Raw genomic sequence first — 106,203 nt, forward strand, 5'->3', positions numbered from 1 at the left:
ACTGCACAGTGTAGCGGATGGGGACGCACAAAAATATATATTAATTATATATATTTTCGTCGGAAGAAAAATATTCTTTGAACGAATTTTGTTTTGTACAATTTGTATCTTAGTTTTTGTGGGTCAGTTATTTACAAAATAAACAAGAATAACTAATAAACTGAAGTGAAGCGATGTGCCTCAGGGTCCGCTATTTGCCGCGGCCAAAACACAAACTGGTCTGTTAAATACAATCGTAATATGAATAAAATAAAAGTAAAATATTCAGTTTCGAATATTGAATCTTTGTTAACTGCATGATCAAAAATAAAAGAGCAGCCTTTATTATCACTCTTTATGACAAACATCCATTGATGAATAAGTTTCGCTTTAGTTTAATCAAAGCGTTTGAACTATTTGATATTTTAGTCAAAGTGGTCTGCATAACCAATGATTGAACTTATCCACCTGCGACCCACCCATAATTAAACATCATATAGGCGAGCTGGCTTTGTGATTACCTGAACCGTGTATTAACGGCTGCACCAGCATAACCCGAGATCTGCGTATTGATAGCAGCACCAGCAGATATAAGAGAGTTTGTTTCATAACAGCATTTTATGCTTCTTCAATATCCAATATTAAGAGAGTGACTCCATAAGGTACATAACCTGCGCACACTTGATTATTACTTTAATGTGTAAAGTCATGGATGCATCTCACAGCATAACTTATCCTTTAAATGTCCATGCTTAATATGTCATTGATGAGGTCTATCTATTGAAAGGGTTACAATATAGGCTATATATGCGCTACATAGCAGGGACGTTATATATATTGGCTACATTTTTTTATACACTTCTTTACACAAAATTATTATATGCTATAGCCTATGTCCTACTTTAAATAAGTCAAAATATATGCGATTGTTGACTCATCACCGTGGTCGCAGCTTGTGCGTCTGTTAGCTTCTGTAAAAAAAGACATTTGACCAGCCTTTTAGTAAAGCCTATATTAATATACTGATATTCCTGTGCGATTATATATATATATATATATATTTTTTTTTTTTTTTTTTTTTTTTTTTTTGGGGGGGGTGGGGGCGGGGGCACGTGCCCCAGTAGAGCTTTATGTCTAGCAACGCCCCTGATCCTGAAGTAAAGAGAAACGACCATAAACTCCAGCAAGATAAAGTGATTGTAAGCAGATCTATAGACCTTTATCTATGAATAAAGTATAATTATGTTCATCATAACTGAAAGTTACATCGCGTTTGCTGGCCTCATGCATCGTGCAGCCCTGTCAGTCAGTCGGTTGGTCAGCATGTGTGGTCACCTTAAAGGGTTAAACAAATAACGCACAGCACTACTACGATTACAGAAAAGTTTGCTATGCTATAATTCACTTACATTTTAATATGTTTTAGCGTGATTATAACCCGCTATAATAAAAAAACTGCAACATCTGAAGGTTTCAAATGAGAAGCTGTAATGTAGCCGTGGCAGGAATGAATTTTGGTGTGATGCCCAGCCATAGAAGAATGAATGTAGCGGAAACCATGAAAATATATATATACCCAATTTAATAGCACCATTTATAATGATTCACTGCAGTGGGCGGAGCTAAAGATCTCTTTTGCTCAGATAATATTTTGGATCTTCTATTGTTATTTTTCTGCATCAAAACCTACAAGTAAACAGCCATAAATTGGCTTTAAAGATGAAGTGAGCTGATTAAGCTGACTGTGTGTGGAGTCACATGACCCCACTCTGTTAAGGCTAATTTATACTTATTATATTATGATTTTTACTTATTATATTATTCTGATATTATAATTTAGCCAAGCACATGCGTACGATCCGGCTCAGCCTTCGCATACCTGCATTTGATATGACAATAGCAGCAGAATTCGACTACTCCCCGACTTTCGTTTTTCATTTAATCAGCAAACCACAGCTGTGCAGAGCTAGAGAACAAGGTGTGTGTTAATCGATAAATTGTTATCAAATATGCTTTGCAGTTCTTTGCTGTGGATACACTTGTATCGCTTGTACCCCAATGTCAGATAGGAGCAATCGGATAGCAATCAGGTTTCCAATCTACTGTTTCCTCAGTGCTCACCTCATAATCACAGCTGTTTCCTCCAGCGAAAATGTAACTCTTAACAAACATTTTACTATTTTTATTTTAAAATGAACTACCATTAAAAAACACATTACAGTGCATGTGGCATTATCTATACCACAGTTATGCACAGAAAGTGTTAAACACAGTGACAGAACCACTTAGTAAATGTACTCATTTTAAGACACTGACAGAGATGGAAACATCATGTGTTGTCTTGTATTAAATATATTTCCTATTTTAATATTATGATTCAGTTCGTGAAATATGTGAATTAGCCTGTAGGTTAAAATATATATTTTTTATATGTATACTATTTAATCAGAAAAACAGCAGTTTTATTTATTAAATACATGAAAACAAAAATTTTACTTTAACATATAAAGTGGCTTTTACTACAGTAAACAGGTTTGTTGAGCCTATTTGGTCATTCAGAACTTAAATGACAATGCACGTCTATACAATACAGTGGAATACTGCTAGTTTAGCATACAACCCTACCATATTAGTCAAACACTTTTAAGTGTGTTACTATAAATTAATACTTATAAATACATTGGGGTTATATATATATATATATATATATATATATATATATATATATATATATATATATATATATATATATATATATATATATATATATATATATATATATATATACACACACATATACATATATACATACATATATACATACATATATATATATATATATACATACATACATACATATATATATATATATATATATATATATATATATATTTTTTTTTTTTTTTTTTATCATATGGAGTTGAGCCTCCCTAAAATGAAAATCCTAAAAATCGTCCCTGCACCTTACATTCAAAAATCTCTCACTTGTAATATGGGAGCATATTTACTGCACAGAACGTATCAGTGAACCATGAGGGCAAAAACATAAACTAAATAAATAAAATATTCGTTAATTAACCGTTATTGAGTTAAAAGGTTCAATTAATCTGGATTTTGATTTTAAGCCATCCAATATATGTACTGCTGGTGTGCCTCCAGGAACAGGGTTGGGAAACATTGGTCTAGAGTGCAGCTTTTGATCGGCTGTGATTCTGTCAAGTTGTGGTGCACTTACATCTGCGATGGAGTGTGCAGCATATGTTCCAGTTGTGTTGAGCAGTTTAAGAGAGGCGCTTGGCATGGTTGTGCTCTGCCTAATGGAGTGAAGACAGTGTTTTGGGGGCTCCAGCAGCCCTGAGCCAAAAACTGACTGATGGGGCTGTTTTCCAGCACTGCCTCTAAATGAACGGCATGCTCTCTCATTAGATTAGTGGGTAGAGAGGGGGTCGTATCACTCACAGACAGCGCTCACATGATCCGCCTCATTAAATCTACTGTCTGGGCTTCCCCTTATCAGTCGCTGGAATCAAGCCACCAAAACCTGAAATCAGATTCAGCTATTCTTCTATTCCACATCATTATTTCTCCCTTTACCTTCTCAAAACCTTCAGGGGGGGTTCTGCTTTTTACTCTCATCTTCTTACTACTTTGCCCTCTCTTGGACCGTATCCTTCACAAGGCCTTCTCACATTTTGACTTCCCGTGCTTGACTTCATCTCTGCTCCACTCATTAGTGATGAACGCCGCTCTCTCGCCTGTTTCTCTGCCATGCGAGAGGATTTCAAAAGCCGTGACAAAAAGCTCAGCTAGTACACCCACTCACAGCCTGCAACCCGTTTACACCCACCCAACCGGCACATCAAACACATCCACATATGCGCGTGCTTAAGACAGACACGCAGAAACAAATGCTGATCTCCGCAGTGCTACTCGCTCATCCTGCAGTTTGCAGAAATAGATGGACAGCACAGATCTGTGGCATGTGGTTCAGGGGAATCGTTCGTTATAAAATTGTGATGATAAGTCTGATCTTTCTTTCTCCATTAATGAGATGAGACAAGAACATTCTAAATTAAACAAAATAAGATGCAGGAAGATGAGAAAAGAAATAAAGTGATGAGATGAAAAAGGAGGTGAGATCAGAAAGAAAAGGTGACAAGTGAAGATGAGATAGGATGCAAAGAGATGCATAAAGGATAAACAGAAGATATTGAGCAAGACAAGATATGAGATCAAAATGAAAAAAGAAGATAGAAAATAAATTAGGAACTACATGAGAGAAAAACAAAACAAAACACTGAAAAAAAATGATGAAAAAAGACAAGAGGTGAGAGGAAAGGAGACGTGGTAAAATTAGAAAAGACCGATACAAAACTAATCTAAAGAAAAAAATAATCAAGTGAGATGAGATTAACAAAAAAGGGGGAATAGACTTGAGAGGAAAAGATGAGGCAGCATTAAAACAATACAAAACAAGCAACAAAACTGGAGAAATTAAAGGGCACCGATTTTACCTCCTTTCAAGATATAAAATAAGACTTTTGTGTCTCCAGAATGTGTCTGTAAAGTTTCAACTCAAAACATGCATCAGATTATTTATTACACCCTTCAGATCATTGGGATTTTCTGCTCTGAACACAATGTAGCTGTTTCTGTGGTCTGTGCCTTTAATGCTAGTTCTCCCCACCCACCGTTCCCACTTGCCTGTCAGACTGTGCCTCAATCTCTGCCTCGGCTGCATCAGATAAACAGCACAGTGACAGACATGAAGAAAGCAGATATCACGTAACGTTTGTGAGAAATACTATGGTAAGTACTTTCCCAATGATTATTTGATGTATTTGTTGTGGAGTTAATTCAAGCCTTTCTGCAACGTTGAGTGACACACAATGTCGTTACAAAGTTACACTCACACATCGCACGCATTTAACTTTGCAATGTTTTTGCACAAAAATGACAGGATACACGTTAATATACACTGCTGTATGGATAACCGTTATGTTAATGTACAGAAAAAACCTGATTTAACGTCCACAATCCGGGATTGAAGCGTCTCTATAATTGTACTAACATGCGGCTGTGGTGATGAATTACAGCAATTTTACCATCTTTAACTTACTTTATTACAAACATGTACTGTTTTAAAAATGTTTTAAACTTGTAAAACTCATTCATGATGATTGATGCTCACTGAACAGATCTTTTAATCCCAGTTGCTTTGCGCACGTCTTGTCTTGTTGATTTGAATATATGTATTACTATGGAGACATGTTAATATGCGGCTGTCAATCAATTTGGTGGGCGGGAAAACCGCACTCCTAGGCCTCAAAATAAGAAGGATTTGGATCGTATTTTAACATCAGGAAATAAAAAAAAAAAAAAGACTTATTGTCTTTATATCACCTAAGTATGGCTGTGGACACACTATACCTACACACAGTTCTGTCCAAACAGCTTACAAAAGACGATTTTCATCATAGGTGCCCTCTGTATAAACAAATTAGAGATGAGAAGAACTGAAACAAGGTGAGGCCACATCAGAAGACACCAAAACAAAACAAACAAACAAAACAAACAAATCAAGATCGATGAGATAAAACAAAAAAAAGGCAATGGAAAGGAGAAGAAAAGATGAGGCAACATTAAAACAAGACAAAACAAGAGACAAAACTTAAGAAATTAAACAAATGAGAGGTGAGAAGAATTAAAACAAGGTGAGGCCACATCAGACAACACCAAATAAAAAAATAACATTTGAAAAAAACAAATCAAGAGATGAGCTGAAACAAAAAACAGGAATAGGCATAAGATGAAAAGATGAGGCAACATTAAAACAATATAGAAACAAGAGACAAAACTAGAGAAATTAATCAAGGAGAGATGAATAGAATTAAAACAAGGTGAGTCCACATCAGAATTGGCCAAAACAAAAAAGAATAACAAAGAGAGATGAAATGAAACAAAAAAACAGGATCAGGTATGAGATGAAAAGATGAGGCAACATTAAAACAATACAGCAGAAATTAAACAAGGAGAGATGAGAAGAACTGAAAGAAGGTGAGGCCACATCAGAAGAAACCAAAACAAAAAAAAATTAAGAGAGATGAGATTAAACCAAAAAGAGGAATAGAAAGCAGAAGAAAAGATTAAGCAACATTAAATCAAATCAAAACAAGAGACAAAACTGGAGAAATTAAACATGGAGAGATGAATAGAATTGAAACAAGGTAAGTCCACATCAGAAGAGACCAAAGCAAAAAAAAAGAAAAACAAAAAGAGATGAAATGAAACAAAAACAGAGGAATATAAATGAAAAGAAAATATGAGGCAACATTAATACAATACAAAACAAGACACAAAACTGAAGAAATTAAACAAGGAGAGATGAGAAGGCTTGAAACAAAATGAAGCCACATCAAAAGAGACCAATGAAATAAAAAAAATAAATTAAAAAATTAAAAGAAATGAGATAAAGCAAAAAAGGTATAGAAAGGAGAAGAAAAGGTCAGGCAACATTAAAACAGTTAAAAACAAGAGACAAAACAGCAAAAATTAAACAAGGAGAGATGAGAAGAACTGAAAGAAGGTGAGGCCACATAAGAAAAGACCAAAACAAAAAAACAAAAAACAAAACAAGAGACGAGCTGAAACAAAAAAGAGGAATAGAAAGGAGATGAAAAGATCAGGCAACATTAAAACAATACAAAATAAGAGACAAAACATGAGAAATAAAATAAGGAGAGAAGAATTTAAAGAAGCTGAGTCCTAATCAGAAGAGACCAAAACAAAAAAAGAAAAAGAAAAAAAGAGATGAGATGAAACAAAAAAGAGAAATAGAAATTAAACGAAAATAAGGCAACATTAAAGCAAAACAAACAAACAAAAGATAATATGAGATGAAAAGGGAAAAATAAGGCAACAAGCAAAGAAATAAAGAAAATAACATGAAGCAGGAGGAGAGTGGTTGAGAAGATAAAAGACCAGATGAGATGACACAGGCCAAAACAAAAGATGAGGAAAAACAATACACAATAGAATGGAGAAGAAATGAAATTACACAAGACGAAAAAACATGCAAGATCTAAGGAACTGGAGATAAAATAAGAAAAAAATGAAATTAAAAGAGATGAGATTAGAAAACAGGATGAGAGAGGAAGAGACTGCAGAAGGAGAAATATCTTCACTCTCTCTTTTTCCTCTGACTCATTCTCCGTTAAGTTTCAGCTCATCACTCATTCCCCTAAGCGAATCAAGAGAGGGCAGGTACAGAACAGAGGTACGGAGGGGGAGGAAAGAGAGAAAATGAGCTGCGGCGCGAGTACACCCGCAAACTAATGAGGGACCACAGGAGGCAAGAGAGACTTGAGAGAAAAGTGAGAAAATGAGTGATGTGGAAATGATTGTATGTGTATGAAAATATTGCAAGGACGAAAGTGAGCAAAAGATAACAGAGAGAGCAGATGAGCCACACAATAGACCATAAGGGACATAATTATGCTATAAAAGTGAACTCTTGCAACATATGGCTCATTTACCACTCTAATATAGTGCATACAAGTCAGCGAACTAAAATTACACTGAGCAGCAGCTCGAGCTACAGGTTGCAATAATAACCGCGGTTGTTTGGCAGAATGTTCTGTAATTCTAAACCCAATATCACATACAAGGAATGCTACGACTACAAGGAAATATGCATGTGCAAAATCATGCAAAATCCATTCTAATAAAACTGACATTTGCATCCTAGTCACTGTCATGTAATTACTATATAAGACCCCTTTATGACTTACAATAACTCTCCCGCACAGCCCATGAAGAATGACTCACGAGCATCATCCACAGACTTTATTTATTTTTTTAAAATTGAGCCATCGTGCTGAAAATGTCCCCCTGGCAGCCACAAACAATAGCATACACTAAGGGAATGAGTCACTAACGCAACACACACACACACAAGCCAAAAACAAGCTAGAATATCAGTTCATTCAAACAGTCATGTATTTAATGCCACACTGCAGCATTTTAACACTTTTCCGTGCGGTTTACAAACTCCAAATCAGTTTTGCGAACTCATGATGTATGACTCCCGAAATCCGCCCGAATGCAAACACACCCAAAGATGTAAAGCAACAGTTTAGTCCCTCATGCTGATGCGCTCCGATTATAACCAGCAAAGGAGTTTTACACTCATATCATGCACTTGAAGAACCATTAATGCATCACCTTACCTTGAATCTGCCATCAGAGGCTCACAGGACTGAGTAAACACAGCAGTGCTGCATGAAACGACTGGTTCACCACGAGTGAGGAGAGAGCATCGCTCGGAGAATTAGAGGGAAAGAGAGAGAGAGATCTGTGGAGGGAGGGAAACGGATGAGAGAATGTGAGCGAATCGTGAGGAGAGAGAGAGATGGGAGTGTATGTGTGTAAGAATGCAGGTAGTAGTTGTAGTAGTTGCTATGGCATTGAATACGTTCTGACTCTGTATGATGGGCTTGTGTGGGGGTATGGATAATTTTTCAGACATAAAATTGAATAGAGCCTCAAATGGCAACCTTACAGCAGATTTATGGCACAGGCACACACATTTATAACAGTTGAGCTTAATAACCTGAGGGGGAAAAGCTCCTCTATTGGATTTTTTTCCATTTAAATGCATGCAAAATTCTGCAGATTTATGGCCCTTATTAAGACCCTTATATAAAAGGGGGCTAGGATTCTGCTTTGTTTTGGTGTTAAAGAAGTCATGTGTGAACATGGACCACAAAGCCAGATTTATGTTGCACGAGTATATTTTTAGCATACATTTTTATACATTTCCTACATACAGTATCTAACATTGCATTTCATACTAATCGTAATTTTTGATTAGTAATAAGCTTTGCTAAGAACTTAATTTGAACTTTTGAGATAATTTTTTGGTATTTAGATATTTTTTAACCCTCAGAATCCAGACTTTTAGTCGTTCCTTGGTCAAACATTGTCCGATCTTAACAACATATACATTATAATAGAAAGCTCATATATTCAGCTTTGATATTTTATGAAATTAAGTACACATACAGTTGAAATTATTAGCCCCCCTGGAATTATTAGCCCCCCTGATTAGTTTTCCCCCATTTTCTGTTTAATTTCTGTTTTCTGAAGATTTTTTCAACACATTTCTAAACATAATAGTTTTAATAACTCATTTCTTATAACTGATTTCTTTTATCTTTGCCATGATGACAGTAAATAATATTTTATAAGATATTTTTCAAGACACTTCTATACAGCTTAAAGAGACATTTAAAGGCTTAACTAGGTAAATTAGGTTAACTAGGCAGGTTAGGGTAATTAGGCAAGTTATTGTATAACGTTTGTTCTGTAGAAAAATCGAAAAAAATTAGCTTTAAGGGGCTAATGATTTTGACCTTAAAATGTATTTTAAAAAATTAAAAACTTCTTTTATTCTAGCCAAAATAAAATAAATAAGACTTTCTCAAGAAGAAATAATATTATCAGAAAATTTCCTTGCTCTGTTAAACATCATTTGGGAAATATTTATAAAAAGAAAAAAATTCAAAGGGGGCTAATAATTCTGACTTCAACTGTATGTAAAATTCAGAAATCATTGGTAATTCTGTGGTACCAGTAGCAGTTAATGGGGTACATGCACATGGTCTTTCCATTATAAAATCGCCACGTTTAAGATCTGTTTTCTTTCAAAATAAGTGATCTTCACTGCCTGACAGACACACAATATAAAGTGGGTCTCAGACTTAATAAGAAGCACTGCATTAAATTCTATTTTCCCCAGCAATCTCTTTACATTTATTTATCCCAGTACTTTCAATGTCTAGAGTTTGCTCTAGACTTCACATGGTCTATCATCTCGTTTTATGCTTGAACAACTAAATGAATGCTTAAGTTTATTTAACTGATTGTATTTTAATTACATTATAACATCGATGATGTAAAAACAACCTTTTAAAATTTAAAACAGTCATATTAAGCTTTCACCGAAAGTTTACAGTTGGCTGAAAAACACTAGCTGTGCATAAAGCCCATTGCATGCAGTTTACTGACAACATGTTCAAAGTAAGTCAATGCCTCAATTTACTCATGGCAAAGTTATTTTCCATTGCTTTTTTTTTTAAGTAAAAAAAAACTGGAAATACATTTGCAGTGATATACTGATAACGAACAATGTCCACATTACTGAGCATGAGGTTTAAATGAATATATACATTTATCATGTGCACTCTCTAAAAGAAAGTAAATAGTCTAGAAATTTGACAGTGATGAGAAAACAGCAGTTAAAAAAGCATTTATCATAGCGAAAATGTCGGGACAAGCTCCGCAATTCACTGGCATACTGTCAAAATATAACTTAGTTCAAATTACTCTATTATGATGTTTTCAATATAAATATTTAACCCTTTAACAGGCAACGTAACCACCTGGTTGGCCTTATCCTTAGGTTATCATAGGTTATCACAATATTTTATCAGAGGTATGTCAGTTTATTTTTCAATACAAGATGTGGGCCAAATAAAAACAAATTCAAGTAGTGCATGTTAAAAGCTTAAAATAAAGTGTTTTTATGTTCAAGGACTATACAGATCTGGCTATGTGAGAGTACAGTTTAAATAAATCTCTTTTCTTTGCATGAATGATTAACATTACAGTGCAGAATCAGATATCATAAAAACAAATCAGTGTACAATTTTTTTAAATACAGTGTAGGAAGTTTGGTCCAGTGATGTAAAGTAACTAATTACAAATACTCAAATTACTGTAATTGAGTACTTTTTCTCAGGGATTGTAATTTACTGAGTAGTTTTAAAAATGTGTACTTTTACATTCCCTTGAGTACATTTTTAGTGCAGTATTGATACTTTTACTCCACTACTTTCCTTCAACCTGCAGTCACTACTTTATTTTTTCTTGTCTATGTGAATTAGAAAAATCAGTCCTGAGTCCAATCAAATCATACATAGAAGGTACATCGCATCATAATATACTACCTCAAGACATGGGCAATTTATAATTGCAGCAAACTGTTTGGAAGTATTAAAAGTGTCCATGTAGATGTCCAAAGTCTTTACACACATTGAGCCAGAGACTGTATGATGACCAAATAGGCCTTAAATACCCAGCAGGAACAAGACATCAACATGACGCTGATTCCCAACAGACTGACGCTGTACCCCAACGTCATGGAGACATTGCATTATGTTTGGAAATGAAAATCGAGTTGATGTCAGAACTCAATGTCAGGCCAATGTCAATGTTCACCATCCAACCTAAAAATCAACCAAATATCAACGTCTAATGATGTAACAGCTTGACGTTGTGTGGAAGTTAACATTAATGACATTTATCAGACGTTGGATTTTGGTTGCCATACCTGATGAAAAAATGTCAGTAGTTGACGTCAATATGATGTTGGTTTTAGATGTTGGGTCGATGTTGGATTTTGGTTACTTTCTAACAACCTAAAATCGACCAAATATCAACGTCATTTGTTGTCATTATTGGACATCAAAATAAAGTTGTCATTAGATGCTGGCTAGACGTTGAACTTTGGTCACCTGACATCACAACCTAATATTAATGTCTTATGATGTTGTGTGCCTGCTCGACTACTAAATGCACTACAGAATGTTCCATTTACACACAAATTGAATGTAAACGCATCAGTTTTTAACAGCGTAATACTCACTACTCACTACTCTTGAGTACTTTTGAAAGGTCTACTTTTTACTCATACTTTGAGTAATATTTAAAACCGATATTTTTTAAGCTACTTGCACTATATTTTTAGGCAAGTAATAATACTTTTACTTAAGTAGGATTTTTCAGTACTCTTCCCACCACTGGTTGGGTCTGATATGAAGATATGATTTTTTTTTATTTTGCTATAATATGCTCACACATTGGGAATATAACAAAAGTCATATCAATATATGAAAATCACACTGATATTAAATATTTTCTTAATAAAAAATGATCATTATTTTACACAAATATAGTAAATGCCTAATATTAAAATTATTTTATCTAAATAAACTAAAATTACACTAATAATTACACTATAATCTTTTATATGTTTAAGATTACATTGAAACAAGTGTGTACAATTGAAATAGCTAATGTTGGATGATAAGTCAATGCTATTACATTTTGCCTCGCAAGCATTAATAATATGCAGGGAACAATTATATTTTACTTCTCCCTTTGCAATATAAAGATCTCACAGTAAGTCCTGCGACACAATGAGAACATGGATCTGTTCAAAGAGGAACAACAGTTATATGTTCACATGCAGACACATGTGCCTCACCGGCCATTAAACAGCATGTGCTCAATGCAGTCGGACACCACTGGGGTTCAATCAGATCAATGTCCACTCACACACACACACACACACACAGCACTGGAGGAACATCAATAAACCGGCTTCATAAACAGCACATCATAAAAATGAGAAATAAAAGCAGCAGTGGATGAGTTCTGTGGAAATGACATAACTTCAAATATGCGTAAATTTACTGAAGATGAAAGTGTGTTTCTTTTTGCTTTTAAAAGGTTTCGCTTGCACTGCAAAATTATCTCTGCCAACAAGCATTATTTAGCATTTTAGGCTAATTGTCCCTTTTTAAACACTTGTGCATGCTAGTTCTTTTTTGTTGTTGTTGTTGTTGTTGTTGCAACTGAAAATGTGTCAAAACGACTCATAAATCAGAAAGAATGAAGTATTTTGAAAAATTAAAAATGCATATTGTTTTTTGTGTGAGCTATATTGTAGAAGTCTGTACAGTATAAAAATCATTATGTCTATGAGACGTTCCCATAAGGATAGTTGTACAAATGCGCGCGCGTGTGTGTGTGTGTGCGTGCGTGCGTGCGTGCGTGTGTGTGATAATTTTGTGATAAAATCTATTGTACACTATAGGTACAAAATTATTACAAAATAATCAAGACCTCCAGGACAAATATGTCCTCACTGAAATCCATTAAGATGGCAATAATTCATCCCAGTGGCATTTAAGCAAAAGGTCAACCACTCTTTCTTAACAGGCTTCTATTTTGTTGGTAAGGGCTTCAAAATTATAACACAAAAATAATAATAACAATAATAACAATAATAATAATAATAATAATAATAATAATAATAATAATAATAATAATAACAATAATAATAATAATAATAATAATAATAATAATAATAATAATAATAATAATAACAATAATAATAATAATAATAATAATAATAATAATAATAATAACAATAATAATGATAATAATAATAATAATAATAATAATAATGATGATGATAATAATAATAATATTACATTTGAAATAGTTTAGCACAATTTTCAGGCTTGATCTTCAGAGAATTTTGTTTTCTGATTTTGGGATCAGCAAACAAAATTCTCTAAAATGATTCAAACACTTTCATAGTGTGGCTGGTTAAATTAAGAATTTTAAATACTTATTACAAGTTTTAGTATCACAAGTTTGCTAAAATGTTATGCTTAAAACGCAAATGAAATAAAATCCTTACAATTTGTCTGATATAACTCAGAAAATACTGCAAAAAGATATTCTGTAGAATAAAATGCTGTATATAATCAGAAATATAGAGTTGAGGTCAGAATTATTAGAATTATTAGAATTATCAGAATTATTAGAATTATAACAATTTCTGTTTAACGGAGAGAAGATTTTTTTCAACATTTCTAAACATAATTGTTTTAATAACTCATCTCTAATAACTGATTTATTTTATATTGGCCATGATGACAGTAATTAATGTTTGAATAGATATTTTTAAAGACACTGGTGTGGCAATTTAAAGGCTTAAGTAGGTTAATTAGGTTAACTAGGCAGGTTAGGGTAATTAGGCAAATTAATGTACAGCAGTGGTCATAAAAATAGCTTAAAGGGGATAATAATTTTGACCTTGGTTTTTTAAACTTAAAAACTGCATTTATTCTAGCTATAATAATACACACACACATACATACACATATACATACATACATGCATATATATATATATATATATATATATATATATATATATATATATATATATATATATATATATATATTATATATATATATATATATATATATATATATATATATATATATATATATACATACATACATACATACATACATACATACATACATACATACATACATACATACATACATACATACATACATACATGCATACATGCATACATACATACATACATACATACATACATACCTACATGTATCCCAAAATCTACAGACATATATTGATAAGTTGTGACAAAGCAAACATTTATCATGTGTTATGTTGTGCAACACTTTTTTCTTTCTGTTAGACTGAAAAAGCACTTTATGAAAAGCCCAAAATCTCCAAATTGACAGGTGTGTGAAAAAAACAACACATGAGGTGTTTTTGCCTGCTGTGTCTACCTTAATGGAAAAATGTACAAGTAGTTTTCTGTTTTTAGCTAAAAAACAGGCAAGAGAATGAAATAAACCCTGATCCTCTCTCACCCTGCATCTCAGCAAAAACCTGGCTGGAGAAGCAGCGAATGCAATCTGCTGTTGAAGAACCTGTTGAACGTGGCCTGCTTCTTTCATTTGTCTGTTTGTTTAGAGCGCTTGTCTCCATCTTCAATTGCTTGGCAGTTTAGTGTTTGAGAGCCATTGCGCCTTCTAATTGGTGCACTTTCTGGGGTTGCCTTGGAAACCCTCTTTGGAAATGTTCTGCCATAAGGTTTGGACGGATGAACATATGTATATATAGCATTAACCTGAAAATTACTGCAATTTCAATATGGGGTGTCACGTTTTATCAACCTGTTCTTTTCCCTGCACTCATGTGACTCGATTTGATGGGAATTAAAAATGAACATATGGCACTGCAAAGCCTGACAGCCAGCCAGAGGTGTGATTTCTCTCTGAAAAGAAAGCCATCAGCTTTCAGTTTAATTCACGTGTATATGTCAAAAAACCAGCGTAAGATTGGGTTGTAGTCATATTAATACTATTTTAGAGGATCGTTTCTGATATAATCTTTTGGTCAATCAATAAAATATGTCTTTTTCAATACACAAAATGTTTTAAATGAAATCCAAAATGTATATTTTAACTTTTATATCTTTTCTTTTGTTGTCACTGTTGTATGTAAGTTTACTCCTGGTAGAAATCCACATATCTTCACAGAAACTGATATACAGTAAGATGTTACAGTCTCAAGGCGATCCATCTCATGAACACTTTATGATAGTAATTGTGAAACAAACATCACTGCTTTTTATACACATACACTTATTTATTTAACAACATACTTTACATGTCAATTTGCACATAATAGCTGCACATATAACGTTGTATACAGTAATATACCTGTACGTACACTTGTCAATTTGTATATTTGCAGTCACTACTTACTTCTTTTTTTTAAATATATATCATCTGTTTTTTGTCCAGTCTCTGTAATTCTGTTGCGCTGTAGAAGCTCTGTCATGAAAATACCTGGCAATAAAGCTCAGTAACACTATTTTGATGGTCCATTTGAATATTACTAGACAGACTGCTTAATATCTGTTGATACTGCTGCTAAACAGACATTTAACAGACTACAAGAAACTTTGCAAGTACATGTCAATTTACACTAACCCTAATCCTAACCCCAACCTAACAGTCTAGTTATAATCTAATCAGAATTATTTGGCATGTAGATGCAATGTAACTTAAATTCAAGAAACGGACCATCAAAATAAAGTGTGACCTAAAGCTCTTTCTGATTCTGATTTATTTAGCAAAAAAGTATTTTAAAAAAAGCATTTATTCCATTTTATGAAATAGTTTTACTGTTTAAATGTTTAATAGATGTTTATTTGTATTAATGCTAATACATTTGTACATAATGTATTATATTAAATTTAAATAATATTTAATGAAGATAATTTTATAATTACATATTTTGTTTGATGTATAAAAATACATAGTATTGTCATCACAAAGTGGGTTACATATTTTTTCTTGTCACATTCATTTACTGTAAATTGAAGTATTTTTATTTATTTACCTAACCCTCTACTGCACGGTGTAACCATAAGGCAACATGATACGTTTGTTCATTTCCCTGCCACTGTTTCTTTAGGACCAACATTATATTTTGTTGTTGGAAAGAGAAGACCTTAGTGTAGCCAATGATGTGCATTGTAAATCGATGCCAAATGGCAACACTGTCCAATAGTGGAACATACAATATAGCAATGGGTTAGCTAGCTAGCAAGGTCAGCTATGAACTTTTAAGTTGTAACAATAACAACATGAAAGCTAGTAATATAATGTTGATTAGTCATGTGTTAATGGCATTTGCAATATGGATTAAATCTAGTTTTCATTGCAATACCACTTTTGAATAGATATGAATACAGGGAACAGTTTAATAGCGAGCACCACCTATGGTAAGTGAAAGAAGAAAAGGACAGAACTGGCTCTTCCTGCAGATGAAAGTGAGGGTGAGATGGGTTTTAGTGACCATGAGAATGATGTAGACTGGACATTTGATAGAGACAGTTCAGGTAAGTTAGCTCAGAGGCAGATAAGACAGATGTAGTATAGTATACAGTATAGTATCTTATATAAACATTGTTAGCTAGTAGCTATTTTTCTGATGTATCTGGACGTATTAGACTTGTTATTTATTTGTTAAAATATTAACTGGAGAAAATATGTATATTTACTGTATACATGATAATACATTATGTTTGTTTTTAATTATATTCAGCAAAAAAAATTGAATGAATGAAAGCTGTTGGAATATAAGTTGTTGAATAAGCATGTATAAAGTGTAATTTATAAGTTTCTATTAAAGCTTATAATACTGCAACACTAATTCAATAATTTTAAACAACAAAATTATTAATTATAAGGAAAGCTTTAATTTTGAAATTTCTAAGTTAGATCCACTGTTGGACGTTGTTGCCATATGGCAACATTTCATAAAGTACCTTAAAAAAGTTTATTTTCCAATTTTTTTACAGCACTTCCAAGTTAAGCCATTTTAAGAAAAGACAAACAGTCAAATATTTTTTTTAGAGATTTATCATAATGCGTGCTGTAGGGGGTTAATTATAATTGTTTGCAGTTTTAATAAATATAATAAATACTAATTTATTATATTTATTTAAAAATAAATATAATAAATATTTAATAAATATTATCACATGAAATGTGCTATGGAAAATAATATGTGCCATTATTAACATCATCATCAAATCCATAATTTCTAACAGGATGCATATCATCCATCCTAACAACAGTCTCGAAATAATTTCTAAAACCAATCCCAAGGTCATTTATTCTGGATTGTTTTGACAGTGGCAACTGCACACAATAAAACGTGATTTAGTTTCATTTCCTTTTTTGGACCCAGAGCTCAGATGTCTCAAATTTGCTCATAAACGCAATCTGATCTAGCCAAATAAAACTTGAAACAGTCTAGAGACTGATAATATAATCACCAAGAACATGATGGAGAAGAAAAAGAAGACGGATGCCAAACAGAAACTCCTCCTCGCTCTTTGAATGTAAAACCAATGCTAAAACATTTCTCTTCTCTATGCTGGCTGGTCTGACTAGGACTTGTGAACTTTAATATTACATAACGCAAGGACACACACACACATAAAACAAAACAGGCCTGCAGCAAACAAATCCTGCACCATAATAGTTGCCTTGTTTATGTAAAGCAGCATCAGGCTAGGTTGCCCTTGTGTGTGTTTGACTGTGGCAGTGGCAGCTAATGCTGATCACAATTCTGATCAGATTGTAGGTGACAGATGAATTAGAGAATAAACAGAGAATTAGAGAATAAACTGTGTAAACTTCCCTGTCCACACCCATCTGCAGCAAGAGTGAAAAAAAATGTGAAGCTCAATAGCGTAATTACTGTGATTCCCCTGGCGTGACACAGCTGTGCCATTTCTGCTGACAAACATCCATTAGCTGCTGATGCCTGGTGTCTCTGAGGCCTCCCCACGAAAGCCTTGTTCAATTATTCTCAAAACATTTCTTTTTTAAAACTAACAGCTCAATAAAATCTTGAACTAGTGAGTCATTATAAGTGAGTATCTGCTGATAGGGCCAACAAGGGAGATCCATCCTGCAGTCTGTCAGACTCCTAATGCTACACTAAAGGGATATTATACGAGAACTGAGGACCATAAGCTGATCCAGACTAATGTGTGGTGTACACATTGTAAATGATCTAGCTATATTTCATTTAGGAAGTTGAGAGCTGAGATGCATGCAAAATTAATATAAATATGAAGTTTTCTTTCAATGGCAGAATGCCTGCTAAGGTTGAAGGGATAGTTCACACAAAAATGTCATTTTATTTTACTCACTACACCCCCTGACAAAAGTCTTGTCGCTTATCCAAATTTTAGGAACAACAAATAATAACTTTTACTTTTAGTTGATCATTTGGTATCAGAAGTGGCTTATATGAAAGGCAAAGGCCTCTAGGTTACGTTTATTTTACCAAAATAAAATATGATCATGCCTTGATTTTTGATAATTTTATTAGGACAGTAAGGTCTGACTTTGCTTAGACATGTAGGGATGGTATCCAGTTTAACCCAAAGAATGACCAGCCTGTCAGTTGAAGAAGAGCCGGAGTCAGAGATTTAAATAAATAAATAAAGTTTACTGAGGATAGTTTGCGGTTTCATCAGCAGAAGCCAGCTTCAACACTCGCAATGAGTTCCTAGGCCGCTCTGCTTACAATCACAAATCAATAACAGTTACACTCTCACATAAGGTCATTAACTGCGTCACGAATATAGGTGATCTAACCTGATTGGTTAAAACACAGATAGACTAGGAAAATTTCCACGTGGGGTGCGTGCGTACAATTCTGAACAATATCTCAAGCATAAACGTCAGACATCCATTAGACTGTTTTGACCTGACTGCAGACCTGTGAAACGGATCCACAATCAAATAGAACACACACTTAAAGTATCATCTGTTTCTTATCCAAGGCTGAGTGTACTCTCAGTCGTCTTTATCAAAACTGGTTAAAAACCGGTATAATCTACATTCAGGCAGTTATATCCTTACTACACAAAGTCTATCTTGAATAAAAAGTAGAATTACTTTAAAAGAATTAACCTTAAAAAAAGCTAAATCACTTTAGACATTTTAGATAGTATTAACTACTAGAAATAACAATATAAACAGTTACTTCCGGTCCTCAGCCCTCAGTTCCAATCAAGGTCTCCATGACCTCTGACCTAGTTCGGTGGCTCCTGAAAAACTTACACAGACGTCGGATTTCTATCTTCAGACAAAAGTCTTGTCACTTAACAAAAATAATGTGCAGTATAAATATAAAGTCATGGTGCAGTGGAAAAAGAATTAATATTGTATATGACTCCCATGAGCTTGGACAACTGCATCCATACATCTCAGAAATGACTCAGATAACTTAATAAAGTCATCTGAAATGGCACAGAAAGTGTTCTTGCAGGACTCCCAGAGTTCATCAAGATTCTTTGGATTCATCTTCAATGCCTCCATCTTATCATAAACATGCTCAATAATGTTGGTATGAGAATGAGCGCTAGCCTGCTGAAGAATCTGCCCTCTCCTGTTGTTTGTAATGTAAAGGGCAGCACAAATATCTTGATATCTCAAGCTGTTGATGTTTCCATCCACTCTGCAGATCTCTCACACGCCCCCATAATGAATGTAACCCCAAACCATGATTTTTCCTTCACCAAACTTGACTGATTTCTATGAGAATCTTGGGTCCATGCGGGTTCCAATAGGTCTTCATCAGACAAAATCTACCATCTGCCACTTTTCCAAATGATCAACTAGAAGTCAAGTTATTAGCCAAGTTATTTAGAGCTTGTTTCTGGTTAATGATGTCAGAATTTAGCGGTGTTACGACTGAGATTGACAACAAGATTTTTGTCAAGCAGTGCATTTGCGAACCCTCAAGTTATTTCAAAACTTTATGAGTTTTTTTTTCTGTTGAACACAAAAGACATTATATTTTGAAAAATGTTAAAAATCTGCATCCACTGACTTCTATAGTAGAAGAAACAAATACTATGGAAATCAATGGTTACAAGTTTTCAGCATTTATTTCAAAGTTTCATGTGTTTAACAGAGAAACTCAAACAGGTTTCTTACAATAAATGATGAGTAAATGACAAAAAAAAAATCACTTTTGGCTGAACTATTCCTTTAAAATGCAAGTCATATATGTGCATTTGAAGCTGCATAAAGAAAGATAAAAAGCTGACCATCATATTAAAGTCTTGTGTTCTGGTACAGACATTAACTCTATAAAACATACATCTATTAGAGCTGTGGTGGAAAATTTATTAGAGAACTCAATTTTCAACATGTATTGCTATTCTCTTTAATCGATTCTGAGCTCAGTATTTAACAGCACAATGGCTCAAGGCTAGTTTTTAACCATACACTCTTATCCTCATAACAATGAACGCTTGTGCATTCAGCTGAGTCATGTAAGCTGGCTTTTATGTCACAGAAGTTATGTACACAGCTCAATATCAATACTCTTGTAATTAGCTTAAACTTTTGCTAACTTTGAAAAGAACTGGATGTAAGGAGAGTATAGCTGCATACAGTAAGGCATACAGGACCATCTGTTGTTAAAAAATGAGCTCAGAAAGAATTGACTCAGAGAAAAAGCTATAATTTTTTTTTAATCTCTGAATTAGGGCTGCAGAATATACCAAAAAATATTATCAGATTATTAGTACATGCAATATCCATATCCCAGAAGAGTACAATTAATTAAATACATTTTATGTGTCACGCATTTGTGTGCCACATACATAGGTTGTTTATCCAAATCTGACCAATTAGATGGGGCCTTTACTATCTCCATATAGTGAACCTAGAGCTGAAAATACTAAAGCTAGAAAACTAGAGAGAAAAATGACAACAGCCAATCTGAAGTTCTGCTGAGGTTTTCAGTCATGTGTTGTGTTCTAAAGTCTAAATGTGTTTTATTTTAGATTTACCTCAGAAAATAATTACCTGTTCATTGTAGTATGATCATTTTTTTAAATATTGATAAAATAGCATGTTTTTCAAAGTTAGTTATATCGTAATTGCAACATACAGTTGAAGTCAGAATTATTAGCCCCCGTTTATTTTTTTTTCCGAATTTCTATTTACGAGAGAGATTTTTTTTCAACACATTTCTAAACATAATAGTTTTAATAATTCATTTCTATTAACTGATTTATTTTATCTTTGCCATGATGACAGTAAATAATATTTGACTACATATTTTTCCAAGACACTTCTATTCAGCTCAAAATGTCATTTAAAGGCTTAACTAGGTTATTTAGGTTAACTAGGCAGGTTCAGGTAATTAGGCAAGTTATTGTATAACGATGTTATACAATAACTTCTGTAGACTATAGAAAATAAATATCTAGCTTAAAGGGGCTAATAAATTTGACTTTAAAATGTTTTTTAAAAATTTAAAACTGCTTTTATTCTAGCCGAAATAAAACAAATAAGACTTTCTCCAGAAGAAAAAATATTATTTGACATACTGTGAAAATTTCCTTGCTCTGTTAAACATCATTTGGGAAATATTTAAAAAGAAAACAAAAATTCAAAGAGGGGCTAATAATTCTGACTTCAACTGTATATCATTATTGCAATGTATATCATTATTGCAACACTCAACAACAATATTGCATATTGTCCCAGAATTGTGTGCAGCCCTTTTACGAATCAATGCTAAATTGATTTTTCAAACATTTGTTTGCCACAGCTCTACCACTCATCTATATACACACCCCCCACTCAAAAGTGAAAAGGAGAAATTTTCCAATAAGTGTCAATTGTGTGCGTAAAAATGTCTAGTTGATGTCAGAGGTCAAAAGAGAAGGCTACAGATAGAAAGGCAAGAGGAACTCAAATGCCCACTTGTTACAACCAAGGTCAGCCCTCAGCAGATGAGGCCCTCTGAACACACATCATGTCAAACCTTGACATGTGCAACATTCAGGGTCAGAATTTTGCAAAACCAACATGAAAGCATTAATCCATTTATAGTGGAAAGTAGCACAGTCACACATCTGAATCAACATTTTGCCATAATGTATTAAAATAACTGACCAATACACACTGCAAAAATGTACAGAGACAGACATTTCATTGACATTTCAGGAATTTAATTTAGTGGTATATTGCATTAGAAGGTCAGATTTCCTATTATCTATTATCACATAAATATGGCTGGTTACTGCATGCCTTTAAATCAGGGGTTGCCAAACTTTTCAGCCCGTGACAAAATCACAATGCCAGTGACTCGTGACCCCCAAATTCCTCTGAGATGGTTATAAATATACAAACTTTGCAAACAAAAATAGGCCTAAATAAGCACAAGCATATTGACAACACAAAAAAGTGAAACAGCCTAACAACCATATCATTTTTATAGTCATTTATTCATTTATTTAATTTAATATTAACCTCACCTAAAGAGACTGGTGGGCACAATGTTTTCAGCACAAGTCTATTCTTTATTTTTGGAGACCACCAATAAGAGATCATTCTCAATGTTCAGTTGTGCCCTGTATTTATTTTTTATGTATTTGATTGACATAAAGGTGTCAGAAAGTTTAACCTGGTGCTATAAAATCAATCTGCTGCAGCTGACGCTATTGCCATGTTGTTAATCTAATGTAAACACACCAAGGAAAAAAATAATTGAAAGGCTGAGGGCTTTTAATTTGCATGTTGTTGTTTTTTTACTATTAAAAACTATTTTACTATTTTTATCTTCTGTGGGTTATGGTTAAAATATGGTAATTCTAATCATTTTAAAAAACTTAAATGACTTTTGAAAATCACCAAGCAACCCCGTTATTATCCCAACCCCCACTTTGGAAACCACTGCCTTAAATGAAATAAACAGTTGGGAAATAATGTACATTTTTTTAATTTTTATTTGTCTGACTGCTTTTTATAACAAAGATAAAGAATATTAACAAGTAATCATTGTGGTTATTAATATATGGCAATCATTATTAAAGTAGTAGTATCATAACGTATTTCCTACTGAAATAAAATACTGTGTAGAAGGTGGGGTTTTATTTTTGTGCCCTTTATCTCATTTGTCACTCTCAGCAAAATGGTGACTGGATTCCAATATATCACCCAAACTGTCAAACTGATGTCATCAGAGTCAGACTGCCGTTTTGGAGCTAAAGCAAATGGCTGATTGATTAAAAATCATCAAACTACTGCTGTTGTTTTTTTCAGTGGATTAACAACGTGCACCATCAAAATAAACATTGTACATTTTAATTTAATGCAGACGTTAACAGTTGAATATTTTATTTCACCTTTAAGTAGGTTCCATGGAGTCTTCTAAATGTCCTCCCACTGTCTCATGGTTGGAAGATTTGATGTCTTTTTTATATACCCTGCTGAAAAAAACAGTTTAAACCAGCCTAGGCTGGTTGGCTGGTTAACTAGCCTGGTTTTAGAGGGGGTTTGGCCATTTCCAGGCTGGTTTCCAGCCATTTCCAGCCTGGTCTTAGCTGGTCAGGCTGGAAAATGACCAGCTAAATCCATCTAAAACCAGCTTGACTAGCCTGGTTTAAGCTGGACATAGCTGGTTTTAGTTGGTCATCTCCCAGCCTGACCAGCTAAGACCAGGCTGGAAATGGCTGGAAACCAGCCTGGAAATGGCCAAAATCCCTCTAAAACCAGGCTGGTCAACCAGCTAAAACCAGCCAACCAGCCCAGGGTACTGAAACAATTAAGTTTACATTAAGAGGTTCCACTGAAAAATGTTATAAAAACTGGGATCCTCTAATTAATTTTGTCAAGAATTCAACTTATCTCTTCGCTGATTTATAATGGTTTATAAAGATCTCTGCCCTTTTTATTAAAGTGTAAGTGTGTGTATGTATGTGTGCGTGTGTGTGTGCGTGTGTGTGTGTGTGCGTGTGATTTAGATTTGATGTATATTTATTTAGTTGATTTGATAATTCATAGGTGCTAATGTTGTGTGTGGTGTGTGTGTGTGTGTGTGTGTTTTGTTTTTTCATTTTATTCTTCTCCCTGGGGGGTGAGAGTGGGATGGGGGACTGAAAGTTTTTGAATGTTCTTGTTTACCCTTAGTTATTGTAAAAAAAAAATTTTAAATTATTTTGTTGTAGACTCCACAAAAACAGTAGGTTTCATGGGTATTTTTTGTTAAAGTCAAGTGTTGTTATAATAAACTGGAAATGTAGTTTTATTTGTTTCCTTTTTTCTATTTATGGGTATAAATATAACAAATCTGTAGCAAATGTGTGATGCTTTCATTAAAAATATGGATCAAATTCTCCAGGGAATATTTCCAGCATCTGAATCTATCCTAAATCTATGCTGTGAAGAATTAATCAGTTTTAAAGGCAAAAATAAACCCAGTAATGTGGTGTGTGTGTGTGTGTGTGTGTGTGTGTGTGTGTGCGTGCGTGTGTGCCGTTGACATACACACTGACATTTCTCTAATACAGATCAGTGGTGTGTACAGAAATATAGTTGCATTATTGTAACCATGGTGATGAAGAGCCATCAATGGATTTAGGCTACCTGGTTACTGTGGACCAAATACCTCATCATGGGCAGGAGTTTTCGTATTATTTATACTAAATGAACATACAGTGTATGTTAAAAATGTCAAGTGACGTGTCTGCATTTCTTTATCACAACACATAATAAGATTCGTTTAGAAATAAGAGATGTTTACGTCACCTGGTAAGTTTCGGTTCCGCTTTCTGTTCTGGATAAGTGAAATTATAAGTCCCGAGTCGTCTCACTTTCTAGTTTAAGTATGGACACAGAAGAAGAGCTTGTTTTATGTACTCACTGGTGAGTGTCTTACAACTTTATTGTGTGATTCTGTAAGACGTCTATTTATATAACGGAAATGTCGTCGAGTGTTAAAAGATCACTTACATGTTCACGACGTCATGCTCCTGTCTGATTAAAGTAAACAGTAAAACGGAAACAAAAAATTCTTATTATTTACTCAATGACAAGACTATTATTTACGGTGTTTAAAACTATGGCGTGATCAAATTAAGTAACTTCCCATAGAGCCAGTTCTGACTGTAATATTCGACAGATTTAGTTTATTTCAAATTAAAGAAAATAAAACTGTGATTTGTTTGGTTATTTACTGAATCGCTTACATTTTAAGTAGTGTTTAAGGATTTTTCCACCATTACTAATGACGTAAACATTCTCAGGTGGTTTACGTTGATCGCTACTGAAGGTTAAAGTTCGCCCATTTCAGCCATCATTTACTCACCTTAATGTCCTTCCAGCCCTTGAGACTTTTGCTGAACAAATCTGTAATTTGGAGGGACCCCTTGCCATTTTCAGATAAATCTCAACAGAGCTGGAGAATGTACGAAAACGCATGTAATCATACAAATAGCCTAAACTTGTTTGGGTCTGGTTCACTTAGTCTGTGTTGAACCAAAGATTCGAATCATTCAGATCTTTTACTTAATTCATAGAGTCATTAAAAATCTATTTAACTTAACCACACAATAGCCTTTAAATTTCCAAAATTGCATTGTCTTTTGGACCTGTGGATTAATGTTATCTGTAGACTGTAATAGTTTATTTTTTATAGGTATTGCTACATTTTAAATAATTCATCATGCATAATTCTGCACCTTAAAATCAATGTCACAGTAAAAAACATAAAAGAGCTAAAATTAGGTAATCAATTATTTAAAAAAACCATAAGATCACCTAAAAACCGTAAGACCCACCCCTTACTGACAAAAGTCCAGAAATTCTCCCATACATGAGCTCGTTTGTCCTATTTTTGACAGCTATGCCATAATATATCATGATTTAACCCATCGAAGAAAGCTTTAACACCAAGCGTAACTCTCTGTTGGCTGTCTCTTTAGTGTGACTGGGGAAAATTGAATGTGCTGGCCAGTTTGTTATTTAATTTAATGATATTTAAATGACAATATGCTTGTTTTTAATTTAAAACTTTAACACATTCCTATTTTTTTTCTAATAATATATATTGTAATAAATTTGTATTTAAAACATAAGTATTGTTCGCTTTTTTCTTCATTTTAAATCTTAAAAAATGTTTTTGGTACATCAAAAATGTGGTTATGAACCATTCATCAAACAACAAAAATAGTGCTTAAAATGTCACTAAAATGCAACCTATTTAAACGTTCTAATTAAATAGAAAATGAGGGGAATAACTGCAAAAAGGTCCACTTTTTAAGAAAAAAAGAACCACCCCTTTCACCAGGCTGGCTATGGGCCTGTTATTATTTTGTTAATTTTATTCAATCAAGGTCACATTAAATTAATTCCATCACTCATTTTGATTTAATACAACATGGCAACCAATTATTACAACAAATTATCATGTTTTGCGCACATTCATAACTCTTTTTTAAAACGTGATGGTGTTCTTCACTAAATATTTTGTGTTCATCAGTTATTCAAGTTCGGAGTGAATTTTGTGAAAATGCTAGTGTCGAAATTATGATTTTAAACTGCTCCATTACCAAAACATCGTTTCCATACTCCAATCTCTCTAATGAGCCTCTTTGATGTTTTCATGCAGCAATAAGGATGTAGCCAAGGCAAACTTTGACCTGCACGAACCACACTGTAAGAGGTTTCTGTGTAAATGCCCTGACTGCAATGACACTGTCCATCGAGATCAGCTGGAGGAACACAAAACTGAACAGCATGCAGAGGTCACAACCACACTGCTCAACACTACTTAACACTCTGATCTCATCTGCTCTTTACAGCCCCTTGGCCCTGTTTGTCAAAAAAGATCATTTGTGGTGCATTTTGTTGAATGTGTTCCACTTGACTTGCTCATTACTCATCATTGCAATCTCCCACTTCTGAAACACTGTGTCTGCGGATTCATTTTTTTATCTCACAGGTAAAATGTAAGAAGTGCAAGAAAAAGATGGAGCGACGGCACCTGCTGGACCATGAGGTGATGAATATTTAATATCACACCTATACTTTTTTAAGTCAGTCTTTCAAAATGTAATGTCTGAGTGTTTTCTCACTTATCCCCTTTATTGTCTCTCCATGTCTACTGTTTCTATCTTTCAGAAAGATGAATGCCCAGAGAGGCCTGAGATCTGTGAGTTTTGTCAGCTTGAGCTTCCTCTGAGCACTCTGAAAGTGCACAAAGTGTCCTGCGGGAGTCGCACAGAGCGCTGCTCTGACTGTGACCAGTATGTTAAAATGACGGACCAGCTTGATCACGCTCAAAGCTGCCCTGCTACCACTCAGACAACGTCCAGGGATTTAGTCTTCGAAAATGATTCATCTCACTCAGATGGTTAGTTTTAAACATTATGCATATACTATCAGCAGTGCTGAGTACTAGACATGGGTCGGTATAAGTTTCTAACAGTATAATAATCTTGGATAAAAATATCAAGGTTTCACGGTAATGTGATTACTGCTCTAAAATATATACTTTTTAAATGTCTGGGTAAAAACGATTTCGCTTTTTTCGCTTTGAACACAATGACTGCATCCAAAATCGCATACTTCCTTATTATATAGTACGCTAAAACAGTATGCGAGCCGAGTAGTATGTCAGAATACATAGAATAGGAAAAACAGTATGCGAGAAGTACCCGCATAACTCCCTACTTCCGACGAGATCCTGAAGTGCGCATCCGAAGGACACTATGCTATCCCCATTATGCACCGCGAGAGAATTCATAAATGGGAGTAAAGCGGCACAACTGACACGGGTATGTCATGTGATGATGACAAAATGGCATGTCCAGTACGTCCGAGCTCCATTCATACTAATCACATTCATACTGTATAGAACATACTTTTCGAACGGCTGAGTGTTTAATTCAAATTCAAATGCAGTACCTACTGAGTAGTAGGCGATTTCGGACACTGGCAATATATTTTATTTTGAAAAACATTTATAATATTTTGGAACAGTAAACATGTCATGCTAAATAATTCAAATGAGCATTGACTTCTGCTATCTTCATTAGTTTCAAATACACAGATTTACAATTTAAAGCAGCATCTTTGAATATAACTTCTGCTGAAGATACTATTGTCCTAAAAAACAAAACAAACGTAAACGTAAAAAAAACTATAAAAAATACATATATTTTTTGCATATACCGTAGGAACGATATAACAGAAAATTTTGGCGGTTTTAAAACCTTGACTTTTCCAAACCGCGGTATACCTTGAAAACGGTTATGGTCCCATGCCTGCTGAGTACTCATTGATCAGTTTTCCTTATTGTAGATTTCTGATATTACTTTTTTATGTTGTATGTACTGTAATTTAGAAGTTAGTGAATGCAAAAGTCAAAATGCAAAAATCAAAGTGCATGATAAATGCTATCCCAAAAAAGTGGGGAAACAATTACCCTGATCATACTATAGTAAACTGTATTATACTATTGTATAGGGCTGCATGATATTGAAAAAATCTAACAAAAATCAAACAAAAAAATCGAACAAAAATTGAATATTTTTTTACTCTGCGATTTATATTGCAATATGAATACAATTTCACCGGATGTGTTGAACAACTAGATCGTTTGGGATGATTCTGTAGGGGAGTGCATATGCATAAAATATAAGAAACAATCTTCAGGCATAGATAAATTCCATAAAGAAAAAGATACCAATTATATTAACAGTGTTTTATTGTTTTGGAGGAGTCAAACTTTATTCAAGTGTACAGTAATTGAGTTATCAAATCTAAAATAATACTGCATAGTCTTCTTTCTATAAACAATTCAATAGAATTCATCATTATTAATTTGTCTAAGTTAAAAACACTACAGTTTCTTAGGCCTGAATACTTTTAAAACCCTTACATAGTCACAGGCCTCAAAAAAACACTTGCGAAATGATACATTAAAATCCAGATACATTAAAATATTGCAAATTATCACATTGCGATATCGATGCTGAAATTTTATATTGTGCAGCCCTACTATTGTACATATTATAGTATTCACAACTCTTTGTTAATAAATGCCACAGCATAGTGTAGTATTATATTATATTATGTATTAAAGGGATGTTTCACCCATAAATTTTAATTTTGTAATCTATGAAAATCGTCTGAAATCGCATATTTCCCTACAATAAAGTATGTTAAAATGAATATATGAGCTGAGTAGTCTGTCCAAATTCATAGTATTCGAAAAACAGTAGGCGAGAAGTTACCAGGATGACCTGATACATCCGGTGAGATTCTGAAGTGTGCATCCAGTGGACGCTATGGTATCCCATGATGCCATGCAAGAGAATTAATCATGGTCAGTGAAGCAATGCAACTGATGTGGGAAGGTCACGTGAGAATGGCAAATAGTGGATATAGTACATCCGAATTCCAATCACTCTTCTCGCATTCATACTGTACACAACATATTTTTCTAACAGTCATGTAGTACATTAAAATTCGAATGTAGTACCAAAGTCCCTTTAAAGCAAGTCATTTCACTCGGCCACCATCTTTGAAACACCTCTTGGGTAATTTGATTATATTTATATATTCCAGAGCAAAAAAGAATTTGACTAGACTTAAAACCAGTTAAAAACAATATAGCATTTAGTTTAAATACTGTAGTATTTTTCATTTAGTAACTGAAACAAGTCTTTCTTCATAAACCTATGCTGGTTTTTGTAAAAAATGTGCATAATGTCAAAAACAATGTCTACAAACAATAAAAAAGCATGCTATTTTCTTCACTCTAAAAGCTAATCTACTTTGCATGCACTTCCAAAGGATGGGGAAGGTCCAAATTGATATCTATATGCCTATTTAAATCCATGTGATGAATGAGTTGAGTCAAAAGTAAAAGTTTTTTATATCATATTACCTAACAGATCAGACAACCATTTTAATAATTTTTAAACATTTAGGCCTGTTTTGTGTGCAGAATACTGATTTAACATATTTGTATATTTTTTATATTATATATAAAGATTTTTTATATAACTTAGAGTATATTACCTAATAGATCAGACAACCATAAAGAAATCACAGCACTGCTTAAAAGCTGTTTTTTTTTTAATAATTCAGGCCTGTTTTGAGTGCAAAATACTGATTTAACATATCTGTATATATTTATACAATACTGGTCAAAAGTTTGGGGTCAGTAGGATTTGTAAAGGTTTTAAAATAAGCTTCTCCTGCTCACCAAAGCTGCATTTATTTAATCAAAAATACAGTAAAAGTTGTAAAATTGTGAAATGGTATTGCACTATAAAATAACTGTTCAAATGTAATTTATAATTTAATTTAAGAATTTATTTCATTGATTTTAAAGATGAATTTTCACCTTCATTACTCGAGTCTACATTATTATTATTATTATTAATAATAGTAATAAAAGCAATAATGACTAGAGTAATAATTTAATTTGAAACTACATACAATAAGTAATAAATACATATTTAATAAGTATTTACCAATTAATTTTTTTACATTTAACAAATGCAGCCTTGATGAACAGAATAATTTCTTTAAAAAAAACATTAAAAAAACTGACCCCAAACTTTTGACCGGTAGTAAATATAAGATTTTTATATTGCTTAGTTTATATTAGCTGATAGATCAGACAACCATAAGTAATCCCAGCACTGCTTTAAAGCCTTTTTTAAATAATACAGGCATATCTTGAGTGCAAAATGCTGATTTAGCATATCTATTTTCTCTAGAGGGGACCATGCTGCAGTGTGATAATTGTCTGAAATACATTGCCTCAGACAGCCTGGAGATACACAAGGTACAAAATGAAACAAACACATTAAAAGGTGTTTGATATATTTTAGAAAATTGTGTAAATGTATTTGTAATTTAAAAATGTTTTTGCTACTATTTCTTTATTAGGGAAATTGTCCTCATGATTTACAGTATGTGGGCTTTTATGATGATAACTATGATGATGATGATGATGATGATGATGATGATGATGACAAAAAGCCCAAAGCTGGAAACAACAGTGATTCAGATGCTGCAGAATTCTCGTTCTCATCACGGCACAAGACAAAGGGAGATAAAAACAGTGACACAGACCTGGATAAAATAAGCACCTGTCCGCTCTGTCATCTGGCTCTTCCTATAAAGACACTCGAATGGCACGAGGTACTGTACATACTGATATTATACATTTATGCAGTCTCAGGGTTGACAACCAACATTTGGAATAGTCTATTTGATGCTAATTTGATAATTAGTATATAAATACAGTGTTTCCTCTAGGATATTTTCCAGCTGTGGCGGCAGGCCTTTTTTACACAGATCTACCAACTACCTGTGGCGTTATTTCAATGACAAATGTCGTGAGCGCAGTATTAGAAGTCGAGATCGCATTTATGTAATAGCCTACGAGCATGCGGATCTCTTTGCTTGTGCGCCAATTTTTTTCTGCTCGTGCACAAAACTTCTTGCACGCCCCCTCAAATATAAGACGCTGTAATAGCGCGCAGATATTCTTGTGCGCTCTTAAATAAACGCTGCTGAGGTGCGATTTAGTGCGTTTATGTAACGAGTATGTCTCCAGCATTTGTTAGATTTGCTAGGAATATTTATGAATACCTCCGGTACTAATGCGTCCTGAAATAAAGTAAAACAGCTATACGTCGTGTTTTCTGGCCTCACGCATCACGCACCTGTCACAATCAGCCAGTCAGTCAGTCAGCACGTAACCTTAAAGCAGGGGTCACCAATCTTGGTCCTGGAGGGCCGGTGTCCCTGCAGAGTTTAGCTCCAACTTGCCTTAACACACCTGCCTGGATGTTTCAAGTATACCTTGTAAGACCTTGATTAGCTTGTTCAGGTGTGTTTGATTAGAGTTGGAGCTAAAATCTGTAGGGCACCGGCCCTCCAGGAACAAGATTGGTGACCCCTGCCTTAAAGGGTTAAACAAATGACGCACAGCACTACTATGGTTACAGAAAAGTTTGCGCTGTTATAATTCACTTACCTTTTAATACGTTTTTGGTGCGATTATTACCCACTGTTAAAAAAATAGAATGTTTTGAATGAGAAGCTGTAATGTAGCCGTGGCGGGATGAATTTTGGCGTGGCGCCTCGCCATGGAAGAATGAATGTAGTGGAAACCTTGAAATATGAATGATTAAATTCAGAAGTTTATAAGTTTTTTTGTTAGTATTAATCAACTATTATAATCATCAAGGCTTTGATAAAGAGTACTGTTTAAAAAACTGGATTCCCGAAGGGCCGCAGCTCTGCACAGTTTTGCTTCAACCTTAATCAAGCTAAGCTAATCCAACTAATCAAGGTGCTCAAGACTACTAGAGACCATTAAGCAGGTCTGAGTTGGAGGTGGTTGGAGCTAAACTATGCAGAGCTGTGGCTCTCCAGGAATTTGAGACCTAAATACTAATAAAAAAGAATATTTTCTGTTTGAATACTTTAATATGTTATTCATCCTTATAAAGACAACTCTGGTCGTCTTTAGTGGCCCCTTTCACACTTACTGACCTTTCCGGAAAATTACTGGCAATTTTTCGGAAAGGTCTGTATGTGTGAACAAGCCCTTTTTGAAAATATTGGTAAATTCGTTCTCGGCAATTTTCGGCAGTTGTAACATTACCGGTAATTTGGCAGAATGTTGGAAAGATTGCTGTAAAGGGCACTTTCACGATTAGAATGCGCTGATGTGAGATGCCTACTTTAGCCAATCAGAACACGCATTCAAGTCCACGCGATTCATGAAAATAAAAGTCTTTGAATGTTTTTCCAGACACATTTAGCTGCTAGATGTTAGTCAGATAACATTTCTGTGTTCCTTCTTAATGTCAACTGTGTAAAAAATTATCGATAAAATGCTTATCATAAACCGCTGTTTGTTTACCTTCAAGCTCTGCTTCAGTTGCTTGACACGTGTGCTCATGAAGCAGCCGGTGAGCGCCAGCACACACACATATTATGAACATCTCGACATCTGAAAGTGTTCCTCCATATGTTTTCTTATAAGTTGTTCACAATACTTATCTATGAACATAATTTGTAATGTAGTCAAGTGTGTAAACATTTAGCTACGGTTCGCGTTGCTGCCTTTGGATGTCTCACAAAGGAGCTGCATGAATTCTAAATCTTAAAAAAAAAGTGAAAGCATCAAGAAAAGGCTGACCTCTTCAGTGTTTAACAAATACAAACGCTGCCGTTTATAGGTCATTTCTTGTTAATGATGTCAAAACTTACCAGTATTTTGGAATGGATGTGTGAACGGTCTTTTCCGGAAAAATTACGGAACGTCCTCGCCTGTGTGAACACCTTTTTTATGAACATAAACGCATTAAACATTCATTTATTCATTTTCTTTTCGGCTTAGTCCCTTTATTAATCTGGGTTCGCCACAGCGGAATGAACCACCCATATTAAACATATTATCAAAATTGAAAACTCTTGTACTGTGTGATATTATTTTAGAAACCATTATATATTTTTATATGTTGTTATTAATTATATATATAATAATAACTTTTATGTATTTATTATATCCATCTGAATTTTTATAAATTTTAAAAATGTTCCCAACCTATATATCGGTATTACAAATTATGAACATTACATTTCCACTATTAGCATGCAATACACTCTTAACTACATATTTTATATTTTAATGTATTTTTTATGTTTTTTGTGTTTTAGAAAAGATGTGAATTACACAGACATCTGAGCACAGCTTGTTAACTAATGAGAGAAAAGCTAAACATGTAAGTAAATAAACATTATATATCAGTGATGTAATGTTTGCATGTCTGCATGAGTTGTAAACTAATAGATTTCTGAATTACCTTACAGGGTTGATGGAAATCACCAATCATCATGATAAAAGATAGTGGAATGCATTGAAATGGAAATGATAGTAATACCAAATGTTTACAGTCTTTTTATCACAATGTTTATTTTAATAATGGCTCCTTAAAAATGATCAGGCCCAGTGAAGGCAGAACAACACAAAAATTGTTTGAAATATAGAGTGGGTACTTTGTGTATACTTCATTTTCTGAATAATGCTATTTACTCTATTGTACATCTGTTGTTTAAATCTATTGTTAACCTTGTTTAAAAAGTCTAAATCTGTTTGCATTTTAAATAAATGAACATAAAACAAGCACACTATTTGCCAGCGTGGATGGAATTATTTGTAGCTACATATTTTCTAGATGTTCAGACTTTATTCAGCTGTCCTCCACCATATTTTATTATCTTTGTATGAAATGTCTTGTGGCTCAAGCAGATCAAATTATGACCGAATTCATATTTTATGATATAAAACGGCTAGGTTTGTAAAAACGGAAGTTTATTTACATGTTGTCCTGCACTTGGCAACAAAAGTGCAAAAGTGACATCTAGTGGAAAGTTTTATATTTCGTGTGTGTGAGTGCAGATTTTCATTATCCTAACGTTTCGATATTAAATCAGGTACACAAGCTTACAATGGTGTTGTCACTTTTAAAATTTCCCATTCAACTATTGCGTGTTAGTGAGGCATTCAACGTGATTTAAAACAGCTTTTACTATATTGCAGTACCTTTTACAACATGGAAATAATGAATCCCATTAATTTGCTAAATGGAGTAACAACAAATTGCAATAAAGATTTAGCCTAACTATTGACACCACAAAACATTTTTTTTTTCAAATTGTTTGTAATACAATATACACTTACCGGCCACTTAATGCAACTCAATGCATTTAGGCATGTAGAGATGGTCAAGATGATCTGCGGCAATTCAAACCAAGCATCAGAATGGGGAAGAAAGGTGATTTAAACCTTTGAACGTGGCATGGTTGTTGGTGCCAGACAGGCTAGTCTACTGGGATTTTCATGCACAACCATCTTTAGGCTTTACAGAGAATGGTCTGAAAAATAGAAAATATTTAGTGAGAGGCAGTTTTGTGGCCGCAAATGTCTTGCAACTAACCACTCGTTACAACAGAGGTATGCAGAAAAGCATCTCTGAATGCACAACACGTTAAACCTTGAGGCAGATGGGCTACAGTAACACGGGTGCCACTCCTGTCAGCTAAGAACAGGAAACTGAGGCTTTAATTCGCATAAGCTCACCAAAACTGGATGATAGAAGATCATTGCTTGGTCTGATGAGTCTCGATTTCTGCTGAGACATTCAGATGGTAGGGTCAGAATTTGATGTCAACAACATGAAAGCATGGATCCATCCTGCCTTCTATCAACGTTCAGGCTGATGGTGGTGTTGTAATAGTGTGGGGGATATTTTCTTGGCACACTTTGGGCCTATTTGAACCAATTGAGCATCATGTCAACGCCACAGCCTACCTGAGTATTGATGATGACCATGTCCATTGCTTTATGACCACAGTGTACCCATCTTCTGATGGCTACTTCCAGCAGGATAACGCGCCATGTCATAAAGCGCAAATCATCTCAGACTGGTTTCTAGAACATGATAATGAGTTCACTGTACTCAAATGGCCTTCACAGTCACCAGAACTGGACCAAAAATCCAATAAAGCACCTTTGGGATGTGGTGGAACGAGAGATTCTCATCATGGATGTGCAGCCAACAAATCTGCAGCAATCTAGCGTGATGCTATCATGTCAATATGGACCAAAATCTCTGAGGAATATTTCCAGTATCTTATTGAATCTATGCCGATGGATTAAGGCAGGTCTAAAGGCAAAAAGGGGTCCAACCCATACTTGCCGACATTCGGATAATAAAATCCGGGAGATTTTATCCGGGGGTGCGCCAGTGGCGAAGCGCAAAATGCACGGACTGCTGGCCGAAATCGGGTTGGGGTGGGGGTTGACTCCCAGGAAAAACGGCAGTGTTGGCAACCTGGTACTAATAAGGTATACCTAATAAAGTGGCCGGTGAGTGTATAATAGCTCTATGAATTAATTTTTTTTAGCATGAAGTAGGTCATGAATAAGAATAATAGCATGAATAAGGTAGCTAAAAATAGCTAGAAGCGATTGACACTGGAAGTCTCAATAAAAAATAAAACATTTCCGCTCTTAAATGAACTTTGCCTTATTATCCGTTTCAGTTTTTGTGAGAAAGAGGAAAAGAAATAAACAAAAATCCATTCAATAAAAGCAAGTTAAAGCAAAAATCTGCTCCACTTTGATTAATATTTCAAATTATACGTTTTATTTCATCTTTTCCGTAGGGTTTTAAAGTGTGACTTGTTAACAGTGTGCTGACTTTTCATTTCTGGGAGATTAAACACAGGTCCATAGGAGCTACATCTAAGATAAATGTGCCTTCAAACAGAATTCAAAGTCCTATCAGGAAGAAAACAAAAATAAAACATTATAACGAGTCTTTGGATATTCAAGTTAAGAGAAACCACAAATAATAAAACACACTGCATAAGGCTAAAGGATCAAAACGTTTACAGCAGGTCTGTTAGGCAACGCTTGACACGAAAACTGATTTAAAAGGTTAAAATCTCGAGAACCATCAGAGAGAAAAAAAAACAAACCATAATAAAAACAGATTACATAAATTAAAACCAGATAAAACGGCCACATTGCAATATATTAAAAAGCACCACAAGAATAATCGTCTTAAATTACAACTCATGTTTTTAAATAGCCTACATTTTGCCCATAATTAAATGACTTATAATAGCACACAATTGGTCCACACAGTCCCACTTGTCTACTGAATAAAATATTCAGTCGATACATACAAGGATGTCTCTATTAATATTTAGCTCCTAATTTTGGTTATTGTGTTATAAAGTGGGGGAAAACGTGATTCAACATATATAGAACTCTCAAAATAAAGACTTAATCAAGATTGCCATAGACTCTAGTGTCACTTTATGCTCAGCTTATTATTGATGTTGTTTGTGTAACTTGCTCCCATTTGTAGTTAGCATAGCGGCATTGAGGAGCTATGGATGCCCGTTCATCTTGTCCTGCAGGAGAGTCAAGGTGTTGGAGGAAAAGTCGCGCAGGACGTGGAGTGTGTCGCGCTGCATTTGTAAGGTGTCATGTGAAAACTGACGCTGGATTTGGACCAATTTCTGCACAGACTCGGCTAGTGACTCCAGCGAGCGGGACAGCGACCCGATCAGTTGTGTTGTGGCCTGCTGTTCATGCAGGCTGAGAGAGGCACTCTGGGATAGGCGTTCCTGAAGACTGCGAGGCTCTAGGGCAGCAGGCTGTGGAGGGAGGCTAGCAGGAGCTGAACGTGATGACAAGGCTCCAGAAGGTACAATAAATGCTGAAGAGCCATTAAATGTGCTCTGGTTGGCTTTATCTTGAACTTGGGTCTTCTCAGTAATGGGACGGCTGAGGAACGCAGGCATGCCAACAGGAGGTTGTTTTGGTTGGCTTAAGGGTTCGATAAATTGCATGTTGCCACCTGAAGGAATAAAAATGTATTAGAATTAACTATAATGAATATAATACATAATTAAGTATGAAATAGGTTATGTTTCTTATAAATACTATTTTTGAAAAAAATTCTCCACAATAACGGCATAGGCTATAATACATGATACAAATCAGAAGCGCAAAGCTAAAAATCTCATATGGTTCAACCTAGTAAAATATTTTTATATTAAAATTTAATAATTTTTAATGAAGTTAAAATGTTGTGCGGCTTAATAAAAACCTTTATTTTTGCTTTATATCTGTAAAACATAAAATAAAAAGTTTCAATTGGCCAAAAGTAAAACCGTCAAGTGTAACAAAATATAATATAATTTTCCTTGTACATATGAAAAACACATACAGTGACTAACATGACCAAGACAAGTAGGGATGTAACAATTCACCGTGAGCTGGTTGAAAATCTAATAAAATATGTGACGATTCAAATCGGTAGCAATGTTGAAATGTTAAGCTCGCCAGTGTTGCCAGATTGGGCGGTTTCCCACCCATTTGGGCGGTTTTTAATTTATTTTTGCGGGTAAAAAGTGACATAGGCGGGTAGTGAAAATTTGGGGCGGTTTTTTGCCCTCATAAACCTGTTTTGATCTCCCAAAGAGATGCCATAGCCCCCGTTCTTCGCATACATATGCTTAGAACAGTGTAGAAACGCTTGTGATCTCCCTCCCCGACACGACATCTCCCCCCGGTCCTCAGCCTCAAGACAGGTTATTATAGTCTATTGATTGTTGGGAGGCGCTTTTTGGTTTTCAGCGGTTTTTCGACAGCTTTGGGCTGGACACAGTCAGCAACATCTGGCAACACTGAAGCTCGCTTTACCTGTACATCAGCGGCGGTGCACAAAACACAAATTGTGTGCAAATACTGCGAAAAGACGTTTACTTACTCTAACAAAAACTAGTCACAGAAAAATCGTGACTAAATCGTGAATCGTTAGATTAGTATCGTGAATCGTATCAAGTCAGGTGAATCGTTACATCCCTAAAGACAAGGAGAATTTCTACGTTAGACAATGATATTATTTATACTATGCAGTGTTGGGCAGTAGCGTCGATACAAGTAGTAATGCTACTAGCTTAACTACATTACTCAGAAGAGTGGCGGTAGTGTCGCTACTTTATAAATAATAGCTTTTAAGTATCGAAGCTATTTTTTAATCAAGTAGCGCAGTAGCGTCTACACAAGCTAAATTTACAGATCGCAGATCAATAAGTGACGGCACCGACATCTATATATATTGTTTACTGTAGTAAAGGCTAAAGTATACTATGGTAATTACTATTGATAGTTACTAATGATACTACATTATTTAGTGTAATTCATTAATTAAGAGTTGACAATATAATGCTTATTTCTAAATATTTCCCTTTACTATTAATAGTATTTTGAATGCGTTTTTTTGTTTTTGCTGTTATATACTATAATTTGTTTCTGTTTAGTACAGTTTATTATTTACAGTAAATAACTGAACTGAACAATTACGTCTCATGTTTCATTGATAGTTTTATTGATCACTTAGATATGATTATCTTGGATTTAAGTTGCTTCAATGCAAAAATGAAAATTGCAAAAATAGCTTAGATGTAGCAATGCTACTTTTGCAAAGTAGCTTTTAGCTAGGCTTGCTACATTTCACAGAGGGTAGCTTTTAGTGTAGTTAAGCTACATTTTTAGTAGAGTAGCTAATAGCTTAGCTCAACTTTTTAAGATGCTTGCCCAACACTGATACTATGTTTAACTGGTACCAGTTTTTTGCTGAAACGCTGCTTACCTTCATTTCCTGATGTATTTGTACGGAGGCTTGTAAGAGGCACTACTGAATCTATCAATACAAAGAAAGTAACTCATTTATTGTTGTTAAAACACTCAAATAAAAAATAAACGCTCAATAATAAAGACCAGTTCACACAAGAACTAACTTTAACAACAATTATATTAGTATCCAAATGACAGGCGATACTGTTTTTTCTATTAATCACACAGTGTATTTTGTCACCATTTAATTAAATTTCATTAAAAAGTTAAGACATATTCTAACTATTGCTTTCTGTCCAAAACTATACTGGTATATTTATAATTTTTGACACCCATTGCATTAAAAAAAAAAATGAAACTCACCACTAAACATTATGTGAGAAGGAAGCTCCATATCAACTTGGCCTGGGACACTAGTGTGGAAAGGAGGTGGCACTGGCATTGGCATTGGTATTGGCAGTGGCATTGGTAAACCGAACGAATGAGGCCTACCATTTGCCATGTAAGAAGAACTTTGTGGAATCTCAGAGAGGCCTGCCAAGTCCTCATCGTCATCATCCATTTGGTCATCAATTGCAAAACTGCTCATGTTTTTGTTTGAGTTCGACAGCTGAAGGATCTGGTGCACCATGGTCTCAATGGGTGACAGTTCTTGTGCGATTTGGGCTGACGTAGCTCCCGAAGCCCTCATGGCGGCCACCCTTCGCTTGGTGTCGCATTTGAGGTCAGCCCATTTCTTGATGACCTCAATAACCTCTCTATGACACTCGCTGACCTCGTTGATGCGTTCGGTCACAGACGACCATGTTCGGTTTTTCAGATCCTTCGAAATTCCCCTGTTAAACTTTCCTGTTGAAGACATTAAATTGAATTGTTTTTTAGATATTAGTATCAGTGTTGGTTTTTAGGATATCAATAAGCTAGTGTGCTCCAAAACAGTGACAAAATTCACCTTTAAAATTCACCTAAATAGATCAACAGTTTTATTCACATCACCATATTTACTTCAGATTCTCATCAAACCTTTAAAAATATAACCACTAGGGGTCATTGAATACGTAAAACCACGAGAAGGTATAATTTACCTATTCACATGCCTATGGTTTTGATATGGCTACAAATTTGTCACTATGCCATTGTCTTTACAAAGTAATGTCTAGAGCAGGGGTGGCCAAACTCAGTTCCCTGGTCTAGAGTCTAGTAATGGCTGCTTTCAAAGCACAGCCAAAGAGCATGGAATCACCAAGAGGCGACACTCTGTTGCTGTTTGGGAAACAGCCACTAGATGACGTTAGTGTATAATATATATACAGTATATATATATATATATATATATATATATATATATATATATATATATATATATATATATATATATGTGTGTGTGTGCACTTTCAGCATAAATGAGTACACCATCATTGAAAAGCAATATTCTAAACAATATCTCAAGGAAAACTGACAATTTTCCAAAATGCTGACAAGACTAAGTTTACTATATCTGGTATTTAAAATATCGTTTTCACTTATAAAATGAAAGTAAGGTTAAAATAACTTGGATTACGATTTTTTTTTTAGCTTTGCTCAAATTTGAGTAATACAAAAATGAGTATACCCCACAACAAATACTACTTTATCTAATTTGTGAGATGATGGATTTATGTGTCAGAATTCAATCATTTTGGACAAAGTGGCTTTTTACATTTAAACTTAATTAGTCTTTCTTTAACAGACTGGATAAAATACTATATACTATTATAACACACTGCAACAACAATTATCAACAAATTATTAAAGTCATGTTAAGTTAATTTAACATGCAAGTATATTATGGCAGTGCGTAAACTATTAAAGTACTTTAAAGTAGTTTCACCTAAAAGTGACAGTTTCAAGAAAACAAATATGGTTAAAATATATTAAACAAGTCTGTAAAATTAACTATTAAAAGTGTTGATCATCATCAGTCTTTGATTGTAAGTGTTGTATTCTCGTCTTTCAGGTTGTATTTTAGCTTTAATGCACTTTTTAAATAAATAAATAATAAACAAAGCAGCTGCTTGCCATTGCAACAGCAATAAGATCAAATGGACGGCCGATCGATTTCACCCCAAAATGGCGGAATCATGGGGCTGTTGCTGGGCACTGCTGTTGCAATGAAACGTTTTATTGAGTGTCGCCTCTTGGTAATTCTAAGCTCATTGGCACAGCTTCAAAAAAAGTTTATGAATATTTTGTTTTGAATCAGTTGTTTGATTTTGATTCAGTAATTTGTTACGTCATTACTCTAAACAATTAAAAAAATTTAATTGTTCTCTGACGCAGGACGGAGTGTAAAACTAAAATCCACATGGATCATGCAGGTTCACTCAGATCGCCCCCCAGAGGTGAATTACTGAACAGATTTAATAGTTTTTACTTGATCTCGGATAAGTTTGCAGATCTTTTAATGAGGCATTTTTAAAACAAAAACAATGTTATAGTTAATAGTCCCTTGTTATCCTGCTAAACAGAGCCCAAACAATGTAAGACTTGAAAAGTAAATAAATATGCATTTTATGACAACACTTCGAAATGGTAGTGAATCACTTTGCAAAACAACTGGTACAATAGTTTCGATGTTTTGAATCACATGACTGAGTCATGTGGTTCTTGTAAGGTGTACCTAATAAAGTGACCAGTGAGTGTGAATCCCTTTTAAAAAATAATTAAATAAAATTACCTTAATTAAAATATTTGGGCGACTGATTATTACAACCTTTGTACTTTGCCATGACCTTCAGGCTTGCACAAAAGTTTTGATAATCTACTGCTAAAATTTTACAAAAAAGCAACAGATTATCACAACATTTGTGCAAGCACGACCGTCATCACAATGTACAACACGAAGTACCTCATGCAGGAAATACTTAACGTAATTCAAATCAAGCCAGAATGTATTGACCACAACATATTTAGAGAAATACCACATTAGAGGACCAGAGGGAATAATATGGTTTTGTTTTTTGAGAAACCTTGCACAAAATAAATTCAGCCAGTATTAAGGACCTGTATCTATTTACTTTATTTTTAAAAGATTTAAAGGGCCTTGAATTTTATAACCTTTTTTTCATATTCGCAAGCTTTTAAAGGAACACCCATTAGAGCCTGATTTTTAACAATGGAAGTGTGAAGAAAAAAAACACTGTTCATTTGAAAAGCAGCTATGAGTAAAGTTGACCTAAAGGAAGTTCTAATATTAACTATTATCCTTCATGTATTTAAAACATAATTTCCATTCTCTCAAAAATGCTGCAAGGTTCTGCTGCTTTACGTGATACAAATGCAAAAACAGCATGTCTTACCAACTAGAATATGCCGTTTTTTCTGCACTTCGCTGAGAAGCAGTTCCACCTCTTGGAATGTGAAGCGTGACTTTCTTTTCTTGAAGCGCATCAAAGCACCTCCCGGCCTTCTGTACGGGTACGGCATAAACTCCGACATCCTTCCTCCTTCCAAAAACCCCTGCTGTGTTACCAATCGCAGTCAAATCAAGCAGGATTTCTACACAAAATCCATCAGAAGGTTTGCTGAGATTAGATGCCTGAAATAAAAATTAACAATTAATTAAACTCAAAATTATTAAAAGGAAGATTGTGTGTGACATCAATAATAGTACAGACATCAATAATAAAAATAAACAAGAATCAAAAAATAAAGACCATTGTACATTTCACTGTGTAGTAATCATTTAACAAAAAATTTGGTGAGGTATACTTATAACAACAATCATTTGACAGCATAATAAGACTGTTTACAGCGTAGGTCTTGAACTGGATTCCTGGAGGGCCGCAGCTCTGCACAGTTTTGCTCCAACCCTGATCAAACTAACAACAAACCAACTAATGAAGGTGTTCATGACTCTTTTAAACACCTCGATTATTTAGATCAGCTGTGTTTGATTAAAGTTGCAGCAAAACTGCAGAGCTGTGGCCCTCCAGGAATCCAGTTTGAGACCTATGATTTACAGACTGTTAACTAACATTTAATAATTGCATACTTAGCCACTATCTTTCAACTAAGTTTTACACATTTGTCATAAAGGTGATTTTTATGATTCGATATGGTGGCTCAGTGGTTAGTACTGTCGCTTCACAGTAAGAAGGGCACTGATTCAAGTCTCGGCTGGGTCAGTTGGCATTTCTGTGTGCAGTTTGCATGTTCTCTCTGTTTTCGCATGGGTTTCCTCCGGGTGCTTCGGTTTCCCCCCACAGTCCAAACACATGTGGTATAGCTGAATTGAATAAACTAAACTGGCCGCAGTGTATGTGTGTGCATGAGTGTGTTTCAGGGTTTCTGCAGGTTTCAGCAAGTTAAATTTAAGACCAAGATTCTTAAGACCATTATGAATGAAATTCTAGACTCATACAGGGCTAAATGCTAAGGAGTTTTTCAAATAGCCCAGATGGAAAAGATTTTTAATTGCCCTATAAATCTTTTTTAATAATACAATAATATTAATTTAATAATAAAAAAAAATATATATTTATATATAAAAGTTAATTCTAAGCAAAAAAAAAATTAAATATTGTCAAAACAATCAAGCGCTAGTTGTATACATACACTTTTTTTCAATAAAACCTTTATTTTTAAGAAAGGTTATGAAAACTAAATATATGCACAACAGTCTGTCCAGGTTAGCATCCTCAGCAGTGAATACATGGAAAACGTTTAAACAAATGTTATTGTATGAAAAATAATTAAGCCATTACGGTAAATAGAGTTAAAAAGTACATTCTTAAATAAAAAATTAAAAGTTTATTATTTATTTCTTGAACACATAAAGCAAAATTAAGACCTGTTTTTAAAAAAGACATAAGACCTACAACACAATATTTTATGTTAATACATTATAGGAATTCTAAAATCTTTTCTGGTGTCGCTTTGCTAAAAATGTCCTTAAAAGAGTTTATGTCATAAAAAAGTCTTCTGGAAGAATTAAAAGCAGGACAGTCCAGTAAAATGTTTTACAGTAAAGGGAGTTTTGCAGCACAAACATTGAGTGGGGTCTTCATCTTTAAGTAAAAAGGTGTGAATTTGTTTTTAAGACCCCGCAGATACCCTGTGTATGGATGTTTCCCAGTAATGGGTTGCAGCTGGAAGGGCATCCGCTGTGTAAAACATATGCTGGATAAGTTGGCATCTCATTCCACTGTGGCAACCCCTGATGAATATAGGGACTAAGCCGAAGGAAAATGAATGAATGAATGAAAAACCTATGAAGTATCGTCACTTATTCACAAAAGACATTTTAGTTGAATAAAAAGCAAACTAAATTTAATATTTTAAGTGATTAAAAGCATCTTGTTGACAAAATAGACAAAACAGGATTTTTACAAGCATGAATTAAGTGTAATTTTAAAAACTAAAACATTAATAAATATTAATATTTCTGGGCTGCACAGTGAATTAATCCTTCAATAAAGTCTTTTTCAAAACATTCTTCTAATTATGTCTGACAAGACTTTTGCACAGAAATTCTGTGACAATGAGTGGCATTTTTGTGTGTGCAATGGTAGAAATGACAGTCATTATTTTTAAACACAGCTATAGCAGCATTTCACTTATTGTTTTGATGCTTGAAGAAACCCCCCTTTTCAGATAATTATACTATAAATAATCCATGATTCATAATGCGATGACAGTCTCTTGTTCAGCTCTTTAAAATGACAGCACATGCACAGACAAGAGATTGTCTGGGCAAAGCACAGATTCACATTTTCCGGGATCCTTTTACTTTAAATTAACTGTTACAACTAATTGCGGCGTGATCTCACACCGCCTCGCCGGTGAGCCCATATGCTTCCTGCTTCTTTGTTGTTTTCCTGCCTAAATCGTCAGAGAGCAAAAGGAGCATAGAGAGAACCGAGCGAGCGCCATCACGGACATACAGCATCAACATCAAGCGCTCAAATCTCACATTTACAAAGGAGCACGCGCAAAAAAACATTCACGCGATCGCGGAAAGCTCGATTCGGATTTACAATTAGCCATAATTCGGTTAATAATGCTAATATGTTTATATGAACGGATTCTGTTCGCAGCTTTAGCCTGCATGCCGAGTAGGAAAATGGACTACGCACACATTTCGTAGACGCATTTCCGAACGAATTTGACGTCAAATCTTAACTGCGCGAATAGGAAACGGCGATAAACTTTATCGCCATTGATATTAGTGATATACGAAGTGTTAATTACCTATGCTGCGGCCGAGTGTGTCCTAGGATTTGTCGCTGTAGTCTTGCCCGATAAACTTCGTAGGCTGTGATCCCCTGCGTCGCGCAGACTCAGCTCTACGTGTTTTTCCCCCTCCACAACGATAGTTCGCCAACATTCTATAGTAATCCTGCCCTATGCCTGTGTGGAATACACAAACACGCGTACACGCACACTGTGGCCCAGGCTGAACGTGCAAATGTTCAACTCGCAGTTGAAGAAAAGTACATTAAGTCGCCATTTTTTCACATACAATGGCAATTTATCGTTAATAATCTTATCGTAGAAGTTACGGGTTTTGTACGCATTTTCTCCCACTGTAGTATACAGTATTTAGTAACTTTCAAGGTATTGAAAGAGAGTTGTTGCAGGAAAATCTGGATTTTTTTTATTTAGAAATTGTTATTTCCTAGTGTAAAATTAATCAAATATTTATCAAGTAGGCTGGATATAGAATTTTATTGATTTATAAATCAAGGAAAATAGCTGATATAAAATTTCCAGCTAGATATATTTAGCTACTTGATTAAATATTGCTTCTTGTGAGTATATTTCTTATAATAAAACATCAAGAATTTGATAGATGCATGTGTATAGTGTATTTTACTGTAAAAAGCTAAATAAGCTATAATTTAAAAACGCTTTAAACTAAAATGTATTTGTACTTAATAAAATGAGCGTGCAAGACGATTATAAATAGATAAAAAATAAGATTTTTGACAAATCATGACCTTTATGAAATCATGAAATTTTCTCCTTTTCAAATCAGGCCATTCTGCATGGTAACAGAGTCTAGAATTAATGCAGGCCTTTACGCAACTGGAGCGACTGATTGAAGGAAAAACATTGGACTGTGTTGCATCTTTTGTCATTCATTTGGGGTCTGCAGGTCTACAAAATCTTTCACTGACACAACCATGCGAATAAATGAAGCAGTGCGGTATCAATATATAGTGTAATATTTCATAATTTGAACAATTCACTGATGAGGTGATTGTGGAAAATAGCACCACCATTTTGAGCTTTTCTGTCAGACAAGGGGAGTGGCACTGCAATCGCCTCGAGCAACCAGTAGGTGGGTGTAGTGAGATTTCCTCAAATGTGTCTGCATGAGTCTGAAAAAAGCTAAGTAGAGATTTATCTTAAAGAGATATTTCACCACAAAGTGAACATTATTCACATTCATGAGCTTCCCAAACACATTGACTGCCTTTTATCTGTGAAACATAATTGGCGAATTGAGGAGATTTCGATGAATTAACCTTCATCAAAATTGAATTAATTCATCAAAAAATGTAACCCAAAGTAAAATGGAGACCAGGTTCAGACTTTCCAGACCATAAAATCGTCATTTGTGTTCCACAGAAGAAAAAATAAAAAGGCTAATGATAAAAGCAAAATATAAATGCTAAATAATGGCAGTTAGCTTCATTTTTTTCCAACAATGAAAAATATTTTTAAAAGATTTTCAGCTAAAGAAATATTTATGATTATCATACTTTTATAATTAACCATGGGTTTAATACATATAAAGCCCAAAAGAATAGGGTTATTGTAGATAAACCGTGCTAACTGCAAAATCACAAAAGTTTAAACCATATTTGTAGTAAAACTGTGGTTATACATAATAATACATATTAATCAGTATTAAATCAATGTCCCAAAAATACACTTACTATAAAATAAAAAAACATGATAAAGAATTTGGCATTTTTTATGTGCAAATAACTTTCTGAAATGTGTTCCAATAACATTCTTTATTAGTTAGCTAAGCTTATTTTAGATAAATAATGATAAAAAATAAATTGAACTGGACATACCCACTGCACATGGACATTTGTAATTATGTTTATCTATCTGCACACTTCTGCTATTAATAATAGCATCCTGTACATATATTCATTTATTGTAAATAAATGTAAATCTGTTCATAGCTAATACAACCTGTATATAATGTTCATAGTACATCCATCTGTAAATATTACCATAATTTTTCTATAACTGCACTTTATAACTTATACCTGTATCCTGCACTTGCTGCTATTGCACTGCTGGTTAGACCGAAACTGCATTTCGTTGCCTTGTACTTGTAAATGTGTAATGACAATAAAGTTGAATCTAATCTAAAGCTCTTGTTTCTTTTAGGCTCTCTTAAAGTAGTGGAAATAAAAACCTCCTTTAATATAAACTTAGTTTTTTGGAGTATGTTCCCAAAGATAGGCAAATAGAACGTTCTGTGTTTGTTATAATTCTAAGCATCTAACACAGGGGTGTTAAACTCAGTTCCTTGAGGGTAGAAGCCCTGAGTTTAGCATTAACATTTAAACACACCTGATGAACTCAAACTATTTGAGTTTTTCAGGCTTGTTTGAGACCTAGAAGCAAGTGTGTTAAAGCAGGGTTGGAATTCTGCAGGGTTGTGGCTCTCCAGTAGAAAAAGAAACTGATTTAATTTTTTAACAATTTTATTTAAAAGAAAAAAATAGACAAAAGACATCACGTATACCAATAAAACTTTAGACACTTTTTTTTATCTGAACAGTGAGCTATTATTACCCATCACAAGTGTTCTGTAGGTTTCAGAAACCAAGATATCAGGCTAAATGACAGTGCTTTCATGTACAATACATGCTTCAATTACAAACACAAAACAAATTAGTCAATATTCAATCCATTTTTTCTTAATGTAAGTACAGCTATGTTGTCAGGGCATAATATTTCTTACTGTCATATCAGAAGGCAATCATTTAAACATATAATTTGTATTATCATGTGCACATTTTGCAAAAGAAGACTTAACGTATATTTTATCTTGCTATTAGCTTTGTGGCTCTCTGGTTGGCCTCATTGATGCGTGATTCATTGACTACGGCCTGCAAGAGAAGAATAGAGAACAAAGAATGATTAATAGAAGTAGGTTCAGCTGCTCTTTGATTTGCCTTCCAGACACTGACCTTGCTCTGTATGCGTTCAATCTGGACATTCTGGGTGTCGATTTCATTGCCCATGTCGAGTGCCATGCTTCTGAGGTTGCCAAGGATACTGCCAACCTGGGCCAAATTCTCCTCCATTTCATCCTCCCTTGCATCATTTGTCACTCTGTCAAACAGTAAAACCAACAAAGACATACTGTTAAATCACTGCTGTCTTGAGTCTTTGATGAACAGAACACTAAAAAAAGTTTTAAACTGTTTAAGACCTTGATTATACTTGTATTTAGCATCATCCACTAATTACTAGATTAAAAAATACTATAATAACCAACTGTAAACAGGAACTAATGCTGCAATGCTTAATTTATTTAATGACAAAATAGAGTAATGCTATGATTTACTGTCATGATTTTAATTATAATTTCTGGTTTGAATTATTACTCCAATCTTCAGTGTTGCTTCATTTTAATCATCCCAATATAACTATTTGGTGCTTAATAATTGTTTAACGTTGTTTGCTGTTTATTATAAGATTATAAGATTTATTATAGATTCAGATGTCTCGATTTGTATTTGATTGCCAAGGTCTCATCTTGATTTGATTCAATTGTTGATTTGATTCTTGATTATTAAAGGCACAGTTCACCCAAAAATGAAAAGTCTGCCATCATTTACTCACCCTTCACTTTATTAAATCCTATTTGAGTTTCTTTCTTCTGTTGAATACAAAAGAAGATATTTTTTAAATGCGGGTAGCTAGCATCCATTGACTTCTATAGTATTTTTTTCCTACAATAGAGGTCAATATAGGTGCAAACAGCATTCTTTAAAATCTCCTCTTTTGTGTTCAATTCAGTTCATCTTTATTTCTATAGTGCTTTTACAATGTAGATTGTGTAAAAGCAGATTAACATAGACATTCTAGTAAAGAAGAAGCAGAAGAAAAAACTCGTAACGGTTTTAAAACCACAAAAATGACGAATAAATAAGAATAATTTATGAGGTAATTTAAATTTTTGGATGAACTATCCCTTTAGTTTTACTTAATGAATAAATAAAATACAGTGAAGATCTATTTATAAATAGTGAATTAATGTTTTCCATAAAAAATATTAAGCAGCCTAAACTACTTTCAGCATTGCTGAAGAGAGAAAAGATCTAGGCACCTTCTAATATATCCACCGCTCATGGTCATCTTCTCTCGCTCATCCACCACGCGGGAAGATGGCTGGCTCGACACCACTCCATCTTGATTATTACCCCACACCTTCTTATATGCTCCACTTGCCTCAAAGTCCTTTAATCTGAGAGAAACCATTCATAAAGACATTAAAAAGTACCAAATTAGTCATACCTCTTATCAAACAACCACAATTTTGAGAAAATGATCTGTGAAATGTAGGCAGTAGTTGCCTGAACTATTTGAGTCGAGTTCAGTGGTGACCCTGAGCGTACAGTTAGCTGGTTTCGAATTTACCCCACAAAAAATATATGTACAAAATTGTAAAAAATCACAGTAAATAATATTTGGTTGGAGTTGGCCTGACTTCTTTAGTATGGCTCATGAGTGTGCCAGTCTTGAAAAGTAAAGCCAAAATAGTTTATCTCCCCCTGGTGGTTGGCTGCAGTATTGGTATTAACAACGCCTGCTCCATGTAAACGAAATTGACATGAGCTCATCAGATAAATGTTTCCAAAACATGGTTTGTGTCAATTTTAGGTTGATTAATCGTTCAATTGTTTGTTTTTCTACTAAGATTGCTATGAGCTATTTTTTTGATTCTATAAAAATGAGGTGCATGTGTTGTCATGGGTGTGTGCTTGTGTTTGGGAATTTAATACCACAGCTTCAGCTGATTGTTATATTGTGCAGACTCTGGCCTTAAAATATGACCGCAGCCATACATGGACCATTTTGGCTTCACTTTTATATAATAGAAGGAAGTGGAGATGTCTTTTGTTTCAACAATTGAGAGTATATATATGTGGTAAAGTGATTTAAAAACAAGAGTTTCAACAGATTTTGGGTCTTGCTTACATTTACATTCCTGTTGTTCTGATTATTATTCATATTTTGATTGTAAAATACACCAAATATATGATTTGATCCAATGTTAAGGATACACAACTGATCATCAATAAAAACAGTCTGAATCAGCCGTTTTTAAAAACCTGTAATATGCTTTTTGTATTTAAATGAAGTGATTTTGCTTGTAAATTCTTCCTCTTAGCCCTTTTAAAAATGTTTTATTTTTCTTAAAATTTTCAAATTAAGAGCACATGTAACCCCACTGGTCCTACACCACCCAACCCTCTCTGAGCTGAGATTGAACCAGCAACTTTCAGCATGGTAGTTCTACCAAGGAGGCTAAAGACTAGGGATGCAACAATATAGTTAGCCTGCGGTACAATACATACCTCGGTTTTTAACATGGCTTTCGGTTCGGTTCATTTCTGATGGCTTGACACATTTTTTATTTATTTTTTGTTATTCTATGCTTAGGCAATATGAACAGTAAGAGGTTAAGGAGAAAAAAATTAAATCAATTTATCGCAATACACCTTTGTTTTACTTAAAAGTCCAAAAAAGTACATTAGTTCCTAGTGTATTGTATAAAAAAATTAACACTGAAATCTCAGCTGCTGGTAGCCTAGGTACAAACTGGGGAACAGATAAATTCCTACACTTTGAAAATAAACATACATGTGAAGTTAATAAACATAATTTGACCATTTCAAATAAACATATTTGTACTTCAGTAAACAGAAATAAACTATTTTAATTATCTCGGTGTTGAAAAAAGTGTGAGATGGTAGTCTGTAACGCGGATCGAGTGCTTTTATAAGATGACAAAAGCCTGCATCTCCAATTACCAAAAACTCCTGCAAATCTTTAGCAATGAACACCCCCACTGCCTTTGTTATTTTTATGCATGTCTCGAAACCAGTTGGGTATGATTGCTGGAAGGATTCAGCGAGGGATTGTTGTTTTTTGGAGGACTTTATTACCTTCTCTGCTATCCTGCTTTCAGACAGTGATATTGCTGGGTGATGGCGCCGCAGATGTGCAGTCATGATTATATGTGTAAAACAATGCTTGCACAGTCATTTTTTTTTCACCGTTTTTTCTGTCATTGGCATTATACTCAACGGCAAAACCAAAATGTCCTCACACCGCAGATTTGCAAGATGCCGGCGCTTCCTCGTACTGTTGCCTCACTTCACCGCCGCTCGCCATGTTAAAGTGTGGAATGACGGTTAGGTGCCACCTAACTTTAGAGCTTAGTAATTAAATATTTACTCGTGGGGAGGAGTTTCCTCATCTGAGTTTGTAGACTTACAGGCACACACAGTCAATTCGGGGAGATATAAAATGCACAAAATTATTTAAACGCAAAACCGAAAAAAACAAAATTCACAAACGTGTATTGAACCGTGGATGTCGTACCAAACGGTTCAATATTATATTGAGAATTGCGGCATCTCTACTAAAGGCCATGGCCTCTAGCATCTATCGCTAGAGCACCTTTAGAGGTCAGAGAAGTGAGGTTTACCTGCACAGCACTTAACTGGCCTCTGCTACACTCCACCCACCTCCATCTGGGTGACGGCAACTATATAACCGCACCAGTCCTACACCACCCAACCCGCTCTGAGCTGGGATCAAACCGGTGACTTTCCGCATGGGAGTCGGTTGCTCTAACAAGGAGGCTAAAGACCATTGCCTCTAGTGTCTGTCGCTAGAGCACCTTTAGAGGTCAGAGGAGTGAGATTTACCTGCACAGCACTTCACTAGCTGGCCTCTGCTACACACATATACTTCCTAGAAACAAAAGCCTTGCCAACCAGTTTTTACTGTGATTTCTTGAGTTTACACAAGCAACCACTGCATGGCACAGGATGGCTGAGATGCATGCAAAGTTTTCATGCAAGCACACTAGAAGCCTAGCCCCTCCAAACATCACATACTTATCACAGGAGCACAGACCACAGCATTTGCCCAGATCTGTAAGGTTTTTCTCAGCTTCTCTCATGTCCTGGTTGATCTGGTCCAGCCCTTCCTCAATCCGCTCCAGTTGCTCTGGATGACGGATGGTGGGATCATAAAGTATGGAGGTTTCGTGGGTTAAAGTATGGGGACAAGATAAAAAAAAAAAAAAAAAACACGGTCTAAGCAAGAAGCACTGCACGCCCACAAACAACCATAGGCCAGATTTACTAAATAACCTTTGGTGCACAAACTAACCAAAAAGCTACTGTCAGGATGTACTTAAGAATGTACTTAAGACATGCAGTTCATAAACCATAAATCTGAATACTCTAGAGATGTCCGCCATCTTGGAACAGTCAACTCGATGTCACGCACAGGAAACATTTACGAGAAAAGTCTGTTTCAGATACAGATATTTTAAAAGATTGTTCAATTGTTCTGGTGCAACTTCTACAAGCAGCAAGGAATGTGTAGAAAAAAAAGGCTAGGATAAAAACCAGGAATACTTGTGATGTTAAGAATATACACTCACCGACCACTTTATTAGGTACAACTACTTGTTAACGCAAATTTCTAATCAGCTAATCACACGGCATGTAAATTTAGGCATGTAAACATGATCAAGATGATCTGCTGTTGTTCAAACAGAGCATCTGAATGGGGAAGAAATGGGATTTAAGTGACTTTGAACGTGGCATGGTTGGAGACGGGCTCATCTGAGTATTTCAGAAACTGATCTATTGGGATTTTCACGCACAACCATCTCTAGGGTTTACAGAGAATGGTCTGAAAAAAAAATATCCAGTGAGCGGTAGTTCCGTGGGCACAAATGCCTTGTTGGTTAAAGAGGTCAGAGGAGAATGGCCGAACTGGTTTGAGCTGATAGAACTGCAACAGTAATTCAAATAACCACTCGTTACAATTGAGGAATGCAGAAGAGCATCTATGAACGCACAACACGTCAAACATTGAGGCGGATGGGCTACAGCAGCAGAAGACCACTCCTGTCGAGAGGGGTCTGGCTGCAGACTCGGTGTAGATGCAAGCTGAGGTGCATTTAATGTTTTTAATGCGCTCACCTAACCCTATCCCTAACACTAACGTCACTAGCTCCAATGAGTGCATTGGCGATGCAATCTCAGCTTGCATCATAAAAGCATCCAGATTGGTTCCTGTCAGCTAAGAACAGGAAACTGAGGCTACAATTCACACAGTTTCACCAAAATTGGACAATAGAAGATTGGAAAAACATTGCCTGGTCTGATGAGTCTCGATTTCTGCTGCGACAATCAGATGTAAGGGTCAGAATTTGGCATCAACAACATAAAAGCATGAATTCATCCTGCCCTGTATCAATGGTTCAGGCTGGTGGTGGTGTAATGGTGTGGGGGATGTTTTCTTGGCACACTTTGGGCCCATTAGTACCAATTACCAACATCACAGCCTACCTGAGTATTGTTGCTGACCCTGTCCTTCCCTTTATGACCACAGTATACTGATGGCTACTGATGGACATCTTCTGATGGCTACTACCAGCAGGATAACGCGCCATGTCATAAAGCGCGAATCAGACTAGTTTCTTGAAAATGACAATGAGTTCACTGTCCTCAAATGGCCTAGCTACCAGATCCAATAGAGCACCTTTGAGATGTGGTGGAACGGGATATTCACATCATGGATGTGCAGCCAACAAATCTGCAGCAACTGCGTGATGCTATTATGTCAATATGGACCAAAACCTGTGAAGAATATTTCCAGTAGCTTGTTGAATCTATGTAATGAAGGATTAACGCAGTTCGGAAGGCAAAAGGGGGTCCAACCCGGTACTAGTAAGGTGTACCTAATAAAGTGGCTTGTGAGTGTATATATTCATACCTGCACATAACTAAAGTTCAACTTGCTTTTGACTGTTCATGGATTGGCATTGGCTGTTCCAATATGGCAGATGACTTGTGTAAGGTGGTCAACAGAAAAAAAAAAAACAATAATAATCTGTTTAGTTTGACTTAATATAATCAGTTTTTGAGTTACCATAACTCTTTTTCATTAAATCAACGTAACTCTTTTTAGGTTAGGTTAGGTTTTACAGCATTGTTATCCACAGATATCAATTATGAATCTACATTCATTTTATTTTGTGCAAAACTTTTCACCCCCACCTGCACTTTACGGGATTCCAGTCTCACAATAATTCGCCCTGTTTAGTAAATCTGGCCCTGAACATCAATAACAGCTCTAGCTCAAAATTACAAGCCAAACGGACAAACATAAACTTAAAAATGACAACAAAACATTAGGATTATGATAAAAAACACTGCTTTTGTAATGTGAGCATGGGTTACACAACTTTTGGTTCCAATTTCAAATGTTTACAAGAGGTACTGCATCAACCTCTGCTCACAAAACAGCTAAAAACAGACAAATATAAAGCAACATCAAAGCAGGACAGCTTATCCAACGGGACAAATGCATGGGCAGAGAGGTGACATCATTGACCACCCAGCCGTGGCTCAGGTGTCTGGGAGGAGACCTACTTTGTACATGGCCAAATGCACAGACCGCAACACCTGGCCATGTCAGTCAGATTTTTCTCAGCCTCCTTCATGTCCTTGTTGATCTGATCCAAGCCCTCTTCTATGCGGTCCAGTTGTTCTGCCCATGCGGGGGAGATGGGGGAAGGCAGCAGGAAGGGGAATCGAAAGAGGGAGATATATGCAAGCATGCACACCCAAAGACATACAAGGTTCCATATGTACAGAATCATATATAGCTGTATTTATATATGTCGTACTGAAAATAAAGAATGAAAAGCACAGTCTATAATCCCACATCTTGTAAATAGCATTAACATAAAGGTAATAGCTACCTTTCCTACAGATGCAACAATTAATGATGCATTTGTATGTAATTAGTTCATTGTTCAGCTCTATTTAACTACAGAGGGAATTCATTACCTCCCTGCTCGTCCAGCATAACAAGTGTCCTGATCCCGGCATCTTTACTCTGTTGAAGAATAATGTAAATGATGATTAACTACGTTGTGGAAAATAATTCATCTCCATTTTCTTGGATTAAACAAAGATTTTTTTGTGGATATAAGTTTGTGATGGTGCTATTGTTGTATGGTGTTTGTGCACTGTAATTTAAAAGAAGATCTGCTTGGCGCAAATGGTCTGCTATGGTCACATGAATGTATTTTTGTTTTATGAAAGAATAAAAGATTCTTCATGATTATTCTATCAGTGAGGAACAAAACTTTGAGACAGCTAGTGAATTTAACATTTTAAAAGCAATTAGAAATAATATTAATAGCTTATTATCTTTAATTTAACATTTATTCCAAGAAAACAATTGCACAGTTTTGTGGGTTTTTACAAACATTTTCTGTTTTAGGTACTCTTCTACACCAGGGGTTCCCAAACTCTTCGACCCGTGACCACCAAAATAACAATACTAGTGACTTAAGATCCCTAATATCCTCTGAGGTGGTTATAAGCATACAAAACTTGCATGCAATGGCGCATGCACACCAATAGACCCTTTTCACATTTCCAGGTTTCTCAGTAGCAGAAGTCATCAAAGTTGTGTAAACTTAGAGCGCAGTGAATCAGAGAGTACAACAAATATTTTTTTACATCTAAAATAATAAAAGGAAAACTCAACGATGGTGTTATCAAGACCTTCAGAAAAAGGAAAATAAATGTGTAAGACTGATGACGGCAATAACGCCAAATTTACTCTGCATTAAAAACACCTCTCAAAAGAGGTAATTTTTAGTTTTTTGTCATTTGAAGCAAATATATAATACATTTATAAATACATATAAATGTTTATATGTTTTTTTAAAAATCTAAATATTAAAAACTTTCAAAGATTTAAGATTATGATGATGGTTAAATGCATCATAGCAGTCTCGTGAAGTCTATTCTTTGTTTATTTTTATATTTTATGTATGTGAGTGCTGTAAATGGTGTCAGAAAGTTGATGCCATAAAATCGATCTGATGTATCTGATGCTATTGCTGTGTCTTTAATAAAATGTAATCACCCCAGGGGTTGCAATACAATGAAAAAATCTAACAATTGTTTTTTGATGCATCTATTAACGACTTTTTAAAATATTCTGTAGGTTATGCATAAAATATGGTAATTCTAATAGTTTAATAAAATGAATTAGATTTTTGGAAATCACAAAGTGAGACTCCCCCCCATCAATTGTCCTGTGCAACCCCAGGGGCTCCCGACCCCCTTTTTGGGAACCACTGGTCTGCACAACAAGTGGTTAAACTTTTGAAAGGTTTAGCTTCAATTAAAAATACATACTGTAAACTACCAAAACAAAAATTCTGCAGAGTGAAAAGTAAGAAAAAAAAAGAGAATAATAATTTTATAAAAGGATTACCTACTGGCCTGGCATGCACAATGCAGCTCTTTTTGACATTTTTGCATTTTTGACATTTTAACACACTGTGATTTCACTGGTAAGTTTTTTAAAAAATGCAATGGGATTTTTTTTTAAATTATTATTATTAAATATTCACAAACTATATCTTTGTAGGCATGGGATGATAACTGTTTTCAAGGTATACCGCGGTTTTGGAAAAGTCCTTGTGTGCTTGTTTTTACGATTGTTTTAGAACTTCCGATTCAGTCGCCTATAGGAGAAATGACTTGGAACAATTAACGGCAGAATACGGTCAAACTACTTGACCTACAAACAAGTGTTTACATGACTATACAGACAAAGTAGAAGGATATAATAAGAAAATATCAGTTTGCAACACCAAGCAGCAAAGCAAACTGTTTTAACATCTAAAAATCAATGGAAGTGAATGAAACTGAAAAACTTGAGCCGAAATGATTCAAATGGCTGCATCCACTCGTACACGGAGAATAAGTTGAATACCGTTCCTATGGTATACGTAGGATTTCTTTATTTATGTTTTTTTAGGACAACAGTATCTCCAGTAGAAAAGATATTCAAGAATGCTGTTTTAAATTGTGAAGAAATCAGAGTTTTTGAAACTACTGAAGACAGCAGAAGTCAATGATTCATTTAAATTAATTAACCTGGCATATTTACTGCTCCAAAATATTATAAATGTTTCTCAAAATAAAATATATTGTGTTCAAAGGGGAAAAAGTTTTTGTTTTTTACCCAGACATTTAAAAAGAATATATTTTACAGCAGTAGTCACAATACCGTGAAACTGTGATATTTTAATCCAAGGTTATCATACCATAACAATCTTATACCGCCCCATATCTAGTCCCATGTTGACAGGGCACTTTCCACTAAGATACAAGTTAACATGACACAATCACCATCAATTTCTGAAAATCACAGAATTAATTCATTGCGTTTATGAGACATATTATGCATGCATGCAGTTGTGAAAAATAATCCCTCACCTCCTCCAATAGAAGCCTCATGTTTCTGGTGATCTCAAGAGACTCAAGAGAAAATACAATGTTAAACATACAGCAATTAAAGCTGAATCTTATTAGTCAAAACACACAAACTACAATCTGATTTCAATGAAAGTGCTATTTTATATTCAATATTTTTACTGCAATATGTTGCAATGTTTGTCTTATACTGTTTTGTATATCACAGCCTATAAGACTAGTTTTAATTAGAGGAAGACAATAATACAGATAGAACCACGAAGTCATTTCATTCAATTTAATGTGCACAAACTGATTTATCTAGTGATTAGATATAATAACAAGCACAGTGTGTCTTGGCCGACGTCATGTGATTAAAGACCGGTAGAGTGTTCATTACCCATTACACAGCACCCAATGGAAAATCTGGCAAAGAATAACAGCTTCATTACCATTTACTCATTACGTCAGTAAAATGGGAATCATAATAATACTGCAGGCACATATATAACAGAGTTTAGCGTCATCATCCAGGTTGCTATGCACCATGGCAACTAATGACACCTGTAGTAACCCTAATGGAAAATACTTGATGTCATCAGTCTAGGCCTGTTGATGAGTTGTGCATCCTCATCAAATCAGGCCTGCAAAAACACACGCTATCAGCTGAAGTTCCACACAAATCAATGCAAGTCAGTGTTGAAGTTTGCCACTTTATTGATTGTTAGCGCATTACCTCATCAGTCATCTGATTGGCCTTCTTCTGTAACTCCTCCACTTCGGATCTCATGGTGGAGTCGGCAGCCATCCTAACTGAGCAAATACAGCAGGGGGGAGGACAGGTCGAGGGATGCGGTTATTCTTAGAGCAAAGGCTTCATACGCTCAGCATGCCTTAGATTGACAGCAATAATTGGTCTGGTACGACTGAGAAGAAACGGCACAGCAGAAAATCAGACCCCCCCTTCGTGCAGCACCAATACCATCATTTATTAATTGCTAGGTGCATCTCAGAATCAGCTTGTGTCTCGAGCATTAGGGTGGAAAATTATACATCTCGACAAACGTAACCAATCTTAGGGCTTCTGGTGTTTGGAGGTTGTGTTTAAGTTGTCACAGTGGAATTGCACCTTTATTTCGTGACTGAAGAAAGGCGGCGGAAGGCTGTTTAAACGAAGCTGTGAGGCTTATTTGCTGGAGTTCTTTGAGACATCTTTATTATAAATAATAAATAATGTATCATTTTAATTATGCGCATGACTCAAAAAATAACACATTAGTGAGTAATGTATTTAGGCATGGGACGATAACTGTTTTCAAGGTATACTGCAGTTTGGAAAACCGCCAAAATCTTCTGCTACACTTCCTATGGTATATGTACGTTTTCCTTATTTATGTTTTTTCTTTTTGGTTTCTGTTTTTCAGGACAACAGTATCTCCAGCAGAAAAGATATCCAAAGATGCTGTTTTTTAAATTGTCAAGAAATCAGTGTTTTTTTTAAAAATAAAGAGAGCAAAAGTCAATGATTCAATAGAATTATTTAGCCTGACTGTTCCAAAATATTATAAATGTTTCTCAAAATAAAATATATTGTGTTCAAACAGGGAAAGAAGTACTTTTTTTACCCAGACATTTAAAAAGAATATATTTTAGAGCAGTAATCACAATCCCGTGAAATCGTGATATTTTTAGCTAAGGTTATCATACCGTCAGAATCTTATACAGGCTCATGCCTAACAAAATGCACATTATATATGCCTACAGCAAGGTTTCTCAAACTAGAGTTAAGTTGATGAAAGGGTAATGATAAAATAATGGGATAAATTAAAAAATATAGCAATTTTGTATCATAGTGAATTATTTTTTTAAAAATTACCCATTTCAGGTCATTTGATTAGTTTTTTTTTTAACTTTAAAAGTGCCAATTATGGCCCGGTGTCATAAAAGTATACATCTTTAAAAACATGTTGCATACAGTATTCTCACCTAATTTGATAAATTTCCATGTTTTAATTAAAAAATGCAAGCATTATAGATATATTTGGCCACACCCAGTTTGCAAATAAGCGTATTATAGCAGCAAAAATAACTCTTTTATTTAGGCAGTCAACAGGTTTGTGCAATAAACAATGGTATTATGAGACTGAGCAAAAAAAAAAAAAAAACAGTACTAGTTGATTGTTTTTTTTTTAAATTGTGCATTTTTTAAACAAACTGAACCATAAGTGGATCTAAAGGCAAAGCTGTTCAAGATGAAGAGGAATTTACAATATGATTATTTTGCATGCCATTGATCTTCTGATATGATTGATCTTTAAATTGAGAACTCATATCATATTTAAAAATAACTTTTCCCACACACAGAACAATACCAGAGATACACACATTTCCCCAGGGGAAACAGAAATAATATTCTGCAATAATTACATTTTTAATTATCATAAGGTTATTTATAGTCTTGTTATTTTAATATGGAAAACTGTCTGTATGTTAGTACAGACTCCTTACTCCATGTACATGGAGTCTGCCTGATCTAACTGGGTTGTATGTTTCACAATATTAGCATGCAGATATTTGGCTTGCTAGAAATCTCTGCTCACATGTGGACCAATAAATCATGCCCTGGCATATGGGTATCCAGTGCATTATAAAAATAAAAATAAATTATTATTTAGCAAGAAACAACTGGTTCTAGACCGTCACGACATAACTAATTAAAGATCATACTGGTTGTGCTTCAGTACACAGGGGACAGTAATATAAGCACTGTAAACACTAATGTAAACATGGTCCATATAGATTTAGGAACAATCTTTTAAATTTTATTATCTGAAACACTGGAAAATTGTGGAATCTAACCCAGGAATAAGTTACTGAAGAGTACATACACAAAGGTAACACGCAAAATATGCATTAGTCTAATTTCACTATAGAATTTAGTTACTTTCATTTTAAATTATCAAGCTAAAATTCTATTTTTAATGTCCTTTGTCTTTATTTTTCTTTAGAAAAAAGTTAATTAGGGCGACACAGTGGTGCAGTAAGTAGTGCTGTCGCCTCACAGCAAGAAGGTTGATGGTTCAAGCCTCGGCTGGGCGTTTCTGTGGGGAGTTTGCATGTTCTCCCTATGTTCGCATGCGTTTTCTCCGGGTGCTCCGGTTTCCCCCACAGTCCAAAGACATGCAGTACAGGTGAATTGGGTAGGCTAAATTGTCCGTAGTGTATGTGTGTGAATAAGTGTGTATGGATGCTTCCCAGAGATGGGTTGCAGCTGGAAGGGCATCCGCTGCGTAAAACATATGCTGGATAAGTTGGTGGTTCATTCCGCTGTGGCGACCCCGGATTAATAAAGGGACTAAGCCGAAAAGAAAATGAATGAATGAATAAATGAATGAATGAATGAATGAATGAATGCAGGAATGAATGCATAAATGAATGAATGAAAAGTTAATTAGTCTTCAAACCCTGACTTGCATTATACCAGAGAAAAAAAGAAATGGAAAGAAAAAAGGGGGGAGGTATTAAAGTTACGACATGAATAAAATCAATATTGTTCCGTTGAAAAGGGCAAGATTTCATCTCATCACATTCCCCAGGGCAAAGCAAGCCACTGTATAATTTATTGAAGTGGGTTTTCCCATGGGTTTTAAACCACAGGTGGACATGCACTTAATAAGGTGATTTCATCAGTTCATTTTTAAAAGACCATTGTCCAAACGCAAAGGTAGCTTACACTATTTTTTTTTATTTACAATTAGCTTTAAAATATTTACTAATAATGTAACGTTATGAGATGTAATTGAATGATAATAACAATGTCAAGACAACATTTAATACTGCTTATTTACGTACTTTATTTTAGTGTATATATAATGTTTAACTGACAACAATTCAATTCACCTTACAATATGGTCCATATAGTTAACATTAGTTTACCCCTATTAAGATGGTTTTATTATAATAATAGTGTAGTAACCAACCATGTTTTTGGCATATTGATTGCTATTTTTACTACAAATGCCATGGTTAAACTATGATTACTGCAGCATTGTTTATTCTAATAAAGCCGTAGTTAAGTTAGCTAGTTTTGCATTAACCAACCTTTAATTTTCTTTATTAATTCCAGTTCTGACAAATAATACGAATATTTTTTTGAATCATTAGTCATGTTTGTTAAATTAATGTTAACTAAGATTAATACATTTTAAAATTATATTAACCAATGTCAACAAACCTTGTTGTAATAAAGTGTAACCGTTAATACATTTAATATTTGCCTTCATTTGATCACTTTGCCTTCATTTGATCATTTCATTAAATCATTTACGCAACCTCACGTATCATATCAGAATTATAAAAGTGATAAAATTACATTGCACAGCCCGCATCGCATCCTAATGCCACATTAAAGCTTTAATGGACGCCCTAATCTCTAATACACTTTTTAATAAGTTCGGTTACTAAAAAATTCTACAAGAGCTTAAAAAAAATGAATATAACTCACCGTCTGACAGCAGGTACACGTTTAAGCGTTATTTTCCCTGAGGATGGTAAAAAACACAAAGCCCGTTTTGTTCACCAACTCGCGCTCAACACCTGTGTTTGCTCATTGATCTGATTCAGCATCATGTACTCGGCGAGAGGAGGCAGTTGTTTTCATCCCAGGTAACTCTTAAAACCACGCCCCTTAGCGAAACGGATTGGCTGCTGTGGCGTGCATTATATCGCGCTGGAGATTTTAATTGGGTGTTGCAACCGTCAGTCACTTCCTACCTCAGCTCCTGATGCGGGTAGCTTGGGTTGCCCGAGCAACCGGTGTTTGCACATGTAATGAGTCAAAATCCCCTTTGTAAGTCCAGAACAAATATCATTTATTTGTGCATCAGAGTAATAAGTTTGCAAAACTGACAGCTGACTCATTTCCTCAGTTATTAAATAACATGGCTCTGGAATGTCCTTAAAAGCGATCATCTCAACTCTAAAACTAATTCAATCTTTGGTTGAAATCAACATGAAGCCACAGTCATGGAATAAATGAAAATTGGCAAGGAATAAAAAATGAATATGTGGCATAAAGTGGAACCGACAGCAATGTAAACACACTCTGTCTAGCGTTGTGACAAAGCTGCCACCTAGTGTAAAGGCACTGTATGATCATGCTGTCATGCTAACAATGAAACTAAACATTATGCCAGTCATTAAAACACAAAGACATTTGGCAACGAGAAGCTGCAAAGAATAACTGACAATAATCAAGATGGTGTTGTGCATCAATCAGGAGTACATAGTCAGCTGCAACCACTGTGAACAAAAAACAAAGGAGTTATATAAGAGCTGATTTAGGAGAACTGATGAATTGTGGTCTTCAATTATAGCTAGCATAAAGTACCTCTTGAATGTCAACTTTAATGGTGCCATTGTTGTCCTTATCAAGTGTCTTGAAGGCACCTGGAAATAACAAAGCATTAGCAATGCAATTCATGTAGAGTCTAATAATATACGTAGACCGTGATAAAAGAACATACGACACATAGCATCCAGGCGCACGAGACATCCAATGTAATTGTCAAAGTCCATGTTTCCCTTTTCATCACTATATCGACGAACGATCAGCTGGAAAAGCTGGTCATTGAGTGGGAAGCCTAAAGATGGGAAAATAAATATATATTTTTTAAACATTTTAACAAATCCCTCTATTCCACTATGACTTGCTGCATGTGAATTAAGACTGGTAGATACATTAGCATATTTATTTATTTTTATTTTAAATTAAAAATGATAACCCCATTTTAAAATGGTTTCTTTTGGCAAGATATAAGTCTCAGGTGTCCCAAAACGTGCCTGTGCTGTTTTCGCGTGAAACATTCTATACAATAGCTTGCTGTAATTTTTAACTTAATTTGCTGTAATTTACTTATATATATATATATAAATAAAAGAGAGCCATTTCGGTTTGCCTCTTTAAATGTAAATAAGCTGTTGCTGCTTCTCCACACCCCTTTCCAGAAGAGGGTGGAGCCTTTACAGCCAATAGGTATGTTCAACTAGAAGCAGACAGCCTTGGTCCAAACCAGTTGAAAAGAACCAAAATGCAATCAAGTGACAAAATCCGCATCACTCATTGGCCAGATGTTATTGAACGCATTTCCTAAACTGCTTTTTGATTGGTCAGAATTAACGTGCGGGAAAATGCCAATGGAACCCCCTCATGTAAACTAACCGGCAGACACAAAATGTCGCTTTTACAATGGAGGGACGACTGCGCTGGCTGATTGTATCCCTGGTCATAGTATACTATATATTTTGTATACATAACTTTAGACAAACTATACATTTTGAGAATGAATCGTGGCTGTGAATCGAAAACAATGTTTTAATGCATTGCAAACAGCGAAGCCGCATCGCACGTCACTTCAGGAGGAGGCGTGAATTAATTTAGCTAAACTGCGACATGGTCATCTTCTGGACATATTACCAATGATCAATCAGGTAATGTTTTTCCCTCTCTCTCTCTATTTAAATTGTTGGTATAGCGCTGTCAAGAAAACTTTTCTTCCCCATCCCCTATTGCACGGCGCATCAGACTAGGGCAGCTGGATTAGTCCAAAAAGGCGCAGTACTTTTAGCGGTTGGGTCTGTTCTAGATCAGATAATGTTCTCACCACAAACAAACTACTCCAGAGTTTGATTGAAAGCATACTCTTCAAGGAGGTCTCGATATGCTTTTTTGGTCCGCTTTTGGTGTGCACTCGAGTGCGATTGCTACATTCACACCTGCCAAAACAAACAGCACCAAGAGGGAAAACGAACTCTAGTGTGATTCAACTGAACTAAATAAGGCAGTTGTGAAAATACTCATAGAGACTTTGTCACTATATTTAGCAACTTTTCAGACCCCCAGCTAGCAACAAATCTTGACTTTTTTTTGTGTTACTGGAGATTTTTAGACTTTCGTGTGTCCATACTATACTGTTCCTACTCTTCTCAATGAGCTGCGGGTGATGCCGTCGTCCCCTCCCCTGCCTCAGAGCACTCACAGGCAGCCCAGTCCTCGTACAGCAGTCTCCCACCTGCAGTCTGAGAGCAGACCACTCCTCTGTTTACCGACAGTAAATGATTTAGCACCACGAGCGTGAGGTATTTCCCTTGTACAGTCAAACCGATCTGCTTCTCCTTTGTTTTAAATTTAACAAATTAATTTGACCATTTATTCTTTTCTTGTTCACAATCACAGATATTTTAGTGAGTTTCGGAACTTGTCTGAGTTTATTACATCTGAAAGATTACTGCAAATTCACTACACATCTATACTGATATACTGTATACAAACAGCAATAAATTTTGTTAAATTGACATGCATACATAAAGCGTTGGACGTGATGATGTCAGTAATTTTCAAATTGATGTATAATGTAATCTATCAACATTTAGCGACTTTTCGGGAAGAGCTTAGCACCTTTTCACTGAAGATAGTTGGAAACACTGGAAGCTGCATTGTGCATGCCAATTGGAATTGGTGCTTAACGTTAATGTACCATGAGAGCAACTAGTGAGCTGTACGCTTTTGAATTGCTCTCGTGATACTTTGACAAATGAGTCTGCACAATGCTGCTTCAAGTCAAACACACCTTATGCACTGGATTCTCCAACAACAACTAACAAATACGTGCATGCATTTTTAAAACCTGTCAGTTTAAACTCCTTGTATAGGGTTTTTAAACGCACAAAGCAGTCAGATGTGCATCAGCATATTAGATCTGTGATCACAACTCAACCAAGCCCTTGCACAGGAATTTTTTTTAATCCAGGATATCATGGAGTGTATATTCCAGAGTTAAACTCGGGTCTATAGCTGCAGTGTTTAAGGGTGTTCATAAAAACTTTGGAGTGAACTTTGTGCTATGTAAATTTGCAGATAGTTTTCATGTTCAAACATCATTATGCATTAAAGGAAGCCTAAAGTGTAAAAACATTATAGGACCCCTTTAGGACAGACAACAGTACTCACCTGCTGCTTTAAAAGCTCCAGGCAGCTCATCAGACCCAATCACACCAGAGTGATCGGCATCATAATTCTTGTAAATGGCCTGGAATTTCAAAAATAGTTAAATAATTTGTCCCAAAAAGTACCTCAAATGTAAATGAAGCATAGTAAAGTGTTTGTACCTGCCACCTCTTGATGTTATTCCAAAGATACTTAAATTCTTCAAAACCCAATTTTCCAGTACTGTCACTCTGAGAGCAGATAATGAAGGCAAAAACTGATGTAAAGTATGTGCACATATTTACAAAATTAATACTTATCTCTTTTCTATCAACATGACTGAATAAAAGGATACATCCATCACTGCCACCATGCTTCTGCAGGACTCAATGGAGAAACCATCTGTCTTCAGATCACCATCTAGATGCGAAATATGGGCTCATCTTAGTATGATTTACATAATGACAGCTTATATATATGTTAAATATTTACATCTGGTATTAAAATGTGTATTGGTCAATCTGATCACAAATGGAATTACAAGTATAAACAGGGTCTAAAATGTTTTAAGCTTGTCCACTTTTGATTTGGTATTCAAATACTGTAGATTGTTTCCTTACTGCATGGTTGAATGAATTCAACCAGCCACAAAACACATTCTATTCCCCACCTCCTGACCTATTATTAAATATTACAGTCTGTGTTTATGTAATGTAGCAGCCAGACGGGATTTAAGCTTTCCCAAATAAATTAGAAGTTTGGTTTAAAAAGTGAAACATGTTTTATTTCAAGTCCCAATTCTATCACAAATCCACAGTGATTGCTGTAGCATTGCTTTCCTTGGTCTCCTTTCACATTTATATGCATTATGTGAGCATATTTCACAATATAAAGTTCAAAAAATAACAAAAGTCCATGGAAATTAGGAAAGTGGTCTAAAGTGAACTATAAGCGTAAACAAAGTAAACAAAGTGTACACTAGAATGTGTCTCTCTCATCTACTTGGAATCCAATCAACCAAAATCCATTTATACCAGGTGTAATCAAGCTTGAAGAAACTCACGCTTAGAAATGATCTTGTTGAGGATGGTCATCAGTTCATTAGGGCTCACCTCCATGTCCTATGATGAGAGGAAATGAATATTAATTTTTTTTAAATGTCAGAACGGCCACTGTTTGGTTTCAAAACTTATATAGATTAAGCTCAAATTTTGTTTTTCAAATGAGTAGTGAGATGGAGAACTGTCCAAAACATAGCAATATACAGTGCTCAGCATAAGTGAGTACACCCCATTTTGAAAATGAATATTTGTATCCATTTCTGAGTGAATATAGGCAATTTATTTTGCTGCATTTAAAACAAAAAAGATTTTAAACAGATATATTTATTAAAATAATATTTTAGTCACAAAACATATTTAGAAATTGAAAGATAATACAATTAAAATTTAAGCTAAATATTGCAAAATTAATTTTAATATTTGTCTATAACATATACATTTGAGTGTACTCGTTTTTGGACCTTTATCGTAAGTTATTTTGTTAGAATAGCTCCAGATTTGGCTTCAGTACTGACTAATCTAATGTATATGCACAAATACAATATTGTATAGCTTCCTATTAAAAATATGAATATATAAGATAGATTTATGAGGGGTATACTTATATATGCTGAGCACTGTACATATTTTAAACAAGTAATACAAAAAATTACAAAAAACAAAACAAATAGAATTAAATGTAAAATAGAATTAAAAATAGAATTAAAGGTTTTTTAGAAGATTAGCAAAGTACTTGTTTTGTATTTTATAACTACACCCTTATTATTATGTGCTTGTTTAAAAACAGTGTTCTCATGACAGCAGAAATAGAGGAAGAGATTCAAGAAGACAAATATACTTATCATGACTAAGAAAAAAAAACTGTTTCATGATATCTTCAATGTTGTTTTTATAATGTTACGTTCCATAATTTTCCACTAGTATAAAAATTAAAGTATCCCAGCATTTAATGAATCCAATGCTTCAGTAAAGCAGGCTTCCACACCCATCTCTGAGTCATCACAGACCAAACCAATTGGGAGAGTACTGTTCACAATGGCAGGAATGTGAAAAGGAAGAGCTGGTCATAGTTCTATGCCCTGAACCAGTTTGGCACTGTATAACTACGCACGGGTTGTCGGTTTGAAGTTAAGTAACTCTGAATGAGATTTACAAGCTGTATGGAGCAAAACCCACCATGGGCGGAGTGAAGAATGGAATGCAGACAATCCCTTTTGGAAAACTCCATGTTGACACTGGAACATCAGATGAATGTTTTCAAATCTGTCTTGATTTCTACTAAAAGCCTACCTTTTTATGAATTTATAGTACGTATACAGGTGTATGGTTAATAAATTGAGCTTCTAAATGTTTTATGAAGGTACATATATGTCTTTTTAAGGCCAAACAGAGAAAATGTATTATTCGAAGGACATAAATATGTTATGTAAAATGCAAGCATATAGGGAGCACACAATAAGTTGTGGGGGCCAACTTATAACTGTTCACGTAAACGTATTAGAAACTGCATCATAATGCAATCAACCACATTCCAGCACTTAAATAAAATGGAAAATAAAAACAATATTGGAAAGAACAGATAAATCATGCACACACATATACATACACACACACAGAGAGAGAGAGAGAGAGAGAAACAGAGGGCAGGTCAGATCTACTCACATCCCCTGCAAGCTGCTGAAACACTTTGCGAAACTGTCTCTCCTCATCAGTTTCATTATGGCTTGCATATGCAAGTGGTCTTTTGGGAGGAGGCTGAAAAAATCAGACAAGTTAAGTTCTATGAGAAGTCCATTAAACTTTTTTTTAATGTGCCAAGGTAGGAAATCAATGGACCACTTTATCTGTATTTCCAGGAAGTGCTTACTTAACAACATGGCACAACCCCTAACTCAACCACAAACACTATGAAACATCATTTAAAATATATATGTAACTTACAGGGTCAGAAGGAACAAACTGGTCGATGTTGCTGTGACGAGATTAAAAAAAGACACAAATATTTACAATCAATGATTACATGCTGAAAATGTAGCTGTTTTGTTTAAATAGCAGATAGAGGCTATACTGTACCTGACAACATCTACGAGCCCTTTAATTATTTTGGTCATAAACATCTTGAACACTCAAGGCAGGAAAATACAATCTAAACATAAGACCAAACAAAATTATTATACAAATTTAGTTAAAATACTAGATATCCCAGTAAATAAAAGTAAACATAACTAATCAGTGTTTGAAAGGGTAACACAATAAATAAACAACTCGTTTTATGCATTCTAGTAGTTAAAAGTCTGTGTCCTGCGTAGAGTTTATATGAAAACGTGAATTAATGCGTATTAACAGGTTTGTTATGTTTAAGGGTTTAACAGTAATGTTAGTGTAGCAGGCCCTTTTTTTTAATCCTGACGCACATCAGAAATTAGTCATTCCATCCATTTAACTAGCAACATATGATAACTTACCAGAACAAAAACGACGAATAGGCTGAAAGAAAGTGAACAGAGAGGACACAACCCGCAGGTGAGGTTGTGAAAATAACGCAGTTTACCGATGGCGAGTTGTTCTTGACTAGCTAAGGAGCTCCACACCCAGTCCACTTTGACAAATTCTGGGTCCTAAAACTAGCCGGGTTTTCCAAACAACACTGCAGAGAGGTTGCGTCCGTTGCGTCATAGCCGTGACATTAAGGCGCGCTCTAGTGTACTGATGTTGTATTGCATATTTGGTTTATTAATAACGCACACTTTATTCAAGAAGCTAAAATGAAAGAAATATTGTTAAAAAATCTGCTATTTATATAACTTTGGATTAAGTTAAATAAATAAATAAATAAATAAATAAATAAATGAGCATGTACATAAAAAAGTAAATTACATTAATCAACCAAAAAGAAGATGAACACTTAAGTAAAATAAATGCATCAAAGAGTCCTAATGGTTAGAAATAAAAATAAATAAATAAATAAATAAATAAATAAATAAATAAATAATAATAATAAATGCATAAATCGCAATAAACAATTAAAATGTTGCTTGAAATAGCCTGAAACAACAACAGAAAAAATATATTTGATTGGATCTATACTGAAACAACAACAGAAAAAATATATTTGATTGTATCTATTACTACTACAACTACTACAACTACAACTACTACAACAACTACTACTACTACTACTACTACTACTACTACTACTACTACTACTACTACTACTACTACTACTACTACTACTACTACTACTACTACTACTACTAATAATAATAATAATAATAATAATAATAATAATAACGTGTGGTGCAGTGGGTAGCACAATTGCCTCACAGCAAGAAGGTCGCTGGTTCGAGTCCCAGCTGGGTCAGTTTCCGTTTTTGTGTGGAGTTTGCATGTTCTCCCCGTGCTTGCGTAGGTTTGCTCCAGGGTGCTCCGGGTTCCCCCACAAGTCCAAAGACGTGGCATAGGTGAATTGGGTAAGCTAAATTGTCAGTGTATGCGAGACTGTGTGTGAATGGGTGTGTATGGAGGTTTCCCAGAGATGGGTTGCAGCTGGAAGGGCATCTGCTGTGTAAAACATATGCTGAATAAGTTGGTGGTTCATTCCACTGTGGCAACCCCAGGGACTAATCCAAAAAGAAAATGAATGAATGAATAAATAAACAATTAAAATATTAACTCTGAGAAATAAGTGCAGCTTGAATTAAGCAGAAAAATCTAACAAAACATATGTTAAAATATATATAAGATTGGATCCATAGATTTATACACTAAATATCGCATATGGGCCCTGAGCATGAGTCAATATCTATGAATTGGATCTCCTACTGCTACTACTACTACTACTGCAAATTACTTTGAATTTATTTTAGAATGTAACATACCAGTAGGTCCAAAAAATGTTGCCATTGTTATGGAAGCTATAACATCAAGAATTACTAGGCTTTTTAAAAATAGATCATCACCTCCTAAAAAAAAAGCTTATTTTTCTGATCCGACAGAGACGTGACAGAGGTAAAATAGGTCAAAATTGTTTTTCTAATAAAAAAGATAGAAATTACAAAATTAGATTTCAAATTAGAATTAATTGAAACATTACATTATATTATTACATTGTAATCTATTATTTTTGGTTATTATGAATATGTCTTTACTGAAAGAAATGCTTGTTTTGTTATAAATGTTTTATTTACTTTGAAAATTCCATATTCACAGTTGCAAATTTACTAATACCAAACCATATTTTCGGCAACGCAGTGGAGCAGTAGGTAGTGCTGTCGCCTCACAGCAAGACGGTCGTTGGTTCGAGCCTTGGCTGGGTCAGTTGGCGTTTCTGTGTGGAGTTTGCATGTTCTCCCTGCGTTCCGTGGGTTTCCTTTGGGTGCTCCAGTTTCCCCTACAGCTCAAAACCATGCGGTACAGGTGAATTGGGTAAGCTAAATTGTCTGTAGTGTAAGAGTGTGTGACTCCAGATTAATAAAGGGATTAAGCCGAAAAGAAAATGAATGAATGAAACCATATTTTCCTGTTTTTTTTTTTTTTTGTTTGTTTTTTTTTGCAATAATTTAGTCATTATTTAAATTTAATTTCAGTATCTGAAAATAAGAAAGCAAACAAAACCATTTCATTTTGTAATGACTTTATAAACTGTAATTGATTCTTAAATGTCTTACCCTCAAGTGTGTATCATGTTCTAATAATAATTATTATTATAATAATAACAACAACAACAATGGTAGTAGCAGTAGTAGTATAATAAATACAAATAATAATAAAAATAAATAAATAATAATAATAATAATGACAACAATGGTAGTAGCAGTAGTAGAATAATAAATACAAATACAAATAATAATAATAATAGTAATAATAATAATAATAATAATAATAATAATAAAAGTAATAATAATAATAATAATAATAATAATAATAATAATAATAATAATAATAATACTAATAATGACAACAATAGTAGTAGCAGTAGTTGCTTAATAAATACAAATAATAATAATAATAATAATAATAATAATAATAATAATAATAATAATAATAATAATAATAATAATAATAATAAATCACAACATTGGATTTTTTAATGTTTTATATACATAAATTGTCAATTGTACTTTATGTAATAAATTTAAAGAACCATTACTGTTCACAATTTTGAAAAATGAACAAATACGTCCCCGCCCCCCAAAGTGACGTCGAACAGGATGTGGATTTGCACAGGGAAGTGTATAGTGTGTCTCGCGCAGAAGTTGTAACGTCGTCAACTGCTTCCTCATTATAATGGCGACTGTCACGACCGAGTCAATGGTGTCGGCAGGACTTACAAGAGTATTTCTGATAGTCATTCTTCATTTTGTACTAATACCGCCGCTGACAGCGAAGTCAGAGCAGGGCAAATGGACCCTGAACGTGGATAATGTAAGTGCATCACTACCTGCGGTATCCGGAATAAGTGAAATCTTCACAGTCGTATAGGATGGTGACAGTCCATTGTCTTTACTCAAATAACCATAGATAGCACATTATGATGGATAAACACAAATATCGAATATTGATAACGTGATGTTATGTGCTTAACGTAAACCTGTGCCTAAAATGTCAAGGCTAAGCTATAGCTTTAAAGCATTTCTTAGGCTGGTCTTGCCCAAAAATTGGTGATCATTAGTCTGTGTATTACAGCACATTTGTAAATATGTACATGAACGATTGTATGTTTGAGTAACTAGTTAGTTTAATAAATTGTGTGAGTCATTATATATATATTTTGTGTGTTTCAGGAAAATATTGGGAAGCAAAATCACTTCTACTATTCGAAGACAATGTTCAATGATACTTACATTACAATAACATGTGAGTATAATTTCTTTACATTTACATTTAGTCATTTAGCAGATGCTTTTATCCAAAGCCACATACAAATGAGGACAAGGAAGCAATTTACACAACTATAAGAGTAACAGTGAATAAGTGCTATAGGCAAGTTTCAGGTGTGTAAAGTCTAAGAAGCAAAGCATTAGTAATGTATTTTTTTTTTTTTTTTTTTTTTTTTGAGAGAGAGAGAGTACAGTTAGTGGTATAGCCAGAGAGGCAGTTGCAGATTAGGAAGGAAAGTGGATTTAATCTTTAAAAGTGGAATTATCTTTTCCTTGCCATTAAACTTAATTTAACATTAAACCTAAAACTTAAAAAGTTAATTGATATCATAGGAAAAGGCTCTATGTAAGGATCACGCAGGCACAACAAGTTATTAATTATCATTTTAAATCTTTAAACTTCGGATCTATCCTTTGAATCTCTAGGTTTTATCCATTGATGTTTTTGGAGGCGAAGAGAAAGAACTTTGGCTAGAATTTTAAATCGGGCGAAAGTTACCGCAGGATGTGGGATCTCTATCTATCTTTAAAAACAGGGATATTCAGTTGAAGTCAGAATTATTAAACCCCCTTTGATTTTTTTTTTATATTTCCCAAATGATGTTTAACAGAGCAGGGAAATTTTCACAGTATGTCTGATAATATTTTTTCTTCTGGGGAAAGTCTTATTTGTTTTATTTCAGCTAGAATTAAAGCAGTTCCTTTTTTTTTTTTTAATTAAGGTCTAAATTATTAGCTCCTTTATGCAAATTTTTTTTGATAGTCTACAGAACAAACCATTGTTATACAATAACTTGCCTAATTACCCTAACCTGCCTAGTTAACCTAATTAACCTAGTTAAGCCTTTAAATGTCACTTTAAGCTGTATAGAAGTGTCTTGAAAAATATCTAGTAAAATATTATTTACTGTAATCATGGCAAAGAGAAAATTATTCAGTTATTAGAAATTAGTTATTAAAACTATTATGTTTGGAATAGTGTTGGAAAAAAAATCTGCTCTCCGTTAAACAGAAATTGGGTAAAAAAAATAAACGAGGGCTAAAAATTTAGGGGGGCTAATATTCTGACTTCAACTGTAGATGCTGTATATAGAGTTTCCTTTTTGAAAAGAATCATTGTACACTATTCCCAAAATCGGGACTAATAAATTAGAGTAGGTCTTATAAATTTCCACTGTAAACTCGTAGGGGCCTGGGGATTTCCTATTCTGCATCAAACTAATAGCTTCCCGAACCTCTCAAGAAGAAAGAGAACTGCCCAATTCTTTAGCCAGGACTATATCAATCTAAATGTAATTTAAAGAGTCTACTGGGTTAGTAAAATTTTCTAAACCTGAAGAATGCTTAGAAATGCTTAAAAGTGTAAAGCTTAAAATCATAAATTTTTTTAAACATTTGTAACGTAATTTAATATTATCTAAAATCATTTAATATCATTTAGTATGAACACTTCCTGCAATCCATTTGTAAATGAAAGAAATAATTACCATTTTGAAAGTAGACATGATCATGTTGTACATACGAGATGCAGAATCGGACACTCAAGACTCACTCATATTTATTGAAAGGGTAAAAAAACCTATCTGTTACTTGTGTACAAATATTTTGACTATAAAACATATTGTAATAGATTGTGTATTTTTAAACGATATTAGAGAACGTTTGTATTCAGGAGATATTTTAAGGGATGTGTTTGAAAAGGTGTCTTCTGGAAACATTTTACAATATTTATCTTTAATCAAACTAGGAGATTGTATATGAATCTCTTAATTTTTTTTGTACTATGAATGCTTGTTAAGAAACTGATATGATTGTTATATATTGTTTATTTAGTATAGGTTTTAAATAGAGCCAATGCTGCTGATATGGCATTATATATAAATAAATAAACAAATAAATGATCACTTCTTGCTTTATAATATATTTTAGTACATGACAGAATAAGCATGTTGTTTCATTTTTTTGTACATATTTATTTTATTTATTTCATTATTTATTTTATGCATATGTTTACATCTTTTTTGCACAAACCCTTTACAAAGCTTTTTTTTGTCCACAAATATAATTTCATCTAATGCATCAGTATATCATCCAGGCTTCATTTTTACTAATCCACTACATGTATTTCAGGGCTCAATGAAGAATGTGGGGGTCCTGTAAACTTCAGTATAGGATGGTATTTGCGAAGTTCTCCTTGCCACGATGAAGTTTTTAGATTTAAAGTGAGTGTTTTTTTTTGTCAGAAAGTGCTATTCTGTCTAAATTTGCATCATTTTTAATATGCATTATTCTTTTTTTCTTTGAAAAAGCCCGAATTTCTAGTACATTATTTTAACTCCAGCAAAGTACAGCGGGAAGGAGGCAATGGATTCTATATAAGTCACTTGTATGACCCTATAACATGTGAATCAAATATTCAGAAAAATAAGGTAGGTGGCATCTTCTCTTTCTCATGCATTCTCATATGCTTTTTGTATGAATGTTTTTGTCTATGACAGAAGTTTTACAAACTTAAAATAGTTTGCGCTTGGTTTTTATTTTGTTCTCTAAAATTAGAATTTTTTCCTTCTTTTTTCAGCTTGGATTGAAGGTCTTGGATCACCCTAAAAAGCTGCAGCCATTACCTCCAGTAAGTTCAACTGCTCTCAGTACTCTGAACCTATGCATACGAACCTGGGATAAATATGTGCTCATTTCGTTGATTACATAATTGGATTGAATAATTAGCCATTTATTTCATGTTTGCTTTGGATGTATATACTGCTTTAGGGATATTTACTGTAGTCTGACCATTATCGCAAAGTAAACCAGCAGAGTGATCAGGAATTCACTTATTAATAACTAAATAAAAAAGTGAATATGGAAAATATATTTGAGGAGAAAGAGAGCATGAAGTGATGTATGAAACTGATGTAGCTGCATAGGAAATCCGTTGTCGAATAGCGAGTTAATCAGCAATGTGGGGTAACCAAATAAAATCCAGTATTTCAGAGAACTATTTAAAGAGTTTTGGTTAGTGGTTATCTGACACAGACTAGTTGTCTGACGGACAGGTTTTTTAATGCCTAAAGCTTCAACAACAAGCAGACTTAGTAGTTCATTTAAATATCTGGTCTAACCAGTTAAGTTATTTTGAGTGCTTTTGAACACAGAATAGGAAATGGCAGAATCATTTTAAGAAGAAAGATAATATAATATAGTAAACAAGTTAATGTTGGTCTTGTGTGCTCTCCGTTTTGTTTCAGTCAACCACAGCTGAAACGCAAGGAAGACGAAAGAGGGATGCAGAGAACAAAGGACAGACAAAAGAGGTTAATTTGTAATTTCTTTAGTATTTTTAACCTCGCATGCCTCACAAAAGCTAAATATAAAGTTGAAGACAGAATTATTAGTCCCCTTGAATTATTTATTTTTCCCCCCAATTTTTTTTTTAACGGAGAGAGGATTATTTTCAACACATTTCTAAACATAACAGTTTTAATAACTGATTTCTTTTATCTTTGCCATGATGACAATAAATAATATTTGACTAGATATTTTTCAAGACACTTCTATACAGCTTAAAGGGCAATTTAAAGGTTTAACTAGGTTAATTAGGTTAACTAGGCAGGTTATGGTAATTAGGCAATTGTATAATGATGGTTTGTTCTGTAGCCTATCAAAAATAAATAGCTTAAAGGGACTAATAGTTTTGACCTTAAACTGTTTTTTATCTAGCCGAATATAAGAAAAGAAAAACAAAAAGAACCGAAAATAACTTTCTCCAGAACAAAAAATATTATCAGACATACTGTGAAAATTTCCTTGCTCTGTTAAACATCATTTGGGAAATATTTAAAAAAGAAAAAAAATCAAAGGAGGGCTAATAACTATATATGAAGATAATTATAGTGTTCCCTAGGACTTGTGCACTATATTTATTTATTTAATACATTTTTATGTTATTATGTTAAAGAGGGATTTAACCATCCATGAGAAAAACATGGCAGTGAGTAAATAATTACAGAACTGAGTTTTTTTTTTTATCTTTTGGGCTCTAAATTCTCATCTTAATTCCATAATATGATTTATTAATTGATGTGTATTTAAATGCAGAGATTGAATTTGACAACTTGTATGAAGTTTTATGACTGCAAAGATTGCAGATAAAAGTCACTTCTACTTTTTTTCTGTTTTTATTTTTTAATGTTTGCATAATCAGGTGGCTGCACCAAATTCATCCAATGCCCCGAAAAGCAAAGACACATCAGTGGACACTTCGGTGAGTATTATTGTACAGAATCAAAACTCAGAAGATCTGTTAACATATGGCTTCTACTTGACATGCATTCTGTTGTTTTGTTGGTGGCAAAAGCAGTCTAAACCACCTGATGCAGTTGCACGAACCTGGGAAGACAGCCCTTACATGTTCATCATTAAAATTGATGCCATTTCACCTGCAAAAGACACTAAATGGAGCATACAACGTAAGGATATAATCAGTCTTACTTTAACAGTAGTAATGAAATAGTTATGAAACACACAAACAAACCCTGATTTCTAAATAAATAAATAAATAAATAAATAAAATGATAGCTTTGACACCCTTTTGAATGACATGTTTGACATGAACAATTTTTACAAATTTGTAGTATTTTGAATATTTTAATATTAATATTTTTAAAATTGCAATAATATTTTCCATTTTCCCCCACAAATTACAGTGGAGATCAAGATGAAAAGCCGCCATGACTACATATCTGCTTCTGAATGGCCTTTGATGATTGTGAGTGCACATTTTCTGTTTATTCTTTGTGTAACTTCCATTATTTTGAGGGTTAGTTCACCCCAAAATGAAAATTGTTTACTCACTCTCATATCATTCCAACCCCATAAGAAATTCATTCATCTTCAGACCACAAACTAGTATATATATATATATATATATATATATATATATATATATATATATATATATATATATATATATATATATATATATATATATATATATATATATATATATACAGTATATATATATATATATATATATATATATATATATATATATATATATATATATATATATATATATATATATATATATATGACACATGATTAAATGTGTTAAAAATTTACCATAAACTATATTTAGAGCATTCAAATTTGGTCACTTAAGCCCAAACATGCCTGTTTTTGCCCAAGAACTAGTAAGATTTGTTCTTGCGTCTCACATCAGTAAGTTATTTATTTATTTAAGTAATTTAAATCAATAATTTCTTATGGGTGTTGTTGATTGACACGAGAGTTTGTAAATCATGACCAATGTTTTTTTTTGAGCTGAACTAACCCATTAAGGCTCTGTTTTGTGTTTTTGTAGAATTTAAATGTAGCTGCACATCTCAAGTTTTTCAAAATTGTTTTGTTTACAGAAGCTTCATCCATGTATGTTTGTGTGTTTTAATGTCCACAGTTCTACATGGTGATGTGCATCATCTACGTGATCATGGGAGTGCTGTGGTTGGCTCTCTCGGCTTGTTACTGGAGAGATCTGCTGCGGATTCAGTTCTGGATCGGAGGAGTGATCTTTTTGGGCATGCTTGAGAAAGCGGTCTACTATGCAGAGTTCCAGAGTATTCGTTATGATGGCCACTCGGGTAATACAAGTGTCATTAGATGCATTTGTTTATGTCACAAACAACTTAAAGGGATAGTTCACCCAAAAAGGGATATTCTGTCATCCTTAACTCACCCTTCATTTTTAGCCCATACCTGTAAACACAAATGATTGTGAAATCTTAGCCTAGACCCTTATGTATTGTTCAGATTGATTCATCTTTCCTGTTGGGAAGAGGTAAAATCTTTAGTTTTTCTGTTGATTAGGGCTGCACAATATTGGAAAAAATGACATTGCGATATTTTGTTTGTCTGCAATATATACTGCGATATAAATGTAATTTCACAAGATAACTTATTAACTCTATTTTGAAGAAATTCATGATTTTAGATTGATTTGGATTATTTTCAAGGGGAGTATCTGCGTAAAGTATAATAAACGAATTACAAGAATAGAACTGATTAAAGATAAATAAAATAAACAGTAATTTATGATTTTCTGTGGAATCGAAGAGTATTGAGATATAGAAGTTCATAAGTGCATGGCTGGTGGTTATTGTAATCCATACTCAACATTGCAGATCCTGCAGTGTGACTATTGCAGATTCGCACATTGTAATATCGATGCTAAAACGATATATTGTGCAGCCCTACTGATGATCTTCAGTTGGCATTATTAACCCTTATAACCCTTACTGTGTTTACTATGTTCTGAGAGCTGAGCTGCTTATTTTGATTTTCTCAGACATATCAAGGCAATTGTGCAAAGGTCTGTCTTGCACTGTCTCATGCTTTTTTTGCACTGTAACTGATGATCAGCAGAAGAAATCACAAATTTTACCTCTTCTCAACAGGAAAAAACACCAACAATCAAGAATGCTTGATAATACAGTGTTATGTCTTTGCAATCAAAAAAAATGAATTATAATGGAAATCACCAACATATATAAATAAATATGTATCAAAATAAGATTTGTAACCAAAATCATTACGTTTGCTGAAACGCAGAGAAAGATGTAGCCAAATTAAGAATCCCCAACAGCACATAAGGGTTAAAGAGAGATTTTTGAAACTATTGGGAACCACTGATTTTTATAGTATTTTTAGTATTTAATGCATAATCATTTTAGTTATCAACAAACAGAAGAAAGAAACTACTACACCTTTGAAACAAGTGGAGGGTGGATAAATGATTTCATTTTTGTATGAGCTGTGCCTTTAAAGTTTAAACTGAGATCATACTGTGTATTTGCTGCAATATTTTTTAAATAGGCCAACATATGCATTGCCATTTACACCAATTGAGATCATTTACTGCACTCAGAATAGGTCATATTTCATATGTTGTTGTACATTGTAAAGAGAATTTAAACGAAATCATTTACGGTTATTTTTAGTAATAATAGTGTACATTAAAGATAAATCTGCATGCAAGCTGTTTTGATGTACGGTATGGTTTTGTGGTCCATTATTTTTCATGAATCCAAAAAGGTGACTGTAAATCTGCGATAAGGTTACTATGGTGAATGTGCTCATTACAGTGCATTAACTTTTGTGTGCAGTTCAAGGTGCAGTAGTGTTTGCAGAGGTGCTTTCAGCTGTGAAAAGAACGCTGGCTCGAGTGCTGGTCATCATTGCTAGCCTTGGATATGGAATAGTCAAGTAAGTTGTCAGCTACGTATTCAGCAAAATGTTTAATGGTTAACTGCATTTTAAATATGTAAATGAATTCCCCAAATTAACATTTTGTGTGCCTCTGGAGGTCAGCTCATTCTTGAAAATGGGGTGATTGATGGTGCTGAAACCATAGCAACTTTCTGGCATCTTGTGGGCTCGGTGGCTACTATTTTTTGCCAGAGTAATATTGCAGTGACCAAAGGTTGCTATGGTGGTCACTTCCAACTAAACCATTTCTGTCTTGTTTTTTTATATACATTTCAAAGGTATATGTTATAGATTACTGTATTACTTAGATGCTTATAGTCATGTGACCCTAAACACTAGTGTAATGACCGCTAAAAATCTCACCATCACATGAATAAATAAAATTTTATTTGTAATATATTAAAATTGATAAGCATAAGGAAGCAACTTCCCAACTTTTAAAAATGTAGTCTCATGCTTTTTACTACTAAAGTCAGTATCAGGTAAAAACGGTAGCAAAGCGTTTACTATAAGAGTGCTTTTTGACCTAATTCATACTGGGGCTATTTTAATCTAGTGTTTTCAAAAAAGTGCTTAGACTTTAGATAAAGTGCTTGAAATTGCAATGTAATTGTGCTCTTTCATATTACTTGATCTTACTAACTAGGTAACAATTAACTATTTAAATAAAATAAAATATTTTTTTGCTTTTGCATAAAATGAACACTCTAGAGTATATGTTTTTATCTGCATCCTTTGATTAAGCAGTGGGGGAAGACGACATAGGGACGGCATGAGTGAACAATACATAACATTAAAATAAATATGCATTTAAAATGAAAGATGACACATTTAAGATGCGAGTAAATGACAGAAATTCAATGTTGGGCTAACATGCCATCAAAAAAAATACCTTAGAATGCTATACTACACTATACAATACTAATACAAATAGCATCTGATATACTGCAATATGAAGTATGCATATGTATGTAAATATATAGTTTGCCATACACCTAATTAGGGTTAGGTACTATGCAAGCGGCAAAAAGTCCTACACATTGGTAATAGTTTGATTAAAGGGTTTATATGTCTGTACTGCACTTCAATAATGCGACTATGGCATACTCCACATGTCTTAATTAATTTGACTTCTGTTTAGATCGATTATGGCTTTAGTCAGATTAAGGTAATCAAAAATCAGTTTACATGGTAGACTCTTGATCAGAGTATTGTCTTAATCATATTTAAATCTGAGTATTAGTGTACATGGAAAGGTACTCTGTGATGACTCAAGCCCCAAACCTAGAAAAAAGGTGTTCACTGATTTTAATGGCAGCTCTTCCACAGGTTAGTAGTAAGCTAATATAATGTTAATTGCATAATGCAAATCTTGCATTCATGCTAACAAACAAATGAACAAAAGAAATATATTAATGCAATTCAAATATATAAAATATGGATTGATGTATACTTCAATTATATTGTTCAATTAAAATGTAAAAAAAAAAATTTTGTGTGTGTAAAATAAAAAGATTCTCTAGAGTCGTCCAGTATAATTTTGTGGCTCAAAAGTATTGGTTCAGGCGCCATTTTGGCACTAGTACTGTTTTAAAAGTATTGATTTAGCACTGGTATCAAAATAACCCCAAACGATACCCAACCCTACATCTAATACGCAATTACACTTCATTGAACATGTACACATAGACATCCCCTATATGCTAAATACAGTTAAAGTCAGAATTATTAGCCCCCCTTTGAATTTTTTTATTTATTTTTTTATATATATATATTTCCCAAATGATGTTTAACAGAGCAAGGAAGTTTTCACAGTATGTCTGATAATATTTATTCTTCTGGAAAAAGTCTTATTTGTTTTATTTTAGCTAGAATAAAAGCAGTTTTAAATTTTTTAAAAGCCATTTTAAGGTCAAAATTATTAGCTCCTTTAAGCTAATTATTTTCGATAGTCTACAGAACAAACCATCATTATACAATAACTTGCCTAATTACCCTAACCTGCCTAGTTGACCTAATTAACCTAGTTAAGCCTTTAAATGTCACTTTAAGCTGTATAGAAGTGTCTTGAAAAATATCTAGTAAAATATTATTTACTGTCATCATGCAAAGATAAAATAAATCAGCTATTAGAAATTAGTTATTTAAATTATGATGTTTAGAATTGTGTTGAAAAAAATCTCTCTGTTAAACAGAAATTGGGGAAAAAATAAACAGGGGAGCTAATAATTCTGACTTCAACTGTAACTGCAAGTTAACTATGTTATAAACACTTACTATATATAATATAATATCGATACTAAATATATATATAATATAATAACTTTCTATATATATAATAACTTTAACTGTTTAAAGCTATTATTTACTAGTTAATTAAGTTATGGTAACTAATAACCTTAACTTTTCTGATTTCTATTGTTATGCAATAATTTGAATCTTTTGTAAAACTGCTTTGAAACAATATTTATTGTAAAAGCGCTATACAAATAAACTTGAATTAAACTGTTAAAGTGTTCACATGAAAAGTGCTTAAATTTGGTATTTTGAAAAAGATTCATGTTAATTAATTCTGCCTTTTTGTTGCAGGCCAAGACTTGGAGCATTGCTGCACAGAGTGGTTGGAGTAGGACTGCTTTACCTTATCTTTTCCATCATAGAGGGTGTCCTGAGAGTCAACACGGTAAGGAGGATCTAAACTGCTCAAATCAAACACACATTCACTGAAATATCTCATATTAACTAATTCCTCTACTTTTGTGACAAAACCCCTGATTTAACATGATAAATATGCTGCACCAAATGTCATGTGAAGCTTCATGTTTCTCTCTCACAGGAGCACGGTGGGCAAACCAGTCTGTTTTGTGACATTGTAATGGCCCTCATTGATTCATGTATTGTGTGGTGGATATCCTTTTACAAGTCAATCGTGTGTTAAGACTATGACATTTGTACTGTTTTTACAGTGACTTCTGCATGCTGTTGATTAGGACAGATAAATAGAAACGGAAGTTGATCCTAAATGTTTGTTTTTCAGTACCATTGCGCACATGGTATAACACTTTGCACAGTTCGTTTGGGAAGCCATTACACAGAAATTTGAATCTCATTGTTCTTCTCAGTTTCTTTGGCGCTTGTGATGGTGGTTTTGTGCAGTTGGGATAAAGCTTTGTGGATTATCTTCTATCCCCATTTTTCAGTCTTGCCTCCAAGCTAGCATGACGTTTACCTGCCTTTGTTAGGCTGAATGATGGTTTTCAAATGTGTGAGCGTTCAGGGCTGGGTGATGTCCTAAATATGAAAAGGTTTTGGGTTTGAATGAAATTTGAATTGAAACAGCATAGGGCTTAATGCTACTCTGTTAGTGAAACTTTAGGTTTACTGAATTTGTGTAATTGCAGTATTAGGTCATCTTAAATCATTTTTGTTAGTCAATTCAAGTGTTCATTTCAGAAATAATGTCTCGATTCAACAGATTCACTCTGTTGTTGTTTAAGAATGTGTCTGTGTGGTAAAAATACAGTAGAAACGAACACTAGCAAGATCAAAGTGCATGATAAAATGAAATATTGTGTCCTAAAATTATGAATCATTAAGTTTTGCTTTAGAAAGAATGACTCTTCAAATGAATCATGAGATTTTTTTTTTGATTTTAAAAAATTTCTGAAAAAATGGGATTTCTGAAGAATCAATTAACACCGAAGACTAAAGTAATGATGCTGGAATAAATTACAGGAATTTATAGATTTTTTTTTTATTTATTTCTTTAGAAAAAAAAAAACTATTCAAATATAACATTGATTTTTAAAGAATTAAATCTCGAAGAAATGCAGTCTAGCACTTTCAAGAGAATTTAAATATCTTACAGGCCCCAGACCATTTCAAACATATATTTTATATTGGTGGGAAAGAAATAAATGTCACTCAGCTTTGGGTTTTATTCAGTGAAAAACATCCATTTTGTTGAAATGACAATATTCCTGAAATAAACCACCCTTTCAAGCCATATATACGGTGGTCGAGAGAGCTTAACGCGCTGCAATTTAAGGAACACGTGCAATTAAAAAAAACACCAGCAAATTAAGAAACTATCTTCATCAGTTTGACAGCACACGTTTTCCAACTTCTCAAAACACAAACAACTGAAGAAACGCGCTGCATTTTGTCACAACACAAACAACCGAAGAAACGCGCTGTATACTATTAAAACAACGTTTCACATGTAATCATCGGTTTATTTAGGGTAATAATTTACAAAAGACAATGGAATTATGTAATCAGGATATTAAAATAAACAAAAAACATACATTTTAAAGACCACCAACAACTTCACCGAGCAACAGTCTCGGCATAATAACTCATCAGCAGAGTCTGTCATGTTTTTGGGTCCCCTTGAAACATTTCTCTTGTGTTACATGGATATTTGCAAGTGTTGTGACACCATGCAGTGCATTTCTTCAGTTATTTGTGTTGTGAGAATTTGCAAAACGTGTGCTGTCAAACTAATGAAGATCGTTTCCCAATTTGCTGGTGTTTTTGTAATTGCATTTGTTTTCTTAAACTGCAGCGCGTGAAGCTCTCTCGGCCACTGTATATATAAGTGCAAATGCATAAGTATTTAAGGGTCAGTTCATTAAAAAAAATCAGTTAGTAGTAGAATTATAACATTTTAGATGAAATCTGACTGTCATCCTCCATAGAGAGCAAAAACTGATTCAAGTCACGAAAGGCACCAAAAAACAGCATCTTCATTAGTTCAATTTTAATATTATGAAGCTACAAAGATCCTTTTGTGTGCACATGAAACAAAAATAACTATTCAACAGTTTCATCTCCTCAGTGTCAGTATAAAGTGCATGTTCACTAATGTAACCCCCTGATTACCCCTTACCTCTTCTTTTGTTTGAAGCAAAACACAATCACATCTGAGGTAATTACGTCAACAATGTGACTGAGTACTAAATGCATAAAGAGCACAGCACTTATAATAGCGTGCCCTATACTGACACTGAGGAGATAAATAATGAAAATAAAGTCAGTATTTTTGCTTTGTGTGCACAAAAGTATTCTCGTAGCTTGATAATATTCCGTTTGAACCACCCAAGGCATATGGGGCTGAAGGTACATTTTTCTGGACCTAACATATTCATAATTTGTGTTTGGAAGATGAACAAAGGTCTTCAAATGGATGTTTGGAATGACATGAGGGAGAGTAATCAATAACATTATTTTCATTCGTGGGTGATCAAACCCTTTAGAAATACTGAAGATCTCAAAAAAGGCAATTGCCCAGCCCTATGTAGGACCCTCAGACGGTGGTGTGAGTGATGGTGCTACTCTTCTCCCTCTCTTCCTCTGGCTCTCTCTGTCTTTCCCTCTCTCCATATATCGCTCTGCCAGGCTGAAGATGACCTGGTGCTGCTGGCTGCCATTCCCTTGGCTGTTCTCGACTCTACCCTCTGCTGGTGGATATCCTACGTTTTTTCATTGCTATTTGTGTGTGTGTTCCTCTTTCTCTCTGACAGACATCCTGCGTATATGGGATGTTAATCGTCTCTCTTTTTTTGTTGTTTTTCTTTCTCCTCCTTTGCGATTCTCTATTTAATAAGCTTAAGACGAACTCATCCTCATTAGAGTCAATGGGTCAAGATGACTCTACTGGGTTTTGTTAGGTGCAAAATAAGCTGTGTCTGCTTTATATGAGTCATAATGATCCGATATAGTCCTTAACAGTCAGTCACATCTTCATCAGCCTGGCTCAGACCATGAAGCTCCTTCGGCTGAGGAGAAACGTGGTCAAGCTCTCTCTGTACCGACACTTCACCAACACACTCATATTCGCTGTTATAGGTGAGCGCGCACACACAACACACCACTACATTGTTGTTTGAAGTGTTTTTGAAATGATTGCTGTACAGTGTTGGCCAACCGCTGGTGATTCATGTTATTGTAGCATTTGCATACTGAGCTATGATTGCAACGTGACTGTGTCAAACATCTGGGTTACATGATTTATTAATGGAAAGTGAGTCGTAATTGGGGACATTCAAGCTCTGGCTCCATTTCTGTTGCTATATATGTAGGTTTACAACTTTTTTCGAGCTATTGAAGTCTCATGCAAGCACAGATTGCTTTTATTATGCTTTCCTTTATTTAGGATCACTAAATGTGTGGGGTTTTTTCACCAGTGCGTTTATTTGATTACATTTATTTGATCAGAAATGTAGTAAAACTGTAATACTGGAAATTGCCATATTTTCAAGTAATATCATACAGGAAAGATATTTTTGCATCCATATTTTAATTCACACAGTTGGGTTGTAATCACTCAGTTGTGTCTCCATTAACAAAAATATTCATGATTTGTTGTAAATTGTTCTTTTAAATTGGATTATATTTGGATTTCAAATTAAGGTGATTTTAAGTTTTATTAATCAGTTTTGTTAAACACCATTTTGATGCTAAATGTAAATTAAATCATGAAACACATTATCCTGAACATAAGAGAGACGTCTCTCTTAAAAATAGTAAAATGAGAAAACTACTAGACAAAGGTTGATATTAATAATTCAAGATATTGTGATGATGAATATGCACAGTATTGATATTGTGGACATTTCAAAATGCTGTGAATAATGATTGAAACTTTTATAGTGCTTTTTAAGAATATTCAGATTTGTTAATGCCTAATAACCTGTTCAATTTGTAGCCTTAATCTGATTTCAAGTCACAATCTTTTTATATCTGGATTTCATAACTAACAAAATTCAGTTGTACAATTGAAGTCAGAATAAATAAACCCCCTGAATTATTAGCCCTCTTGTTTATTATTTTTTCCCCAGTTTCTGTTTAACAGAGAGAAGATTTTTACAACACATTTCTAAACATAATAGTTTTAATAACTCATTTCTAACAACTGATTTATTTTATCTTTGTCATGATGACAGTAAATAATATTCTTATATATACTTCTATACAGCTTAAAGTAACATTTAAAGGCTTAACTGGGTTAATTAGGTCAACTAGGCAGGATAGGGTAATTAGGCAAGTTATTGTATAATGATGGTTTGTATTGCAGACTATCGAAAAAATATATAACTTAAAGGGGCTAATAATTTTGACCTTTAAAATGGGTTATAAAAAATTAAAACTGCTTTTTATTATAGCCGAAATGAAACAAATAAGACTCTCTCCAGAAAAAAAAAATTATCAGACATACTGTGAAAATTTCCTTGCTCTGTTAAACATTATTTGGGAAATATTTAAAAGAAAAAAACTATTTCAAAGGGAGGCTAATGATTCTGACTTCAACAGTTTTAAAAAATATATATATTTCAAGAGTTCACATGTTGGCATATTGGCATGTTGTCCCAGGAGAGAACCCTGAGCTTGGAGATAATTGTGCCCAGGGCTCCCACCTGGTCAATAAGCATATAAAGGGGTTCCGAGATCAGGTAGGTCTCGAGAGCTCCTGCTGGTAAAGGTAAAGGAGATGGGGTGGTAAAGGAGATGGGGTGGAAGGGGGGATTCTTCCAAAAACGAAGATAAAGTAGTAGGGTGAAATCGGTCTATTTATTTTAAACTTGGATCAATCTGAATGGTTTATTGCTGATTACGGATAAGAAGTGTATTATCAATCATATCATGTGCTCCTTATGAAATTAGTTTATAAAACTTTACTAACATAGTAACTGTAATCTTTTTTTAAGTTTCCATAGTACGTTTTTTGTTACTGTTGCCTTTAATCATTAACTAACATTTACTAATCAAATTTTATTCTTAAGTGTTAACTATTGTACTTTATAATCATTTTGCAATATAATTGGGTTGAAGCACCCTCAACATGTAAATATATATAATAAAGTGATACACCAAGTATTTTTTTTTGTAATTATACCTGTAAAAGAACTTTTATCGCAGCAAAGGTCAATATCATGGGCGATAAAATAAAACTACTGTAAAGCACAGTAAATCAAAGGCAAATCAAGTCAAAACAAAAAATAAAAGCAACAAAAAATAATTGTAAAACACAAAACAACTAAAATCTATACAAAAGCTTGATTTTAAAGAAACGTTTTAAACAAAAAAAAAAACTAATTATAAAACCACTATAAATCACAGTGAATCACATTAAAGCAAATCAAGTCAAAATAAAAGCATAGACGGTCAAAACAAAAACAAAACAAAAAAAATGAAAACAACTAAAAAGAAAAACTAAAAGTAACTGTAAAAAATCAGGCGACATCATGGAGCAATGGGTAGCACTGTCACCTCACAGCAAGAAGGTCGCTGGTTTGAGCCCCGGCTGGATCAATTGGCATTTCAGTGTGTAGTTTGCATGTTCTCCTCATGTTTGGGTGGGTTTCCTTCGGGTGCTCCGGTTTCCCCCACAGTCCAAAGACATGCGCTATAGATGAATTGGGTAAGCTAAATTGTCCATAGTGTATGTGTGTATGTCCTGGTCCTCCAGATTGGGGGTTGAGCGTGGGCTAACAACTCACCATAAAAACTAGATGTTACCAAGCACCAATATAGTGCAGCTAAATATCAATTTTAATATAAATGGCCCTGAGAGTAAGTAAAAGTAAGGTCAATGTCGTAATAATACTGTATACTGTAATAAAACCTTGAGCAATTAATCGCAACAAGATAATCTGATATGGTCATAAGCCTAAAAATTACTAAAAGCCTAAAAAAGTAAAAAGCCTAGATGGTTTTTCTTTTTTTTATAACTATAATTTAATTGCCACTTGTTCTCATAATACAATTCTGATCTGTCTTTCAGCTTCTATTATATTCATCGTCTGGACAACAAAGACCTTCAAGCTAGCCAAGTGCCAATCTGTAAGTGTTCCCTACTTTTATATAACATCTCTTGTTATTTTCCTTCAGCTTTACTTTAATTGACGCTTGTTTGCTCTTGTAGGACTGGAGAGAGCTGTGGATTGACGATGCCTTCTGGCGCTTCCTGTTCTCCAGTATCCTGCTCGTCATTATGTTCTTATGGAGGCCGTCAGCAAACAACCAGAGGTAAAGCGCTTCGCTGTTATCCGTGTGTAAACTAAGTTAATAGTAGTGACAGGATAGTGAGTCTGTGTCCATCTGAACCTTTCAGGTACGCCTTCAGTCCACTGGTGGATGAAATTAGTGAGGAAGAGGAGGAGCAGCTGATGAATGAAGCCTTCGGTAAGAGTCTTAATTAACAAATTAGCAGGTGTGAGACACAAGTAGTGGCCTGTATTTAAAGTTGAGGGAAGAACATTCTCCACATGGGATCTTGCCTTTTTATTCTCCTTCTAATTCGATGTGTGTGATTTAAAATTGTGTTGAAGCAACAGATTATACTTTCAATATTTACAGAATATACACTGTAAAAAATCCTGGTTGCCTTACATTTTTAAGCTGAATCAAATTAACCTTATGGGTCCATTAAACTTATATTATGTTAAACTGACTTAAAACAGCTTGCATAACGTATAAAATTCAGTTAGAGCATGATTAACTTGGTTTAATAGGTTACAATCACCTAACAACTTATGCTGTCAGGACAAATCGATCATGAAATTTTTATAGTGTATGTGTAAATTTAACATAGGGATGGGAGATTGGCAGTTATTTTATTGAGATTGTGGTTACTTTATTATTCAGTACGGATTGAACTATCCATAGGGAGCCTATCACTAGACAGGAAAAAAGTAGCATGTTTGTTGCTAATAAAATGTTTTGAGTGTACACTAAAAAATTCTGGTTTCCACAGAATTCCTTCATGTTGTCCCAACACAAATCGATTAAGTTAACTTAATCCGTTTTACTAATTTAAGTGGATTGAACATAAATTAGGTTGTCCCAAAATATACTTAATAATTGTGGTGTTTTAGCTCATTTTAAATAAGTAGTTTGAACAAGCAGCAAAAGAAAGAAAGAAAAGCAGTGAAAGCCCAGACAGCAGCTGAAATCTCTCAGTAATTATTCACACGCTGCCCTTCATCATTGTAAATTAAGATTAGCTGTTTCAGTCCAACATCTACTGTACATTATTAGGGTGATGAAGATGAAACCAAAGTGGATATTTCAGCAAGACAATGATCCAAAACACAGCCAAGGAAACTCTCAAATGGTTTCAGAGAAAGAAAATCAATCTGTAAAATGGCCCAGCCAATTACCTGACTAAATTCATGTGACTTCATTCTCCATATGTAAAGCGTCTTTAAGCTGCCATCATCAAAAAAAACTTTTATATAAAGTATTAAATACATTTTAGTAGTTCAGTACTTTCTCCTTGTGTCATTTCATTATTACACATCACTCATTTTTTCAGAATTTAATTTCGTTTTTATGTTTGTTTTGTTTGTGTTTTTACCAAAAACTGGTTCAATTCCATGTCAACAGCTCCTTCAGAAATATTATTAATAGGAAAAAACATGACTTGTTCAATACTTATTTTCCCCGCTGTATGAATGAATGAATGAATGAGTGGTGTGGTTTATGTGTAGTATGCAAACACTACTAGATGGTCCACATGAACGTAATTTCTAGCTCTTCTGTGACCTTAAAGTCACAGAGTCTATTATAAAAATAAGATGTGAGAAAACAGAACTTCAATGGGAAATTTGATTGAAAGGTATGCTTGTAAAAAGCATTTCCTTCCTTCACAATAAATGTTGTGTTTAATATTGTGTAATATCAAGTTATGATATCAATATTGTATAGATATGGAAATAAAATATATCATCATAGTATTTTGAGCTAAATGTCCCAGCGTAACAGATTAGGTAATAATAGTTTTAATTATTATTTGGTTATTAATTGAATTTTGAAATCGAAAGGTCAAATTTTCACAGCTCATGATGTTTTGATGCAAATAAATCTGATATAAAGAATGTTAATACACATGCATAAATCATATGAACAAGATCTACAAAAGCACATTTAGAACACTAGGGCATAATGGGGCCGATTTTAATCGCCTAAATTAAAACAACATATAGTCAGAATTTGATCAGGGCACTTGAATGTTGCCCATCAAGTGTGCAGATCAGCCTGTGTTTGCTGGCTTTCATTTGACTGCGTTTAGCCGGTTCTAACCAGTTATACTTGAATTCACAGAGGGTGTGAAAATGAGGGGAATGAAACCAGAGACCAATGGAAGCGCAAAACCCAGCAAAGTGGTAAAGCAAAACAATACATGACCTAAAACATGAATGAATTGTTTCATTGACAAAGAGCATGTTGTTTTGATTAACACTATATGGATTATTAGAGTATATTTTCCCATTGAAAACACTAAATTGTATGAACACAATCTCTCTCAACGTTATATTGTTAAATAAAGAGCTTATTTGTTTACCTCCAACATATATTTTTTCTCCATTCAGGATGAAGATCTCAAGTGGGTTGAGGAAAACATTCCCTCATCAATGGCTGACGTGTAAGTAAAATCAACATTTGTAATGAGACGCTGATTAGAATGATGGTTATTTTCTGAATGGAAAGTCACTGGTTATTTGTACACCCAAACACGTCATCACTGTGTAAAGCTACCAGCGATCAGTGCCGTGTCATTGACGTGTCCTTTTCTTTGTTTTGCAGCGCACTGCCGCCACTGCTAGACTCAGACGAGGTAAGTGTCTCGTTCTCTGATTGGCCAGCAGTGGGCGCCATTTGAACTTGCAATGTAAAACGGAGAGCCATCAGACTATCACGTCACAGTGTTTACCCTCGCTCCCTCTCCATTGCTTGTTTTGTTTCTGCTTGGAACAAAAGGAGCGCAAAGGCTTTGGAGGTTTTTGTCTTACTAATAAGGCCTCGCTTTAGCTAACATTGGAAGTGTTCATTTTCAACCGCAGCCAATATGGACAAATCTCCTAGAGAGGAGATCAGAGATTACATGCTACAATAAATGAAGGCTTTTTATAGGCGTTTATGTAACCTTGTTGGTCATTTTAGTCATTTAGTTGCATTGCAGATGTGTTTGTATTGTTTAAAATCTAATTTTCCTTCATTGGTTTATTTTCTTTTTCTATTTTCCACCCTTAGGAGATCATGACCACGAAATTCGAGATGTCCAAAATGGAGTAGATTCATGAAGATGATGTATGTATTGTATATAATATGTGTACAACAATGCACAACTGCTTTATCCCAAAACACGAGCTTATTATAAGCGACGTCTGTAAATATGTGGGATGACGAGGGTAATGCACTAAAAGACATTTGTTTTTTGTTTTTTAATTGCCTGTTTGTATTTATATATTTTTTTCTCATATAATATGGTGTCGGAGTTTCTTAAAACATTACTGTAAATTGCCTTTGACTGTTGTTTACATATCTGCAGTGCAAAATGTGATTAAAACACATTAGTTTGTGCATTGTGCTCTTTCCCTAAGAGGCTTTCGAGCAACAATCCGCTTATTAATCACATAAAGATGGGAAAACATGTAAGATAAAAGCTGTTTTCTGCTTTTTATTTTTGTTCGTCAGTATGCTTTTCACAGATTAAGAGTTACCTCTCTGACCTGTTGGTATTTTCAGTAAAAGTGGCCATTAAGTGTCATCTTTCTGGCCTGTGGACCATTAAGCAGATTGCCTTTCAGTGGATTTATTTGACATGAGTTTTTAGTGCTCTGTCATAGTTACTAGACACTCGGCTGCATTTGGTTCCAGTTATATGACATGGGGAAATAAGTTTGAGGGAGTTTTGTCTACCAACATTGTCTAAAACAAAAGGCAAAGGTTGTTTTTTCACTCCAAACGTTTATCTAAGTGTTTTACTGTGAGTTACGCAGAATGTGCAAATGTAAGTATTTTATAGCAAATAAAAGTTTTAATGACTTCAACAACATATACCAAGTCCATAAAGTCTACATGGTTTGTGTTGTCAATATATATTGATTTCCTCTCAAAGCCACATTCAAAAGCCTGTAATGGAGAGTGTCAGTTTCAGCCGCTTGCCAATACAGTTTCAATATCTCTGTCCTGTTTTGTCCCTGTTAAGTCAGCTCATTATCTGTTAATACTTCCACACGGTTCTTCATTAACCCTGACCCTGCGGCAAGCTATAGGGAATGCTTCACAAAAACCTGTTGCTAGGCACTCTGTTAATCTGCATTTAATGTGCTAATAGCAAGATCTCAGAGAATTAGTGTAAATAGTCGGCAGCGTGATGGTGGTCAAGGATTGTGCAGTCATATTCGTCTGAGTTTAATACAAATATATCTCAGCAGATGAACCTGGATGTTACACTGCAGCTATAGCAATTCAATATAAATTGACATTTGTCAGTGTTCTCATATTAAGGGTTTTATGTAATGCACGCTCCCATTTCCGAGATGTGAATTATGCATTATTGTGAAGCAGTATTTTAGATGCAAACTAAATAAATACTGTCCATTTGTATTAGGCTGCACCAAACACTTTTACACCAAATGGAAATTTCAGTGTCTGTAGTTTTAGCATTTCCTAAAATTTAAAGATGGCAATGAATATCTGTAAGAAAACCCAGAGATTTACTTAATGTTTAATGGTGGTTTATTCACGTACACAAGATAACAGTCTAAAAACAAAAACACAGAGATTAGAGCACATTCCGTATTGAATTCACAATTCGGGGGGCAGTCTGGTGGGCTGTTATTTTAAATGTGTCTGTATCACATATATCTAGTCAAAGGAAAACTACAAACAGAATGGCAATTAATATAAAACTAACAGTCTTTATGATCACGGTACTTTGTGATCACTGAGATTAACATTTCAAAGGAATGTCATTTATGACAATATAAAATCTCACTAGTAGACAGGCAAAACATTTACAGTGATGGAATGGTAGCAAGAACTGCACTGATTGATGAATCTGAATTATTGCTTTTCAAGATTTTTTTTAAACTATGTGGATTGCATCTCTCACCATGGTGAATCGTGGCGTAAACATGTGATTACTCCATATTTTGGGGGAGGGGGGCAAAGCTCCTCGCTGAACGAATCCCATGCAGATCTAATCCTCTTTGTGTGGCGTCACACGTTTCCCGCCTTTTTTTCTGGTAAATGATAACAGAAGAGATTTCAGAATATATAACAATATATTTCTACATTTAAAATATTCATTAAGTCACACATTTGTGTCACAGAGGAGAGGTTCATTTAGGTTCACCAAAAATAATGTCAACTTTATAATACAACAGAACAGCAAACACTACACAACTACATGTGACAGCATCGTGAAAATCTATGACTTCAAGAACACTTAATTGTGTTTCCACATTAACACTGAAACGTACTGTAATCTCTCAATGAATAAATTATTTAAGGTAGAGAACACTTCCTGAAAATACACAAGTTGCTGCTTTGGGTTACTTCACATCTTAAATAAAGCACCTGTACTTCCCTTTGAATTCACTGACCCTAAAACAACAATTTTAAAGGGGTGATGGAGCATATCAATATCTTTGTGAATAAGTTCCCACAAGCACAGACGAAGGTGCTTAGGATCAATACAAAGATCCCTGATTTAAAGTAACTTCTCTGGGACAGTAACTGACGTCAATATCTGTGTAACTGCTATTACTTTCAGCCTGGAAACACTTCAAACTACTGTCCAGAGAGTCCTTCTCCTTGGCTAACTGTTCAGTGGCTGAGGATACAGCTGCGCGAACGATGGAAGCCGCAACCTCATAGAACATCCTCTTCAAGGCTTCTTCTTGTTTGTCTGTATTGGTCTTCGCTGACCCAGAAAGGGACCCTTCAAACTGAGGGTCCCCATCCCCCCCGGTCTCTATCTCAACCCTAGTGCCTAGTCCTAATTTAGACTCACTTCCATTTTGCTGTAGATCTCTCGAGTCAATTGGGGCTTCACACTCACCGCTTTGGGCAACTGCATTGACTGTATCGCACTTCCCGTCCTGGCTGAGGATCTTCCCATCCTTTGGACAAGTTTTACCACTAGAGTCTATGGTCTCCTGGTTGATCTCCTCATCCTTCACATCATTCTGGGTTGTTGCTTCATGATTGTGTGCTACTGTGTCCTCTGATGTAGTGTCCGAGCATCCATTCTCACCGTTAGCCTTTGGCTCTTCTTTGCCTCCACTCTCTGGTGCTGGGTCCGCAGCATGATGCTTGTCTGATGGCTGACCAGATGGTGCACTCTCCTCTCCATCCAAACTCTTGTGATCGCCTGCCACCTGAGCTTCATTATTGCTTTCACTTTGAGTCACAGTCTGCTCCTCTGATTCAGTCTGTGGGGCATCAGTTGCCCCAGCTTCATCATCAAGGCCATCCATGTCTTTACCCTCACTTTCACCAGTGCCATCGCCATCTTTTTGGGCTGCTGTACCCTCCCCCATGTCCATGCTGGTACTCTTCCCCTTTCGCAGTATGAAGTTCTTTAGTGACACAGCACGGTTGAAGTGTGTCCTTTTTGCCTTGGCTGTCTTGCCTGAGTCTTTACCCGCCTGTGGTTCATCAGTCTGCTCTTGCTCACCCGCTGCTTCCTCCTCTACTCCACTTGTGTCAGCTGGCTTCTTAGATTTGGGAATAACTCGTTTTTTGAAAGAGGTCCAGATCTCATTTGCATGCTGGTCCACAGATTTTGCATGCTGTGTAGTTGCAGTTGCTCCTTTCTCCTCCTCACACTCTGTCTTCTCCTGTGTTTCTACGTCACCGGCTACCTTTACATCTTCTACCCCCTCTTCTGCCTCTGGGGCATTTTCATCTTTCACATCTGAAGAGTCTTTGTCCTTTGGTTTATGGATTCCAACAACTGATGAATCTCTCTTCAGTCCTTGGAATGTCCAGGATCTCTTCAGTTTCCACCTTTTCTGGCCAGAATGTTCTGACTTTGTTGTGGAATCCAGTGTACTACTGTCTCCTGCTCCCTCTGCACTTCCTCCCTCTGCCCCCTCAGCATCCTTGGACTCCTCTGTGCTTTTCTTGTGGCTTTTTTGAGCCATGAGTTTCTTAAAAGAGTGCCAGCGTTTCATGTTTTTCGTTGTTTGTGGGTTAGACTTGTCTGGTTCATCTGCAGTTGAAGGCTCCTCTGCTTGTTCTGCTACAGTTGTGCTGGCATCAGCATCCTCTAGCCTGTCTAGTGACTTTGACCGAACCTTGCCATGTTTGAGCGCCCCTGTACCATCCTTTTTGTCTGTGCTTTTGTGTGAGAAAATTTTAGCTACAGGGTTGCGGATGAAGTCCCTGACACTGGACTTCTCTCCTTGCTTTGGCTTGGCACCAGATGCTTTTTGCTCTTGGGAAGCTTCCTCATTTTCTGGTGCTTTTTCAATTGCCTGCCCATCAGCTGCAGCCTCACCAGCTTCTACTGGCTGAGTAGATTCCTGGTCTTTAGGGCCTGCAGCATCCCCTTGATCAGTCTGGTTGGGGGCCTTATCCTGCTCCTCACCAGTAGTATCCTCAGTATGCTGTTCTTTCTTCTTCTTTCCCCCCATTACTTTTCCGAGCCCACTTTTATTTAAAAAAGAGTCCCATATTTTCTCACTGGCCGGCTTGGATTTGCTATCAGCAGGTTGCTCTGTGCTTGCTGGTGCCTCAGTAGTAGGCTGTGTTTCCTCAGTTGAAGCTGGGGCTTCCTCGGTTGAAGCTGGGGCTTCCTCAGTTGAAGCTGGGGCTTCCTCGTTTGAGGCTGGCTCTGGCTTTGTGGCTTCCACATCAGTTTTATTATCTACAATGTCTGCTTGAACAGGCTCTGCATTGGCCTCAGTTGCCGCCATATCCGAAAAAAAAAATCAGGTTTTCTTCACAGAAATGTTTTCCCTTGTATCCTTTATAGAAATCAGTTCATTGATTATCAGCCAACAGCTCTGAGAGTGTTCTTATCCAACTTATTTCCATAAGAGTTGGGCAATTCTGCATCATATTCCGTGTGGAGAAGGTGGACCTCAATGCTAGAGGAAGAGAAGACAACAATCAGTTTTAAATTGGCTGCATATATTTCAAGAGCATATGAGAAAGGCCTTTTTAAAAATATGCTTGAAATAATGGTATGTTGTGTTCTATGCAGGGTAAAGATAAAGAATGCACCAGACAGTCATGCTGTCTTTAAGTGCCTCTAGTCACCTTCGAGTCACCGGTAAACATATGATCAGTGATTTCTTTTACCATTTGATGAGTTTTCCTTGTACTTTAATTTCTCATTTAGACATTGACTGCATCACCACATTTTTTTAAAAGCTTATCTCATTGTGAAAATGTGCATGCCTTGTACATGTTTTCAGGCAAGGCAATAAAAATGGCAAATGTGAAAATAAGTCCACATTTCGTTACCCTTATGATGATGAAAGAGATTATTATAAACCTCTAAACTCTTCACCCTTGATCAACTCATGTCACTTAACACTGAGGTTGTTTTTTGTTTTTAAACAGAGGCTTCTTTTGTGATTTAAAAAATGTATATCTTTAGGGCATGCTTTTTTTTTTTTTTTTTTTTTTTGATGCTCAAAGCAATTTAATGCTTCCTCAATGACCCAGTTGCGAATTTCTAATTATTTTACGTTGTCTATTGGTATGAGACGCTAGAGGTGAAACCACATGTGACATAGTTACATAATTGGTTGATTCAAGAAACCTTATGACTATATGCACCGTAAAATGAGTACAGTAGCTTAAAAAACAGAAGCAATATTATTTGCCTTGTGAAAAGCTTGATGGAAAGAACATGGCTTAATTGGATTTCGCCGTGACTGAGTCTGTTTACTGATGGGGCACAAGACCCTGCTTGCCCATCCGACTGACACTGGGACAATTGAGGCTTGACGGTTTTGTCCCCTCTTTTCACTGACAAAACCCTTGCCCTTTGTTATGCAAACGCAAAAGAGAAGAGACTTGGAGAAGCTCCCTCAATAAAGCCCAGAGTGTGGGCTCAAACCTTGCTTTGCAGAAGAAGAACATAATTCTAATGAGAAACGAGGGAAAAGCCAATGCAAATGCTCGAGACAGCAGGTGCCAATGCTCTTCAAAACCTCATTTGCATTGCTAATACGTCCCTAACCATCTCCTCCATTTTGTAAAAATGTGTTATCAACATCGCCCAAGTTATTTTTAATTGACTGCGTGCAGGAGCGGTGTTTTGCCAAAAACGCAGCGAAAAGACTCGAGGAGACATCCTAGTTCTGTTGTGTCTGGAAAACATCCCTGAACAATGCTCATTCATGTCACTTGACTCGGATCACAAATTTATAGGACCAAACAAGAGTTGTAAATAATTATTCATATATATTCGAGAAGCTTCCACAAGTCGCTAAACGTGGTCTGTCGCCGTGTAAATGTGTGATGTGGGAATTATGAAATCATCATGCAGCGGGAAAACAACAACAACCCGCGCGTCACACGCACACAAGCGCGCGCATTCCCTGTCTATTGTGGTAAAGCCATTCGCAATTCATTCTGGAATTGTCGTTACTATCAAATTCAACGAGATATGCTGGGAATTTTATGCTGCAAAACGGATTTAATTCATATATACGCACCACAGACGGCTGGCAATTCGGAGCGAATTCACACTTGAGTGGGTCTGATGATAATAATATGCGAGAGGACAGTCTGGCACGTTTGGCGAAGTTGATCGCATGAATGAATGAACTCGTAACAGTTGCTTGAGCAAACACGCAACAGTGAAGCAGATGTCCTTTTTCATACACACAAACACAAAGCAAGACAATCTGGAATCGGATTAATTGAACCAAACACTTATTTCCCCACGCTTAAGAATTCAAATCCAGGGCGCAGTCATTGCGCGCCCATTGTCCTTTCCAATCTAAATCTCTGCACTTCCTTGTGATATCCAGTGTTTACTCACTGCATGGGTGAAGCTTGTAAAACAACACGCGTGATTTCTCACATATAAAAAACAGAACCAGATCTAGCACACAAAACGAACTTCTGCACTACACAAATAGTCAAAATGATGCAACAGAAACACACAATAACTGAGAAAAAGTCTGCAAACCTTGTTTCTCGTGCGTAAATCCGTCCCGTGTGCTGGAGGAAAGGTAATAATCTGCTGCAGACTGGAAAAGACACTGAAACTAAATCCCCGCTCGCATCCTCATGCCTTGACTGAAGAGAGATCACTGTGTGTGTGTGTGCGTGTGTGTGTGAGAGAGAGAGAGAGAGGGTGTGTGTGTGTGTGTGTGTGTGTGGAATTGCGCGCGCGGGGACGTTGAGGGTCGAGCGCTGGTATTAACAGACGCGCAGCTGCGGCTCCATCTATCTCACCCTGTTGCCCTTAGCAACCAGAAAGACCACCCCCACCCTGCCACACACACACACACACACACACCCGCCCCCAGCACTAAGAGGGTTACTGTACGGGCTGAGATGGTAACTTTAATTTCAGTCACTTCCCGTGATTTACGTGAGATGTAGCGGTGTTGCATCACGAGCATTTTAGATCTGCTGTGGCGAGTTTCTGAACTCGTGTGCGTGTGTGTGTGTGCGCGCGCGCGTGTGTGTGTAAGTATGAAAGGAAATATATTTATTATTCATATTTACCATATGTTTTTAATTACTATATTTGAATATCTATTTGTCTGTCTCTGTAAATCTAAACAAATATAAAAAAAACTACAATAAAAAATGATTCTAAATTAAAAATACTAAATTGAAATAAAGACAAAATTAAATGTCAAAATGATCATCATAGAAAACATCAATAAATCAAGGAAATAAAAATCAAGACATGTCTAGATCTATGTTGTATAAAAATGGGAATTAATGTTTTTCATTCATTCATTTTTTTTCGGCTTAGTCCATTTATTAATCTGGGGTCGCCACAGCGGAATGAACCGCCAACTTATTCAGCATTTGTTTTATGCAGCGGATGCCTTTCCAGCTGCAACCAATCAGTGGGGAACACATACACACTTATTCACACACACTACGGACAATTTAGCCTACCCAATTCACCTGTATCGCATGTCTTTGGACTGTGGGGGAAACCGGAGCACCCGGAGGAAACTCACGCGAACGCAGGGAGAACATGCAAACTCCACACAAAAACGTCAACTAACCTAGCCGAGGCTCAAACCACCGACCTACTTGCTGCGAGGCGACAGCACTACCTACTGCGCCACTGCGTCGCCGAAATAATGTTTTATTGTTCCAATATTACTTTTTATTTTTATGAATTTTTCCCTATCCAAAATATTCAGATCCACCCCTTTATTTCTGAGAGTGTAGCATAAACATGAGAGGCCTAAAAAGTGCTCATTTTAGAAGAGAATTTCAGACAGCACATATAGTTTTTGCAACTGGGATCTTTAAATTTTATTAATTTTTAATACTTATCAAATTTACACAATATTTACCAGTTACCATCATTCATTTATAAACAATCTCAAATTAATGGTGCAGCAGGTGATCTGCTTAAATGCTATCCGTTAGCATTAGCAAAATATCTTTGAAACACAGTCTTTCCCCTGCCATCCATAGCCACGCCTCCTGAAATCAATACAGCGCACATTAAAGACGAGAGAGACTCACTAGATCATGACATTTGCCAGTTTTTTTTATTCGCCAAAACATTATACTACAATTCTGAACAAAAACTGTATTATATCAAGCACATTTTCAGTTTCGTAGCAAGCAAAACCTGTGATAATGTGCAATATTTCATGCATGCAAGGATCGCTGGTCTCAATCTCTCACACGCTTTGTCCTAAAGTGACTACTGTATGCTTGGCCAGCGGCGTGCAGGAATTACACTTATTACTAAGCCATACTTACATGCTATTTCACACCGAAAATTCAGAGTAGCATGGTGAACAACATAAGGAGCGCTCACAGGGTGTCATTGTTCAAAAAAGCAGCTCACTAAAGCAGGCTAGGCGGAACAGCGTTATTTACTTATGTTTAGTTGTTAAACTAAATAAAAATCTACATTATCGATGCTGTAAAAGGTCTCTTATGAAGTTGAAAATAGTCACATCAATCTATCGCCAGATTTCAGTGGCTGAACAACACTTCTGTGCATATAACCCATTTGTAACACAACACAATCTACATCAGCTTTGCGTGACTAAATAGTTTTAAAACGGAACATTACCTGTCTAAAAGAAATACTTCAGCCATGGTGTCATCCTTTCTCCAGCGTGCAAAAGTAACTTTAATATTGATTCAGGATTTGAAAAGGTTTTGATTCAGCATTTGTTTTTATCGCTCTCTCTCTTGTGTGTGTTAATGCGCAAATGGCAGATCTGCATGAATGAGTTGCACAGATGTACAAATCTACATTTGTTGACAGACAGTTTGGGCTCATCGGAATTATGGCAAATGGCGGCCTGACAAACTTTAATTGGATGAACATTTTTTAGTCTTATGCCTCACCCAGAATATAAAAATACATATAAATACACATTGATCATTTATTTTAATCATTACTATTGAAATGTGAAGAGACTTTCAACTAGCACAAAAAAAAAAACGTTTCTGAGGACAATTACCTTCTGCACCTTTAACTTTTAAACCAGACTCTGCTTTTCTTCTGTCAGCTGGGGAGGCAGGTGAATGATGGTGATGTCACCACTATAGCTGATTTCCAATTGGTTAAACTGATAGTCGCATCTCCTCCTGTCCTACACTCTCTCCTACAACTCTGTTCATGTGAAAAGACTCAAATAGAAATGTGAACAATCTGACCTCATTATCTGAAGCTAATTGTTGGGGAATCGGAACAAATGCACTTCAGGTTGATGCAACAGTATGGTAAGAAAGATAAATATACTCTTCTGTATAGCAGAAATCATTCTTAAAACCCTTAAAGCAAAGAGCCAAAGGATGAAATGAAATATTTAAGCCAGTGTCAAGGCCAAAATAGTATTTTATTGTGTCTCGGTGCAACAAAAATCGGACAAAATTTGCCCCAAGGCCAGAATAACATGTGCATTCCACTGGAAACGTATTGCTCTGTGATGAATATTTCATACGATTGAGCATCTGCGAGAGAATTGAGCTTTAATTTCCTCATGGAGGACGATGCATCTGTCTCAAGGCATCATCGACTCAGACATTCAGTCTCGCTCTGCTTCAACTGAACGACGCTGGAGGATTATATAGTGCTGCCAAAGGATCATAGTAAAATCATTGTCATTCAAGCCAAGGGGAGGAGAACAAGGGATTGGTCAGTTTGAAGGAGCTACCTATAAATAGCAGGATAACGGGGGATTATTTTTTTACAGGACATAAAGTAACTCTGTTATGACTCAGTGGCTCTGCATATGTGAATGGAGGTGTGCGCGTGGATGTTTACAAGACCACGTGTGTGTCTTGAATAGAGGATTGAGTGAATTTCCAATGCACTTCAGCAGTCGCAGATCACTTCTAAGCAACACAAAATGCTCAGGATATATGTATACAAGATAAAAATAATCTATTAAAACTAGTCTGCCTGTTCTGCACTGCTAAATTCGCTATTTTAATTCATTATTTGTTTTATTTTAATCATTTTATTTCTAAATGATTGATAATTAAATGCTATTGTGGTTGTTTTGTCTTTGTTAAGCACATACTGTTATTTAATTAATCGTGGTGAATTAATGTCTTGCAATCAAAATGAGTAGCTAGATAGACACAATTATGACATGAAAAAAACTATTTTTAACATACTATAAAGTGACATTTTTTATACTGTATACATTTTTAGTATCCGCAACTCTGAACTGAAAAACTAATATAAACTGTAGTGGCCTATAATTAAAATTTTACTACAGTAAAATGTGGTGTGAAGTAGTATAATACAGTAATTGTAAAAAAACAAAACAACAAAAAAAATAAAAACAGTATTGGGTTATTTGTTTAGATATGCATTACAACTATAGCATCAGCAAAACATATTCAAGTAGTGACGTTCACAACACTACAGTATTTACTAGTGACTATATTATTTTTTCATATGGGTTTATTATCAGCACAACAAGAGTAGCAGAAATGTCAAGATGAAGATCAACTGTTGGCTCACCAAACCCAGATTGCTCTTCTTCCCACGTTTGTCAGGAATAGCAGTGGAAATGAAGCAACACAAGGTTTTTTTTTCCCCCTCCCTACAGCCCAAAAACACCTGCTACTGAGCCTGTAAATGCACATCTGATGTCGCACAGGCTCAAACATGGCGATGCAGAGATGCTGCACCACTGTTGAGAAATGCCCATGCTTTGGCTGAGGTGGAGGAGCAAGTGTGTGTGTGTGTGTGTGTGTGTGTTAATGGCTCGCGACAGAGGGGTGAAGCTCAGGGTGCGGTGCTTCTGCTCTGACAGATTCAACCGAAGGCCTCGTCAGGCTCATGGAGGCAACTGTCAACTCCATTTCCCGCGCTCTCGTCTGCCACAACCCGGGTCTTATTTTAAGCAGCCGGTGTCACGGCGGGATAACCAGTACGTGCTTCCACATGCAGCTGTAAACACTGGGATCAGAGGTGAGCCAATCGGCTCTGCCAGACCACCGTAACTGTGAGTCCTGACGGTTAGTTAGGGTGGTGAAACAGTGCCACTTGCATAACCCCCTTTTTTTTCTGGCCACATCAAACTAATTATTTCCTCGTGACAAATTTTAAAGTATGTGTCAAAATATAGCTGTATACAGGCACTTTATTCAACAAAAATGTTCCTTAAAAAAATATTCACATGTATCTAAAACTATGCACAGTGGTCCCAGATCACAGTTAAGTGATGGAGGATGATAAACCATATTAACAAATATAACTGTAAAAAAGCATGTGCAAAAAACATTTCGTGTGTGATAATGAGAGATTGATCGCGCACACACGGTTAACATTAGGCATAATAATAATCTGTTTAAAGAATGGTTAAAGCAAAAGCAGCAGAACTGTTGGTAAATGAGCATCTTTTCCAGTCTATTCCGCAGAGAACTGATCACACCAGTTGTGTTTCAAGGCACGGTTGATTCGCGTGCAGAAATGGCACAGGAGCTTTTAAACACTCACGTAATTCACATCAGCTGTGCACTGAAGTCACCGAGTGAAGCTGCGATCCCACTGGGCTTTGTGTGTGCGAAATTCTGTCGTGCGGCGCTGCGAAAAGGGGCGGGATTAAACAAGATGATTAGACATTAAAAAAAGCAAGCGATTGCTCCATGTTTTAAATTTCTGCTCTCTAACCCGCCACAGCTGAAATCTACCTGCATCTGGAAGGTTAGCGGGTGTTAATGTCAAGCCCTGCATACATGCATCTGCACTGTAAAACCCAAAAAGTTAAGGTAACTTAAACCATTAGAGGAAACAGATTGCATAAACCAGTTAAGATCAAAAACTAATCCTAATGAGTACTGTGAACTTAATCCATTTGAGTAAACGAAGCAATTTGAGCATAGTAAAACCCATTTAAAAAAAAAAGAGAACTCAAACCAACTGAGTACTGTAAAACCCAGTAAGTTAAGGCAACCGTTTGAGGAAACCGATTGCTACAAACCATTTGAGTTAAAAAACTAATCTATATAAACTAATCTCAACTGAGTACTGTGAGCTTGATCCATTTAAGTTGAAGTAATGTAGGGCCAGATGGAATCTGTGGACGTTTTTTGCTTTTTCTGCTGAGAATTTTGGTAAAAATCTGCAGATTTCTGCGGAATTATTTTGGGAGTGTCATAACTAAAACCTTAATATCTGAAATAAAAAATTATATCTGTTTAACTTTTATTTAATGTTTAAAATGCAAATCCAATTAGATTCACCTTATTTGGTAAACAAAGCAAGTGTCCCATATAATATATCTACTAAAATATTACTGTACAAACTGCATTGTACATAAATCAGATGAACATATTACTGTAATAATTTAAAAAGTGAATACATATAGATTTACACACATTTTCTCAAGTAAATAAACAGAATTAATGATGGGCTAAAAATCTGCGGAATTCTGTGAAAATCTGCGGAATTCTGCGCGCGCAGATTCCCTGTGGGCCTAGAATAAGGTATTTAACTCATTACCTTCAACTCTGAGTTCAAAACTCTTTTCAAATGAGTAGAACTAACTTTCAGTAAATTGAATTAACTACACTCATTTTATTTGATAAAGTTGACTGGTGGGTTTTACAGTGTCAACTCATATTATTTTTCTGTTCCTACATTAGATCTCATCCATGCAATCCCGCACTACCCCAATCTAATTTGATTACAGATCAATTTTGAAATTTTGAGGATCGCGATGCGTCGATAAAAATGTTCTCCCATGCCTAATGAGAGGTAATATCTGTGGGCCACTTCAATCAATTCTGCCTAGGCACACTGAAGAGGGGAGGTGTGCAAAGACGAGAATGAAATCAGTATTAAGCGATACAGTTTAGCCTTTCGCTCTGCTACTGGCAGCCCTGGTTAAACATTTCGCTCGGGAGAAGGCGGGTGGAGACTTAACCAGGCTTACTGTCATTGTCAAGTGAAGTGCCTGCAGAGGGGGAATTAAAGCCTGCACAAAATCCTACTCCAGCAGCAGACTGGAGAAAGTCAAACCGTACATATTGGAATCTAGATTTGAAGGATCCATTAGCATTTAAAGCGCATATTTGGGCTGAAGCGAAGTCTCCTCCTTTTTTTTAGGAGGCTATTTAGGTAATGGCACCTTCCACGGGACATTAATCTGTGTAATTAGGTTTCAGCTGTGCCGTGAAATAGATTGCTCTGGCATACTTCACTCCTCCGCAACCTGTACCTAGGAGAACTTTGGAGGCAAGAGCATTTGTTGGGCTGTCCACCTTCCCATATATTTCCTCACCGGTCCAAAACATCCATCAGCTCCTGTAAGAGGAGATTACATTGGCTATGATCTGATCCAAAACAAAACCTCGCTTTGCTAGACCTGCTGCTGTTCTCGGATGATGATGATGTAGAAATATCAGAGCATGCATTGAAAGACGAAGAGGTGGTTTAGTTATTAAAGCTGATGAGCATTCAAGCTGTTGTTTTACAAGACTAAACCCCAAATACTGGCTTTTATGATTTATATTTTACAGCAGAACTTATTAAATATTCAAAACAATGCTCTGCTGGGCTCTTTGTATGCGTGTAGATGAGATTTTTTTTCATCACTTGAGAACTTGTGAAAAGCTTATAAAATGTGTGAAGAAATCAAAATTCCTGTCACACACGCAAAGAAAAATCTGCAAGGAGATGCCTGTATTTGACGACAATGAGAAAACCTGTCACGGATGTCTTCAGTTAATAGTAGTTGTTTTGGAATGTTATTTGGGATGACATT

The 106,203-nt window shown here is 35.0% G+C and overlaps 7 protein-coding genes across 12 annotated transcripts in view; 2 read left to right on the forward strand and 5 right to left on the reverse strand.

Annotated features, from left to right (window-relative positions):
• The window catches only part of rap1gap2a (RAP1 GTPase activating protein 2a), a 145,509-nt gene extending 137,220 nt beyond the window's left edge, over positions 1-8,289 (reverse strand). Inside the window, exon 1 of the mRNA XM_056473205.1 lies at positions 8,208-8,289. Within this exon, the coding sequence (XP_056329180.1) occupies positions 8,208-8,221 (14 nt within the window). The 5' untranslated portion in view covers positions 8,222-8,289. The remainder of the gene's footprint in view (positions 1-8,207) is intronic.
• Positions 8,290-24,803: 16,514 nt separating this feature from the next.
• On the forward strand, positions 24,804-34,215 carry xaf1 (XIAP associated factor 1). The gene is made up of 8 exons (XM_056473669.1): positions 24,804-24,920; positions 26,665-26,800; positions 26,998-27,054; positions 27,177-27,408; positions 30,791-30,858; positions 30,963-31,217; positions 33,753-33,817; positions 33,906-34,215. The coding sequence occupies exons 1-7, from the start codon at positions 24,883-24,885 to the stop codon at positions 33,792-33,794; spliced, it is 828 nt and encodes a 275-aa protein (XP_056329644.1). The 5' UTR covers positions 24,804-24,882; the 3' UTR covers positions 33,795-33,817; positions 33,906-34,215.
• A 2,012-nt stretch (positions 34,216-36,227) lies between these two features.
• Positions 36,228-45,612, reverse strand: zgc:113149 (uncharacterized protein LOC541363 homolog). Its single transcript, XM_056473513.1, has 5 exons — positions 45,484-45,612; positions 42,591-42,829; positions 39,616-40,101; positions 39,269-39,319; positions 36,228-37,468 (listed from the first exon to the last, which is right to left on the reverse strand). Exons 2-5 carry the CDS (start codon positions 42,727-42,729, stop codon positions 36,996-36,998), a joined length of 1,149 nt encoding a protein of 382 aa, XP_056329488.1. The 5' UTR covers positions 42,730-42,829; positions 45,484-45,612; the 3' UTR covers positions 36,228-36,995.
• A 2,390-nt stretch (positions 45,613-48,002) lies between these two features.
• On the reverse strand, positions 48,003-62,592 carry zgc:101731 (SNARE_SNAP25N and SNARE_SNAP23C domain-containing protein). Of its 3 annotated transcripts, none has more exons than XM_056473691.1 (8): positions 62,317-62,592; positions 58,549-58,621; positions 57,837-57,878; positions 55,380-55,428; positions 54,960-55,077; positions 49,601-49,738; positions 48,456-48,600; positions 48,003-48,374 (listed from the first exon to the last, which is right to left on the reverse strand). In XM_056473691.1, the coding sequence occupies exons 2-8, from the start codon at positions 58,618-58,620 to the stop codon at positions 48,309-48,311; spliced, it is 630 nt and encodes a 209-aa protein (XP_056329666.1). In that variant the 5' UTR covers position 58,621; positions 62,317-62,592; the 3' UTR covers positions 48,003-48,308. The 3 variants fall into 3 exon arrangements, with proteins under 3 accessions (XP_056329666.1, XP_056329667.1, XP_056329664.1); XM_056473692.1 differs by lacking the exon at positions 54,960-55,077 and adding an exon at positions 52,404-52,515 and having other exon boundaries at positions 58,549-58,625; XM_056473689.1 differs by having other exon boundaries at positions 58,549-58,625.
• A 66-nt stretch (positions 62,593-62,658) lies between these two features.
• On the reverse strand, positions 62,659-69,471 carry capns1b (calpain, small subunit 1 b). Of its 2 annotated transcripts, none has more exons than XM_056473687.1 (11): positions 69,323-69,471; positions 68,931-69,003; positions 68,799-68,829; positions 68,520-68,612; positions 66,860-66,917; positions 66,152-66,216; positions 65,979-66,047; positions 65,821-65,899; positions 63,338-63,454; positions 63,202-63,260; positions 62,659-63,113 (listed from the first exon to the last, which is right to left on the reverse strand). In XM_056473687.1, the coding sequence occupies exons 2-11, from the start codon at positions 68,972-68,974 to the stop codon at positions 63,087-63,089; spliced, it is 642 nt and encodes a 213-aa protein (XP_056329662.1). In that variant the 5' UTR covers positions 68,975-69,003; positions 69,323-69,471; the 3' UTR covers positions 62,659-63,086. The 2 variants fall into 2 exon arrangements, with proteins under 2 accessions (XP_056329662.1, XP_056329663.1); XM_056473688.1 differs by having other exon boundaries at positions 69,409-69,447.
• A 2,601-nt stretch (positions 69,472-72,072) lies between these two features.
• zgc:162698 (Transmembrane protein 87A-like) lies at positions 72,073-92,444 on the forward strand. 3 transcript variants are annotated; one of them, XM_056473091.1, is made up of 21 exons: positions 72,073-72,281; positions 72,641-72,713; positions 74,867-74,958; positions 75,046-75,165; positions 75,315-75,365; positions 75,982-76,047; positions 76,938-76,997; positions 77,091-77,202; positions 77,440-77,501; positions 78,189-78,372; positions 79,894-79,993; positions 82,586-82,679; positions 82,833-82,904; positions 85,738-85,846; positions 88,782-88,840; positions 88,923-89,026; positions 89,112-89,182; positions 91,103-91,164; positions 91,372-91,424; positions 91,586-91,616; positions 92,033-92,444. In XM_056473091.1, the coding sequence occupies exons 1-21, from the start codon at positions 72,144-72,146 to the stop codon at positions 92,072-92,074; spliced, it is 1,755 nt and encodes a 584-aa protein (XP_056329066.1). In that variant the 5' UTR covers positions 72,073-72,143; the 3' UTR covers positions 92,075-92,444. The 3 variants fall into 3 exon arrangements, with proteins under 3 accessions (XP_056329066.1, XP_056329068.1, XP_056329067.1); XM_056473093.1 differs by lacking the exon at positions 82,833-82,904 and adding an exon at positions 85,397-85,465; XM_056473092.1 differs by having other exon boundaries at positions 77,094-77,202.
• Positions 92,445-93,500: 1,056 nt separating this feature from the next.
• On the reverse strand, positions 93,501-99,107 carry si:ch211-137a8.4 (treacle protein). Its single transcript, XM_056473090.1, has 3 exons — positions 98,946-99,107; positions 94,851-96,885; positions 93,501-94,029 (listed from the first exon to the last, which is right to left on the reverse strand). Exons 2-3 carry the CDS (start codon positions 96,709-96,711, stop codon positions 94,007-94,009), a joined length of 1,884 nt encoding a protein of 627 aa, XP_056329065.1. The 5' UTR covers positions 96,712-96,885; positions 98,946-99,107; the 3' UTR covers positions 93,501-94,006.
• Between the last annotated feature and the right edge of the window lie 7,096 nt (positions 99,108-106,203).

Source organism: Danio aesculapii, chromosome 15 (genome assembly GCF_903798145.1).
Source record: "Danio aesculapii chromosome 15, fDanAes4.1, whole genome shotgun sequence".
Lineage (NCBI taxonomy): Eukaryota > Metazoa > Chordata > Actinopteri > Cypriniformes > Danionidae > Danio > Danio aesculapii.

Coding starts and splice junctions, on each gene's coding strand:
- xaf1 (XM_056473669.1), top strand. CDS start 24,883: ATGGACACAGAAGAAGAGCTTGTTTTATGTACTCACTG. Junction 24,921..26,664: donor CTTGTTTTATGTACTCACTG/GTGAGTGTCTTA, acceptor GTTTTCATGCAG/CAATAAGGATGTAGCCAAGG. Junction 26,801..26,997: donor AAACTGAACAGCATGCAGAG/GTCACAACCACA, acceptor TTTATCTCACAG/GTAAAATGTAAGAAGTGCAA.
- zgc:113149 (XM_056473513.1), bottom strand. CDS start 42,729: ATGTCGGAGTTTATGCCGTACCCGTACAGAAGGCCGGGAGGTGCTTTG. Junction 40,102..42,590: donor AAAACGGCATATTCTAGTTG/GTAAGACATGCT, acceptor TGTCTTCAACAG/GAAAGTTTAACAGGGGAATT. Junction 39,320..39,615: donor TTCTCACATAATGTTTAGTG/GTGAGTTTCATT, acceptor TTGTATTGATAG/ATTCAGTAGTGCCTCTTACA.
- zgc:101731 (XM_056473691.1), bottom strand. CDS start 58,620: ATGGCTGCCGACTCCACCATGAGATCCGAAGTGGAGGAGTTACAGAAG. Junction 57,879..58,548: donor CCAATCAGATGACTGATGAG/GTAATGCGCTAA, acceptor TTTTCTCTTGAG/TCTCTTGAGATCACCAGAAA. Junction 55,429..57,836: donor TGAGGCTTCTATTGGAGGAG/GTGAGGGATTAT, acceptor ATTCTTCAACAG/AGTAAAGATGCCGGGATCAG.
- capns1b (XM_056473687.1), bottom strand. CDS start 68,974: ATGTTTATGACCAAAATAATTAAAGGGCTCGTAGATGTTGTCAG. Junction 68,613..68,798: donor AGTTTGTTCCTTCTGACCCT/GTAAGTTACATA, acceptor TGATTTTTTCAG/CCTCCTCCCAAAAGACCACT. Junction 63,455..65,820: donor TGGAGCTTTTAAAGCAGCAG/GTGAGTACTGTT, acceptor TCCCATCTTTAG/GCTTCCCACTCAATGACCAG.
- zgc:162698 (XM_056473091.1), top strand. CDS start 72,144: ATGGCGACTGTCACGACCGAGTCAATGGTGTCGGCAGGACTTACAAGA. Junction 72,714..74,866: donor TACTTACATTACAATAACAT/GTGAGTATAATT, acceptor CATGTATTTCAG/GGCTCAATGAAGAATGTGGG. Junction 77,203..77,439: donor CACTAAATGGAGCATACAAC/GTAAGGATATAA, acceptor CACAAATTACAG/TGGAGATCAAGATGAAAAGC.
- si:ch211-137a8.4 (XM_056473090.1), bottom strand. CDS start 96,711: ATGGCGGCAACTGAGGCCAATGCAGAGCCTGTTCAAGCAGACATTGTA. Junction 94,030..94,850: donor CAATGCAGTTGCCCAAAGCG/GTGAGTGTGAAG, acceptor ATCATTTACCAG/AAAAAAAGGCGGGAAACGTG.